The following is a 121,896-nucleotide window of genomic DNA, read 5'->3' as shown; positions in this document are numbered from 1 at the left end:
ATCAGTGAAAAAATTCACGGGAGCCTCCTTCTTCACTTGTACTCCATTCCTCCAAAATACATCACAAAAAATATCCCTGACATGATCACGTCAGTATTTGAAACCTGCAAAATGTATACAATGTACTGTCAATGATACTCCGTGCATGAATGTTCATGAAAAGATGTAAAAACTATTGTATATATATTATATTAAGTTTCTAAGAACAAATCCTAATTCGAATACTAGTGTGAGATTTCTTGACAATTTTCATCATAGAAAAGGAAACAAGACTTTGTCACTAAGTAAACTTATTCATAAAGAAGCTCTATACAACCTAAAAACTGCCTTAATATTGCTACAGGTTCTTACCACGCCCGGACAGAAGAATGTTTTGTCCTCAAAGTGTTAAGAGATGAAGAAAGAAAATACCTATGAGCAAAAATTCAGCTAACACTGCGGCAAAAAGTGAGTCGAGCACAATATGCAACATGTCAAAAGGAAGTTGAAAATATCACACCAATAAAAGAAAACAAACAGATATCACTCAATAGGAAAGAGATAGCACACCAAATGGGACATGTGCTTTTGTCTGAACACTCTTACGTGTTATGTATGTGAAAAGTTAATTTTTTTAAGATGGGTCTTTTAACGTTAGATTTCCTAGACGAAGATCGTGGCCTTGTAATGAGGTAGAACATTTGGAAGAATGCATTACAAAGTAGTTAGACCAACACGTATATTCTGAATTGATGGCGCAAACTACAATAGTGGAAGCTGTTTGGAGCTTATAGAGTAGTGCACGCGATTGTATTTTAGCAAAATAAGTTCAGTTAGCTTAGCTTTTGTGAGTTTTTTTTTGGTTTTTTTTAATGGTTTTTTTTTGTAGTATATACTCTTCAAAAAAATGAAAATGTAGTTGGTTTTTTTTTTATAGTATATACTCTTCAAAAAAATGAAAATGTTGTTGTTGTTGTTGTTGTTGTTGTTTTTTTTTTTTTTTTTTTTTTTTTTTTTTTTTGTAGTATATACTCTTCGAATAAAAGAAATTGTTGTTGTTTTGGTTTTTTTTTAAGTGGAAATTTTATTGATAATGATAACGAGTTTTACAAATAATTAGGACAAACGTGCAACAAGTTGTGCCACAAGTCCTTTCTGAACGGCAAATCCTTTCCTCCTAAATACAAACTCGTTAGAACTAGTTGTCATTACATTGTATTCTATAACTTTTTGCAATCACTTAAAGAGCTTAACAGATTGTTGTGCCAAGAAACCAAAATTGTCGAAGCTGAACGGAATGAAACAATACTGGTTAGCTCTACAAACATCCTCGTGTTTTCCAATATTCCCTACTGCTGCTCTATTAGCAGCTTCTCCCACCTCAAAGACTTTATTCCCAAGCCCTACCAACGGAGAGGCTCCAGTTACATCAACACACGCATGCCTCCCCTTAAACCAACTGTAGACCAATACATCCGCAAGCCGAAGTGTTGATCTTCCCTCATTCGGATCAGTGAAAAAATTCACGAGAGCCTCCTTCTTCACTTGTACTCCAGCCCTCCAAAATGCTTCACATAAAATATCCCTGACATGATCATGTCGTTATTTTAAACCTACAAAATGTATACAATGTGTTGTCAATGATATTCCATGCATGAATGTTCGTGAAAAGATGTAAAAACTATTGCGTACAAATTATATTATGTTTCTAAGAACAAATCCTAATTCGAATACTAGTATGAGATTTCTTGACAATTTTCATCATTAGAAAAAGAAACAAGTCACAAAATTGAGCAAACGAATGTCACGTGATCGTAAATATCACCAACGCTAGTAACAATTCTGGAAATCCAACTCCTATAAATAACACTTCTTTGTTCAAATAAGTTCTCACACTTCTCTGTTCACGTCCACTTTTATCTCTGCCAAAAAACAGAGGCAAAAAAAAACTCTTTCTTCCTCTTCACCATCATCATCATCACCTTCTTTTCTCTCACTCATAACGCCAACTCATACTTTCATTCCTCGGCCTCAAAACATCTTTCCACATTCCCACATTGATCTTTAGTTTACCTTTTAATATTCAAGAAACAGAGTTTTCTTGATTCTTTCACATTTAATATTCAAGAAGTTTCTTTAAGCAGAAAACAATGGTGTTTTCTAAAGTGGAGAAATTTTTTGCTTCAGCATCAGAGTATCAGAACTCTTATTAAGAAAGATGAAGAGGAAGAGATTAAAAAGCATACATCACTGGAACGTTATGCTGGTGGGGAATTTTCTATTGCTGTTGTTCAAGCTAATCAAAATATTGAAGGTTACAGTCAAGTCATAGATGGATATAAAGGGGTGTGTGTGGGGGCGGTCGCACCCCCTAAGATTAGAAAAGCTCCACTACCACATAACTAATTGCCTAGAAAAATCTTTAAACTATAAGGACTCGCTGCTTTGCCAAAATTATTTTAATTAGGAAACTTCTACCACCAAAATTTTCACAACTATAGTGAGAATATAATAAACAAAAAAAAATAGTATGAACAAAAGACTAATAAAAAATATTCCAATAAACCAACGTTTTTTTTTACTTCTCTTTTTACCCTTACAAAATTATCATTTATCATTTCTTTTGAGTCCAAAACCATTAAAGAGGGACAAATGTGTCTTCGATTGTTTGATGAGTTAATGAGACTAAAACAAATAGCCAAATGCCCAAAGCCCAACCGGTCAGTTTCTATAATTCTAATTACCCATAACAAACCCGTAAACTCTCCCTCCTTTCTTTCACTCTCAAGCGACAGACCTCAACCCCAAAAAAACAAAAAACAAAAAACAATTCAGAAATGCCGAAAAAAACAAATTCAGAAAGGACTTGCGGCGCAGTTTATTGCACACTTGTCCTAATTATTTGTAAAACTCGTTATTATTATCAATTAAATTTCTACTTAAAAAAAACAAAAACAAAAACAAAAATAAAAACAAAAAAGGTAATTTTTTACATTCAATGTTAATCTTTTATAGTTTTCTCCACATGATAGTAGAGTTATATAGACTTATAACATTATATGAAATTAACAATTTGTTGAATTGTTGTTGACTTATAGACTAGATTATGTAGATATATATAGACACAATAGTATCAATCAATGGCTTAAGTGCAGTGGTTAACTTCATTAGTCCATATTAAATTTTTAGTAGTCAACACACTCTAGTTTTGTGAATTGAAATAAATATATAATTTTGTTGATCTTTATTGTTTAGACCTTCTAACAAATAAAATAAAATAAATTGCATATATATTTTTTTTTTTGGTGGGGTATGGTGGGGTGTGCACATAATCTCGCACCCCCTAGCTTAGAATCCTGACTTCGTCCCTGAGTCAAGTCGATTCTAATAATGGTTTCTTTGTTAGTGTTTATGATGGCCATATTGGTCATGCTGGTGATTACGTTTCTGAACATCTCTTTGAAAATCTAATGAGTAAGTATCTCAAATCTTTATTTGTGTTTCTTGGGTACTTTTTGTTTTTTGTGTTTTGTTGTTTACCCAAAGTAGTTTTATCTATTTGTAAGTTTGTTTGTTATATTCAAACAAAAATTCTACTATTATTCAAGTTTCATACTTTACATGAATGAATTATATGTTTTTGGTATGGAAAGACAATATTGTGTGCCTTTGATTTTGATGTTATATATTGACCCTAGCTACTTCCTTCCTACAATAATAATCCTACCCTAGCATCCACCAATTCTAGAAATACTTTACTTTGGAATGCCGCCCAAAATTCTCTCTTTATTAAACAATCTAGTTTCTTAACAGACCAAATGATCACGTTGATTGCCTAGCTTTCCAGAACCAGTATCTAGTAGTTTGGGTTTCATCTTTTACTGATTTAAAAATCCTACCCCTGACCTACAGTGCCGCAATAGTGATTTATATTAAAAAAAATGTGACTCTTGGTTATTTTTTTCGTGATTGTTTTGCCCCTGTAATTTTGTTATAACTACAAATTTACCCCTACACCTAAACCAAAATAAAATAAATAAATACTACCTATAAAAAGATTAAATAAGTAATTCAATTTTTAGTGATTATTTTATAAACTAGCTTGTAGGTCCGTGCATACGCACCGGCTCTTTTGAAAACATTTATATTTTTTTTAGAAAATTGGGACTCCCGTTTTAATTTTCTAACAAATTGTTTTAAATGAAATTTTAATTAAATTTTAAAAACTCATTTTTTCAATTCCTGTTTTAATTAGATATGCTAGATTTTTCCTTTTCAATAGGGGAGGAATTCTCATTTTAATAGGAGAATGATTCCCGCTTTAATTAGAAGTGTTAGAATTTGTTTTAATAGGAAAGGAATTCCCGTTATAATAGGAGATGAATTCCCGTTGTAAAAAAAAATATTCTCGTTTTTCAAATAGGAGAGAAATTCTCGATTTAATAGGAGATGACGTGGAATTTTAATAGAGCTCGAAAAATATCCTTTGTGGGAGCTTTAATATTAAGACTAGATTTTGGACCTGGGCATACGCCCGAGATCTATTAAATATTTTGTGTGCTGAAAAGGTTTTACAAAATGTCTCACACAAAATTTCGAATCATAATATATTTTTATTGAAAATAAACCAAAATATGTTAATGACCAGCGATTATGGTGCATAAGTACTTGGAAACTAAGAGATCAAATTGAGATAGTCTCTTCACTTTGTGGTTTAGGATATTAATCCGTAATTTTTAAATATAATTATCTTAAACTTGATCTAGTTTGTATAATAGTTTTCTTAGATTTATGGTAATTTAGCCACAAATTTTCGAATCAGAACATATTTTTATTGAAAATAAACCGAAATACATTATTGAACAGCGATTATGGTGCATAAGTACTTGGAAACTAAGGGATCAAATTGAGATAGTCTATTCACTTTGTGGTTTAGGATATTAATTCGTAATTTTCAAATAGAATTATCTTAAACTCGATCTAGGTTGTATAATAATTTTCTTAGATTTATAGTGATTTAGCGGTAAATTTTCGAATAAGAATATATTTTTAGTAAAAATAAACCGAAATACGTTAATGAGCAGCGATTATGGTGCATAAGTACTTGGAAACTAAGGGATCAAATTGAGATAGCCTCTTCACTTTGTGGTTTAAACTATTAATCCGTAATTTTCAAATTGAATTATCTTAAACTCAATCTAGCTTGTATAATAGTTTTATTAGATTTATGGTGATTTAGCGGTAAATCATCACCGTTCAGCTTACGTACTAATGTGTACAAATCATTAAAACAGATTGATTGTTTCCATATCATCAAAGAATATACTACTCCCATTTGAAAAGATTTATCACATGAACATGTCCTATGAACGGGTGCCATTATATTAAATTATTCTAAAAAATATTAGCAATTATGCATAGCTATGAAAAAATGAAAATTATATTAATTACTGATTTAAATTTCTTGCACCACTCTTTATAAAAAGGAAGCACCAAACCTTAATAAAACTCATCGACTTCTTTTTATTGTTAGGTTTAATAATAGAAGTTTGATTAAAATTTTGTGAGAATGTCCAATGTGACGAAGATAATATTGAAGTTGCTTGAATAGCAAGACATTCTCAATCACAATAAAAGAATTATAATAAACACTATTTAAAATGCAAAACTATATTTGTCAAGACATTTATTTTCCCTACATATAATACAAATATGTTTTAGGGTTATTAGTTCAATGCATTTGCATCAAGTTTCTGATTTTTTATTAATTATATATTCTTTGAGGTTAGTTTAATGTAGTACGTTGCATCCAGTTTCTAATTTCTCATTAATTATTCTTTGAGGTTAGTTCAATGCAGTTGCATCAAGTTTCTGATTTCCTGTTAATTATTATTTAAAGTTAGTTCAGTGCAATTGTATCAACTTTATGATTTCCCGTTAGTTATTCATTAAAGTTAATTCAATATAGTTGCATCCAGTTTTCGATGTTTCGTTAATTAGTCTTTGAGATTAGTTCATTGTATTTGCATCCAGGTTCCAATCTCCCATTAATTACTCTTTGAGGTTAGTTCAATACATCTGCATCCAGTTTCTGATTTCCTATTACTTATTTTTCTAGGTTAGTTCGATAGTTTACAATTTCTATACAATTTGCATACATGTAAGAGTCTGTTTTTATAAACTCACTTTCGTTTTGGGTTCCTAATTACTCGTAATTACTCATGTGAGAAGGCTAAAAAAATGGACATTTATGCTTTGAGGTCAGTGCGATGCAGTTACATCCGACCTCTGATTTCTAGTTAACTGTTTTTTTTAGGTTATTTCAATGCATTTGCATCCTATTTTCGATTTCCTGTTAGTTAATCTCTAATTTTAGTTTAATGCAGTTGCATCCAGTTTTTGGTTTTTCGTTAATTATTCTTTGAGGTTAGTTCAATGCAGTTGCATCCGATTTTTGATTTTATGTTAATTGTTCTTTGAGGTTAGTTCAATGCATTTGCATCAAGTTTCCGATTTCCCGTTAATTATTTTTTGAGGTTAGTTCAATGCAATTACATCAAATTTATAATTTCACGTTACTTATTCATTTAGGTTAGTTCAGTGCAGTTTCATCCATTTTTCAATGTTTCGTTAATTAGTCTTTGAGATTACTTCATTGCATTTGGATCCAGTTTCTAATTTCCCGTTAATAACTCTTTAAGGTTAGTTCAATACACATCTGCATCTAGTTTCTGATTATTTATGCTTTGAGGTTAGTTCGATACAATTATATCCGGTTTCTGATTTCCTGTCAACTATTCTTTGAGGTTATTTCAATGCATTTGCATTTAGTTTCCGATTTCCCACCAATTATTCTATGAGGTTAGTTCAATGCAGTTGCATTCGGTTTTTGATTTTTTGTTTATTATTTTTTGAGTTAAGTTCAATGCATTTGCATCTAGTTTCTGGTTTCCCATTAATTATTATTTGAGGTTTGTTTGATGTATTTGTATACCGTTTCCGATTTTCCGTTAAATATTTTTCAAAGATTTGCATCCAATTTCTAATTTCCTGTTAGTTATTCTCTGTCGTTAGTTTAATGCAATTTGCATAAAGTTTCCGATTTCCCGTTAATTACTCTTTGAGCACAGTTATATATTTGAATCCAGTTTCCGATTTCCTTCTAATTATCCAATGTGGTGTGTAATACCAATTTCTACTGATCCATCTATAGTGTCCTTGCAAACATGACATAATAAGTAAATTATGCTTAATTTACTATGTGGGATTATCGAAGATTATCCAGTTCCCGATTTCCCGTTAATTATTATTTAAATTATGCATGACTCGCTATGTGGAATCTTCAAAGATTATCTATGAACAAGTGTTGTTATATTAATTATTCTGAAAAATATTTGTAAATATGCAGAACTATTATATATTAATATTATATTGATCACTCAGCCAAATTTCTTATAACGTGAAAACCTCACTCTCCATTAAAAAAAAAGAACTCACATTTGATAAAACCCTTCAACTTCATTTTGTTGTTTAAAAGTAGTTTGATTGAAGTTTTGTGAGATTGCCTAATAGGCGAAGTTCATATATATTGAAGCTACTTGAATACGGAAAGAGATAAGATAAACACCATTTTAAATGCAAAACTATACTTATCGAGACATTCCACAACATATAACCCAACTATGTTTTGAGGTTAGTTCAATGCATTTGCATCCAGTTTCTGATTTTCCCTTATTTATATTTTGAGGTTAGTTCAATGCAGTTGCATCCAATTTACAATTCCCGTTATTTATTTTTTGAAATCAGTTCAATGCAGTTGCATCCAGTTTCTAATTTCTCGTTAATTATTCTTTTTGGTTAGTTCAATACATTTGCATCCAATTTCCAATTTCTTGTTAATTGTTCTTCGAGGTCAGTTCAATGCATTTGCATCCAATTTTTTATTTCCCGTTAATTATTCCGTGAGATTAGTTTAATGCATTTGCATCCAGTTTCCGATTTCCAATTTCCAATTTCTCGTTTATTATTTGATAAAGTTGCATTTGCATATAGTTTCCGATTTCCCGTTAATTATTGTTTGAGGTTAGTTCAATGAATTTGCAACCAGTTTCCGATTTCCTGTTAATTATTTCTTGAGGTTTTGCATCCAGTTTATTTTTTGAAATTAGTTCAGTGCAGTTGCATTTGGTTTCTGATTTTTCGTTAATTATTTTTTAAGATTAGTTCCACGCATTTGCATTATGTTTCCAATTTATAATTAATTTTTCTTTGATGTTAGTTCAATGTAGTTGCATTCAGTTTCCGATTTTCCGTTAATTTAATCTTTGAGGGTTAGCTTAATGCATTTGCATCAAGTTTCCAATTTTCCGACAATTATTTTTTAATGTTAGTTTGATGTATTTGCATTCAAGTTTTTATTTTCCGTTAATTATCTTTGAGGTTAGTTTAATGTAGTTGTATCCATATTCCGATTTTCTATTAATTACTTTTTAAGATTAGTTTATTGCTTGCATTTTCATCCAATTTCTGATTTCCCGTTAAATATTATTTGAGGTTAGTACAATACGTTTGCATCCAGTTTTCGATTCCTCATCAATTGTTTTTTGACGTTAGTTTTATTCAGTATTATACATATTTTAAAATATTTGTCATTATTTTAAAATATTTGGCGTTTGCTGTTATTTTTTTTTCATTTTCTATTATATATTTTGTGATGTTATTTTTTGTATAATTGTTCCGTGTTAAGGATATATTTGGAATAAGTCGGTGCTTTATCATAAACACTAAAATTGTATGATTTGTAATAGAGAACTAGTTTCTACAAATCACCTATTTTTTAGCAATTTTTATTTATTTGATCAATATATAAGAATTGGAAATACACTCAAACTCTCCAAATATAAGAATTAGAAATACACTCAAACTCTCCAATGAGGTTCCATGTACATAAGATTGTAGGCTATTAGAAAATATTATCTTTTATATTAGAGTGCCACATAGGATAGAGAAAAGGTTAACTCTCATATTAGAGTACCATATAGGAGAGAGAAAATCCTCCTTTAAAAGTCTCTACTTTAGTATATAGACAAGGTTTTCGATCCGGCTATATGGCCGGACTCTTTCAAATAATGTGTATGCTGAACTGCTAAAAGAGGTTTCATTTCTCTTGCACAATGTTTTTATGGAACATTATTTGAATGGAAAAATCAGTTTAATTAATTATGCTAAATACTATAGTTTAAATACTATAGTAACAATAATTCAATTTAATTATGCTAAATATTATAGTTTAAATACTATAGTAACAATAACTAAACTCTGGCATCTATAATCTAGCAACTTTTAGAATCCATTTCCATTTAAGTATCAATCGGATTATCCAGCACATATGTAGCATATTTATGTGACTGGCCACACTTCTTTGAGTAAGTGCAACACTTTAAGAACAAACATCAAACTACAAAATTTCAAAAAAAAAAATAATTATAAAGTTTTTAAGCATGCTTAATCTTCTTAAGAACATTGTTGGCTCCATGGACGGTTGCCTCATTACCATTATGAACTTGATAGGATATATACATTGCCTATAAATATCTCTTTAAAGTCCTGGCTCTAGCAAAAATCTGGATGCCTACACAAAACTGAACTTCTCATAACAAATCAAATAGTGCTACATTTCATATTGTAATTATGATCTAAGAATATTGAATTTTGCAATTCTCATTGATACATAGATAACTACCTTGCCTTGATTTTCACATCTACTGTGACCTTGATACACTCTGCCTAGTGCCTATACTGTTTCATGGTTAATGTATTTTCATTCAAAATAAAATATAAAATATAAAATACAAAATACAAAAATCAGAAACAAAATTTAACTATTGAGAAACTATCTCTACTACTAGTATATCTATAATGATAGTGGCCTCTTAAATTCATCCGGGACATTTTCTGACGCATAATACCCTTGATGAATAATAAAATCAGATACCTAGTTATTTATTAATGAGGACTATTTTGTCTTTTTATGTGTTTATAAATTTTCAGTACCGATATTGTCCTTAAATAAAACAATTGCTTAACACCTTTAAATAGGGCCAATCAGTCTTTTCATGTGGGAGTATATTAGAAAACCAAATCCACGCCATTCTCATTTGTACGCATTACTATTAATGCCATTTAATTAGCAATAATTGCGTTATTTAATAAACTAAGACTTTAATTACCACAAATAAATACACGAAAACCTTTCCGTTTCAATCTCGACTCTAGGTTTCCCACCTCTTTTGCAAACAGTAAAAGAGAGCTCGCTCCTAGATTTGAAACTTTCTCCCAACTCTTTGCTTGCAAATCCCCTGAAAAAGCCACTCTCCTTGAAATCGATAAAATCAATTTTTTCTTTACCAGATGGATGCGAATTGGGTGAGTGAATTCTGACCATCACTTTTATAGTATTGAATGGAATTTGTTAAATTTTTCACAAGCCATAATTACAACAACAAAAAAAAACTCTTTAATTTGGTAAATTTTGATTTGTTAACTTTGATTATTTTGGTGTGGGTTTTGAGGCAAATGTATTTGGGTATTGGAAAGACACAAACTTGGTATCGTGGATGATGTGAATTATATTGAATTTTGTGCTTTTAGATTAGGTTTATTGAATTCAGTTATGGGGATTTCATTTGGTTGGCATAAATGATTATTTGGGGGTATTCTATGAATCATTTGATGCGGTATTCTATGAAATCTGTCACTTTTCTTAAATTATGGGTATTAGTTTGATGACTCGGGGGATATGCATTGCAAATTTGGGTTTTGAGTGGTGGTGTCATGGTTTAATTTGGTTATCTTTTGTAGGACCCCTTTGCAGAATGAATGTTTGCAGATTGTAGAGTAACAAAGTGAAACCTGTACTAGCTAGGTATGGTTCATTGTTCAATTCATTTTTGTTGTTTGTAGTTATGACATTCAATTACATTTTCTGGGCAATTGCAACCTACTATACTGATTTTGGTTTTGTGCTTTTTTTCATTATAATTAGTTGTTTTTTATTTGCGTGAATTATTTGATTTATAGAAACAAATGTATGGCAAGTGTTAACAAATTTGAGGATCCAAGGGTTATTATTTATATTTTTTGCTATTTCATTGAATTTTGCTACTCATTAAACCTCAATGTGGCTCTTAAACTCATTATGATGCTGGAAAGTTGTTTGAGGAGGTAAGGCAGAAAGATACTGTTAGTTGGAATTCAATGATTTCTGGGTATGCTCAACATGGGTTTGGTAGGAAGGCTCTTGGGCTGTTTGGTGAGATGAATAGGAGAAGAGTCAAACCGATTGGATCACCTTTGTAGCGGTCTTATCGGCTTGTAACCCTGGGTTAGTGGATCTTGGGGTTTAGTATTTCGACAGTATGGAAACTGAGTATGGGATTGAAGCTAGGCCATATCACTATGCATGTATAGTTGATCTTCTTGGTCGAAATGGTCCGCTAAACAAAGTGGTAGAAGTGATAAAGAGAATGCCTTTTAAACCACATTGTGCAATATTTGGAACTCTTTTAGGCTGTAGGACACACAAGAACTTCGAGAGGTGGTGAGTATGCAACTCAAAACTTGCTTGATCTAGATCCGACAAGTCTTTGCGTTATGTTCACTTGCTAATGTTTACGCTTCGATGAACAAATGGGACCAGATTGGCGGAGTTCGCAATTGATAAAGGACAATAAGGTGGTGAAAAGTCCCGGTATAGTTGGATAGAAATAAAGAGTGTGGTTCATGAGTTCAGATCGAGACGAGGTTACATCCTGAATTAGCTTTAATACACCGAAGTTAAATGAGTTGGAGAAGAGTATGAAGTCGGGCGGGGGTACAAACCAGATCTTGATTTTGCATTGCACGATGTTGGGGAGGAACAAAAGAGATGCTACTTATGAGGCACAATGAAACCGGCCGTTGCATTTGGATTTATCAGTTCACCTCCGGGGGACTTCGAATTCGAAAGTGTTTAAGAATCTTAGAATCTGGGGGACTGCCACAATGCCATAAAGTGCATCTCAGATATCGAAAGACGGGAAATCATTGTTAGAGATATGACAAGGTTCCATCATTTTAGGAATGGGAATTGTTCATGTGGAGATTACTGGTGAGTATAAGTAATAGTTAAACGTTTGGTCTCACGTGTTTGGTATCCGATATGAAGAATAACTTCCAAGAAAAAGGATGGGGCAAAGACATCATAATTTTATCTAAAAGTCGGTGTGGGTAGAACTCCTCAACGACCTTCGCATACATGTTTAAAATCAGTATTTTGATTACCCTTTTATTATTATGTTTTCAGGTACTTAATCAGATAGAGCGGGAGGCTACGATTGGTATAGAACATGAACCTACATGTGAAGATAAGCTGACGTTCCATAGACCATAGATTATGGTAAACACAAAGTTTCCTTTCAAGATTTGCTATTCAATGTTAGTGTTAATAATATTAGATGCAAATTGTAACTTACAACCTAATTTTTAGATTCATATAGTAAACTTTCCGAATAGTCTGCAAGACCAATTGATTGTAGGCTCTCAAATTTCAATGTTATGGTACATAATAGTGATGCGAGGAGCCAACTCTTGCAATCCCATGTTTAAACTCCTGGCACTGTGTAGATGTTGATAAGCACACTATAGCATCTGTTTGAATGGTGTGAGTAAGTGTCTCTAATATTTGGCATCTTCTTATTTAGTGAGCACAGGGGAGGTCAAAAGTGTTACAGTCATGTTGTGCTCGATACTGGCAGTACAAGAAAATATTACCTGTCCTAAACAGAAGGTTTCGGGTTACTTGAGGACATCAAATATTCAAGAAACAATCGTTTCCGGGTTTCTTTTTATTTTACTTTTTTCTTTTGATTTTTGTTTAGTGGCAACACGTGTCCGGACTTGCTAACTAAAAAAAAAGCAAGAAGGAATATATTCAACTGGTATTTTTTGTTTACATTTTCACAAAGAGAAACAAATTGTAAAAATGGGTATGTTTGGAATTTTTATTATTAGTATGTTCTTTACTTCCGACTTTATCTTCTCAAATAACATCTTTTAATATTCATCAAGATATTTATGATGTTGAAAACCTCTTTTCCATTGAAATGGTGTTGTCGCAGGAAAGTGGATGTATTGCACTGAGTTCATCTAACAGTTTTTTCTTAGTTATCCTTGGCCCTTTAGCAACCTTCCAAGTTTTACACAGGCCCATTCAAACGTGTGGTGGAGTATAACTTTCAAACACCAAACCTTAGAAACCCATACCTTGGAAAATTCGAACAAAAATATACTAAGAAAATAAAGAACAAGTTTTTATTGTAATGGCTTTTAGCTACCAATTTCAAAGATTTCCACCCCCTATATTACTTAGAAAGTGGAGCATGTACTCTTAAATACCTTGAACCACGTGCAGAGCACGTGCAGTTTGGCTAGTATTACTAATTAACATCTATTTGATAAAACTTTTTAATTTGAGATGGTTACCTTCTTAATCGTAAATATTTACTCAAGAAGAAAGCCTATAGTGTCGAGTACTTCGGGTAGAAGATATTATACTTCATGCGTAATATATCTCTAGATGGGGCAGAGAGAGAGAGGGCGACATAGGGGAAAAAGATAAAAGTGGGCATTCTATCAACTGGGGAGTTTTAGTAAGACGAAGTGTGCTTACGTGCTCAAGATAAAAGTGGTCTTAAAAATTTAAACTCTATCAATCGCTTGGATGATCAAATTATCAGGCACGTTCATGGAATTGATATCAACCAAGGGTATCCCAAAGTGAATCATGGAAGAAATATTTAAGTTTGATAAAGTAGTAACTCACCTGGGCCAAAGAACGTAGTATTCATTATTCCTGCTGAACTTCATCACCAAGTTCTCTTTGAAGATCCACCAGCTTCATATTGTTGTTTACTCTGCTTCTCATTACTTTGAGGAAACATCATCGAAAACGTTTAATTGATAACAATGAGCCCATACAGAATTTAATTGAAGTAATGAAGACATAACTTGCAAAAAAAATTCTCCTTATAAGCATATTGTTCCTCACACACATGTTATCGTCATCTTTGGTTCAGAGAATAAAGATTGACACCATGCCATAAAAATACTGTAAATAATAGTCAATATAAAACTCATAAAGATTGACACCAGAAAACTCAACCAATAGAAAAAGATTATACATAGATGAATACATACTCAACTTTCTGCCATACGCTTAGCGAGATCCTTTCCTTTGGTCGGCAGTAGCATCAACCTCGATCAATGGTGCGAAGGACCTTTACAGTGGAGAGAAAATATGACAGGTTTTCTGGCCAAATGCAACAACAAAAGTTTAGGGCCATTTTGTGAAGAGGTTGGAGAAGAGAACATAGGTGATTGGAGATACTACATTGGAGACGCACTAATAGCCAAACTATTGTTTTGGGGTTTGAGCGAGCATCGTTTTGGCTAGAAGGATTTGAGTTCGAGGGCGTAGTTGTTTCGTATAGTTGTACAACTCCATGAAAAACGTTATTTAAGTGATCCACATGGCATAACCAAATACTGAGAAATTGCCACATAGGATTTTCCAAGTCCACCTCAGATGTACTCAACTTTAATAGAGAGAGAGAGGTGATATAGATAGAATGGACTAGTATATAGAAAAACCAAAATTCTATAGCAACCAAATTTTTTGAACCGAATTTGTGAACACACTGACGTGTCACTCATCAGGCAGGGGTGCGTGTGTATTTCTCAAAGAAGTACTGCAAATCAAGGTCTCTCTGCTTGCCACGTCATTGTGTTCACAAATTCGGTTCAAAGTGTGTGTTGTTGTAGAAACACTCATAGAAAAATTATTTGAAAATGGTGGTAAATATCATTGCCGATATCATTTATTTACCAGTCTTTCCTTATTTACCGATATATATATTTAACGTTTTAACTCAGAACTCAGAATCAGAACTCATTAATGGCGTTTCAAAATAACACAGAAGAAAAAGAAGAAGAAGATGAAGATTACATGGGAGATCTTTCTCGTTTCCTTCCTTGTAATGAACCCAAAAAGAGCTTAATACTCGAAACTCAAACTAGCCAACCATATAAGAAAAAGCCCAAGACTTTAAATTGGCAAGAACAGAGAAAAGTTGCCCGAGAGATAAAACAAAGAGAAGAAGATGAGAAGACACTAGTGAATTTAGAATCACATATTCCACAAACTAATATTGGTTTCAAAATGTTGAAACAAATGGGTTATAAGCCCGGGTTAGCATTAGGGAAAAACGGGTCTGGTCAGGTGGAACCAGTTGGGGTTGAGATAAGGCGAACCAGGGCGGGTATTGGGAAAGAAGACCCAGTGAAGGAGAGATTGAGGAGAGAGGAAGTTAAGGCTGAGAAGGCGAAAAAGGAGGTGGAGAATTTGATGGTGGAATTTGGTACTAGGAAGAAGTCAGAGTGGAGAAGTAAACGGGTTGTTGTTAATTATAAAAAGGCCCAAGGAGTGATTGGGCAGTTGGAGAATGTGGAGGTTGTTGAGCCGGAGAAGGATTGTGAAGGAGAAGAAAAGGAGGAGGAGGAAGAAGAAGAGGAAGAGATAACAGAAGAGGTATGTCTTTGCTAGTGCTAAGGTTTATTTACTGTGATTGTTTAGTTATACAACATTGTCATATTAAGTAACCCGAGTTTACGACAGAGCTAGTTTACTATGAATCTATGATTACTAAAAGACATTATTTGAGAGTTTGCAATCTTGAAATGCCATATTAATGTTATGTTTTGAGAGTTTAAAATCCTCATTTGCACCTTAAGGCTTTATCTTTACATTGAGGTTCCAGATGTAGTACTGTGATACATGGGTGTTGTTGCATCAGTTTGATACTGTTCCATTGTTTGAAACTTTGAAATATAGTTATTTTGTTTGGAAAGGGAAAGCATGTGGATCTTATTGGTTACTTTCTTATCAATTTGAATTTGTCTATGTTGTTTAAGACTTATATAGTATGCTAAATGTTATGCTTTTCAATTGATAGCCAAAGACTTATATTAGTTATATAGTATATGCTAAATGTTATGCTTTTCAATTGTCTATGTTGTTTAAGACTCTGCATGAATTCTGCAATGGCAAACATTGAACACGGTGCTTCACAATAGACGACTCTAGGACTCCCATCATTCATGCAGGCTGTGTTTGGTTCGCTGAAAATCAATTCCAAATTGAAATTAGATTCTTTGATTTGTGTTTCCATGAATTGGTTTTTCAAGAAACTGGATTATGTTTGTCTGGTTATAAATGGGAAAATTTATTTTTAATTGAGTTTAGCTCGGGAGTACCGGATCAAGGTTTATGAAACCTGCGAAGCATTCAATCAAAACCAGCTATCTTCACATCTCTCCTCCTCTCTCTCCTGGCATTGGGTGGCAAAAGTTAGAAAACAACTTCTTTTTTCTGAAAGTGGAGGTTGCTTTCCTCCTTTTCAACCCATTTAAAGAATCCGTTTTCCAATTTTTCATTTTCCAGGTTGAACCAAACAGTTGAAAGTTTTCAATTTCCATGAAAACACTTTCTTTTTCTCACTTTTCCTTGAACCAAACACAGCCGCAATGTTTAAACATGTTAGTGGCAAATTCTATGCGGTTCACCTCTCTGAGGAAACATCGAATATAAAACTGTTTGATGTGTAAGACTCAATTAATTAAAAGATCGTTATACGACAAAATATGTGATACTAAAACGGCAAACATCTTAACACTGTCAAAGTTAAGAGTATATTTCGTTCGACATAGTTATGAGAAGTGTGTTAAACCGTCAGATGCATGAATTAGTTGTAGCATGTCATTTTGTGTACTCCAACAGGATTAGATGTTGCATCCCTGAACTTTTCAACTCGTTTTCTAGACCAATACTCTTTCGGTTGCATCTGAGACACCCAGTCCCATCGAAATTTATCCTCTTTTTTATGCAGGATTTGCATGATATACTGGTGCGATTGAGGGAAGAACACCATTATTGCCTCTTCTGTGGGTTCCAGGTGAGCCTTGAACTTCTAGTTAATTGATACAAGCAAGTGGCGTTTACTGTATGCTATCCTTTCTGACAGGCTGTAAGTCCAGTCAGAGATTGAACCCAAATGATTGTTAGTTACATGCTGTTTTTTGTAGTACTCAATGTTTATTATAAAATGTCTATTGTTTCAGTATGAATCGGCGGAGGCCCTGTTATCCAACTGTCCTGGAACTGATGAAGATGACCATTGAGCCAATATCATCTTTTAATTTAGAGGTTCCAAATCTCTCGAGACGAAATACACCAGCTTGCAGTAAGAACTCTAGTCTTAATATCCTCATGAATGAGGTGGTAATCCTTTTGTAAGATCGCATATTCATATATGAAAATGTGTTATTTGCTCCAGGAGCTAGGACTTGAATATCACTTTCGTTGGGAACAATATATCTTTGGAGTAGCGTTTTGACAACTCTCAGAGATTGAATTATATGCTATACTTCGTTAGGGATGGGAGAATTTGACATTTGTACTTTTGTAGTGGTTGGCTGCTTGCCAATTGTTTTACATGCTTTTGACGAAAAATTAACAGGATTTGTAGGATTGTCATGGAGCCTCTTTTACTGGGACCTAAGGTCCATAGCTGGATTATACTGTATCTATGGTGTTCATCTTCTATAAAGATAGATCTATCTGTGACTGAATTTATGTTCTCCTCTTATTTACTCCTATCGAATCTTTACGTCTTTAGACTCCCATTGGAGGGACGACTGGTTGGTTTGCAACTGCGCATTTCATGCATTAATTCTTGAGAAAAAAAATATAACAAGAAAATTCTGTCACTATATGGTGAGTTTGTCTACATCATGGCATCATGGTATAGAGATTTGAGCATTTTTTAGAAAAAACCCAACTCAGTCTGTACTCTGTAGATGGGCAACCTCATTGTGTGATCGGATTCAAGACAGAAAAAGATGAAGCACGCGAACCAGAAGAACATCTGAACTTACGAATTTGAACCAACTTATCAAAGTTAAGCATGACTTCTCTTATTGGGTTGATACTATGATGAAAAGTATTGAGATTTGATGTGCTACTGCGTAAGGTTTGAGATTTGATGAAAAGTATTGGGTTTCTGATAGATGTGTATGCATGTGATGATCTACTAGTTGAGATTTCCCTGTGACAATGTTTTGTTGTCACTTTAGAAGTTCAGATATAACGCTGTGCAATCAATAGATAGAAATCATAAATTATCGAAAAATAAAAAGATAGAAATCATTTCACTAACTTGTGTAGTTGGCAAAAGAAAAGGATCAGATGCCTCCAATATCATTTCGCCTTTCAACTAAGATACATTAGTTTGCTAATTAATAGATTTTAAAAGTTTAGATTAATCACCAGATGCATAAGGATTTTGGTCCTGACACTACACATGCACTTTTCAGTTTTCAACAGAAAACAACTATCTAAACACCTAAATGCAAGTTATGCTGTCCAAAAGGCAAGGCTAGCTGCTTAATTATCAGTCTAAGCAACTATAAACAACCCACAAATTAGGAGTTCACACTGAGTTCAAAAGATAATGGGTAATGCCAAGTTCGTAGAAAATAAACTACGATAGAGTTCAAATTAATGCATGGAAGACGCCACCCTTAGGATCAGGAGATATATATCCCGAGCAGCCAAGAGCCTTTAAAGAGACCAGTGCGCCTGACGAGTGGAAGACCCATAGCCCCTGGAGTTTCCAAGTTCCACGTACTGCCTATCACCCTGCTGAGCTATCTCAAGCTCACCAGAGAAATGATTGTTCATGGATTGTGAAACCTGACCCAGACCAAAGTCATGTGGCATTTCCTGGGAACTGCCACCAACTTCATTGCCCTTAAAGCTCCACGAATTGCTCGTGAAATTGGTCACTGCAGCACTGTGAGTTGCTGTAGATTGAGCCATGGATATCCCTTCACCGTTCACCAAATTATTGACAACAAGATTGGATGTGTGGCTTCGAGGTCCCCATGGTTGATTTGACAGAAGAGAGAGAGCACAGCTGGAGTCAGAGACCCCTGCAAAACACTCACCAGAAGGTATTCTAGTACTGGAGAAGACTGTCCCACCTACTGCACCTTGCAGATATGGCTGGGACGACTGAGAGTAGACAATAGCTGGAGGATTTTCTGGGTCGCCCTGCCATTGGTGTGGAAGAAGCTTTCCAGTAGGAGTGGGCTGGTTGCCATCTGCCCAATTGCCAGTTTTGACGATTGGCCAATCATCCCTTCCTGGCTGTCTTGTAAAGTCCATCAGAAAGCCTCCACCTCTGCTGCTATTTTCTGTCAATCAATTTTTTAGTTTTTCGTTTTCTCAAAAACCAAACAAGTTGCATAAACAGAAACCGTGATAGTTACTTCCTTAGCAATAAGACTCAGATTGTGATCCTTTGTTATGAAAATAAAATTAAAAATAATCATTTGATATCTAACCCTGGAAAGATGGCGACAGTCTACCATAGCGCGAAGTAAATAAAGATCCAGGTTGTGGCTTCCTTCGACGCTCATTGTGACCAGCTAGACGTCTACGACAGCTCCGCTTTCCTTGGTCAAATTCAGTGAGTAGATGAAATCTGTATACGAACTACCAAAGAAGTCATATTTAAAATGAAAAGTGAAAACTGAACAACTAGATCATTAGTTACTGCAATAACAATAGCACAGAGCAAGGTAGAAATAGAAGATACTTAAAAGAAATTTAATTTGTTCGAGTAAGAAACTTGTGCCTAGAATAGTATATCAAGGGTACTGATAGAAAAGAAGAGTATGCGAATGGTTGTTTTTACCATCTACTCACGATAGTATAATTAACAAGAAACTGGAATCTACGATGTCACGTCTATACAATAGCAAATAAAAGATTATCATCACAACAACAAAAAGAGCAGACAGAAATAGACAATATTTCTTTATACAAGAAAGAGGGAAATAAACAGGAGCGGAAAAGAGCTTATAATCACGAAACACCTTTCACCATCATATTGCCACTGGTATAATAAGCCAGAGTACCCGGGGTCTGTCAAAATGACTCTGACTTCTCCCCTGGTACAAGCCCCACTAATTGGGAAAAGATCATCTGCAATATACTATTACCTCAATAGAAGGAACTGAGTATTCCTAGGATCTCCAGTTTATGAACCTCCAACAATGGGCTAAACCTAATCCAAAACATCTGCAACCAAGGGCACCCGTATTCTACTGGAGAACCCCTAAGAAATATAAGGTGGAACTACATCCAAAGGATAGCTGCTTTAACACTTGTTAAAGGGTACTATGTGGTTCAAACTGGCACACTGATATGAAATATCAAACAAGCTATATATGGAAATCTACACAACGACAACAAGGAAATGGCAAAGTATGCAAGGATACCTACAAACAACTGAAAGCAGCATGGGAAGGAAATTATATATAAAAAAAAACCAGGAATGGTATGATTGATCTCATGGCATTCACTATAAGAATCTACATGGGCTTGCCACAGCATCATTGCAAAATCAGCTCAGCTATGTTTGTAACATTTGTTCCGAACTCCATATCGTAGGGCTTCAAGAGACAATTGTTTAGCCTCTCTACAAGTTAAACTGAGCTCAAATCAATTGCTTCAGAAATATGTCAAGCTATCAGTTCAAGGTGACATATAACGTATTAAAGCAATCTTAAAAGAGAGAAACAACATTATTTCGCAACAATGTTTGAGAATTTTTCCACTATTCAAGCCAAAAGCAGGCCTACAAGATTCCAACTTTGCTTAATTTGAATATTATTAAAAGGTGGTGAAATCATTATGATTTTCCCCAAGGCGTAAATTCAACTTTTAAACATTTTCCCAGAATCATTGATAGTTAAATCTAAAAACATTTTCCCAGAATTAGGAGTTCCAAGTAAATCCAGTTGAACTTCACATTCTAGAATAAGCTAACTGTATAAAAAATAAATAAATAAATAAAAAATTGCTTTTCTTTTGCAAAATCAGTTGCCAAGCCTGAGCGTTTGCCAACTAAAAAACAATTTTGCTATTCTTCTAAACCAAATGTGTCTATTCTCGAATCCAATTTCGGTCATCCAAGATGAACTAATTCATGACCATCGAAAGAACATGACGTCTACAATAACCGTTAAAATGTGGTGAAAACATTGAATAGTTCTCCTACGCCTTTCGTACTAACAATAATAAGAAATTTGGTATATCTAGACCACAGAATGTACAGCAAAATACAAAGTGGTAAACCTTTAATAACATTCAGTTCTAAACTAGTATAGATGCATATATCCCTTGCATTATGAATTTAGAAGTGTGTTTTCTAGTTAAACTCTTCAGTTTTTCTACACTACCCCTATTGTAACAGGCTCAGGGCAATAAACACATAGAATCCAGATTTCACAGTGAAATTCAAGCTTAATACACCAAGTGCACAATAATTAAAACAAGGAATTTCAAAACCAAATAAAGTTATTAAGCAACCACCCCACCCCCAAACAAAAAAGAGAGAAAATAAAAAATAAAAAACCAACTGACCTGCTACACTGCTGGCAAAACCTCTGTTCCAAACCATTAACAATAACTCTAGGAGTCTTGGAATGCATACCACAGACTTTATGCCTTGAGTAATAAGCCTTAACATCACTCAGGTCTAGTTTACACCCTTCAACTTGACATCTAGGTGGTTGCCCTCCTTGCAAAACCCCTCTCCCTTTCTTCGATATCACCGGTGCCCCACCTCCACCTTCAGTAGCCAAAACTGCAGATGAGCCATCACTGGGCTTATTAGCTGAAACTCCAATACCAACATCTTCAAAGTAAATTTTTTTCCCAAATTTCAACCCATTCACTGAAGAATCAGATACACCACCTGAACCAGAAAAAGAGCTGGAACCTCTTTCCATCTCCACTCACTAGTCCTTTTTTTTTCTTACTGTTGTTCTTTTATCAAAGATCATTAGAGTGTTATTTTTGAGGAGAAAGAAAGAAAGTTGGAAGGGACTAGGAGAGAGAGTGTAGTAGTAGTAGTAAAAGAGAGTGAGTGTAGTAAGTTAGTAAGTAAGTGAGGTGGGGATATGAGGTATGGTCTCTTTTTTGGTTGATGGAGCTCAATTTTTTTGGAGTTATGGAATTAGTGCAGTGATGTGTTATAAAGCTGACACCTGCCCACTTTGGGCCATGCCAGCTCTCTAATGTTATTGTACTCTTCTCAACACTGTTTTATGTAAAAAAAGCCAAACTTCTGAGATAGGGAGAGAGTGAGTCTGTGTTCAATCAACAGTACTTTTGAATTCTTCTTCTTTTGATTTTGTACCTACTCAACTCTACTTCAATCATACTTTACTAATTTACTTTTTAGAAAGTGTGGGAGTAGATTAGAATTTGAGGTCCATATTTTATAAACATGCCATCTGGTTCTATAATCCAATGTCTGATTTTGGATGTGTTTGATCAAATTTTGATGTTCTATGTGAAATAGTATATTATTTGGTTTTCTAATATATTAGGCCTGGACTATTACGAGAATATTTTCATAGGATTGAGAGTTCCGAGACTAAGGATGGAATTTGAGTCGAGGGCTCGGAGCTCGGTTTAGGCTTGGCTCGTTTAAGCTCGGCTCAAGCTCGCTCGTTTACTATATGAGCCGAGCTCGAGCTCAAATAAAAACTCGTGTAACAAATGAACTTGATGAAGCTCGGCTTGTTTAGTTCAAATAAAGATATTTATAGTGTAAAATAACCAGGGTTCGAGTTCGGCGGCTTGGGCTGCTCGTTTAAACTTCGGCTCGAGAACCATTCGTTACTATATGAGCCGAGCTCGAGCTCAATTTAAAGCTCGTATAATTAGCGAGCCGAGCTTGAGCAGAGTAAAACTCGGCTTATTTAACTCGAATTCCACCCTTATCCGAAACTATTGGATGTGTGTTTTTTATTTTCAGACCGTTAGATCATATATCTAATGGTCTTGGATCTCGGATCTCGTCCTATGAGAATATTTTTGGAGTAGATGAACTCTATATATTATGGCCTCTCAACCATTCAAAGCCTGCTCCAAATTCCCGAGTTTATTTCTTTAATTAGAGATAAGCCAGGTCCCTATCTGGCCCTTTATTTGAAAACAGTGCTTTTAATAGGTGTGACATTTCTGGGTTATGGGTTTCCCACAACGTAACTATCGGGGATTTTCTTGACAGTTTTGGGAACTGGGAATCTGGTAGTACTATACTACTATCTAGGCTAATCTAGCAAAATCCTATCCTCATATATTAGATTTGATGGATTCCTTTGCTCCCAATAATTTTTGTTTGGATCACTATTAATGGGCGGTTTATTCTCTTGGAAGAAAGGAAGGATTTGATCGTGTCCTACTAATATGTTATCATTCATCATTAAGATTCCAGACCCATGATACTCTTTGTTGGTTACAAGCTTGCACTACGTATCATTAGAAATTTGGTACTGTTACTCTTACTGGTTGTAGATTTTGTACTTTAAATCAGAAATGAAGCTGCTCTTATTGGCTGAAACTTGCAAGCTTGTAAGTTTTTAACCTCTTAAGTTTTAACCTCTTAATAACTCTTCATTAAACATCCAGAAGTTTAGAAATGAACTCTGGGTCTCTGACTGGGTACAACTGTACAAGCTTGCATTTCGAATTAAGGGTTATGTCTAGTATAGTACAAAATATTCTGATATATCACGATATTTGAGGATATTTATTTAGATTTGAAATCAAAAAAATTATATAAATAAATATTAAATGTGATGTAAAGTAGGGTTATATATATAACCATCTATAAGATGTCATGTGATTTGTTTTTTTTATTTTACAAGATATATATAAGACGATTGTAAATGTCGGTGATATTTTGATAAAATTTTTTTTTATATTTTTCTGAAAAAGAGGAACTTAAAATGATATTTTCTTTCTTATAACATTTATAAGACCCTCTTATAACTTAACACAAAAAACAAATAGCCCAGTTCTTCATTAAACATCCGAAGTGATATAACAATTTTATTTAATATTTATCATTATATTTCAAATAAATATAAATAATGTATCAAAATATATCCACAAATATCTATTTTGAATATTTGTGATATTTGTGATATTTTATATATATCCATTATATTTTAAATAAATATAAATAATGATATTTATCAAAAACATCTATGAAACAATTTATCAAATATATCTCCAAAACAAATATCTCTAATATATCCACAATACATATCTAGAAATTAAATATCGATAAATATCCATATCCTGATATTTTATACTGTGATGTCTAACCATAAAATAGCAACTCAGAAATTAGAAAACTATAGTACTTTTGACTGACATTTTTTGTTTGGCTGATGGCGTGGTGCTAAATGCGCCCATTTTCATCAAGGTAAGGTTGTCCCATTTTAACAGGCAAAAGTGCAAAAAAACAGCATCCTAGCTTGTCGGTTCAGAGTTAAAACTACGTCCACAAAACATATGCAAGAAAGTTAAGTTATCTAGATTCGTGATTATAAACTCATTGATAATTGAGATGTAGACAATGAGAATCTGAGGGGCTTCTTATTACCAGTCTGAGATCTTGTGATGTCATCCAATCTCTATTTTATTTTTACTTGCACAAAAGAGAAAAACAATGAAGTACTATCAATATTTACGCAGTGTTCCGAGACCATACCACCATAGGAGGCAGTTATCAATGATTCATGGTCAATGGACAAAATCCAACCCAAACAGAAACAAATTTTACCATTTGCTTATTCTTAAAAAAACATGGTAACCAAAAAAATAAATCAACATACATCAGTTGAAGTCTCAAATTGTAAATAATCACGAAGTTAGAGCCTTAGTTCAACAATAAATTCCGGAAAGTTCATTAGAAAAAGAAAATAACTGTGATCTTGATGCGATTACACGGTAATTACATCTACTTACGTAAATACGTAATTTAGAAAGTTGACGGTTTAAATATAACTACATGTCTAAATCAGCATCCCTACGTAATTTAGAAAGTTGACGGTTTAAAAATAACTACATGTCTAAATCAGCATCCCTTCTTTGGTCGACCTGCTCTCAGTCTTATATATGACGATGATAATAGAGCACATTGTACAACAGAGAATTTTAGAAAGGAGAAAAAAGACAAGTAGAGAGATTGATTGGAATACTGAAACAAAGATTTTATGGTTGCATGCTTTGGTTAGAGTTATAGTTTCCATATGGACTTATGGAGTGGAAGGGACATCTTATCTCTCAAGCACGTGATGTGCACACAGTCCATACACAACGACTCTAAATAATTTATAGTTTGCTTATGATGAACTTTAAGTAATTTAAATGGGCATTTTAATGGGTATGCCTTAGAGGTTGTGCGTGAAGAGAATATATTGTCGATCACCAATATATATGTGACACCAGAGCCAGCTCTGAGAATGTGGGGGCCCTAGGCCAGTTCTTTGATGGGGCCTTTGTAAAATCTTAAAAAACCAATAAAAAATAATATGCAAATTGTATGTGAATAATAATAAAATTTTAAAAATCTATATCATTAAAAAAAATGTGTTCCAGTGGTGTTGATGTTAAAATTCTATCCAATCCATCCTAGGTTCAACTCCCTAATCAGCCAAGCTTCTTCTTTCTTCAGAAGAAACTGGAATATAACAGTATATAGGTCACCTGATTGGGGGTTTTTTTAATGGGCTATGTTGTGGGGCCTAGGCAACTATTTATGGTACCTACCCCTTCATAGTCGTCCGTGCGTGACACGTGTCATTATCATTGATCAATTAACTTATGAACGAACTAATAGATCATAGTAACTATGCAACCCAAGAACCAAAAGTTACGTTATTTGTGGTTACACATGATAGGGGTGCCACTTTTTTCCGAAATTCCGATCCGAATTTTTTTCCGAAGTAGGCTTCAATATTACTCGTCCGATTTCCAAAAATCCGATTGTCAGAAATTTGATTTAAACTAGCTAATCTGCCCATCCTGTGGCCGGGCTTACACTATAGAGATTATCATCATTATTTTAACTGATACTCAGTCATTCTTAGAAGTTCTTAGAAATTAGACTAGACCAGGTTACCAAATACATTTTTAGGGTATGTTTGTTTATTGGGCTTAAAAGTTTGTGTTGAAGAAAGATGTCATATTATTTTTCGTCTTAAAAGTTAGTGTTCACAAAGTTTTTGTGCGCGTCAATCAATTTTGGTGAAAAGAACAAAGAATTGCATTTCAGTATTTTACTTAAATGTTTTTCTGTGATGCATGATCTCTATTGTTCCAATTATATAAACAATTTCATTCACCCCTTTTCATATCCAAAAATCCAGGTTCCACATAGTGATCAAAAGGTGCTTATTTTGATTGTTTTCCTCTTGACGGGTTGCTATACTTCCTCTTGACGGGTTGCTATACGGAGTTGTTAAAATTACAGTGTTAAAATGTCTCATGTCTGGATTGTTTGCACTCCAAATAGCCCACCTGCCAATAGTGGAATTTACATGTAATAATGAACATCCAATCCAAAGAGTGGACTTGACTTCACTATAATTCCAGGGCCGATTCTTAAATGGCTTCTCTACAATCAAATACTTATTTATTATTATTTAGAAATCATCAGAAAAATTGTTCAGACTATTTCACTATAATTCAGCATTTCAGCAAACCCGGCCAACTCTTAAATGTAACCATCAGAAAAATTTGTTACAATTTTTACGGAGTAATAAGATAACATTATGGTAAAAAACTTAACCAATATAGAGACTGTCAACATACCCACTCAGAAGTTCAGTGCAACTGGGAAAAAAATATAATCCTTTCACATAGATAAATTAACAGCTAATGATACAAAGAAATGTTTAAGTAAATGAACCTACAGATTAGTAAAGTAACCTCTCATAATATGCTGCCCAATGAAATGATGTCCTTTCGTGTCCATCTTTGAAATTGGGAGTTACACCTGCATAAATTATTTGACCCATACCCATTCAAATCCAAGAGCTGCCGCCAAATGGATAAGTCCTTGGCCTTCATCCTTCAGAATACATGGTCCTTCAACAATGAATGCAAGCCATTTATACAACTTCATGGACAATGAATGCAAGCCATTCATATATACAACCTGTCCTTCAACAACTTCTTGATCAGTGAAGAATCAACATGAATCAAAGATGATTCTCTCTACAAATTACAATTTCGGATAAACACAAACAAAATGATAATAAGTCGAAAGGAATGTCAGACTCACCTTGTACTTAATTAGTAGGTATGTTGTATCCTGTTCACCACATTGGTCCAATTAAGTAACATGAACCATCAGCATCATCTGTTTATTGCATCTCTGTCTTTCTTTAATACCACATTACCACCAACGCAAAGAGTATTACCATGCCCAACCATTGAGATGTACCTTCCAAAGATAATGTCAATGTCATGACAAAAATAAGCACTAACGTTAGGAAGTCAGCAGTCTTATAGCCATAGAGTGGTTCATCCTAAACCTGGAAAATTAAATTCAATCCAAAGCTACATCACTATGTATATGAAGCAGCTCTTACTTCTGTACCTCGTGATCACCTACCATTCTAATCTTCCATTCTAACCTTCTTTGCTTTGACACCAAGTGAATATAAGAACTCAATCAACATCATTGAGAGCAAAAAGAGGTTATGGGGTATATGACTGATAACAAATGGCAAGAAAAACTTGTCAAAGCTTCAAGAATAGAGAATGTTGTTTTTCGAATCTATACTTTCTCAATATCGAATTCCTAATATATAATGCTAAATTTAAAAGAGTACCTAATTTTCACAAACGATTCAAATTGAGCCCAAAAGAGTTTGACATTGTTCAACTAAAGTTAATCAAAATAAGAACAATGATTCAATAGATGGAGTACTCACAATAAATCCAGTTATAAAATGCTTTCTTAGCAAGATGGACATGGGTTTGTAGCTTCCAGACTCTGGGTTCATAAACCCATCCACAGGCTAAAGTTGCAAATTCTAGTTCATGAATCATTCTAGCCTTAAATTAAGTCAATTTTTTGCCAAAGTTATTAATCCCACTTCAACAAATATCATTTTAGAGCATTTTATAAACATTCTATAACACATATATAATTCAAACTGAAGGGAATTGTATGTGGCCTATACCTAACACTAATACTGAATAAGCCTTAACATCATAAAGGGATTATGTAATCCATACAATCTAAGAGGATGTAACAACAACAATCAAAACAATGGTTAACAACTTAAAAACATCACCTCACTAAGGGCAACTTTCCTGGATCATGTCATACCTACTGATTGCTCATGGGTCTGTCAAATATGATGAATTTTACTTCGATTAAAGGATATATACGAACACAGAAATGTCTAACCAATTTATGCATGAACCATCAGGTATCCCATTAAGTTAAAATTTTTGATACAACATACTACAATCTCAAATTGTCACATCTTCTAAACAGATTAAGAGTGCGTATCAAATTTGAGGAGACAATCACTAAAAATAAAATCAATTTAGAAATATAAAAATCCAAACCAAATAAGTGTAAAATGATAGACAAATGAAAATTAAACAAAAAAAAAAGAAAAACCCCTAGCTAATAATAAATGTGTGAAAGTTGTCTACCTTGGATAAACAAACTAACGCCGATCCGTTTTCCCAGCTTCGTGCTTTCCAAAATACAGATGCTTTTTGGCTTGAGATTATGAATGACCCTATCCCCTTCGACCCATTTAGCATTTTTATTCCTCTTCTTGATAGAATTCCAACCCATTTTCACAGCCTTCAATTTTTTTTTAGAGTTCTTGAAGCTTTCTCCTGGCACAACTTCACCAGGAGGTCGAGACACAGACCTCGATAGAGATTGAGACCTCAGTCGCAGCTTCTTGTTAGGTTGGTCAACATCAACATCCATATCATCAGCTCCACCTGCCACTGACCTTTCCCTCTTTTTGCCCCTAGATACGGACCTACTTCGAGCACAGTTAATAGCTGAACTGGGATCCAGCCCTAGCGCATACATATCCCTTCTCATCGTCTCCTTTATGAACTTCATTTGTGTGTCAAATTTCCTTGGTACAATGGGCCTGCTCTCTACGGTGCTTTTTGATCCTATGCTCCTGAATGAGAAGTTTTAAAGCTTCTTGCTCTTCTGCGGTCAATCCATTACCATCCATGTCTTTGTCATCATATCAATTAATAAACTTAGTAAGTGATTATTAGTAATTGAACCCTGTAACAAATACAAATTGAACACATGGATAACAAACATCGGTCAAACACGAATCAAATTGCATGATGAAATCATTGTTCCATATACCAAGTTGCCACTCATGGTCTCAATTTGTTAAAATCTGGCTCACATTCTCATAATTTTGTACAGTACCATTTCTTTCAGCCTATTTTTTTTCCAACCATTTAATTGGATAAAAAAAAAATCGGCTCACAGTGTATATCCAGCTTAATAAGTTCAAATAAACCATAAAAACATCATTAATAATTTTAAAGCATGCCCATTTAATTATATTAAAAAATATGTATAACCAATAAGACAGAAAAAAGCAAATATATATAGAAAAGTGAAGTGTGGGAGAGTGAATCTTACGTGGTAATCTCGAGATCGAACAATTGCAAGGAGGAACCAAAGTTTTGGATTTTTTTGGTTGTCTTGTGTTGTGAAGTTGATAAAGTGTGTGTTTTAAAAGGCTATGGAGAGTGTGTGTTTTGAAAGGCTATGGAGAGTTCCGAGAAGAATCAAGAGATCGAGAGAGGAACTCGTAGGTGACGGTGAGATTTGGCTTCAATTTTTTTCCTGATTTGGAGATTTGAGAGAGTTTGGGTGTTTGACGATAGCTTGGGTTTCTTTTTTGGGTTGTTAATTACTTACTTACCCCCAGCATACAATTCAAATGAGGTGTATTTTTGGTTTTTTTTTCTCACCACATGTGAAAAGACCTAATAGATTTCTATAAATTACAAAATAGACCAATTTTAGGGTATTTTTCGTAAGAAGGAAAATAAATATTCTTAAAATATGGGTTTTTTTTTAAAATTTGTTGACGTGGCTCACTATGAGCATTTTGGAAGAATGTATATTAATGTAGGTAGGATTCGGATCGGCTTCGGATGATTTTTAAATTTCTAATTTTTCGATTTGTTTAGATCTGAATTTGTCGATGCATACCCAATCCGATTTTGCTGAATTATTATTTGTAATTACATACAATATATCTAAAAATTCTAATGTAATTAGAATTGTTTTAATATAACCGCACTTTTTTTTTTTGCTCATTTACAATGGATTAACTTGCATTAATCAATATATAGTACAAACAAACTAAAAACCCTAGAATTAGTATTTATTATTTATTGTACAAGTTATAAAATGGATTTAATATTAAGATATTTGAATTTTCAATAATTTTTTATTTTTATCCATGGTTGCTCTACCAAGTATTGATGGGACTCCTAAATAATTAGGAAACGAAGTAGTACAAGGAACTTTATATACACTATGCAGCATAGAAATAGATGTTCTTGGCATGCTTTTATGATGAATGAACTGTGATTTTACTATATTGATTCTTTGATCAGAGATATTACAATAAGATTGAAGAGCCGTGCTAATCAAATTTGTTTCAACAGTATCATTCTTGGCAAATATCAATAAATCATCCGCATACAACAAGTGAGTAAGAGGGGGATAATTTTTTGAAAGTTGAAGATCTCTAATATTGTAATGCCCGTATTTAAAATACGTATTTATTTATTAATTTATTAATTTTTATTTAAAATTGGTTGGATTGGATTTGGGATACGTGGGCCAAATTTCTGGGTCCGAGTTTGTGTTGGGTTTAGGTTTCAAACCCAGATATATATTCATATTTTTCCAGAGAATAGGGTTTTTAGATTAAAAAAAAAAAAAAAATGGAGGCGGAGATAAAAGCTTGATTGCTAGAGCGTTGGAGCGCGACGATTCGGACGATGAGGAATTCGTCGAGTTTTTAATACAGGTGAGTAGTTATGTTTTTTATTCTTTTTACCAAAACTAAAGTTGTACCTCTACGAATAAAAACCTTTACTGTCGAGTGTTTCCGATCGATTTTCTACTTATTTATTTCTGTCGATATCCTTTAGTTTTATTGAACTATTGAAACTCTGAAATTGGAATTTGAACTGTTGAAGCTTGAAAAAGCGTCAATGGCGGCGCGAGCCAAACCAACGTTTGTCATGTATCTGGTTTGAATCTGCTATACTGTTGTGGTGTGGGTTGATTTTATTTTGAGTTGGTTGATGTTGGGGGACGTCGAGATGGAAATTTGGGTGTGCTGTTAGAGCTTGAGAGGGCGTCAATGGCGTCGCCCAGCCAAAGGAATGGAATCATCCTGTTCTTATTTGTTTGAACGCTGTTTTTTTGGGATGTTAAACTGTTGTATTTTGTTATGGGATTGGTTGAGGGAGGATTGGTGGTGGTGGAAGGTTGAGTGCTATTGCAAGTGGAAGAAGGCGTTAATAGCGCCGATGGAGAGTTTTGGGAAAACTCGGTTGGGCTGTTTTTGGTTTAATTAGAGTAGTGGGGCTTTTATCTAGACAAAAATTGATGGGTTTATAGTTGATTGTGGTGTGTGGGTGAGTACTGATGTATGGGGTTGTCGAAGCTTGTAGAAACCATTAATGGAGGTCGCGAGATCTAGGTTGATGAAGAGTTTGATTTAATGCTTATAGGTTTTTTACTTTTGTTAAAGTTGTAGGGGTTTTCTTAAGGAGAAAAATAGGTGGGTTAAGAGGGGAGGACGAGTGGAGATGATGGTGGCCGGCGCGCGAGATGGTGCGGTGGTGGAGCTGCTGGAGTTGAGAGAGATGACCGGTTGGACCTTGGGCCGAAACCTATTAGTGGGGCTTGGGCCTTAGTTGGTTTCTTTGGGCCCGATTTTATTTTGTTTTGGTTGGGCCGGTTCTGATTTTAGTTTTTGGGCCTAAACACTAATTAGTGTGTTGGGCCAATTTCAGATTAAATTTTGAACCATTTTTTAGTTTAGTCTTTGGGCCAATTTCTTTTATTTCTTTGGGCCGAATCACTTAATTGTTTTGGGCCAGTTTCTAATATTGTTTGGGGCCAGTCCATATGACTTAATATAGATCCAAATATAGATCCAAATGGGGTCTTTAAATATGTAGACTTTTGGGTTTTGGTTTTGGGCTTTGATTGTGGACTGTGGACTGTTTAATTGTGCTACGTTTTATGTTGTACATTGTATGGACCAAGCAAATGCTAAAATGTTATGGAAGCCTATATAAATTGGGGTTAGTTAGACTTACCCCCCCCCCCCCCATTACTAGTTGCAATTAGTGTTACCCCCCGTTTTCAAAAATATTAGTGATACCCCCCCCCCCCCCCAATTGCAAGATCCAACGGTTACGAGATGAATTTTTTTTCGTGATGAAGAAATCAACCGTTAGATCACTCAATTGGGGTATCACTAAAAAACGGGGTAACCCTAACCCTATAAATTGGTTTGTCATTATCTAATTGAGATTTAACGTGAGTAATGTGTAAAACATTTAAATATTGGCACGTAATTAGAAAGGAATTCTTATAAGACTTAGATATATATGTTTTTATGAGAATTAAACTACATATGGACTCAGATTTATGGACTTTAGTTTTGGGCTTTTTGATGGTTGATCAGTTTGACCTGACTTGTGATTTGGACTCGAATAATTATGCGTGCCTTTGATGGGGAATTGAGTTCACATAAATATATTGAACGAATACATTACATGAGTGATTACTATTATGAGTTGTTACTTAAATGAATTGTAGTATTTATAAAGGCTTGAGATATTCCATATGGTGTAGTGCAATATATGATGGCACGTGAAATAATAAGTTTCGAGATTTGATATAGAGATATTTGGATATCGTGCAATGAATAGTATTGGCACGTAATGTGGATTGTATTATAACGAGAAACATTGAGCTTCAGTACAATTAAGTATACTGGCATGAGATAGAATAAGAATTATTCTGAGATATAAATGTATGACACTTGAATAAATTACGTAACGAAAATCCTAGAACCTAGCTACCACAACTCATGTGATTTGGCCCTTGTGATGGGCGTATGTGATATGATTGGCCCTTCGGGCGTTTCAATGAATCTGAATATCCCTTCTAGTGTAAGTAATGTGATTGGCCCTTTTGGCGTTTCAGTGAAGCTGAATGGCCCTTCTGGCGTAGCCGAATGGTGGTTTGATTATTCCGTTCGCAAAATTAGAACGAGACGCGCGATATTTTATGCCGAATAGTGACAGTACTCACATAATAACTTTCGTGTGAGGGTTATCTGGTATGCGATATCCCGCTTAGGGTAGCTACGCACGGAGTGGTTCATTATGTGAGGGGAGGCATGTGGATGTACATGTTCGGCGTAGCCAGGGAAACTAGGTAAGACATAGATACGACGTGATTTTAGAAACACGCAAAGAAAGCCTTAAAGAATATAATTATGGTAATAGGTTGGTTAATGATATATCTTTAAAGATATGATTGTATATAGTTTTGCAGAAGGGTGAGTCAAACTAATTACTTCTGCAAAGATGACCCACTTTGTAATTGAGCATGAAATGCAGTAAGTATAGAATATGCTTGGTTGGTTATTAGTTTAGTTAGAACCTAAGGCGCCTCGGTGGAGGAACTAAATGCCTTAGTATTATTGTTGGAAAGCTAAAGCGCCTCAATGGATGAACTACATGCCTTATTTATTATGCGTATGGTTTGTTATGTGGTTGGTGAGAATTGAAGTTAAGGCGCCTCAATGGAGGAACTACCTGCCTTAATTATTGTAATTAAGAATGTTGTATTATTCGTTGGATGTTAAGGCGCCTCGGTGGAGGAACTAACTGCCTTATTTATTGGGTATATATATGTATTAGTATGATTTGTATTTTAGGGCTACTCACACCAAAGATTGGTTATAATGTCAATCCGATTTGCATGTTTGTTTATCGGGTGTGTTCATTAAATGAACATAGTTGATAAGTCTTGACAGTTTAGTGTTGAAGAAGGTTGGTTCTTTGCTTGTGGGTTTTAAGCGTTAGTGTCGCATTTCAAGATAGGTTTTGTTTTCTCTTGAGGTGAAATAGATTTTCAGTTGAGACAATGTTATTTGTATTTTCATTTGTAATTTTAAATTAAAGAGTTGTTGAAAGGAGATTTGTAAGTTAATCAAATTTGTGAATTTTTGAAATGAATAGGACTTTTGTTTATCTTAAATTTTTATTGGTTTTTAATTATCCGCATATTTAAACTGTTTATGGGTTTTTGGAAGTTGAGAGTGCATCACACCTCGAAAATCGAAGAGTCGGGAACAAATATTGTTTTTCCGAATTCTGTCGAAATTCGAGTGTGACAGATATGGTGTGTAGCCAATAAATGGTGCAGCTTTAAAAACAAGACTTCATCATATAAGATAAATAAGTACGGTGAGAAAAGGTCGCTTTGTCGAATGCCATAAGATGGATGGAAAAAATCAGATGGTGCTCCATTGACCAAAATGGCATAAGAAGGTGTAAAGATACAAAACATTATTCATTGAAGCCATTGTTGATTGAAACCAAACCTCTTTAACACTTCTTCGATAAACGGCCATTCAAGCCTATCATAGGCTTTTGCATATCAAATTTTAGAGCATAAAAGTGGTGCTTCTTAATGTTCCTCTTCGCTCGGATTTGGTGGAAAGCTTCATGTGCTAACAGAATATTATCATGGATAAATCGACCAGGTAGAAAAGCACTTTGATTTGGGCTGATGATAGATTGTAAAAAATTAAGGTCTCATCTTATTCACTATAATCTTTGTGATCACCTTATAAGTCACATTGGTGAGACTAATAGGTCTAAAATGTTCAACCAGTGTAGGCCTATTAATCTTTTTTTCTTTTTTTTTCGCTAACAACATATCATATTTAAAACATCAAAGGTACAATGCTCCTGTCTAGTAGGTATTTTGGCAGTAGACTTATATCCTGACCATGGAAAGCCCAATGTGCCAGGTTAAATGCATACTACCCTATACCTCCCGTTAATCCAGCCATATTTACAAAACTTAAGAGGTCTACACAGATCCTCAATTAACAACTTAACAGTTCTAGTTTCCAGCTTATGAGAGTTATTTTCCAAGGGAGATACTACATTTTGAATAGCTAATAGACTATCTCCCTAAACAAAATGGAGTTCTCTCCCTCTTTGCGAGCTAGTTTCATTTGCCACCTCTAAGGCCACCATCTCTGGCTCCTCCGCATCTGTTGCTTTGAACCTTCTTGTGGCTGCTCCTATGAGAATGCCTTCATTATCCCAGGCCAGAACTCCAGCTGCCCCATCTCCTGTCCCCCTATCAAAAGCAGCATCACATCTTATTAGTATAGTATTTAGTTCAATTATAGGAAAGGACTCTTTATAAGGACAACTATTATTCATCCTATTATGTCTTATATGGGAACTGTTGTTCCCTACTCCCTGTGATTCTCCAAAGGCTTCAAGGCATCTCCACCAGTGGGTTGTTGTTCTTCTGAGCAAGCCTTCTCTATTTGCTGCTACGCTTTCAAACTTTGCCTTGTTCCTAGCCTCCCATATGCCTTGAAGCATTATGATAGCCAGGATACCTTTTTCAGCAACACCCTAATCCATTCCATTAATCCATTGTAGAAAAAGGTCAACCCAATCTCTTATCGTGTAGTGTCCCATCTCGTCTAGATTACCCCCCAAGTTTGAGGCGAACCAGACAGACTTGGACCACTCGCACTTAAAGAAAATATGTAAAGGGTCCTCTAGCTCCAGCCAACACAAGGGGCAGGAGAACTCTCCTTTGATCCCTTTGTTCCTAAGCAAATCTCCCGTAGGGAGGATACCCATGTACAGCTTCCACAAGAATAGAGTAATATTGGCTGATACCGGAGCTTTCCAAATAGCTTTAACAGTGTTAGTTTTAAAAGTCGATGATTGTACCATGTCCCCATTCCCTGCCATTCTGTGATAGGCTGTTTTACCAGACAGACTTCCATTTCTGGTATCCATCCATCGAATAGTATCTTTCCCTGCCACGAGGGGTCTAATCATGACCTGCTTAATCATCTTCCCAATAGTAGATGGAAATAGGTGATCAATCTTATTTTCATCCCATCCACTACCATCAGACGACATAAGAACCTTTACCTTGAGGTTTTGGAGGTCTTGTCGCAAAGGCATCAGGTCATTAATGAGGACAGGATGTTTGTTAATACTGAGCCAAGGCTGGCTCATAACCAACACATCCTTACCCTTACCAATGCTCCAGATACAACCCTCCAGGACAATTTTCCCCACTCTGTGTACCCCTTTCCAAAACCAAGAGGCGTCTGGAGGGGGATTTTGTTTAACATCAAACCAACTCTTACCATATATGGCTCTGAATGTTCTAGCCCATATTGATTTTTTGTCAGTGAGAGCTTTCCAAGAAAGCTTAGCTAGCATGGCTTGATTCATATCTTTTGCTTTTCTCAAGCCTAAGCCACCACTAGCTTTTGGTTTGCAAATGTTATCCCACCCAATGGTGTGGATGCTTTTACTCTCTTCTGTACCGTGCCACCAGAAGGTCCTGCATGCCTTATCTATCTTCTCACAAGTGGAACTCGGGAGAAGATAAGTAGACATAGGAAAGAGGGGAGTAGCTTGGACCACAGCCTGTAGCAGAGTTGTTCTGCCCGCGAGTGATAGAACTTTTGCCCTCCACCCTTTTATTTTCCCGTGAACTTTGTCCACCAAATAATCAAAATCCTCACTTTTCTTTCTAGAAACAATTATAGGAACTCCTAGGTATTTATCCCGATAGTCAAAAACCTCATTTTCCAAAACCTTTTTAAAATATTTTTATGTTTTCTATGCATATTTTTACTGCAAAAAATACTAGATTTATCATAATTTATCATCTGACCGGAGATATTACAGTACTCATCTAAGATATTTTTGAGTTTACCACTCTCAACTAAATCCGCTTTAGTAAACAAAATCAAATCATCAGCATAAAGTAAATGAGTAATAGCCGGTGCCTCCCTTCTAATCTTTATACCATGAATCTCCTTAGACTGTTCCGCATAAGCTATCATCCTTGATAAGGCCTCAGAAACGAGAATAAACAAATATGGGGAGAGAGGGTCTCCCTGTCTGAGGCCTCGACTAGGAGTAATAGACTCAAGGGGGGCACCATTAAGAAGAACTTTAAAAGAGACCGTATATAAGCATTCGGAGATAAGCAATCTCCATTTTTTTTATTAAAACCTAGTATGTGAAAAATATTATCTATAAAGGACCATTCCACCCTATCATATGCTTTAGACATATCCATTTTTAGAGCAACAAACCCTTTTTTCTTTTTCATCTTCTTCATAGTGTTAAATATCTCACTATCCAAGCCAATATTATCCCCTATGCTTCTCCCTTTTATAAAGGCCCCTTGAAACGGGGATACAATCTTATTTATGTGGGCCTTAAGCCTAATAGCCAGAATCTTAGCAATAATCTTGTAACTAAAATTGCATAAACTAATAGGTCTAAACTTAGATACATGGTCCGGATTAGAAATTTTAGGGATGAGGGTGAGAAAGGTATCATTTAATCTAGGGTTCATCTTACCATTAATGAAGAAATCCTTAACACAATCTATAATACTCTTACCTACAACATCCCAATATTGTTGATAAAAGATACCTTGGAACCCATCAGGTCCAGGTGATTTTAGAGACCCGAGTTTTTTAACAACATGCCAAATATCATCATCAGATGGACAAGCAGTAAGAATCTGATTCTCCCTATCCGTAATACAAGGCTTAAATAAATCAAGAATAAGCTCATTTTCCTGAGGATGAACATAATCAAAGATATTATCAAAATAAGCATTCACCGTTACTCCTACATCTTTCCTACCTTCTTGCCATACACCATTATCATCCTTAATCCTATCAATGTTATTTTTCCGTCTGCGATACACCGTAGACAGATGAAAGAACTTTGTATTCCTACCATCTTTTTTAATCTAGTGTTGACTGGATTTCTATTTCCAAAACACCTCTTCTTTCTCATACCAATCAAAGAGCTCCTTTTTTAACATTTTAGCTCTTTCATGATTAACCGAATTAAAAGGCTTTTGGAGCACCCTATCTAGCTCTTTTTGAGTATGTTTGATATTATAGAAGATGTTCCCAAAAACCTTCTTATTCCAGTTCTTTAGACTTTGGGCGGTCTTATTTAACTTAAGAATCACATTCCAATCAGGCAAATCATGTGTTATAGAGTTCCACGCTTTATCTATCTCAGGTTTACAAGACTCATCTTTCAACCACATGTTATAGAAACGAAAAGGTCTTTCAGCATATTCCTCGGATACTTTAAGACTAATCAACAGGGATAAATGATCGGATGTAGCATTAACCACATGTTTAACAAGCATATTAGGGAATAAATCCATCCAGTCATGTGAAGCCATAACACGATCAAGTCTTTCTAAAATATTATCTTTTATTTTCCTATTATTATTCCAAGTGAACTTGGGTCCTTTATATCCTAAGTCCACTAACCCAAGGTCATCAATCACAGAGTTGAAATCCATCATGCATTTTGAAAAGGTTGACCTTCCCCCTATTTTCTCATCCAAGGTTCTGATTGCATTAAAGTCTCCAAACACTAACCAAGGACCCGGTATATGGGGGGCACAATCTCTCAATTCATTCCAAAAATGATGTCTCATACTAGCATTTGGTTCACCATAAACAAAAGTAAAGTACCATGGATTATTACTATGATAATTAATAAGCTTACCTGAGATTTGGTTAGCCGTGGCTCCCAGCACCTCCAGGTTAACTCCAGCCCTCCATAGAATAGCTAGCCCTCCTCGAAGGCCCACAGCAGGAACACAAAACGTATTATCATACTTAAGAGCCTTCCCTAACTTACTTATCTTTTCCTTCTTAACTTTTGTTTCTGACAAGCATAAAATGTCCGGTTGGTGTTGACGGACAAGATCCTTTATATTATGAACTGCCGTGGAGGAACCCATTCCTCGGCAGTTCCAGGCGTGTATCATATCTGTCGAGGCGGCTGTTTGGGGACAGCCACCGCGAACCCTGGAGGAGGACCACACGCACTTCCACCGCTTCTCGACCCAAAGACTCGACACTTGTACTCTTATCACCACTATACCCACTGTTCAACCCCTTTGAGACTTTTGAGCTGTTCCCTCTGTTTTTTATTTTTGGCCTTGAGCTGTCCACTGCCTTTCCCAGACGAGCCCTCCATAGCCAGTGGCACTGGTTGGGATATACTATCTTCTGATTCATAGCCAGACCCTATTTGATTTCCTTGAAACAAATCCATCGGCACATTCCCCACCGACACCTCATCATGACAGTTAAACATCACAGCTTCTTGATCGGAATCCTCATAAGGCTCTTCTTCTTCAGTGAACGCATCTGAAGGTATCTCTTCTTCTGGAATATCACCCCCTGAAACCTCAGACGGAACACTTGAATCCATAGAATGATTGGAGAAAGAAGGCTCTGAGGACTCCATTGTATCACTGGACACTGAAATAATAGGGACATCTGCAGGAATAATCTGATGTCCCAAACCTTTTGCACGTATATCATCAGCCTCGCTTTTTGCTTTCTCCGAATTTTTTTCTCCCGACCTAGAAGTACTGTTACTCCCATCTTTCTCCATAAAAGCTTCTACTGATAGAGAACTAGCCACCAACTTTCTTTTAGAACCCACAGAAACTTCTTGCCACTTCCTAAAACCTTTTTTAGCTCCCCTCTTATATAGACCCCGATAAGCCAGCTTTTTAAACCCCCTCCCACGCGAAGGCAATCCTATGAAGCTAAAACTAGCTTGAGCTGTCCTTGGGGGGATTACATTCAACCCATACCCTTCTGTACCTGATATTTCAAGAAGAGGGGAAGGAGCTTTGGAACTTCGTGAGAAACCAAAGAGCCCTCGATTCTCTTTCCATACGATATATCTCTTTGTTCCCAAAAGGGAGTCCTCAGGAGCTATAAAGCCTACCTTCTCAGGCTCACTTCCCCAGACCATCACATCCCCTATCCCTCCAGATACAGCTAAGGGCGCTTGATTAAGGCTATTACCTTCCTGACCTTCTTTTTCCTCCACGCCCAGACCCATATCCATACCATTCTTGGGTCCCCACACCACCAAGGCTCGATCCAAGGAACCAAGAATTAAACTAGGTCCATCTGCTAACCTTTGATACTCTCGGGCTTGATAATGGATAATTGTTTTGCAGCTCGACCCATCTTGCCATTCTATCTCCATATCTTTACGGCCCAGAGGGAAAGCCACTTGGGCTGGACTGTCTTCTCGGACTTCGTCCTCAGGCCCATACCAACCCACAACATTCCTACCCCTTCTACTAGACTCTACAATAGCTAGCTCCGGTCCAGAAGACCTCGCACCCAAGCCTCCACCTTTGACCAACCCACTACCCGCCAGACAAACCTCACCCACCTTCCCTGTTGATCCTGTCCCCAGCCCATCCAAACTCAACTTATTTTGCTCAAGGGGATCCCCAGCCCCCTCATAGCCACCTGGGCTGCCTTCAATGTCCTTAGTCTCATACCTCTGCTTAAGGGGTGTATCAAGGAACCCCCCCCCCCATACCAGAACCTTCTTCTCTGAGCATATTTATCCCTCGCCAGAATCTGGTCAAATCTAGGTTTCAACGGTGTTCCCGAGAAGGAGACCGATGTAGGGTTAGAGTTCACCACTCCATTAAAGAAAATGGTAGCCCTCATCATAAAGGAGAAAGTATGTTTAACATCTCTAGGGGAACCACCGCACCTCAGCATACAAGCTCGATACTTCTCCTTTTGTAGACAATAGTTCACATCATGACCAATCCTACCACAGAAATAGCAGAAAATGTCTAACTTTTCATACTTGAAAGTCACCGGAAAAACTTCTCCTTCCTCTGTTCTCAATTCTATACATTTACTCAATCTCTCCTTTATATCCAACTTAACCCTGACTCTTGCCACCGGAACTCTGAATTCAGCCGAGCAAGTCAAGTCTATATACTTGACCTTGCCCAAGCTTTGCCCCACCTTCTCTACGTTCTCCTCATTCATTCTATCAGCTGGGATCCCATATATCTGCACCCAAAATTTAACAAAATCAAAAGCTGGATTCACTTCCAGATCTTCTGTTCCTTCCCATTTCCTTAGCACTATTACTAGCCCCTGGACTATCCAAGGCCCACTTTTCCTTACATAGTTATATTCCCCCAGGTCTTCAAATGTGAACTTGTAGAAACCCCTGGTCAGAAGATCCACTTTTGTGCCTTTTCTTGTTTGCCAACAACGGTGTAATTCTTCAGCTACCACTTGAACATCCAGCACTCTGTCTCCTATAAGCTTCCCCACTAAAGAATGCGAGTGTTCTTCCACTTCCACTGGATTTTTTTGCTTTATATTCACTACCCTTTTTTCTTTTGAACAAAACAGTTGTTGCATCTCTGCTTGGAGCTGTTCAATCTTAGCCTGTGTAGACAGGGATCTTGGATCAGATGTTTCACCTCTGACCGGCACACCAATTTCTTTTTCCATTACTTTCCCCACAGCAAACTTACCTCTATTACAGTAAAACAAAAGAGAGAGAGAGAGAGGGGGATGTCTAGATGAAGAGGATGTAAAAGACGGATTTGAAGGAAGCAGTTTAGATGGATGAAGGAAGCAGTGGGGATGTCTAGATGAAGAGGATGTAAGAGACAGATTTGAAGACTTCAAAACTTCTCCAGACCCTCAGAGCTATCAAGACAAGGAGGAAAGAAAACTAAAATTAAATTTACTATGTAACTGAGATCCAATCCACTTAAACACTTGGATTCTAGAAGGAGATTAGCACTTTAGAGCAAGATTCTTAGTTAAAATTCAAAACTTGGGGGGGAAGAAAGATTTAGATCTGCTTTTGGCCGCAGTATAGCCGTTTTCAACTCGTTTTTAAGTAATCCAATTAATATCAAGACCAAGTTCTGAATACTTTCAAAAAGTCAGGCCTATTAATCTTTGGAATCAACACTATATACGTAAAATTGATCTCCTTCGTGAAAGTACCGAATTGAAAGAATTGTCTCGCCATATGTATTACCTTAGTACCCACCTCGGCCCATAATTTTTTGTAGAAAAATGGTTGAAATCCATCGGGACCTGGAGATTTAAAAGAACCTATACTCTTCATAGCCTCCCAAATTTCCATGTCACTGACAGAGTGACAAGCATACTGAGTGCTTCATTATCATCAGTAGAGATTTTATAAGGGATCAAATCAAACATATCATTATCCATGTCAGGTAGAGAGGCAGATAAAATGCCATGAAAATATTGAACAAGTTGATCACTTATTGCATCATGAGATTGTAAAGCATTACCATCAAAATCAAATAGTTTATAAATATGAGTCCTTTAATTTGTCTGACGTCTGGCAACAATAGCATGGAAATATTTAGTGTTCAATTCATGATACAACAATTTATCAACCCGAGCCTTATGTGCCCAATGCATATGGAGTCTTTTTAATAATAAATTGTATCGGGTAAGGAGGATTGTTTCTTGGTGATTTAAAGATTATATTCTTGCATATGAGTAGAGTTAGACATAGAATTATGTTGCTCTTGAATCATAGAAATATGCTTTCTTATCTCTGCCATATGATGGTTCAGATTACCAACATTCCATTTCTGAAGTGCCCTTCTGCAATTTGATAACATCCGGCATAGAGAAAACGAAGGTGATCTAGGGGCTTTAGCTTGCATAGATTCTTTGACAATCTCTTTACACGAAGGATTAGTGAGCCACATGAATTCGAATAGAAAAGGCTTTTTAACTTCGGCATCTTTGGATCACATTCAAGAAACAAAATTTTATTATCAGAATCAACTATTGGAATATGATGCAATTGTGCATTGGGAAATAGAACACGCCACTGCGAATTACATAGAGCACGGTCCAAGCATATATTTAAAAACTCTACTACATCCTTGTTGATTATTAGACCATGTAAATGTGGATCCTCGATATCCCACATCCATTAAAAAATATTCTTGAATCATCTCATTAAAATGCCGAATGTGTGAAGTATGTACTGGAGGTCCTCCACGTTTTTCATTCTGGTAAGAAACATCATTAAAATCACCTATACAAATCCAAGGAATATCATTAACAGGTGTAAAATTTTGTAGTAATTGTCATTGTGTTCTACGAATTTGAGGATTTGGATTTCCATAAATGCAAGACAAATACCAAAAGTGACCATATTCGTCAGTAACAACCACATGTACCAGCCAATTGTCTGACCACACAACTTGAACATCTAACGACGAGTCCCATAAGCACCACAAGCCACCAGCTAATCCCCTGGACTTGATCACAAAAGATTGATAACTGGAAAAAGATCTTAACAAACAATTGGACTTCTGGAGACCATGGACCAAAATATCGCCGATATATCCGATATATCGCCTATATATATCGGTATTTTGGTACACCGACATCGATATTTCCGACATATATCCACCGAATATAGAACTCTTTTTTTTCTGATATATATCGGAATTTCCGATATGAAACTTTATATCGCCGATATAATCGATATTTCCGATATAATCAATATATATCGGTTGACTTTTTGACCATTTTAAAATATAAATCCGATATTTCCAATATATTTTCGATATATATCCGATATTTCCGATATTATATTTCCGATATATCCGATATTTCCAATATTTTAAATAGTTTGAACTGGTTACCAAAAAAAATAGATATATCCGAAATATCCGATATATCCGATATATATCGGTTTTTGGGTATACCGATATATTCATCGATATCGATATTTTGGGCCTTGCTGGAGACTAGCCTTAGTTTCGCATAAGAAGATAAACTGAGGCCTTTTCAAATGAATATGATCTTTCAAAGTCCTAATTTTCGAATCAAGACCCACTCCTCTACAATTCCACACCAGAATCTTCATTAATCCGACTGATATGGATCCTTGATTACTTCATCAAAAAATAAGAAACTAGATACCCAATAAGTAGAAACTGGGGCCTTTTAATTTGGATACGATCCTTCAAACATTGGATTGTGGAGTCAAGGCCAATTCCTAGCCTCGACAATTTCAAGCCAAGAGCTTCATGGTTCCATTTTGTAGAGAAAAAGGCGTATTTTTCTCTCTAGTGTGAAGGGCGCGACCCGTGCTCTAGTTACACCTGGACAAGGCACGACTCGCGCTCATGCCTTTGGCGAACTCCAGTACTTTAGGCGCAACCCGTGCTCGTTTTTGCTTGGCCGTGGGTGCGACCCGCGCTCCACCATTTTCAGCACAAAATTCACTGTTTCGGAAGTTTTTCTGAAATAGTATAAATATAAGTTTGTTCTATAGAAACCTAACTTTTCCAAAACCAAGAAAGAGAGAGATTATAAGTGAGCAATTCTTTGTGAGTTGAGTGTTCATTCTTTATGAGTGAATTGAAAGACTTGTAATCTGTTACTCCGGACATCTAGTAAAAATTGGAACTCGCAGTGTGGAAGTATGCAAATTGTCGAACCACGATATATCTCGTCTTGTGGTTTGTTATTCTTTTACATTAATTATTTTACTTTATATGTTTGTTATTTGATATTGAGAAGTATTGGGATATTGCTTGGAGGGTATTGAAGTCTTGTCTATTGAGAATGATCGATCCTTGTGTAGGATTAATCTATTTGTTGTGGGTAACGTTGTTTCCGTAGTTATTTATTCACAACACATTTACAATCCCCCGATTAATTCCCACGACTACTTGAGGATAACTTGAAGTTCACCTCGACCAGTAAATAGGGATGATATATATAAGAGCAGAGAACACTCAAATTGTAATTTGGTAATTCGAAAGCTGCACACCGGAGATCTTTTTCCACTTTACCAAGACCAAATTCGGAATCAAACACAAGAAAATTGCACCTGAGTGGATAATGAAGAAGTGTATGTGATGAAATATGGCAAAAGTATGAGCTTTACCAAATTTCACCCCATAATACACTGCTTAAAATTTGGCTTTAGGAACACAACTGATATGTGTTATGATTGATAAAAGTAAATTTGACGTTACTCCAACTCATACTTATATCAAGTACTTTACTCTCGATACATGTTGAAATTTAGTTTGAGTAAGGGAATCGTCCCATGCCTAAGAACCAAAGCACTTATTCACAACTTTGCTAGACTACTCAGGAGAGACCTTAAATGAGAGAAGGATTTCATTAGAAGTTTTACACTACACTTGCTTTGATTTCATGCACAAATACAAATTTACAATTTAATTCTAAATTACGAGAAAAGATATAGGAGAGAAATATGTGGAGTATTAACTCCACTCATGCAAGGATAATTACCATTTTTAATTAATTCATTACAAAAACTATAATCATTCTTGGGTTCATAGACAAACCCAAGAATAAGACTAAGTTTGATCCCTAGTGGATTTATCTTATCTCTAAGGCAACCTACTAGCATGAGGACTTGTTATGGTACTCTATCTCTAGAATATCCCTAACAAGTCCTAGTTTGTTATCAATATCAACTTTTTGGAGTTGATGTACTCCTTTGGAATTAATGTTGATAACAAGCTTGTGAAAAATTGAAGTAATGAAAGACTCCATTAATGGAGCTTCTCCCCACATTAGCATCATTAACTCTCCACAAAGGAGGGTTTTATCTCATGATCCTAGGAGGAATGAACTACAAAGAAAAAAAAGAAGAAGAAAGATAAGAAGAAGAAGTATAAGAAGAAGAGATTGTATTTTCTTAGAGATAGTATGGATAGGACTCCATTAGTGACTTACAAGCTTTCAAAACTAAAAACTAAAAATAAAACATGGAATGAATAATTTTGTTTTGCTTTTTACATTTATCTCATGGAATGGAATGATTACCAAATATGAGTGCTCACTCTAATTCCCTTAAACAAATAGATAAGTGCTCCACTTTGTCTTCCACTTGCCTTTTTCTCCATCATTATTATCTCCACTCATCTTGTCTCCAATTAGTGCTCAAATGATGGAGCACCCACTAAGTGATGGACCCATGTGCTTTGACCTGTGGTGGGTTTATGTAGGCCCATATTGACTTTTACAATTTCACGTCTTCGTGTAGAGCTCGCCGCAATGATCGTTTTGGTAGTTCCCGTGCCGAATTCGGAGTCCAGAATCAAGAGATATGATCTTCGAAAGTTGTTTCATGGTTTTTCTGCACCGCGTTGTCTTCATTTGAACAGAAAATGATCGATGTTGATGAGTCCACGGGCTTTAGTTTGGCCTTTTTTAGCTTTAAATAGGCAAAGAGAGAATGCTTCATGTTCAAGTATTTTTTCATGCTAAAATGCAGATTTGGCGTGCTACAAATTTATCGTCAACTGCCGAAATCTACGAAATCACGAAAATATAATTAAGTTACATTTATTAAACACATAATCAACTAATATGTAGTGTCTCTATGAGGTTTATAGGGTGCTTATCAATGATAACCAAAGTTTGGGTTCAAGGTAACCAGGAAAGCAGTCACCCAAGGTATGTCGACAATTTGAATCTACACAATAATCACAAACAAGTTATCATTGCTCAGAAAGACCCAAATCGATTGATCGAAATCAACATGCAAACAGTTAGATCAACTCAGTAGAGTAAAGAGAATAGTTAGATCAAACAACAAGGGGTAGATGAAGAGCGATTGTATGTACATGGATGTGTGGTCCTGCACAGTTGAAAAGAGAAGGGGGAGGTGTTGGTAGTTGCTAGGTGTAGCGGAGAGTTAAGACTTTCTTGAACGAAATTCTTCTGAATTCCGATTTATGAATTTCCCATTTTTTTCAAATTCTGATTATCAGATTGGATTGGATTTGGCACAACATATTAGATTTCAAAACCGAAAACCCATATTCTGATCCGATTAGACCGAAACACACCACTATAAGCACCAAAGGTTACCTCCTTAATGACGACACTTAATCTCATCTCATTCACAAGCTAAGGGAGTTACCAAGAGAAGGGGGACAGTTCTAGTCATCTTCTTCATTCTATACAATTCAAAACATGAATTACGTGGGACTTGATTCGAGTTTAATTATTAGAGAACTCGATATGTAAGCAACTCGACCTAACTGAGTTCAGTTAACTTTGCAACATAATCTCATTTTTCTAAGTTGTAAGGCTTATTATGAAATCTAGGCATTTACAATATGTATGTTTCATATAAAAAATTTTTTATATGAAACATAAAATATGTAAATGCTAGATTTCGTAATAAGCATAAAGATTTCGTAATTATACCTTTCCTTCCTATAATGGTTTGGTTGCTTGGCTGGTTGCACGATGAAAAATATAGTAAAATGTTTTTGTGATTTGAAATGTATTAATTGGTAGTACGTAAATTAAATGATAACTAGGATTGTCATAGTGATTAGCTGACTGGTTATAATTAGTGCTTAAGAGTTACGACAGTATGATTTTAGCAATGGGCATTCCTTGGGACAGCTGAATTCTGCTGCTGGTGGAAAATAGTGAAGATATTGTCAATTAGTGCTTAAGATATTCACAATTCGGCATGATTGTGGTGCTGGTGGTGATGTAGATGATATCAGTTATGATGGAAGTGGTGGTACTAAAGATGGCAGTGCGACTAATGGTGGTCCACTGTTGGTTGTAACGATGGCTTTCCTCGTTGTTGTGGTTGTAGAACTTACAGTCAAATTCAAAAGACCAGCGGTGAAGGTGGTGGCGGGTGGTACAACTGTGCAAAAGTTTCACTAGAGGAGTAGTAGTAGTGCCTGTATATCCAGATGTTTCTCTGGAAAGTTTATATGAATGTGCTCCCTCTAGGAGAAAGGCTAGCTGAAAAGAATATGAAAGGGGACTTCACATGTCTTTTTTGCTATAAAGAGCTTGAGACAGCTGAGAACTTAAAAAAAGCGTGACTGGACTAAAGCAATATTAAAGCGGTAAAGTGGGTTTGAAAGAATCAATAACTTCCAGTAAAAAAACTTGATAAATAATATAATGATATGTTCCTTGATTTTCTGGTAAAAGTAAAAAAAGGAAATAGCTTTGGCTGGGAACACATCATGTACCTGAAATAAAATATTAATAATAATAGAAATGAAAGAAAATTTGACAACAGGAAGGCAAATTATCACCGCATCATCAGAATCTGAGTTTTAAATTGGCAGACAAAACACTATTCAAAATAAGATCCTACTAATTACCAACCTTCTCTCTCTGATTATGATTTGAATAATATGTTTCCTATTATACCAAATAAGTTAATAACTTTTGATGCATTTTCAAACATAGGATTATTAATGGAGCAATCGCCAAAAAATAAGGGGATATATAGTTGATAAATCGATTCAAGGCTAGGGAGCTTGGGTAAACTCCATGGTTGCCCTTTTTCTTTTCAACTCGTTTTAAACAGCGTTTAAATATATATTTTAAGGTGACAATTTTGATCAAATCTCGGGGGATTAAACATTTTTAAGTTTAAAGACTTCTTTAAAACATTTTGGGTTTGAACTCATGTTTTTTTTTGGAAAAGTAGGACTTTAAACTGAAACCAGACGCCTAGCAAAATCCATCAGCGTTTTGAACCCGTATTTGATCAGAATTGAGTTCAACTGGTGGTTTTTTCCTTTATATCGAAAAAAATATGATTCTTCATGCCTATTATGTATGGGTCCACTATGTATTATCTTGGTTCTGAACTGAATAAATAAAACCAAAATAACCATTTTTTTTTAGTGTGTGTGGTACTGTGGTCGCCATCTTTCTAGTGTGTGTGGTCGCCATCTTTGTGCTTCTACTCATGCAGATCGAAGGAGCAGGAAGTGCTTTGGACCTCATACCAGAAACGATCCATTGATCAGGCCTGCAATAATATTGTCACTTCTCATATTAGCTACAATAAGTGTTCCATGGACTGATGGACCACAATCACACTACTCCCTCTTTAACGATTTTCTCTATACTTCTTACTTATTTATGGTTGGGGGTCATGAAGTTTGGGATATAGGTTGCTCCATACTAGTTTTGCAGTGCAATGAGAGGTTCTTTGCTAAGGATTTATTTTCCGCATCAATTAAAAATTTAACTTTTTCCGCTCAGCTTTTGCCAATAATCCTATATCTCAAGTCGCAGGATAACAGAGAGATGCTAGAAAAGATGGAACGAGAAGATCCGTTTCAAAGAGAACCACTTAGAATTAGCATCCTCATGAGTGTATACTACTATACCGTAAAATAGATAACACACTAATTAAATCAATACTCTATTGACCCATTTCCCTGAGCATGTATGTGCGTAGTAAAGGAAATAAGCTTCAGCATCTAATTACCACAGCTATCAAGAGTATGAATTGCAGCATCCATACTCAAAAGAAAACTTTTCACCCACACCAGTTCCGCATGCACGAGGGGGAAAGCATTCTGTCTAAAGTTACCACACAAAAGCGTATTACATTTGCGGTTGGAAAGTAGTGGTCTGTCGGGAAAAACTCCACTATTTGCATCAAGTATAAACCTTTGATGGTCAGTAAAAGCACTAGTGCTGTCAATGGATCTGTTTGGGTTGGGTTCTGAAAAATCTGAACCCAAACCGATAAGGAAATTAGGAATTCAAAACCAAACCGAACTGATAATATTATATATCATCTGAAACCGAACCGATAAAATATATTATAACCCGAAGCCAAACCAATCTGAACCGAAAACTATAAAATCAATTAAATCGATTAATTTCAGTCACACAATTGATAAATATATACAAAATTAATCATAAATATTACTAAAATGTCATCTTATCGGTTCGGATTCATATCGGTTCGGTAGAGGGTAACCCAAAAGCCGAAACCAAACCAATATCTTATCGGTTCGGTTTTAGATCGGTGAAGAGCAAACCAAATTACCAAAACCCAAACTGTTTTTTTTCGGTTTGGTTTGGGTTGGTTATCAGGTTGTCGAAACCCATTGACAGCCCTAAGTATAACACATTTGGAGTGGTGGAAGCTCAAATGCCAAAGTTCACAAGTTCACAAGTTCCCAATGTTGTTGCAGCTGAGAATGCAGAAACTAACTCTGAGGTTTTACCACAAAATTCATGGGACTCGTTACTTCAAGATAAATCAGATTCCTAACGCTCACCACCAGCTCCTAGTTAGCGCCTGCGTCTTTTAACTACATTCCTTCCTAACCAATATCCCGTATCATTTAACATGGAATACATGGGCTATAAACGACATAAATCCCCATATCTTTCAAGTTTAACGGAATCCGTACATGCTAGTATGCTACATAACTCTGTAGGAGACTACGCCTTTATTGAAACTTATAATCCTCATGATCCCTGCCCACGTCTTGTACAAGTGTAACAAAGCGTCCATTTTATTATGTATAAGTTTGTTTCACCCTTTCACAGAATGAGTCTTCTAGGCTTCTAGCAGGACATGAGAATAGTAACTCTTCAATGATGAGTCATCTGAAAACCTCAGAGGCACATATCTACTCCTAATGACACAACGGATCCACCAAGTACAACAGTTCTTTTTTACCAAGTATTCCAGCTCCACACAAAATTATCTATTATCACTTAACAACGTTTTTTACTACAGCTAGAAAATTAGTTAAGTCACAGGAAGCAAATAACAGCCTTCAAAGAGAACGTCCCTCACAAGACTAGTGTGATGCTACTATCTTCATATGATTGCACAAGACCAACTTATTTATTACCCTCACACTGCTAAAGAAATGAAATGTGGGGTAGCATTCACACAGGGAATAAAGTAGGAACAAGTAGTGATCTTACATAGCTGAGATAAAAGACCAGCTATTCTGTTGTCTCATTTCAATAACAACGAGCTAAGTCAAGAGGGGACTCTATCTAACAACTTCTCATGCTGCAGAAAAAGTAATGAGTAAACGATAAGCTAATTGTGGTCAGAGTGTTACTGAATTGGTAAAACTTGCACATGCCTTTTGAAAAGGAGTTCCCCATCCCTTTTACTAATTGCTTCATCATCCTATGACCTGATCTATTTACTAGTCATCAAAATTTAGATCTTTTGGCTATGAAAGGCGGAGCACTGAGGACTACATCAGCTTGGCTGTTAGGAATTGGCATAGAAGCAAACACGAATCCTTTACAAGAGCCCAATGAAGTATTTGATTCAGGAGACCATAAAGTTTGACATAACTAAAAATTCTATGCAGGTGACTCTTCTATTTGGATTCTCTTAGTTATCAGTTTCACTGTAAACTAGCTACAGAAAACGATCAAGAAAAGAAACGTGAGACCCAGTTCCAAGCCCTGTGAACCATAGTACTTACATAAAATAGATGTATACATACAAGTGCTTTCATCCATTGATATTCATGGACTGTGTTTCCATTACATTGATGCACTGGCTTGTATATCTGACATTCTTACAATCTGAATGATTTTATAGTCTCTTAACGAGGTCTCAGAATTTAAGAGTTCAGATTAAATAAGGAGTTCATAATACGGGTAAAGCTGTATATTCTAGCCCATATTCGTCAGATGTGCAAATATTCAGTAATCAATCATAACATAAATGTAAACAAATGAAGGAACCAATCAATTCAAATACTCGAAGAAATTATTTAGTTGATTCATATAGGAGTGACCATATAAACTGAAACATAGAGTGTTATACACAGTTAAGACCTGGAGACTCTCGCCAGGGTATGTGACAAATCATGCTTTCCTTTCATATCTTTAAATGTAATATGTTTAAAGCAGAACATCAGTCAGAAAAAGTAAAGAAAAAAGTATGTGGATACATTTATTAGATGCAATCAAAATATGATGCATTAGAATTGTGTATTACGCATTAGAGAGCTAAGGAGATAACAAATTAGAAGACCCCTGCCTGTTAAAACAGATACTAATATAACTATGAAGACGAGAAGGTTCAATTAAACACAAAACATATATAATAGATATAAGATGAAAAACCTAGTCAATATGAGGTTTCCAGCAAAAGCAGCTTCATGGAAGATTACAAGAAGCATAGCATGTTTCCATACAAAATAAATTTGACGGAGAAAAAGATCAGAAATGAAGGAGAACAAAAAAGAACATTAACAATAGGAAACCATAGATGGAGCAGTAAGGTATCGCCCCTAGATCTATGATTTTCGTGCAATCGATAAAAGTAGAATCTCTTTCTGAAGACTACCTCAAATCTTACTTGCAGTTGCATTCCACACCTGCTTCAGCAGCCCGTCGAGGTTTGCTCTTTCGCCTACTTCCGTTTTGTCTAAATCCATTAGTCTTAATACTGTCAGTGATCACTCCATTCTCTTCTTTAACTGAATCTGAATTCTCCTTGACCTGTGTATGCCTTTTCCTTTTCTTCCCATTCTCAGCTGTAGCTGGGACTTTTGTGTCTTTGTTCAAGTTAGCAGATTTCACATTTTCTACGTCAGCCTTTTCTATCTTCTCAATTTCTTCATCATCAATATCATCCTTCAATGGCTTTTGTGGCCTTCCCCTTCTCTTATATGCAGGAAGTACTTCTTCTGCGCCGCTACCTGGATCGTCATGAGTAGTAACAGCAGTCAACTTCTTCCCCTTTCCTCTACCTCTACCCATAATCACAAAAAACCCCAAGCTCAATCTTTCAAATATTCAACAAGTTCTTCTGCAAAAACAATAAAACAGATCTCAAGTCCTTCTGTAAATAAAACAACCACATGATCTCAAATCTTAACATAGCTAGAATCACAAAACTCAAAACATCCACACCCCTCAAATAAAAAAAAAAAATCTAAAAGCCTTCATTTTTATCAAATGAAACATGCAAGCTCAACTCATCAAACATAGGAACATAAATAACAACAATACAAAATTAATCAACAAACAAACTCATAAAACACCATTTTTAAAACCCCATGTCCACATCAAGTGATAACCAATATACAAAACAACTACAAATCCATGATTGCTTAATACCTTCACCACTTGCATAACAACAACATAAAGATTGTTTTTTTATAGTAAACAAGCTAAAAAACCAACTTTAAACTAAACCAAAGTTATTAACAGCTGAGGAAAAGAAACAAACCTCTTTTGCACCTTCAGAACAAAACCCATTCCTCTAAATCTATCAAAAACCAGCTCCAAAAACCTCAGAAGAAGAAATGAAACAAGCCAACAAAATATCAATGGGAAAAAATGATGATCTGTGAAGAAGAAGAAAAAACAAAAGCCAACTGAGTAAACACCTCAAAAGACATGAAAGTTTGAAAGAAATGATAAAAAAGATGAAGTTTTGAATCTGAGTTTTGAGGAAAGAGCTGAAAAAACAAAGAGAGAGCAGAGGAGTGAAAGGAGACAGTGTGTGATGTGAACAGAAAATGAATACAAGAGAAAAAAAAAATGGAGATAGGTGAATTAATTCTCATATTTTGTCATAAGTCCTTTTGGTTTGTTACTATTAATTAACAACACCTTGGGATGATGACGTTTTTTTTTTTTTTTGGACTTTATCCGTGTTGACCAAGTCAAAATGGGCTTATTAGATTCTTTGTGTGAGGACTGAGTACCATTTGGATGCCTTATATAGGAGAGGTATATATTTGATGTTTTCAAAATATATATTAATATAATCATACTAAATATTTATAAACAGTGATTTCATATACAATAAAAAATATCAAATTCTCATAATCATATCTAACTAGTTCAATTTTGGAGTAGTACAAATATGTCAAACATAAAAATTACGTTACATATTTAAAGAAATAAGAGGATTGAGAAACGATAATATTTATTAGAGAGATAATACAATAATTTGTATATTTAACTTTCATTAAAGAAGGGAAAATAAGTAAATTCTTAGCTTTGTATATTGATTGGGTTCTAGTATTATTAATACAGTTTAAGAATCTAATTCGTTAATTTTACGTATTTTTTTGGATGGAAAACCGATATTTTCAATAGTTTTTTTTTTTTGTTTAGCGAGAAATCGGTCATCTCGGCCAATTAATCGGTCAATTCAATGATTAAATCGGTTCGGTGAGAAAAAGTAAAAAAATCGGTAAAAACTAATCGGTTTACGAGCGATACGCGATTAATCGGTGATTAATCCGATATTGATAGCATAGCCTCCACATACTACTCAGAGTCCGGTTCTCTATAACCGTATTATTGTATTGTTAGATCTGTGCCGAAATACACAACACACTGATGTTGAGGTCTGTATTTTGAGACGATCTAGTACAATAATACGGTTATAGAAATTCTCTGTACCCGGTTATAGAAGAACTAGACTCTACTACTCACTCTTGTTATAGAAGCCTATGTCATTGTCATGGAAATACGAATTTTGGGATAAAGACTTTTTGTTGTCTAAGGCGCGTAGTTCATAATTAACTTAAATAACAAATTCACACCATGTGTCTATTTTTTTAGATTTTTTTTTTAAGTAGGTAATTTGGACTTTTCAACATCCAGATCATTTCAAGTTTTCAACAAACCATTTGACAATCTATGGGTAATGGGTATGATTCAATCTTTCAGTGAAACAAGCTTCATTTTTTTTTTTTTTTTTTTTTTTTTGCAAGGTTTGCCATATATTTCGATCCAATTCTTCACTTTTTGTCTATGAAAACTTTGATAGCAATCCAATAAAACTAATGACTCATCTAGTAATGATTTGGGCAATGATGTCTAGTTTTTCCGTATGTGGTTGTCAACAACCCTACGCGTTGTGTTTGGTAATTTTGAGTACGTATTACGCTTTCAACATGAGGGAATAATAAGTGAAATCCAATTATTACTAAATCTAAAAGGTTTTCCCACAATACCGAAATCCAAAGCCCAATCCAATAAATTCAAAAACGTTAGGGCAGGAAATGGAGCGGGTTCGGGTCAGATTCTCACTCAAAACTCTTTACCATATCCGGATCCATTTGGATTTGGATCGGATTTTGGATATCTATATCCACTAAAAATGCAAAAAAAAATACACTATTTTAATGATTTTCATATATAAATGTAGGATATAAATGCATCATATAACAGATAATAAATAACTCATTCACTTACCCATCCTAGGAACAATAAGTTGGGTGCCCTTTAGGCCTTGTAGTAGCCGCAGAGACCTTCTGGACTCTTTGTTCAAAAGACAATTTGTGTCCACCACCATGTACCACATCCTATTTCTCTCTCTAAATGACTGGTTTTGCATAACGTAAGCAAACAATTCAAGCTGTATATAGCATAATAAACATAAAGACACACCAACTCATGTATGGAAATTGACTTACAAGAAAGATATGGAGCAGTGATCTCAACTGTTTGGTCATTCTTGACCGAGATGCTTTGCTTCTAGTAGCCTTAAGACCTGAAGCTTCTTATATGCTCTTTGCTCATGGTGTTGACAAACGAGGTTGAAATGGTACCCTTCCCGCTCTTCTTTTTGCTCAAAATTACATCCGCTTCCCCGTCAGAATCGACTTCCGGATAGAGGTTTCTTCAATCTAGAATCACTTTCGGGACTATCGATTAATCGATTCTCCTTTGTCGAAAATGCCAACATGCCGTTCTCTTCTTGATTTCCATTTGAAGATAATGATCCACATGATTTCTGAAGCTCAATGCCTACTCTCCTCCCCTTCTTCACTAATTTTGATCCAAGTCCTGATTTAGGTGTGAAATTCTCCTTATATGGGGTGAAATCTCCATTAGAAGATAATGATCCATAAGACTTCTGAAGCTCAGTATCTTCTCTCTTCTCCCTCTTCATTGAAGTGAAATTCTCTTTGTGTTTTATGAGGATTCGTAGTTTGAGGCGATGAGAACGATTTTCCAGCTGAAGGTTTTTCGTTTTTTGAGGATTCGTAGTTTGAGGCGAGGGGTTTTTTTTTTTTTTTTTGAATCATTCTTTGTGTTTTAATGGTCCGTAGATATATCACGAATCATAATTTTGATTGGCGTGTAATTGTTTTCTTATTATTTTATGGATCTCGAAAACATATAACCAATCTCGAGCAAATCTAACGTCTGGTGTACTTTTTTTAGTAGGGATCGACTCACAAAAATCAAAATCATCACCGAATTTTAATTAATTTTGAGTACCTACTTAAAAATTGTCTTGACGCGGGCCTCTTGAAATCGCAGATGAGCATTTTAAGCCACCGCACAATAATGGTTTTAGATTTGTTATTCTTGTGACTCCATATTGTGTTGAAGACCCTAAAAAAACAATTATTACAAGTGTGTCATTGGTTCCAAAAAGTAAAAAAAAAAACAATTATTACAAGTATGTCATTGGTCCCAAAAAGTTGAATTTGAAAACCCCAAGTTTAAACGACCCCGCTAGGTCGTTTGTTATGCAAACCAAACGGTCTAGTCATGCCGTCTGAATTAAGTCCAAAACGATGTGGTCATGTCGTTTGGGATTTGGATTTAGAAAAAAACTTATCGATGTGGTCACATCGTTTAGATTAAGTCACAAACGATTTGGCCACACCGTTTGGGATTTAGTCCAAACGATGTACCTACACCGGTCAAGAGGCCAAAAAACAAAACTTTATATTTTTTCGAAGTTCAAATCCCAAACAGTGTGGCCATATCGTTGGGGATTTTTTTAAGTCCAAATCCCAAACGACATGGCCACATCGTTTTAGACTCAGTCCAGACGGTGTGACCAGACCGTTTGGTATGCAAAACGAACGAATTAGCCGGGTCGTTTAAGCTTGGGGTTTTCGAATTTTCTTATTCACCATCAGCAGTACACATGCATATTCAGCCCCTAATATTTAATGTTAGTGTTAGGAACTTAGGATATAGTTTTTATATTTTAAAATTTAGGATGGTTGAAGAGAAGAGAAGAGAAAGGCTGAAAAGAGAAAATTAACGTTGGTTTAGGAGGTGCCCAACACAAAACAACTTTTTGGGACCAATAACACACTTGATAATAATTGTTTTTTTTTTGAATTTTTTGGAACCAATGGCACACTTGTAATATTTTTTTTTTTTTTTTTTGTCTGCCCAATACAATATGGAGTCCATCATTAATAGGACCCAATTATTTTTAGGCATCAAAATATGAATCTTGGTAAAATAGTTTGGGTTTTCGGATATTCAAGTCGGATAATTTAGATTCGGATGTGGTCTATTCGGATAAAAATGAATTCGGATTTGGGTTGATCCCGTACCATTATCAGCCCTAAAAAACATACACTGAAAGCCCATACCAACAGTAAAAGCCCAAATTGAAACAGTTGACTTGAAGCTTAAACCCTAACAGACTCCTCATAATAAAAAAAAAAACCCTTAAACCCTAAAAAAAAACACCAAAATTTCTATCTATTTCCTCAAATATTCCAAAAACCTCACTTCTTCCTAACACCAAAAATTTTCCAATGCACAGAAGAATCACCACTAGCATTGTTCATCAGGTAACAAAAATGTACTCACAATTACATTATTACCCTATTCATTCTCATGAACTTTTAGACACATCCTTAAATTTTAACAAAAGTCCAACTTACCAATTGTTTATAAAAAAACAATCTTTTCATTATAGTAGACCTTGTTATGGTTCTAAAGTTGGGCTTTCCATGGAGAATCAATGTAGAAAATCTCGAGGTTCAAGAAGGAAAGCAGAAGATGCATTGTTGGATTATTTGCATAATACTAGGAGTATCCAATTTTCTGAAGCTGAATATATTAGTAAGAATTCTCCTGTTTTTGTTGGTAATCTTCTTACCAAGGTTAAAAATGAACAAGAGATTGTTAAATCGTTGTCGAGGTATTTTTGTTATAATCCTATTAATGAGTTTGAACCATTTTTCGAGAGTTTGGGTTTGTCGCAAACTGGAGCTTTTGAGTTCTCTACCGCGTAAGTTGATGTTTTTGAGTGATGATAATGTTATGCTTGAAAATTATAGTGCACTATGCAATTATGGTATTCCGAGGAATAAAATCGGTAGAATGTATAAAGAGGTGAGAGATATTTTTGGGTACAATGAGGGAGTCTTGATTTTGAAACTTCAGGGTTATGAAAAATTGGGTTTGAGTGCACCTACTGTTATTAAGTTAGTAAGTTGTAGTCCGTCACTATTGGTTAGTGGTGTTAATGAGGATTTTGTTGGAGTTCTTGAGAAGTTGAAGGGTCTAGGACTTAGTAGTGATTGGTTTGTGGGACATTTGTCATATGAAAGTGTATATGATTGGAGTAGGATGCATGACATGATGTGTTTTCTTGAAAAATTGGGTTGCAGTAAAAAGGATATTGGACAACTGTTTGAGATAAATACTGCTTTCTTGATTGAAAATTCTGGGAAGAAAGTTTATGTCCTAATATCTATGCTACTCAAAGTAGGTCTCAAGATGAATGATATTGGCACGTTATTTCTAGAATATCCTCGAATCTTAGCTGGGAAGTTCGCAGAAAATTTATTGCAGGCCATGCAATTTATGTCTGAGATTGGAATGGAAGCTGAAGACATTTCAAAGCTGGTGCGTAGCCACACCCAGGTTTTGGGTAGTAATTCTCTGAGGAAACCTGTTACAGTTCTATCAGATCTGAATGTTGGACCAGATAGGTTGTCGGAAATGATCATGGAAGATCCAACTAAGTTTACCAGTTTGGCTTCAAGGTGGAAGCCGATTGTGAAGAAGGTAGCGGTCGAAAAGGGAGTATATGACATGGAGAAAACAGCATTCTTATTGAGTATAGGATATGTTGAGAACTCGGAGGAGATGGTGAAGGCACTGAAACGCTTTCGTGGCAGAGGGGATCAACTACAACAGAGGTTTGATTGCCTTGTAAAAGCAGGACTGGACTGTCATACTGTTTCCAACATGGTCAAAGCGGCTCCTCCAGTACTGAACTTGTCCGAGCATTTACTTGAAATGAAGATAGAATATTTAGTGAAAGATTTGGGTTACCCTTTACAATCTTTGGAGGTATTCCCAGCATATTTATGTTATGATATAGAGAGGATCAAGCTAAGATGTTCGATGTATATGTGGTATAGGGAGAAAGTCTTAGAAAAATCTAGGAAGGCCTTGAGTACAATTCTTGCTACTTCTGATACAAAATTTGTAAAACATTTTGTAAATGTCCATCCAGAAGGCCCAGCTGAGTGGAAAAGATTGAAGAAACCTTTCCGTAAACCTAGATAATACTTGTCTTCTTTTCTGTCTATCCCCATGTCCTGGTACCAAGGTTCACCAGGGTATTGTTGTTAATTTATTCTTATGAGGGTTCCCGGCAGATTGTAATATGGAAAGTTTTCTGAACTGAAACTGGTACATAATATACTGTGGTAAAAAATAAAATATTCGAAGGAAGGACCAAAGCTGGTATGTGATTTGTATTAGAAAGTATGTTTTGTCAAAGTCTACGGACATTTCATTGATGCAATGGTTTTATCGTCAAGACTACCAATTTAGGGTGTTTATGCTGTTTTGGTTCATTGTGCAGCAAAATCTTCAGCAAGGAATGTGTGGGTTCAGACTTAAATTTTACTTTGGTCATGGTTGAGGGAAAACTTTTGGAATCCCACCAGCTAGCATTCGGAATCACAAGAATAGCGAACTGGAGCAAGCATATATTTTCACTTGCTGAGAACCTGATTCAGACTAATGAAGTGATCCTGTATTTGAAACATTTTGAGAACCTATTCCCAACACTTTTCTGCAAAGAGACAAGTCCTCAAGTTACAGTTCTTGGAGACAAGGAAGTAACTCCAACGGTTGCTAGGTGAATGAGGGGTCTTTTAAGCTGCATCACATATGTACAGACCCTGTCATTACTCACTTAGATTGGATCCACCCTTCCCCTCCCGATTACTCCTGTTGCAGAAACCTTAGCTCATGAGATTTTAACATCAGTTCACTTGTAATCTTGTATTGGCTAACATCGCTAGAAAAGACAGGATTGTCGAAAAGACAAGAACCCAGAAATTCTTTTATGTCATGCATTATGAACTTGGCTGACAATCAGACATCTCATGTATTCTATAAAAAAAAAGATTAAGGATTAAGCACACTTGATAAAAGTAGGATAATCATTTCATTACTCAAAATATGATTCAGAGTACACTGCCAGAGCATCATAAACAAACTCTGACTTGTGTTTACAAGAGAAAAAAAATAAAAGGATAAAAGGAAAGTTATGCAATCTCTGACAGGAATAGTCTTGTTGGTTCGCCAGTCCTGAGTTCTTATTAGGAATTCTAGAACTTGTTCTGGAACCCATCAGTCCCTCGTCCACTTGCTCAGCCAACTTTGACTGTACTGAATCAATCTACCAATAGGCTACAAATTTGGCTTCAGTGATGAGGGAACTAAGCATTGGATCCTGAATGGATCAATGTGATTTCCAGCTGAGAGTACCCTCAAGGATTCAGCATTCAAACTTCCTGAAAATGTGCTGTAAATGCAGCTGGTGTTCTTTTGTCACAACACAAGTGATAAAACTCACATGAAGCTCGATATGCCTTTGGTTCCTACCTTAAACCGACAAACCCATCTTTTTTCTCAACCCGACTAGATCCAGCCTTCTTACGAATTCCCTTCTCCTTCATGAGTTTCCTCACACTCCCGACCCATTCCCACTCTCCATCTGCTGCATAAATGTTTGATAGTGTCACAAAACCACCTGGTTTCTTCAACTCCATCCCAAGAATCTCCTCTGCCATCTTCTTACCAAGGTCGCTTCTTCCATGAATTTTACATCCATTTAGAAAGGCTCCAACAATGGAATCATTTATTTCCATTGGCATCTCCTTAATCAGTCCATAAGCTTCTTCGAGCTTTCCTACACGACCAAGAAGATCAACCACACAAGCATAGTGCTCGTTGCATAACTCAATATCACTACTCTTTTCCATGGACTTGAAAATTTCCCAACCCTTATCAACTAGACCAGCATGGCTGCATGCCGATAGTATGCAGGTGTATGTGATTTGGTTTGCTTTCACTCCTTCCTCTTTCATTCTCTCAAAAAGTAGGATAGAGTCGTCAACAAGCCCATGCTTCCCATAGCACCCAATCATGGCATTCCAAGATGCAGTGTTTTTCACTTCTATCTGATCAAAAACACCACGAGCTTCTCTCACGAACCCACATTTAGCGTACATGTCAATAAGAGCAGTAGCTGTAAAAATATTTAAATGAAGCCGCCTTCTGTACATCAGTCCATGGAGTTGCTTACCTCTGTGGATTGATCCTGCCGATCCACATCCAGGAAGCAGTCCAGAGATGGTTACTGCATTCGGCTTAAGCTCTAAAGCCAACATCTTACTAAACAGTGTCAAAGCTTCCACATTTCTATTGTTCTGCACAAGACCAGCAATAGTAGCATTCCAGGTAACTAAATCAGGTGTCAGTCCTCTATTTCGCATTCTAGAGAAGAGCTCCAAAGCTCCATTGCAATCACCACTATGAGCATAACCAGATATTATGACATTCCAAGTGAACTCGTTCGGCTCCACCCCTTCAGAACTCATCTGCTCGAAAAGTAGCAACGACTGGTTCATGTTCCCAGCATGAGAGTAGCCACAAATCATTGATGTCCATGAAGCAACATCTCTATAAGTCATCTTATCAAATAACTTACAAGCGACATCTAACCTACCACATTTGCAATACATGTCCAACAGCGCATTCACTACGGAGACATCAGACTCAAAACCCATAATGTTTATCATGCAATGGAGCTGTCTACCTATACTTAAATCCATCAGACCAACGCAGGCCTTTAACACACAAGAAAATGTGAACTTGTTAGGAAAAGCTCCATCTCTTTGCATGCCCAAGAAGTACCCCATTGCTCTTTTGCAATGTCCTTGAAAAGCAGAAGCCAAAATCATCCAGTTCCATGCAAAAACAGTTGGTTTTCGCATGCGTTCAAACACTGCACTTGCGGAGCTCATATCACCACACCCAGCATACATTCCCACAAGCTTTGAGTTCAGTGATCTCGTTTCCATATCCATTCCAGTTACCAAAAACACTGCATGTAACTGCTTGCTTGGTTTCATGGCCTTTGCTTTCATGCAGCGCTCCAGTATAACACCCAAGTTGTAAAAACAGATGTACAATGAAGATTTACTCATTTTTGGATAGAAGCCTCAAGAGATGTAGGTGAATAGATTTTCGTGTTGATTTAGAAATAGCTGTTTCACTATACTCAAATTTATATCATCAAGATGCTAATTAACAGTGAAAGAAACAAAGAATCTCATAAGGAGGTGGTGGATAAGACATTTCCAAAACTAAGATTTCAGTATACTGCTCCTATTTAGAGCATTTGCAATGCAGGGGGGTTTGTGACTATGGTCACCAGTTTTGTTGGAAAATTGCTGTGCAATGAATAAAAACGAGAATAATTTCAAGAAATCTTTCACCAAGAAGAACTGTATAGAATGAGGATGTTGGATTCCGTTGTGTAACCCACCTATTACATTTTTTACATTTTTTAACTTATGAAAAATATCGGAAGGGATGTAGTAAAGTGGTTCTCCAAATCTCTCAAAAACATCCGTTTTGTTGTCCCACCATTTACTTTCACCAAAAGCGGTTTTGAATAAGTGCTAAGGTGGTCCTTATTTTCACTTGCATTGGGAATGCTCTTAATCTACTCCTTCAGTAAGCTGCAAGCTGTTGTTCCAATCCAGTCCATGAGTCCACCATCCACTATGTATCTTGGCCTCCCAATGCCTAGTATAGGCTCTCCTATTTTCGCTCAATGCACAACTCTTGCTCACAAGACATCTGCAGAACATTCAACATTTATAATTAAAAAGTGAACCAAAAAGATGGGAAATTAGGGTCTCCCTCCTAAACACACGGTCAATTTGGTTTGACCGTTAACTTTCAAGTCAAATAGTTGAAAATAACATAAATACCCCCACCTAATTAAAATTGAATATTTTCTTTTTGAAAACAATGAGGGCATTTGTGTAATTTTCAATTGTTTGACTTGAAAGTTAACAGTCAAACAAATTCCTATGTGTTTAGGAGGGAGACCCTAATTTCCATCTAGTGATGCACCATCTAGTTGGGGGTAATACTAGTTAACTCATTATAAAATAAAATGAGAAATAAACATAAGGAATTACTTACTTGGAGATTACTGGATAGACACTGGACTAGGACTAAGTGATGCAGTATGAACTGAGGTTATTTATTGTTTGTCAATATAGTGTGGATAACCATTCAGTCTAGTTGGTGTTCCTGCAGGTAGTCCAACCCGGTCTTTATTCACAGAGAACGGTGCATAAGGAATCTGCCATTGAGCTGGGTATGGAGCAACAGGCACTGCTGCAGGAACATAGGCTGAATAAGCAGGAGAATATGTTGTTCCAGCTTGAGGGTAAGCAGAGTAGCTGGCAGACGGGATCACAGCCTGTGCTGTACCGGGTTGCTCATATCCAGATGGTAGAGGTATGGCTGTTTGAACCATTGCTGTTGGTACTTGTGTTTGTACCATTCTTCCCTTGTGTGTCTGCAAGCTTCACAGTGATGTTCCTCCCCTACATCCAAACATAACATGAGAAAACCACAGGATCAAATCAGCATTATGCATAGTTAAAGACCTAGAATGAGGCAAACTTTGACAGGAGAACATACAGATTTTTCAGAACTATACTGCAATTGTTTTCAAAGATAGGTGAGTTTTTCAAGATAAACCAAAAATATCTTGTCTAACATTCTAACAATGTCTGTGTTCTCACTTCTCACATTGTTCTCAACAAGATGATAGCTTATCCCATGGAATCTATACTATATAGCATCTAAATAACTTTGATTTTTGACATAACCCTACCAATGTAAATTTGTAGGTTACTTCTCAGGAGAAGATTATGTAATATGCATGCACACCACTATCCATCAATTTCTGTGAAAATAAAGACGAGCACAGCATTCCTACAGTTGATTCACTAACATGTTTTTATAGTTTATCACTAATTAAAAAATTATTTTTAATTTTCAAATGTTACAGAGCCAAACAAGAGAAAAACAAAACATGATGCTTGTCCAATAAAAATTAGTGATGGCATTTTGTGCTCTTGTAGGCGAATGCATATGTCAGGGGAAAAAAGTGCATAAATGTAATTTAGATCCTAAAACACAGACACCATATGAAAGAAACAGGAACATGATAAATATCTCACCCCAAGGATCTTGTTTGGGTCATCTATGGCCTTTCTAGTAGCTTCCACCGTCTAACCGTCTCGTATGTAACGAACCCGAAACCGCTGATATGACACAGTGAAATATGTGAGTATGTTTGTTTGGTGGCACCCATCTAACTATGCTTGGACGGTCAATATCATATTAACAAACAGATAATATTTTAGTTTCAATAAAGCACAGAAAATGGTGATTGTTCTGTACCGTGATTTGTTTGTATCTTTGTCATAAGCAACAGAACCTTCTTCTATGTCACCATGCTTGCGGAAAACATCCAGTAAAATTTCACTCGTGATATCTGATGATAGGCCTCCAATGTGGAGCTTCCTCTGGGCATGATCAGGGGTTATAGTCGCATTGCTCAGGCCTTCACAAGCAAGGTTACAGACAGCCAAGCGACCCTAAGATCAAAACAATAATGCATTTACAATAAAGTGTCTCAAGAAATGGAATGTTGGACACACGTGAAATCTTCCCCCAGCGCTTCCTGAGACGCCTTCATATCTTTGTAGGTTATAAAACCATATCCGCGTGATTTGCCTGTAACTTTGTCAACGATATGATGACAGCTCCTTCCTCAATTTCTCCATGCACACGAAATGCCTGAAAGCCAAGAGATGGTCAATCATTTGGCAGCACAATGCTATTATTCTAATTCTTGAAAGGCCCAAACTTTAATAATCTACTCAGTATAGATAGAATCTGAGAAACATGTAACTTTTATCTCTATCCTTCGATGGATTCAGAACAGTTTGGTTAAATATCTTTTTTATTTATGAAACAACTGTTCAAAAACTCCCCACAGAAAACAACAATCAGCAATACACTCACAGCACACAAAGTTTCTGAAGTAGTATCCTAATCCAAGCCACAAACAAAAAGCTTTCGATGGATTGGATCTGCACTTGCAACACTTTTAATTTCTTCAGCAACCGATGGATATTGGGATCCTCTGCCCCGCTCAACATGCAAACATACATACATGCACAAAGTCAATCACACACAGCACAGACTCAGGAACAACACCCGCATGCATACACACAATTACACGTACAACCAAAAAACAACCATAGCATTTAATAAGAAAAAAATCGGTTATGGAATTATAGTAGCATTTGTGTCTGTCGATAGGCACAAACAAGAATACTAGGGGACACTTTTTCGAATGGGTAATCCTTTTGCTCGGAGTGCCTAGACACGAACATGCACTAGTTTAAAGGTGGAAAAAATGACTTTGCTACTTCTTTGCTATCTTTTTTGGCAGGAAACTGGAAAGAATCGCATTGAACTGTAAACATTGGTAACGTTCTTATTTAAGAGCACCAAACCAATAGTTTTAAAAAGAAATAAGAGCACCCAGGTGATGACAGGAGCATATGCACAAATGTAGACAAACTTCAAACTATTTCACAGCCTATATGCGTTATTGACTTATTGTTATGCGTGCTGCGTAAAAAGTCCAAACTATTGTGGATTAACAATAAATAAACATTTGTGGACAATGTTTAGAACATTGTATAATCAAGGTGAATTGGAAACAAACTTCACTCAGTCAGTCTCCACGTACATTCGGCAATGTTGTTTGTTGGTACTTACACTATCTCAAAATGAGACATTTAGTTTTGAGGGGTTCCTAAACCCAGATGTGAGATTGAAGATTCTAAGCAAAGTTTACGTGCCTATACTTCTCAGAATGTCCCACAATAATTTGATATCTGATATCAATTCACAGAACTAAAAACTTTGGCAGGGAATATGAGCTGGGGTGAGAGAACAACACAGTTAAATACATCGCAGGTAAGTACGTAACATGAGTTGGAAATTCGTATGTTGTGCTGAGTGCACGAAACAAATTCAAGATACATATCTTATTGTACAACTTCACACTGGCAATGATTTTGAGGTTTGCTTTGTATCATGGGAAGCTAAATTATAAGTTGGTATTTTTGGATACATCTAAACTAGCATCTCCAGTAGTACTTGATTGGAGGTCTGGGAACAGGAGATCTAAGTTATCTGTCTCAAACAAGTTCTTATTTGTTTCTTGTTGTTGGTCGAACATCTTCTTCAGTTGCTTCCCTTGTTCTTCAATCCGCAATTGTAGATTTCTTTGAATCTGACACATCGAAGGAACAGATTAATTGTCTAAAGAAACAAGTGCAAAAAGAACTCCTTGGACTGACAATATTGATCCAATATCACCATTTAACTCTATCTTAAGATGTGCATTTGTGAGTTGTATGCAACTCTTATCTTAACTTATTCTTCCTTGTACCTCTAACTGCTCGTGAAGACGCATTTGAACATCTAGTTGAAGCCTCAGAGCCTCCGTGATTTGCAAGCCCCTGTCGTATTCAGTGATTAAGGTTGTTAATCGCTTATTGTGAGTGCATTTGTGAAAGCTAAACGTGGAAAAAATCTAACTAAGTTTTAATTAGTAGAAATGAGAAATGGTATAGAGAGAGTAAGTACTACATACGTTTTCTGATCAAGCTTTGACAAATCATCCATAGCTACTTTCTTATCAGGCTTTCCTGTAACTGAAGCACCAGATGTGATTAAATGATCGAATAGACTTTTTTTTTGGTGGGGGACTATCCTTAAAATTTTCATCTGTACAGGAAATAATTGATTGAACAGGCACTTCATCTAGACACAAAATAAAAAGAATCTTGCACTTGCAATATCCATTTTCTGAAGATAACTCGGGGTGCAGGGGAGTGTTTGAAGTGATAAATAAGCTTCTATAAAAGCCAAGAGCATTCACTTTTCAAGATTTAGCTGCATTTACACATGCAAGGCCAATACACTTCAAGAGGATTTGTGTGTCATACTTGCAAGGAATGCTGATATATAACCCCTTCAAAAGGTGCAATCTCATGTCCCAGCGACTTTCAATGACTGACCATTCAAGTATGTAAATAGCACTCCAAGGTTATAAGCAAGCTTCCATAGATCTTAGTTTTACTTAAGATAAGGTTGTGAGGTTGGATTTCAGGGTCTCTCAACGCTCACAAAAGGTGGTTAAGTTAATTGTTATGACTGATGTGATCGATAGTCTATCAAATGTTGATAACTAATTTTTGGTGTCACATTTTAAATTTGGGTGACACTGCTGCAACTCTTTTGATGGTGTATGCACTTATTCAAAGCAATCCACTTAATTTTACAGGGAGCAGCTTTTACCCCTCCATATGTACCTTAAACTTATCTAAGTCATATTCCACAAAGTTAGTTCCTACTTTCATGTCTAAGTGGGAGTCACATCTTCAAGGAGAATCTTGTCTCTTCAAGGGGAAAATTATCCAAAGAACTAAAGCTAAGCTAGTGGTGACCGAACAACACTTAGTATAGTCGTACTTGAAAGTCTGGTTCAAAAAATACTTTCTACATTACCACCACCCCTTCCCTTTTTCCCACTCCTCAAACTTTGGGTGCTTCCAGCATTTCAGGGAATCACATCTTCCCCTTAAAGATTGTTGGCTTTCATACCTCAAAATAAAGAGAATAAGACAATCATATAAGAATTTGAGATAAGGTTGTGCGAATTCGCGTGCCTTAAACAAGCTTCAGACTTAAGGGATTGAAGTTATTGGTTCTCATAGAATGGTTCAAGGGACTAATAATAATTCTTCATATTTTCTTACAAACTGAGAAATTTCACAAGTAATGGAGAACAATATTTTAAAGACTATGAAATCATTTACATGTCATAGTTAAAATTTCATAGGCTATGAAGCAAAAGGATTTACCTCCAACAGATTCTGGGATATATTTAGCAATTCGATACTTCTGCAAGTATTAAACACTACAAAATCAGGCCTCTAAATACTAGATCACAACAATAGCTCTAACACTAATTAAACAGTTGTATTTTGTAGTATAAAATACCTGTAAATGGCTTTTGACATGGAAGATGGTCAGACCATCTGAATCCATCAGCTTCAGGATTCCCTTCGGAGTTGCCTCTGGTAAACCAGTATGTGGAATATCAGTCAATAAATTCCGCCTATGTACTTGGAATTATTATGTAACAATACTTACTATCCGCACCACCAAGACAATTCACGCATCCAACGAATTTTTCATGAAGATCTTGAGTCCATCGAATACGTGTTTTATTCGGAATTGCAGCTCTGTATGAAACAGGGCTGGCAGAAGTAATAGATGCAACCCCTGAGTTTGTCTGAGATAATTGTTTCTCAGGATTAAGGTGGAAGCTTGGTTGATCAAGTGAATGTACAAATGGACTAATCCCACCCTATGAGAGGAGGAAAATAATTATTAGGACTGATAACAGAACAAAGATTCATATGGATATAAACACAAACTTAGACTGATAAGTATACTCACTCCAGTATTTTGATTTCCCTCAGAAGGAACTAAGGGGTTCTTTCTCTTTAAGGCTGTGTTCTCTCCGACCACCTTATTCTGCCGAAGAAGATATAGTTCGCTTCCAGGAAGATTTCTAGATGGTGTTCGATACTGATAATCAACTTGTGTTGGATTTTGATTATTATGATCACGAAACTTGACAACAGATTGCAAAGTATCTCGTGGTTGGATACTAAAATCATCTCCCCTATCTGTATCAACAGATAAGCAGTCCTCAAAGCGCCGATGTGATGGGATATCTGGCTCAAAATTCTTGCGGGGTTGAGAGAACATAGGAAGTGTCCCTAGTTGGTAGTAATGTTCGGCTGTGTTAAATACAGAAACTTGTGAATCAAAATGATCTGAAGCAGTCTTGAATGGATTGGCAGAACCATAGTCTGTCAATTGCAAGCCTCCCTGTGAGACTGGTGCTGAAGATGGGGAACGAACTCCCATGTTCCAAGGCTGCCAAGCACCGGAGTTATCCGTGGAACAATCGGGCAAATCAAAAGAATAACACCCCATCTTATGTGTGTTCATTTACAACTGATCAAGACTGATATGATACCAAACTAGAAGATGAAACTAATTAAAACTGATCTCCAACTAGAACAGGCTACTTTTATTTTACCTTCTTGATTGAAATATGAATAGTTTGAATAGAATCTGACTTTATTCTAGCTATCTACAACTTTCTTCAAAGGATGAAGTGGAGGAAACTACGCGCATATAAGCAGAACAGCAACTTGCACTATACATGAATGCAGTATACTTTAATGCATGGCAATAGTTATGGTTGTATCAAAGAGTTATTCGGCGAAATTGTGTCTTACATTCTATATTCTTTTGATGTCTTCGGACTTAAGATTTGGATATAAATGTATAATCCCATACAAGCTTTCTGTTTATTCCTAAGATGGATAGGGATGACAGTTTGATCTTGTGATATACCCAATGTTAAAAAATATTTATTTTATGAGCACAGAAAATAGCTCTTCCAAATGGTACGTATAGTACTACCCATTGGTCAAGATTAAAAATGGAAACAACTGTTAACTGTGAAAATATATATTAACTAACAAAAACTGCACATAGGTATTTCAGTCTAGGAACTCGTTCATTAAGATACTTACTAGTCCTTTATCATGAAAAAGTAGAATTCTAGCATAATGTAATGGCTTAATGAGCATTACAGCTTAATAATATAATATGAGATACTGACATAAAATCACTACCACAAAGCTTTTATTTATTCAGCTATTCTTAATATGGATAGACATGAAAAAGCAAATGAGGAAAGGAAAAGAAAAGAAAAATAATTTTAAAATAAGTCTATGTCTTTGTTGACTGCATATTTGCACTTGGTACAAAAGTACAAGATACAAGTAACACACCCCCTCCCCCAAACACTGAGATAAAATTACATGTAAAATTCATATCCGGGTGTTGAAATTCAGCTCGAATCTTAAGAAAGATTATTTATAAACTTTCTTTCGTTTTTAGATTAAGAAAAAGAAAAGGGCTAGCTAGTGTGAAACTGGTAACCAAAGCACCGAACACAAACTGTACTGTTTTTTGTCATGGAGACAGATTTTCCAAGGGTTATGGTGCTAAGTGCTAACACTATTTCAAGGCAGCTGACTATAACAGATTGTGGACCCATTGTAATAATAATTTCACAACTTACAAAGAACAGGTGTTATGAACACCTAATTATTGTGTTAAACAAACTTTATGCGGCAAATCATCGATGCTAACAAAGGATAAGGATAGAGAAACATAACAAATATGTGAGATATTCTAATTTCTAAGACAACTGTTCTCCTCGTAAAGCAACTATATAAATTGGGAGGCCGGATCTTCTCCACCCGGAAAAAACACTTGTCAAAGGGCATTGTTGATTATGAGGATCTTCCCCTAAATATTTCCTGAGAGAGATTGTAGCCAAAACAAGATTCGAACGATAACAAGTTCTATGATGCTTTCAAAAAGAACCTAAAACTTGGTATGGTATCACCCCAAGAGTGGTGACGAGCTGACTAGTTTGAAGGATTATTATCACTCCTTTACATGCCTACTAGTTAAACACAAAGTGAATGCAGTACCATGGGTGTTGTCAATCATGCCTTACACTCAAGCTGCAAATAACATTCAATGAGACATAAAATCATCCCTGTTGTGGGATATATGCAAGGCAAAAGTTTGAGGAAAAAAATGTTCTTAATTTCATTACTGAAGTTAGGCCTTACAAAGTTATAATGTACTAAGTTGTAAAATTTATGTGTCATTTGAACATTCTTCTACAATTATTTTCATCTAAAATTTGTGACGAGCAGTGAGAAAAAAATGAATGTATCAAATTTGGAAGCATTTTTTGTGGAAGTTACCACACATACAGAACCAATGGTTTGTTTCTTTTTTTTTTTCTCCATTTTCCTTTGAAGTAGAAAGAGGGGCAAACGTGTGGAGATAAACTACGCAAGGAGATTTTTGTAATTTGTAGTCGATTTTTTTTATTTTGTGTTTGGATTTTATCTAACACTGTTATTAGTTGTAAACTTTTGGGGTTAAATGAGTGGACATATATCAATAATTTTTGTAAGTTGTAAAATGTGATATTTTCCACCGGGTGGAGAAGATCTGGCCTCATAAATTGTATTTTTCATTTTACCATCAATACGGCTTCTGGATGATTGAAGAGACAAGATACAAGGTTTGTCCCGGCCCTCTTTCATATTTTATGGTTTTTGGACAAAGTTTGATATAAAATAAGTTCATAAAAATGATGTAATCATTATACGTCATTGGTAAAACAATCACTTGCTTTCGTCATTATACGTCTTCTCTCATTTCAGTGCCTTTTAAGAGATTGAATTTGTGACATACATTAAATGGTGAACTAGTGTTACCCCATTAGGATTTCTCCCATTAAATGGTGAACTAGTGTTACCCCCATTAGGATTTCTCCCCATTAAATGTGACGGAAAATTAAGGTCTTCTTTCTAAACACACAGTCAATTTAATTTTCAAGTCAAATAATTGAAAATAACATAAATGTCTCCATCTAATTAAAATTAAATATTTTTTTAAAAAAATAATGAGAGCATTTATGTAATTTTCAATTGTTTAATTTGAAAGTTAACTGTCAAACCAAATTTACCGTGTGTTTAGGAGAGAGATCCTGATTTCCCATCTAGTGGGGAGAAATCCTAATTGACTAACCCTACATTAAAATCATGTCCACACGACAACAAAAACTCTTTTTAGTATTTTTTTTTTCTATCTACTTTCATATTTTTATTTTGTTTGACATGTTTAACACTAAGAACCGATCATGACGTTCGGCCGGCCGGCAGCTAAGGCCAAGAAGTTTATCTCTAAAATTTTCTTTAGTTAGTTCAGTACACCTTATAAAAGATCAGTGAACACCATAAGCCAAAATCTAATGTTCTAACAAAAGCATCATGAGCAAAGCGACGGAAAGAAAACGACCATAGAAATGAAATGGGTGTGACATTTTAATGGCACTAAAAGACAAGTGAGATGAAATTACGACATACAACACCAACACTTGTTTTTTCTCTTGCTTTCCAAGAATAAAAAGTTGTTCAGAATGAAACCGTTGATTTGACATCTATGATGGATATTGGGTAAGACGTTAACTTGTGAAGAGTTGTGCAATTGTCGTTTGAAATTAGCTCTAGAAAAATATTTGAGCTTGTGAGATCTTGATTAACAGTAGTTAGGATTTTACATATAAACTCCGACCACTAGATAAGGGATTGGATGGAGGAGAAGATGAACAATCTTTTAAATTTTCTTTTTATGTTTTATTTTATTTTATCAAAAAATGTCAAAAGATTGTAGACATTTTTTGCAGTAAACATTTTTTCGGTTTTAAATACCGATATGATTATTTAGAGACATTTTGTGTGATGGATTTTGGAAGGCTGGGTACATGTGAAAAAATAGACTCCTGTTAACTTTCACTAATCTGAATAAGGACAGATCGACACTTCGATCTGCAGATGTCTTAATTTACAGTTAGTCTGAAAGAAAACATACATATATTGATGTAACTGGATCGGAGTCTCTCCATTGGTAGAGTTGGAGAATAGTGGCTTTGAGATGGGAGAAGTAACTAAGAGAGCAGCGACGTTGGTAGGGTTGGAGAATGGTGGCTTTGAGATAGGAGAAATAACTAAGCAGCGACGGGAAAGATGTAGAAGCATGAGAAAATTTGTAAGACTAACCAGCATTGTTTTATTCTATTTAGTTTTGACATTTTTGGTTTCTTTGAACAACAGTATGTTTAGCTCCTCAAGAGACTTTATAAAGTCATGGACAATAATATTATAAAAATTGGTTCTAACGAGTGCGTTTTTAGAAGAATAGGATTTGATATTCAGAAAGGACTTGCGGGCATAGCTTGTTGCTCGTTTGTCCTAATTATTTGTAATACTAGTTATCAATAAAATATCCACTTGATTAAAATAAAAAAAATATATTATTATTATTAGATTGCTCAAAGAACAAATAAGAAAACCGATGTTGTGCTTTGAGTTGTTATTTCAATAGCCATTGTTCATTACGGGCCCAATTAGCTTATGCTGTCTCCTGGACAAGCTTTTAGGGGTTGTTTGTTTTTGAATAAAGTTATTTTAAACTAATTCAACGTTTGTTTTTTTTTTTTTCAAAATAGTTTAAGCATTCAGAAGAAACTTTCTTCTGAATGCTGAATTATAGTACTTGAAACGAAGAAGTCCCTTCTTGCCTTTTCTTAAGAACCCAATCTCAAGAACCCATTTACTTTCTTAGCTTGACCTTTATGACTTCAAAATTTGATGTTGGCGTCACGGATTTTTTCATTTTTTTGGGTGAATGATATCCACTTTGTTAAAAATAGAATTACATATATATTTTCTGAAAGTAAACACAATATGAAAATAAACAGTTAAAATATACTTGTGAAACCATATTTTAAATAAATTTATTTATTATTTATTTTCTTCGATAATCCATTGCTCAAATATAATAATATTTTGTTTTTGTGCTTTGTTTAAAATATATTATTTCAAAAGCTTTTATTCATTTATTCTAACAAAAGAAAACAAATATGTTTTTAATCAGCTTCATGCTTAGTTCCTGGAAAAACAAACGACCATTTAGTGTCTTTTAATCCATGATGATTTGGATTGGAGAAGTGTATCACGGCTTATGACTGGAATCGTGGTCACTTATTTCCCAGTTCAGGCGGATTCAAAATTTCAAATACCACTGTGATCGTTCATTCTATTTCAACTTTAATTTTCAAGTCCTAGTCAATGGGCTCAAATAATTTCAACCAAAGTCTCTTTGTGTGATTTGGGTCACATTCAATGATTCAACAGGACTTGTACCCTAGTTATGCCGCCCTGTCAATTAAATGAATTTGGCTATAAGCTTTTGAATGCTTTTCACTGTTGCGCCTAGATCATGATAAGGATGTCCAACACCAATTATTCTTTGCTTGTATTATTATCAGACTATTATGATCACTGCCTTTATGTAACCTATCCCATGTCAATGGAAAAAGAACAATCTTTTTGCAGCCTGATAATAAGGGTACTAGTACTAGTATCATTGTCCAGTCATTCGTTAACATAAAGGAAGATGAAAAGAGGAGCCTTGTTTTGGTTGCACAGTCAAGGATGAGCATTGAGTGTTACATAAAATGCAACGCCTCAGGAATTTGATGGTTAATTAAATATGCCACATTCTCGGAAGAAGCTGCAAATGCCAGTGAACTCCATAGTTCACAAGTCCCTACCATGATTCCAGATAAATGTAGACAAGAATTTCTATGTAAAACTAAACTCTGAAAAGCTTAGAACCAACAATTTTTGTGACTGGTGTTTTGAACACTTTTTAGTTCTACTAATGTTTTGAGACTTTAATCTCTTGTGCTTTCCAAAAGAATTATTGTATGAATGAAAAGTTGAATACAAGAAAAAGAAATTCACTTGGGCAAAATGAAGGCTGTGTTAAGGACAGCTGATGTGTTTAGCGACTAACAAGTAACAACTAATCAAAGTCACAACTGATTCACAGCCGAAGAATACCGCCTAACTTTGCCAAAATCATGTATAATATCTTCAAAATTTTCCTTGTTTCTGACATTTCCATGGTTTCGCATTTTTATAGAGAGTTGCATCACAATAATTTCTAGGGTTAACGAGTATTACCCCCACTAGCACTAGATGAGCCAATTAGGATCCCCTGGGAAATTAGGGTCTCCCCCCAAATACACACAAAAATACTCATTAACCCTAATTTCTATACTGGAAAGGGATGTTGTTGGTGGATCCCAAAAGGAAAATAATTACAATAAGAAAAGTATATCTTATTAAATTTATCAAATATTTACACAGAAAGTTCAAAATGTTAGACCAGCCTATCAGGTAATGTATCTTGTGAATCATTCTATTCCCTGTCAAACCAGGTTTGTATGGTTACACTCTTGGTATTTTTAACTATATGTTTAATATATTAGGCCTTTAAACTAGAGGATTACTGCACGCTGAATTTTCAGAAACACATTAAAAGGGATGCTTAGACATACAGGAGAACGAGGAGTTATACCTCCCTTATCATCCATAAGATAAAACATTCAGCGAGATCAAAGGGAAGAGAAAATGGGAACACCTGGTAGAGTGGCCCCGGAATCAACAATGAAAATGTTGCCGGATACATATTCTGAGGAGTCATGGATCAAATACCGGACAAGTGATGTCAATGCTGGGTCTGTTGTGCCATGTTGTCTCAAAGGTATAGTCCTCAGTGCCACATTGTTCAGCCACTTTTTCTCCATCAGGGCTTCAGTAATCTCAGATCTGAACAGTCCAGGTGATACCGCATTCACTCGAATCTTATACATCCCCAACTCTAAAGCCATGACCTGTTAATACAAAACATCCCAAACTCTAGATCGTGTATTCTTATTTCTTAATTGATTTGAACATCAGAAAACTCCAACAAAATAACCATGCTACAAAGACCAAGAACTTGCCATTCCCTTTGGTCCTAATTAGCATTGCTTGAATTTTTAAGCAGATTCCAAGTTAAGAGCCTATAGTAAAGTTTATACAATTCACAAATGTCACATTATTAGTTTGGTCTGCATCAGTTTGTATTACAATAAGTTATCAGTGGAAGCTTTCCTTAGATGCTTATGCTTTAAAAGAACATCTTTACACACAATTCAACTACAAAGAGGGATCATGTATTGCAGTATATGAAACAAACTCTTAGGAAAAGGTACTAAACTTTGGAAATGTCTAAAGCAGTCATCAATGTGGGCTGTCGAGAAAATTTCTTATAAGTTTTACAAGTCTTAAAGCGGTATATATTCCTAAGGAATCATACTATAGGAAAGCAACAGAAGATGAATAAGACTACCTCTGAAGTCTAAAGAAATTACCTTAGTCATGACATTCAGGCCTGCCTTCGACGTAGCATAGGCAACACCTCCAGGTACGTGCCCGCGATTAAGACCAGCAGTAGAAGATATGTTGATGATTGATCCACTTTTATTTGACGCACGCATGCATTTGCAGACATACTTGGATACTAACCAGGATCCTGTCAAGTTAGTTGTCAATGTATTGTTCCACTCTTCCTCGGACAAATCCAATGGGGATCTCACGCTTCCTGTAAACATCACCTTCAAAATTAGCATCATACATGAATTGTTGGACCGAAAAATGACATTTCCAAAGGATATGCTGTCAAATGTACTAATCAACTTACAAACGAGCATTTTTGATTGCTCAAAATTTACTTTCACATAAGAATAAACATCACAAAGGAAGTATTTGATCACTTAAAAAGTTTGCATGTCCATGAAATTGACTACATTGACAAACTAGTAAATAAAACGAATGATACATAAACATAATCAGATTCCATTTTTTTTTTTTATCTATTTAGTAAATCATTGAAACAAATAAAATGACATTCCCTAGTAGTCAAAGATCATCGCCAAAGGATTCCCTCAAAGCAATACTATCACTCTCAAATATTTCACAACTTTATATATACTTTGAGTATTGTACGCCACATCTCTGTTATTTTTATTTCATTTTTCACTACGAATCATTTCACTTTTATTGTTTTAGAAACCATTTGCATCATAAACTATTCTCATCCCAAATTTCCTCACAACAAAAAAACATCAATATTCTGAAAATTCTAAATTCACACAGTACTGTTCCAACCTTCCATCCTGACTTCAAACACTAAACACTTGAATCTATATGATGTCATATTTCATGAAACACTCATTATAGGTACAAGTTAAATTGTGAAGGACTAGAATTCACAAAAAATATTAATCAGAATCAATTACCTCTAACACCAGCATTATTAACCAGAGCATCAATCCAACCAAAAGCATTCCAAGCTTTTTCCACACACCCTTCAATTACTTCCCCTTTAGCATTGACATCAAGTTGTATACCAACAGCACTAACACCTTTACAAGACTCCATTCTATTAATTTCTTCACAAAGTGACTCCAATCTATCAACTCGCCGGGCCGCTGCAATAATCTTGCAACCGGCTTGAGCGAGATTTAAACAGAATTCTCTACCCAGACCTGATGATGCACCTGTTATCATTACTACTTTTCCATCTAATCTTTTCCAAGGTTCCAGAAATTTTTCTGAACGTTCAGCCATTGAAAAAATTGGTCAAGGCAAATTGAATTATTGATAGTACAAATTTTTTAAGAAGATATAGGAAACGTGTCAACAACTTTTGATACAGTTTTCATAGTTCAAAATCTCGATAGAACCAAAATGCCATATGAAATCTCGTGCACTGCTTCATGGTTAAATTTGTTGTTTTACAAGCATCAAAGAGAAGAAAAAATGGTTGCTTTACACATATTCTGATGATGAGTCGTGGTGATGTAAGTGCCGAATGTTCTTAATGGGATGGTTCTCAGAGCCACGTTGTTAAAGAACCATTCTTTATGCATCAGCCCTTCAGTTATCAGACGAACTCTAACTTCAATATTGTTAATTGATTTCATCAATCCGATCGAATTCAACCCATCAATTCTTCGAGCAGTTGCAACAATCTCCATGCTTCAGAATCATTTAAAGACGAGATCAAAGAGTTATTGATTTCCACATGCCTTCAACCTATGAGCCTTCAACCATTAACTATTTAAGCACCTCGCTCCATCGTTCTAGATATGTCCCAGTCTCCATTGTTTTAGTTCCACCAGAAATGAAGGCTTCCTTTGTATATTGGTATTGGTGCGTGCATGCATGGTAGGTAGTTTTGTACCTTTGTTTGAATAAGGAGGGACAATACTCTGAGGTCGTTTCGGTACACCGTTAGATTCCCAAGTCACCCATATTCACCTCCAGACAGGCTCATTATTCTCGGTTTAATTCCATCTGAATGTAAAAATCGAAAAAACGCGGAAAAAACACGAAACATTTTATTTGAAGTGAAAAAAAAAAAAACCGAAAAAGAGTCTATAAAACACACAAGACGGAATGAAAAAAAAACGGGTTTTATTTCGAAGTTCCCAACTCAACTACTATTTCGGTTGTAAGTTTCACTCTCGTTTTGACTTAGTGAATAAGTCACCCCCATAGTCACTCTTGCATTGGGTAAGGGTTTTTTAAGCATTTGGAGGTGAAAATTTTCAATTTCCCCTCATGTTGAATTGCATTGGGAATGCTCTTAATTTGCTCTTGGAACTCCTTCCCACAATGAGAATGCAAACCAGATAGTAGTACCACTATCCCATTATTGACCCAGCGAGTACAAAACTTATATCATTTTGCAAGCTTAAGCACGTATCATACAGTTTGCATTTTGCAAGATGAGTTATTGCATATGTCCCGCTGGATAGTTTATTCAGCCTTTGCAAGTTGTGCGTGTGTGGACTTTGTCCTTGAGCATGCACTTAGACTTACATATCTGTTACATAATATACTTGCAATAGGTCATAAACTAAGCCTTTTGACTCGCATAGTTTGGACTGAGTACAAACCTGTGGGCTGAAGATAAGTCTGAGATTGAAATGGTTTTAACAGGTCGAGAGTCTGATACTTTTACCAACTTTTACCGGGTTGCACCCCATTTTGTATTTCAGCACTTCTCATTAAAACCAAAACTTCTCAAAAAGTATAGAAAAGATACAAAGGTCAAAGAGAAGAAAAAATAGGAACACCGGGCAGTGTGGCACCGGCATCAACAATGAACATATTGCCTGAAACATAATCTGACGAGTCATGGATCAAATGCCGCACGAGCGATGTCAGGGCAGGAGAAATGGAGTTTACTCTTATCTTATGCACACCCAGTTCCAAAGCCTTTGGAGACCTTTAATATACATATATTTTCCTATGATAAGCTAGGCTTGTAATTTTGCAAGTTTTTAGAGTGCTATAAATCAGGATCCTCGGATTCATCAATGTAATTATGTAACACTATACACAATGATTATGCACTATTGAAATCGTACACGAGTTGAAATCTTCAAACAAAGTTAGAGTCTAAAGAAGATTCAAGCACCAAAGTTTGGACTCTAAACATGATTATGTCATCTAGTTTTATCATCATTATCATCAACTATATAAGTGTTGAATCGCGATATTCCTTCGTAAGTACATACTAAGATTTTGTGTAACAAATATTTGGACAACAGTCACCTGTTTGTTAATAACCATGTCAATGATCAACAAACATATACACATCATCAGAACAGCAAAAACAAATAATATAATTCCAAAATTTTAAGTTTACCTCTAACTCCAACATTATTAACCAAAACATTAATCCTCCCAAATACGTCCCACGCTTTCAGTATCCAACTTTTAATCTGACTTCCATTTGCATTAACATCAAGTTCAACAGCAACAGTTCTAATACTAGTATCAACTGCTGCCCACTTTGTATTGATTTCATCACAAAGTGATTTCAGTCTATCGATTCTTTTAGCAACTGCAACTATTTTACAACCAGATTTAGCAAGATCTAAACATAGATCACGTCCTATTCCTGCTGATGCTCCTGTCACCATCACTATTTTTCCTTATAAGTCTTTCCATGGTTCCAAAAAAATTTGTTTCTCCCCCGACATTTTGAGTTTGTTTGGAGGCTTTACTCGAAACAACAAAATTTATACACAAGTGTTGTCAGAACGACTGTATTTTTAGTACATGTACGAAATTTCAAGTTATATATTAGTATACTGCATTACAGTAGGGGCGTGAGCGGAAAAAGGATGGAGAATAACACTCCCAGTCCCCAGAAACCCTTGAGAAATTCAGTTACCATCAAGGAAGAGTGAGACTCTCTTCTCCAAAATAGTCTCAAAACACCTCCTAAAGCCTATACCATAACCTTGCAAATACCATCGTCAAGAAAATTAGTTGCAAACAACATGAATAAAAGTCTCCATAACAATATTAAAAAAACCATAAAAATCAGTAAAACAATATTCACTGGCTTTTTTAAGGGAGTTCTTATTTTTTCAATCATGCTAAGAATTTGAAATGTTTATATTCTCTATATGATTTGCATAACTTGAGGTCTTTGTTCTACAAATGCATGACTTGTTTTCTCCTTGTCAAGTTATGCGTTAAGTTTAATATACTTCCACAAAAAAAAAAAAAATTGCGTCTTCCCATCCCATTTAACACCATTTTCTTTAAGAAAGAACATACTATTAATTAGTCAGTACTTTTACCTTCTCTAAGTGCATTAGTCAATTACACAAGCACATAACAAATATAAGCTACATTCATTCAACCAACAAACGTTGAAGAGTGAGAAAACTCATTGATAGCGTGGATCACAGTCACTAGCATTGGCGTTAAACATTCCAACTAGATGCAAAAAGAACGACCATCTTCAATTCTTATTCAAAACAACAACACAGTCCTTAAAAGAATCACAAAAACTATAAATTATAACAACATATTGCAAATTAAGTTTCATGTAATCAATCTAAAAAGATAAAACTTAACAAAACCTAATAAAACGCATTAAATCTAAAAAATAAAATAAGAGAGAGTTAACCTTAATTTGGCCAAGCACACACTTATATCACAAATAGCACAAAATAAGCAAGCCCCTTACGTTTGTTCATATTCTCCACCTTTTCTTCTTCTTCTTATTCTTCAACAAGGAAAGGGTCAGTGAAGGAAGGTAGAAGCTACGTTTTAGCTCAAAATAAATAGTTTTTTTTTTCCTAGATGATGGTTTTGGAGCTATAAAAGAAAATAGTGTTTGAGAAAAATGGTTAAAAGAGAAGAATTTATAGTTTAAGGATGGGATTGAAGAACCATTCAAGGATTTGCTCTTTTGTTCTGCAACTTGTGTGTTCCACACACATATTCACATATTCAAGAATAATCAAGTGTGGCAGTGAGGGCGTGGGCGGAAGGTGGAGAGAGAGAGAGAGAGAGGTTTTTTCTTCTTGGCGGAGAGAAGAGTTGGGAGAGAAAAAGAAGACAATCAGACAGAAACCTACCAAACAACAATTTGGGCCACATAACCCCCTCCTCTTCTGACTCAAAACGTTCGCTCCGCTCACTTGAATATTTGGTCACTATAATCTACTATTTTCCTACTAGTATACTGTATAGTAGTGGGGGTATGAGCGGAACCCCTCGTCTGCTATAGTTATTCAACAAAGTTACTCGTTGAACAATGGTTCAACCATTAGATTGGATGCTATGACAAACTCCCCTCAATATCCAAAAGCAATAACTCTATTGCCTACCTATCAATTCCAATCTAGTTCATCGATTTGTTTAAACGTTCAATTCAACAAGTTGCATACCAAAAGCAAAGATAAAAGGTGTAATCAATTAACCGAGAAATAACTATAACACATTGATTTATCAAGAATCAAAGTAAACTGCTACACCATGGTTATTCGATCTTATACCCCCTCACAATTGTTTTCTTAATTCAAGTTATACTAAAAATTTGGCTATTAATATTGCAAAAAGATTCAAGCTTTAAGGTTGATCCTTAACAGGAGCAGCCCCTGAACACACTCCAAGAACCAATTCCCTAGAAAGCAATATGCTACTATCAACCAAAAAATTAACATAAACCTAGAACATGCAATTTATAAATAGAACATCAAAGGGACAAACAATATAATTGTAGTAAATAGAATACAAGTTTAGAACAACCTAGATATAAGTTTATTATGCAATTATTGACAACATTCTACATAATCCCCAAATTGTTGGAAAGAGATGAACCAAACAATAATAGAATGCAACACTTCTCAATCACTTGAAACACCTCTCAATCACCAGGAAAAATTAACAATACAAAAAGGAAAAGATAACAATATAACTTGGTCATAATCTTATACTATTCCAACACCAAATTCCAAGTGACTGTTGTGTTGTTCAGTGCTATATCACTCCAGTAGTAGTTTCCACTGCATTTCTCCAGTATTACCTAACCTAGTTCTTTTATAGACAATTTCTATTTCTTATTTTAGCAAACCTAAATAAAGGGTTCATTTTTTCTACTTAAAACCATAAATCCATCTAACACTAACACATTCAAATTTCCAATAACTCTTAAAATCCCCAAATACACCAATTCAACAATTAATTACTCAAAATAAACAAATGCCTAAAAATAATAAAAAATACCCGAAAAGTAGTCTTACTATCATCAACAAGAAGTCAACGAAACCGTGCCGAGAACATAAACCATTTTGACCTGATTCAACAACAACCCCACAATAAAAACCTACCATAAAATCTCAAAGTCTTTAAACCTTAACCCCAAATCTCTCTTCCCACCACCACTTTTAAGAAGAAAGAGGGGAGTTATTGAGATGAAAGGCGTAGAGAGGGAGAGGATCAGAGGAAGGAGTTAGAAAGAAAGAAAGAGTGGAGAAAAATAAAGACAGACAGACAGACCAACCAAACTACATTTACAATTTGGGCCACATACTCCCCCGGCCCAGAACGTTCAATTGATTGATTAGACAAACATAAGCAAAATCGAATCTAAAACAACCTTAAAAAAACAGAAAAAACAAGTTTAAAGACAGACAACGTTATTATTTTGCAATGAATCATCATATATTGAAGAAACCAAAGGTGGAAGAAGAAGATAATGGAACAACGAAAGAAAAAGAAGAAGAAGAGTACACAGAGCAAGAAGAAGCATTGGTTGCTTTAATTGAACATAGAACTAAAGAATTTGAACATTGCAAGAAAAAAGTCGATTACTATAAATCTCAGGTTGTTATTTCTTTCTTTCAACTTAAAGTTCTATTCTTTCTGTATCATTGCACTGTTTTTTTCCCCTTCTTGCATGCTTTGCAATATATTGTTGAGAAGGTATATGCTTTTCATAGATTAAATTGATGAAAGTGAAAGAGAGGTAACTCATAATATGGGGGAAAAGGTGATTTAGATGTTTGGGTTGTTTTGTTAAATTGAGGAAATGGCTGTGTTTTAGCTTGAATGTGTATGGTTTCGTTGGAGTCACATATGACTGTTCAAGTGTAGCCTCAGAACACTTTTTTTGACATTGTGTATAAGCTAACTGAAGTATACATTGTTGGTTAACTAATGAGTGTTGCGTTCTTTTATTCAGTAATGTTAATCTGTAACTAAATTTTGTATTGGGAATGTTTGCAGCTGGAAGAAGCAGAGAAAAGGTTAAATGACTCCCAGTCTAAATTGGCTCGTCTTCGAAAAAAGGATTCTAATGGACCTAGTAAAAGTTTAAGTGATTGTAGGAAAAATGTGAAAGAAGAAGCTAAAGCGTCAAGCCCTGTCAAATTTATAGAAAGCAATCCTCGAGCTACTCCTTCCCAATCAAGACCGCAACTTGTTATTCCTGCAGTAAATCCCAAAATAGCACAACCTGTTAAGTTGCCAGAGTCCAGTGTTAAAGCTTCAGTTGGTTCTGGGAATCGAGCTATTGCATCATTTTCTACTAATTCTAATGGAGTAACAAAGATAAAAGGAGAATCTTCTTACAGACCGTCTGATGACTTGGAAGTTGTTGAAGTGCAAGATAAAGGGACAAAAAGGAAGTTTGGTAATATTTTTACTTGTGCTGAATAGCCTAGTTTTGTAACTTAGTATGGAATTGGGGCTTGCAGTTTGCAATCTTCTTGTTCCGTCTAAGTCTCCTGCTTTGCTAAAAAATTTGAATAATGCAGAAGAGAAAGAACACAAGGAATTGATTTCGTTGATACGAAGCTCCTCATCTCCACGCACAATCCGTTGTCAAAATGGTGTGCTCATCTCAAGTCAGCACAAGAGAAAATTGAGAAGTCTTGCTTTGTGTCCAACCAATGATCAACTCTTTGTCACAAGGTAAGTACCCTTTTACTGGTTTTGCTTTGTAAAATTTGTGTAATGGACAAAGGTATTGAATAGAAGAGACATTAATTTTTCGTGAACTCGTAATGTTTGTATAAAATTGTTTTTAACTAATCACTATATCCTTGTGAGACGGTGTATTACTTAGTTTGTATCTCTTTCACAGTTTTCAAATGCTTTAAAAGAGAATGTACAAATTATAAACTCTGCTTCAAATCACATTTAGTTCACAAATCTGCAATCACATTTAAGCTTAACTATCTTACTTTTTCCTGCTGTGATTTAGAGGGAGACTTATGTTTTTAGGGACCAATTGTTTCATTTGTCACTTTGTCTTTCGAAAATTTGATGAGCAAGCCTAATCTTTTGCACTGAATTTTTCGTTGTTAGTGATTTTATTCCATGCACCAGGTGTATACTTTTTTTACTTGATTTTGATCTTCTAGTGAGAATGTCAAAATTGAGATAATTTATAAGATTGAAAGTGGCATGCTGCTGGCATAGATCTATTATACATATAATGTATTTGTGCACTACGAGTAGAAACCTGCATCTTTAACTAGTAATTGTATTTTTGGTGTATTGTTTTCCAAAGTAAGGTTGAGTATGATGTGGTACGGTATGTCCTCATAGTCATTCTTTTTGCTGTTGTCTTCTGCAGTGCTTTGGATGGGATTGTCAACTTATGGGAAGTTCAAGCCAAAGGGTACTTCTCCAAACTTTTGCATATATATATAGAAAGTAGACCCGTGCATACGCACCGGCTCTTTTAAAAACTTGCTCAACAATCATAACTATGCATATAGAAATTTTCTAACAAATCGTGATTCATGTTTTCGTTGCTAATCCGTTTTAATTTCCTAACAAATTGTTTTAATCAAGTCTTAAAAACCCGTTTTAATTTCTCAACAAATTGTTTTAATTAAGTTTTAAAAACCTGTTTTTTAATTGGGGGAGGAAACTCGTTTTAATTTATAAGTGTGATTCCCGTTTTTAATAGGAGAAGGATTCCCGTTTTAATTAGAAGTGTTAGATTTTTCTTTTTCAATAGGAAAGAAATTCTCATTATAATAGGAGAAGGATTCTCGTTTTAATTAGAAGTGCTAGAATTTTTTTTTTCAATAGGAGAAGGATTCTTGTTTTAATTCAAAGTGCTAGAATTTATTTTTTCAATAGGAGAGGAATTCCCGTTTTAATATGAGTTGATGACGTGGAATTTTAAGAGAGCTAGAAAAGTACCCCTTTGTGGGAGCTTTAATATTAATATATTGATATATATATGCTCTTAGAAGTATATACTTTTTTAATTTAAAATAAGTACGTAAGTTAAAACTTAACTTAGAAAATGAATTCAAACTTAATTTTTTGTGGATATGATGTACTCACCATAAAGATCATCTCTACAAAATTTCAGTTCATTTGGAAATATCTAACCTAGATAAAAATTGTTGTCATCTTTAAAAATAAATCTAACGGTCAAGAAATGTCGAGTTTTTGCAATCATCTTTTGCCTAGGTTAGAGGTATCTAAATGAGCTGAAATTTTGTGGAGATGATCTTTATGGTGAATACATCATATCCACACAAAAAAAAAAAAAAAAAATCAGGTTTGAATTCATTTTCTGGGTGAAATTTTACTTACGTACTTATTTTAACTTAAACTGAGTATATACTTCTAAGAGTGGGACTATATATATATATATATATATTAATGGCGTAATAGTGTCACATCCTTGGTGTTCATAATGTTTTCTATATTTCATTTCTTGAAAAATAGAAGCTACTCTGCCATATCTACAAGCTTATGGTTTTAAGATTGTTTTTTTTTTTTTTCTGTTTATTTACTTTATTTTTTTCTCTATTGATATAAGGGATGTATATTGGTATAATCAGCAGAAGGAATTACATGAAAATCTAAAGTATCTAGCAGGCAGCTAGCTACTTTAGCCCCTACCTCATTACACGCTTGTTTACCCAAAAAAGAACCAAAATAAAATCAAGAGCAAAATATAAAAAGTCCATACGAACCCCAATAACCTACCCTGAAATTTATAGGGAACATATGGTGATTTGCACAACATGGTAGCTTCACAGTTTCGTTTCTACATGGATTACACATTGTGTCTGAAATCTTGAGAAAATGGTTCATTCTTATAAACTTCGTAATAATTAGTTTGGGTTATTATTTATCTTTTCATCTTGTGATTTCGTTATTTCACTTATTTGGGATTGATCATGAATTATCACATGAATATTGCCTTTCCCAACTAGTAAATGTCACGTTGTTAGTTCTATTGATGACACAGTAATCTCTTGATAATTCAAGATATAGTTTAGATGGGGATCTTCTTTGCTGATTTACCACAGTCCACAGACCTCTAGCTGGATTTTGGTGGTTCTTTTGGAAGTGTTGGAGTCTTCCTTTTCTGTTTGGAGTATAATTGTAATAGTGCATTGGCTGACTGGCTCCCTCCTTATTTTTTATTATAAAACTATTGTTTATTACGTTCATTATCTCTATTACCATTTTGGTTGAATGCTCCCTTGTTTTTTTCTCTGTTTTTTGATTGCAGACATGTTTGATCATTCCTTTGTTCTTTTGAAACTGCAGATCTGGTGCCTCTTTACTAAGTAGTACGGAATGCATGTCCACAAAGCAGAGGAGGTGGCCGGAAGATATAACCTGGCACCCACATGGAGATAAGTTATTTTCTGTGTATACTGCTGATGGTGGTGACTCTCAGATTTCGATCATGAATCTGAATACAACTAAGAAGGTAAGGACTTCAATTCATTTTGTTTAAGTCGAACAGTTTTGAATTTGGAGAATTGAATAGTGCATTAACATTCTTTGGAAACTTAATTAGACTAAAGTACACCATGGTGGCTTCTAGTGTTCTATTTAGTAAGTGCCATTGCTTAACCTTATAATGAGGAAATAGAAGCTGTAAGGGTCCATTCTTATTGACATTTTTGACTTCATACTGGTCTTGCGTGTGCCACCGTATGGACATCACACATGACGGCATGACACAGTAATATACTGTAACAGACTACAGTGTTGTATTACACTATTACACACACAGACTCTTTCATAAAGCATAGTATGGAGCTGACATTGTAACAATTTCACTATAGTGCATCGTAAGGGGGTTGGATGTTTTCCATATGCCTTCCTTGCTAAAGATCTACAGGAATGGAATAATTTCAAATCTTCTGGTGTAACTGTCTCTAGATCTAAATTCCTTCAGTAGTCACTTTCTCACATTTATCAGGAAGTAGTGGTGCAGGTTTAAAATCGTGATCTTATAATTTTTCAAATTAGGTTACAACGATAAAACCTACTAGAGACAAGGCAGTGGCACATGGGCAGAGATGACCTCTTCGTCAGGATTTTTTGTGATAAAGTAAAAATAACAATAATAATCTCATAAGGTGGCTCTTCTGTACTAAAGATTTAACCATATACTTGCATAATAGTACAAAGAAATTAAGTTTTAATGGAAACTTGTCTAGTTTGAAAGTTCTTAAGTTGGTACATGATTTTACGTTGTTCTAAGCAATGCTGTCTCACTCACTTTACTTGGTGACATTGTTGGTTTAGCGTCCTGAAATCTGTGCTCAAGATTCAACTCTTGTAATAAAGTTTTCTCCTTATGGCGTTAAATTGTACTTCAAAAATGACTTAGAAAACACTTGTAGTAGAATATAGATCAGATTCTCTATTAAAACAACAATTATTATTAAAATACATGCCAAATGGGAGTTACAAAGTTAAAATAAAAACACACACACACACACCACTCTTGGGCATATCTCATTTCTTTGTTCCAAATAATGAAACATTTGTGGCAGTTTGAATAAGGTGAAGTATTTGTTGTGGATCGGCTAAGGGGAAATGCCACTAGCATACCAGAGAAACAAAAAAAATCTTATGCAAGTGATAGTTTTTCAAGAGCAGTCTGTCATGAAGAATATTAATTTTGCTTTCATGTGTTTGTATATCAACAGGGAAAACGTGTAACGTATTTGGAAGAGAGTCCTCATGTTAAGGGCATTATAAACAATATTGTTTTTATGCCATGGGAAGATTTGTGTTTTGTCACGGGTGGCAGTGATCATGCAGTCGTATTTTGGAATGAGAAAAATGGTGGCAGCTCTTGGAAGTGTAAGGCATTGCACAGGAATCTGCATTCATCTGCAGTTATGGGAGTTGCTGGGTTACAGCAGAAGAATATTGTTTTGTCTGCTGGAGCAGACAAGAGGATAGTTGGATTTGATGTGATGGCTGGAAGAGCTGATTTCAAGCATCAGATAGAATGCAAATGCATGAGTGTTCTGCCTAACCCATCCGACTTCAACCTATTCATGGTGCAAACAGGGTGAGTGGAAGCTTTTATTATTTAAATCCTGAATATTTCATATTATCTGAAGCTTAAGCTTGCAACCCATATGGGCTACATTGAAGCTAATCTTGAATCCAATTTACAGTGACATATGCCCATCTTTACCTTTTGTCATTATAATAGGGTTCTTATCACTGTGTCAATAGGGTTCCTTACCTGGTTCACACTTCATACTTTTATGCATACTTAATGCTGTTATGGATTTTCAGTGGGTGTTCTTGATTGAATGTTTTTAATTGGCTTACCTTCATAATCACTTGGAATTTACAATCTCATTCAACATCTAGATCCCTACTGACTTGTTTAATACCTCCTTCTCTAGCGCTTCTAAACTGTTAAAATCATTTTCACCTATTAGAGAAGATAGTTTTGTAAGCTTCTTTTGTAATGGATTGTTTAATGAAAAGATTATTGTCGAAATTTTGGAGAAATCGCTGAATGGCAATTCTTATACTTGACTACTTCTTGCCATCAACCAATACCAATCACTGATATTTTCCAGGAATTTTTATTAAGAACTAAACATGGCATTAGTCACCAAATTCATTCAGCTAATAATAAGTATATCTCCCGTCCTGCAGGGCTCATGAGAGGCAACTTCGACTTTTTGACATTCGGCTGAGGCAGACAGAGATTCATTCATTTGGGTGGAAGCAAGAAAGCAGTGAATCACAGTCTGCCCTGATAAACCAGGCCTGGTCTCCTGATGGTTTATACATCACATCTGGGTCAGCGGACCCCATGATCCACGTCTTTGATATTAGGTACAACTCTCACAGACCTTCTCAATCTGTGAAGGCTCACAATAAAAGAGTTTTCAAGGCAGTATGGCTCCAGTCTCTTCCGCTTCTTGTTTCCATATCATCTGATCTGAACGTTGGTTTGCACAAAATTGCTTAAAAGTTGAAACAGTAAATTTAGCTGGTTGACTCCTCATTTTGTTATACTGGAGGAGGAACCTTGTATGACTTAGCAGTTTAGTTTTCATAGAGATGTGGAGGTATAGGACAATTAGAGCCATTGTTTTTTGTACTTCTGGAGTTGGAGGAAAATGATGATGACTGATAAGGAAAAAGAAAATGAGTTTGTATAAGTTATTTTGGACAGCTGCATTCACCAAACCGTGTTTATGGCAGTTCGATTCTGATTTTGTGGGTTTTTATTGGTTAAAAATCTAGATGTATAATAGTTGGAAACCTTGATAAAACCAGATTTCATAAAACCCAAATTATTTTGTAAATCTAGAACATTTGTACACTGTATGGACTGAGTAATTCGTTCGAGTTATTTTATACTGGAAAGGGTATAGTATTTGAAGCACAGCAATTGTCTTCTGGTCTATACCTAGAAGGCACCTTTTATTCGAATTTGTAGTTTGATCCATGAACTGCGATGGAGCACCTAGGATTTTTTTTTATTGGTAAAATGTGTTTTAAAGATCTGTTTTTAAAGAGGGTCAGTAACTCAATTGTGTATCATCACCCAAAGGTTTTACCAACTAAGTATCATCACCTAAATTTTTCCATGCACCAACTTTTTGGGAAAAATCAAAAAAAAAAAAAATAAACACATCGAAACAAGAAATCAAGAGTGTCAACTCTCACTTATTGGACACTACTAGAACATTGCATGTTTACTAGGAAAAAGATAAAAGCTCTCACTTCTTTGCTCCATCTCTTGCCCACATTTCTTTTGCTCCATCTCTTGCCCACATTTCTGTAGGCTGCTTTTGTTGTACTTAGTTTGCATGGATCTTGCTTTTGTTCTTCCCACTTGCCTGGTCCAAGTGGTATTGACACAGAAGATAATTTGTGTTGGTTGTTCGGCTACACCTCCAACCTCTCCCATTGACTCGATTGCACCTCGTACCATCCATTAGTTCTTCCTCACTCTTTTTTCTTCCTATCTTTGGACCAGGTCTTCTTTTCTGTTTTCCATTTCCACTCACGTTCACTTTTCTCTTTTTGAATGAAGCATTCTTCTCTCCTTCATCACCACCTTCTCCTAAAACAAATCATTTTAATATTTTGTTATGTACTTGTCAAGATATACACGATCGAGGTTTGTGGTTTTAACATTGAAAAATAAATAAAAATAGAACATGGCTTACCTGGACAAGGAGGCGCCTCGACACCTAATGTTGCACAGGAGAGGTGTCTCTTCCTGTATGTTCATATATAACCATTAATCCTATTATCTCATATATGTTGAATCAACACTACACATAATGTGCTGTGGGACATGAAAGTTCAAAATGTAGGTCCATTTTCAACACAACTTTATATATTTCGAAAAAAAAAAGGGATCACGAACTAAACAAAACTAGTTTAAATGTTTAACTCGTGGGCTTGTGGGATGAATAGGAAATTTACACTTGTCAAAACTGGTTTGCAAATTCTTAACTACGGTTAGTAAATATAACCTATTTTAATTAAGCAACTAATTATCAAGATTAACTTCCTAAAATCAAGGACTGAACTTCTTGGGCATTGTTAGTATATGAATATATCGAAATTCTGTTTTAGTGAATATGCCCTATTCGTCGTATCTGTTATCTTTTTGTGAGCTTGGTAGTAAGTTCAGAAATTTTCACTCTTAGAGCATTCCCAATGCAAGTGAAAAAGAGGGGGATGTGAAAATTTTCACCTCTTTTTGGCTCAAAACCAGTGCCCAATGTAGAGGTTGTTGGAATCTTGAATGAAATTGTGTCCTTATGGGTTTGAACCATGACCTTATGTCTCTATTACTCTCTAATGTGGGGGGCTTTAGTCCCATATTGGTTACTAAACTTAAGTCTCTTAAGTTTATATTGCTTTGTGTCCTTATGGAGAGATAGTGTAGAGAGATACAAAAAAGTGCTCACGCATTACAAGGCAGCAAAAACCTTAGCGCGGGTTGCAAATCCACCCAATTGGTTTTGGGTTTTTAGCTTTCCAAAATCTGAAAACCTTATTAGCTTTTTCTCACATATTAAAAAAACCACCCAATTGGGTTTTGGGCTTAAAACAAAGTCTCTTGTTTATCAAATACACGGAACATCATTATTTTTAACAATCTTACAATAAAAAACCATGTCTGGAGTGCGCTGAGAGTTTCTACAGAGTTGGTCATTGGTTGGTGACTCGCTCTTCCACTGTTGTATCCTGGGAGACGTACGCTTGAGGCTGGCAGTAACCATACCGGCGGCGTTTTTCGTCTTAAGGAAATTGTGCGGAGCACAACCCTCAGTGATAAGTTTTATTTGCATTTTTATTACTGTTTTCAATAATAAATAATAACAGATGTGAAAAAGATGGTGATTATTTTCCCAAGTCATTTCCAGGGTAAAACCTTCAACCGAGATAGTGGCTAATTTGTGAACTTTAGACCGGATGTTGGATTACGTCTCGTGTGTGTGTGTGTGTGTGTGTTTTTTTTTTTTAAAATCGGTTTTTTTTCGGACGGAATGTTTCGTTCCATCTCACGTGTTTTTTCGATTTTTTTTTAATTTCAGACAAAATACCAGACGGGATATTATATTCCGTCTCGATCAAAAAGCCTCCAGACGAAATCTATCATCCCGTCTGAGATTATTTTTTACCTTTGCATTGGATAGTTTCACCTTGGTTTTCACCAAAACGGTGATAAGAAAGGAAAATACTGCCTACGTGGAGATGATAAAAGATGATAAAAGGTATAAAATATTTACTTACACTGGGAATGCTCTTACAAGTTATAAACCCCGTACCAATCAGCCTAACTTATGTCTAAATGAATTTAATATGTGGATTTGAACAGATCTCAATCAGTTCTTATATATCCCCAGCAGGGCGGGCTTTAAGATTATGGGGCTAGGCAAGTTTTTAAAATTAGGCTTGGTAAAACTCAAAATATCTAGTGAAATTGTGAAAAATCATATGTATATTGTTTATAAATAATAACTAATCTCAAGGCTCTCTAAACATCAAAACGTGAGTGATCCACTAGTTATAACCATATATACTTTCTTTATTCCAGTCCAAATTCGATTCCAGGTAGAAACATTGTTTTGTGTCTGGTATAGTATTTGGTCACACCAAGTGGGGGCCTCCCCATCATTGAAATGATCCGTGTCTTCACTGTTCACTGAAGCACTCTCCTGTATGGTCGCTTATTCAAGAGTGAAAGGGGAGAGGGGTGGGAGAACGCACGCAACTGGTTTGTTGAGGGAATCAGCAATTCTCTCTCTCTCTATTTTTACTAGATTGTAGGAAGTTAATTTTGATTCTTAGTTGCCAATTAAAACTGATTACATTTGCTACACATAGAAAATGTGCCCACATATAAATTTTGTGGTTATGCTTTTTCTTTTCCTTTCTATTAGATACACCCTAATTAATTTGCGAGTGATTATTAAATGGCTAAATCTATGGTGCGCGAGATGTATGGTGCCATTACATCTCGGCCACTCATACCAAGGAGTGCGTGTGTATTTAATGGCAAAGTACTGATCCAAAGGCCCAATATTACCTGCGCACCATACGACCTAAGACATGCTCTTATTAAATTGGCCGGGATGGTTGTTAAAATAATTAGGGTGATAATATTCTCACCGTGTTCACTGATAAGTTCCCTGAGCCCGCAAAAAGAATTTGTTACCCATTATACCCTTCTCTACACTCACTCGCATAATACCAGTAGATCGACTACCACTATCACTGTACCTACACTTTTTTTCATTCATCTTCTATGAACACCATTAAACCTTGGACTTGAATATTACTTCCAAACAAGTACGCAAATCGTACTACGCATTAGTTTTTTTTAGGTCTTCAAAAACCTGTCTCTCGAGATCGATAGCTAACCTAGTTTCCCTCAAAATTGATAGGTAGCATATTTTTTTGGATTCTAATTGAAGAAGTGTATAAAAATGTTGAGTGGGCTAATTATAAAACTCTAGTGAATAAGTGGGGCACTTCTATTTTTTTTTTTAAGAATGTGAAGTAATTATTTAATTTCAATAATTTAAGAGAGGTTCTTTTAAATTATAAATAAATAAAAGGGGGACTTGTATGTTCTAATTTCAGTGAGGAAAGCGCTTCTAAATTGTGAAAATAGGGAAATCGACAAAATAAGAAAAATAACTACTCGCTAGTGGGGAGGGGGTGCCTGAAAACTCGACTATCATATAGTATTCATAGTTCGAGATTTCGGAATTCTCGGAATTCCGGTAAATCCAAAAACCGAAATCCAATAAATTTCGACCCTATAGAATTCGGAATTTCAAATTCTTTCGGAATTTCAATTATTTTGATACTATATTTAAATTTTTGATTTTTTGAAAAATCGAAATTCCGAGCGGAATTCCGGAGTTTCGTTCGGAATCACGAACTATGATAGTATTATAGTGGAGAGATTTCAAAAATTATATCACCAGATTTTAGAAAAATTAGATAATTTGAAATAACAGGAACTCATCATCAATTATAATTTGACTTTTTGTCGGGATGAGTTAATTTGTAAAAAGAAAATTATAACCAAAAATTGCTGTGTCGTAGGGAGATTTAACCATCTTAATTTTTATTTCAGATATAGATAATCAATATGTAGAACAAAAGTACCTCTGGTTGTGAGTAGTTGTTGAATTCTTCACGTCCAAATCTTTTTTACGCTTTGCCTCTTCCCAAATCTATATCAATGAATTAATTAAATACCATTAGCATAAATATATTAAAAATTAGAGAAGAGACCGATAACAAAACAAAAGAATATTGTTTTAATTTGAAAAATTGAGTGGAACAATTACCTATTAATTACACCAACTTAAAGTAATGTATTTGAAAATTTATGGTATAGACCAAATTGTATGCACATTTAGTGCACATTTATAGTGTGTTTGATTGCATTTTTTTTTATTAATTTATTTATTTTCATTTCAATCTCACTTTGAATCTACTCCCAATCAACTACGATGGAAAGTTCACCACCCTTAAAAGTTCTCATGAGTGTCAAAACTTTCTAACTAATCGATCTCTTTATCCAATGAAACACATTTTGAGTCGTAAAAAAAGTAGGAAAATAGAAACAATATATCAATATGCTTGCGCGGCATGCATCAAAACCTTAAGGAGCTCATTTAGTTTACTACTAAGCATGGGACTTGACTGGTGGGAATGCTTTGCGGTTAGAAAAGTCCAACTTATTCGTTGGTTCTCTTCCTCTACAATAGACCAATTCTTCACCAATCGTCTTAAATACATATAATGGAAAATTTTGATTGGTGGAAGAGGTGGAGGAGGTGGTGGAGGGTTCCTCTTTCTAATCCACATTATGTTCTCAAATATGAATGAGCACAAGGAAAAGAAAGAGGGGAAAAAAAGAGAATCAACAAAATGATAAAGTTAAAGGATAGTAGTCATAGTACGTGATAGCAGTGAGAGGGATAATCCAATATTTAAAGACATTTGGGTTGGTGATTTGTAAGTAAACAAGGTCCAAAAAGTTGTAAAACTATCCAGATTTAGCCACAAGATTTAATTGGAAATGTGATATTACAATCATTTTGATATTCCTTATATAAAACCTTGCTGCACGTACGCGTGGTAGTGTGATTAGGACATTAGGTACGGGTTACACAAAAAAAAAAAACATAAATTTGAAACTTGATAACCAAACAAACTTGGCCCCGCCCTTCCAAATAACATAAAAAATATCTCTCACACTAAACAGATTATATTTTTCTTTTAATTTTTTTGAGTCTTATTAATGACGGACCTAATATTGTGTTGGACAGACTCCAAAAAAAAACAATTATTACAAGTGTGTCATTGGTCCTAAAAAGTCCAAAAAAAAAACAAATATTATAAATGTGCTATTGGTCTCAAAAAATTGAATTCGAAAACTCCAAACTTAAACGACCCGGCTAGGTCGTTCATTGTGCAAACCCAACGATGTGGTCACACCGTTTGGACTGAGTCCCCAACGATGTGACCACACCGGTCAAGAGGCCAAAAAACAGAACTTTATATTTTTTTCAAAGTTCAAATCCCAAACTGTGTGGCCACATCGTTGGAGACTTAGTCCAAACGGTGTGGGATTTGAACTTTGAAAAAATATAAAATTTTGTTTTTTCCTTTGACCGGTGTGGCCACACCGTTTGGACTAAGTCTCAAACGCCAAAAAACATAACTTTATATTTTTTCAAAGTTCAAATCAAATGTGGTCACGTTTTTGACTAAGTCTCAAACGATGTGGCCAAGTCGTTTGGGACTTAGTCCAAACGATGTGGCCACACCGTTGGATTGAGTTTAACGATGTGGCCACACCGTTTGGACTTAGTCCAAACGGTGTGGCCACATCGTTGGGGACTCAGTCCAAACGATGTGGCCACATCGTTGGGTTTGCACAATAAACGGCTTAGCCGGGTCGTTTAAATTTGGGGTTTTCGAATTCAATTTTTTGGGACCAATGGCACACTTGTAATATTTGTTTTTTTTTGGATTTTTTAGGACCAATGACACACTTGTAATAATTGTTTTTTTTGTTGGAGTCTGCCCAACACAATATGGGTCTGTCAATAACAAATACCATTTTTTTAATTTTTTTTTTTTTTTTTCCTTTTTGGCAAGCCTATATGAGAGCAGTTTCTCAAATGTTGGTGGGTTCAAAGTTCAAACCCCCGTATCTTTGGTATAATCACCCAAAAATCTTACTAACAAAGCAAACTGATACTTGCTAAATGTGTCAGCAAGTTAGTTTAATTTTTAATGAGATCAATCAGTAACTCCACAGTGCTGGCAAGGTTCAAACCCCAAACCGACCTGAATATTAGGGGGGACTTCTGATCAGATGAAAGGACTTTTAGAAATTTTTCCAATTTTTTTTGGATAACAATATTCTTTCTAAATACTATCTAATTATTTTTCGAATGAAAATTTCTTTTCCGAATTCAGAAAATCGGAAAATTTTAAGAAATTTTGGAATCGGCAAAAATCGGAAGTAAATCGGAAATTTGAATTATATAATCGGATTCTCTTTTAGGATAACTATTTTTATCCAAATAATGCATTCATTTAGCAATCATTTTAAAATATATTAATTCAGTAAACAACTTAGACACTTTAACACATTCATTAAACAAAAAAAAAAAATCTTCGTGTTAATGCATTAATTCAGTAAATATGAACTTAGGAGAAAGAGAGACATATATGTACTAGAATGACAATCTTGATTTGTTGAAGGTGTGAGAGAGACAAACTAGGTTCTATTTATATAGGATTTTTATTTGGTTTGTAAACTATATGTAGTTTTAATTTAGTAACTATATGAAATAGATGGCTAATATATGTTAAAAATTTGAAAATTAATTGAAAATCAGATCGGGTCAAATTTTGAAAACACATCCAATTCCGATCCAATTATTTTTCAAAAAAATCGGATATTGGAATACAAATATCCTTGCCAAATTCGGAAAAATACCAGATCGGAATTCGAAAAAATCAGGTTTTCGGAAAAAAGTGGCACCCCTAGGCCTAATACATACATTATTATTCATTTGGGGAAATAATTGTTTAGTTAATACAAAATTCTCCCAAGAAAATCATGTCATCCTCTTGTTAAGATGGAAATGATTTATAGAGTAGTTGTTGGTGTGCCCTTGTAGCTAATTGACACGACACTTGTACACAATCACATGGATACCTAGTCTCGAGGTAAAGTCCCAGCTCTCACTACACCAAAATAGGGAATTAGTAACGTTCACTTTTTTTCATTAGTAACAGTTTTTAAGCATAAGAGAGTTCCTCTCACTTTAATACCGTTAGCAATTATGAGGAACTGTTACAATGATTTTCCATTAAAATTGAATTAATTTCTAACATTTTTTTGGAATTTTCTTACGAAATATATGCGTTGTCAAACCGTGAACACTACAAAAAAACACAAAAAAAATTAGAAATTTGGGAATTAAGTAAACTAAAAACTCGCGCTCTCTTGAAGTTTCACGTATTCACTTTTTAACTATGGAAAAAAAAAATATCTTTAATCGATTCACTCTCACAAATCTGTTTCGATCTCTCGCAACTAAATCTCTCAAATTTCTTTCAATCTCTCTCAAATCTGTTTCATTCTTGAGTTGTTTGTTGCCGCCGCTTGTAAGTACACCTTCCCTTTCCTCTTCCTTTCAATTATGTAGGGTTTGGTAATTCTTCGGTAGCACTAATTAACTTCTCTCTCTCGCTTTTTAATCCATTATGATCTAGGGATTTGCTCGGTTTGTTTCAGTCCAAGTTCGGTTTGAGTTGCTGCAAAAGGTACGATTTTTATTTTTGCATTTGTGCGTGTTCTTCGAGCGAAACTACTATCTTGTAGTCTGATTGTTCTTGTCTGCAAAGGGGATGATTTTAGGGCTTATGATTTTTACTTTTGCATAAGAATCAGGCATAAAAAATAATTGTTTTTGGGTGTTGTTAGTTCTCTGTTTCAGTTTGTTGGGTTATTTTTACTCTTCTGCTACTACTACTAGTACTAGTATTGAGTGTAAATTTAATGTGCTTGTGTCAAATACGAGTGAGACTCATACATTTGGTGGTGGGTTGTAGAGCCAATGCACATTCCATATATATCAATAATAAGCTCTTGATTGGACGCTAATTTTAGCTTTGGATTATGATAAGTTTAAAATTTTCATGTTTACTGGTGCTTAGTTTTGCATTTTATTTGGTGTATCCAATTTTTAAATCTAATAATGTAAGTCTCAAGTAATTATTGTTTTATGAATTTTTAATCTAGTTACAATGAGTTACCTCCTTGTTCATTGTGTTGATTTGGAACTATTATTGAAAAGTGTGGACTGTGGAGGTAACAAGTAATTATCTTTTCGAGAGAACTTGCATTTGTGAGTGTTAAGTTGAGATAGGTTGTATAGAGATCCAATTGTGAGTAGATGAAATTGTTGTTGTATCTCTTTGCACTTTAGGAATAGCGGTAGCAGCTATGTTTACTTAAACTTAAGCCGTCATGCTACTAAAGTTTATGGTGGACGCGTCTATGATTTTTTTTTTTGTTCATTTTTTTGTGGCTATTATATAGAACCTCTCCTTAGCTTATTTCATGTTGTTTTTCCGAGAATCGAATTGAGCAATTGCCTCCCACGTAAAAAGTCTTATATTGATGTCTCTCGATGCAAGTAATTTAGTTCATGTACTACCTGAATTTTGAGTGAAGGATACAATTGAGTATGGTTTAGAGTTCATTGAGTCGGCGTTGAAGTGTTTAAAGATATGTTTCACCCAGTTCTTTGGTGTGGACAAGTGTATGCTCATTAGAGGGCTAGCATGATGGTTAACATTAGCAACAATATTTCCCTCCTTTTGTTTGATGTTGGTACTCTTTCTGATTTGGCAATTAGCATTGGTGGTAGTAGTTAATAGTAGTAGCCTCCTTTGGTAGCAAAATTCTCACATCTCTAAGTTGCTCGAACCCACTATGTTCAAGATTCCACTTGTTTGTAGCAGTCTTGATCAATAAGAACTTTGTAGTTTTAATGTCTTTGAAATTGAATATTTGGGGTGCTCAACTTGAGTGGGGGAAAATGGTTATGGGGAAGCATTATGCTTGTAGTGACTCGTTGAAGGTATTTTTTTCTGTAACCTTTTCTTACTACTTCGAAATCACTTATTGTTTAGTCTATGTAAGTTCATTCATTGCTGGTTTTGTTCTTATTAATGGGTTGTTAGTTGTGGTGTTAATTAGTTTGTTCAAGGAATGTCCACACCCAAATGACAACCAACGTATGAAACTTAGCCAAGAAGACTTAAACCTAGTCAAGTTAAGTTATGGTTCCAAAATCGACGAACTCAGATGAAGGTGGGTGTTCTTAGCTTTTATTTCTACTTTCTTTATTATGGACGATTTCTAAGTTACAATTGTATACATGCGTAGTAAAAATAAATTTGTGGATGGATATGAATTAAGAAGAAGCTCATTAACTTGGCTCAACTATTTGGTTGATACTCATTAATGACCAATTCTCGTGCTTCTTCCTATTTAACCTTACTTAATGTGATAACACAACATAAGCTTCGCTTCTATTTTAAATTTCACAACATTCTATCTTGTTATGTTGTATGTTTAGGCACAACAAGACAGAAGCAATTATGTGATACTCAAAACCAAATATGAGAACCTAAAAAATGAGGGTTTCAGGTTACAAGCCGCGTTGAGGAGCATATCATGTCCTAACTGTGGAGGTCCAGCAATTCTAGGAGAAATGTCACATATGGCTGATATATATATTGCTCAAAGAAAAGGTATTATTTATTCCTTTGCTCAATATTTCTGCTGATATATATATTGCTAGTTAGGTGATTCAAGTGACAATGAATGGTAAGTGCATATTAGTCTTATACATTATAACTTCTCGTGAGTTGCACATATGGCTAATTATGTAGCAAATTAAGTTGTGTAGTTGCAAAATTGTAATGCTCTTGCTGCACTTATCTTGTTTGAAGTAATCCAAGCATGGCAAAGATTTGTCCATGAAGAGATAAACCTTTATCATGTATTATGCTATTGGCAATACCCAATGCAAGTATGCAATTGCAAGAGGCAACTTTGGTTTTGTTCTTATAAACCTTTGTTAGTTCTTATATTGCACCATATATACTTTGGCTTTGTTCTTGGCTCAAACTGTTAATTACAGAAAGAATTTGGAAGGTGAAATGCTTTAGTACAGAAAGATTTAGTTTCAATCCTTAATATATGTCAAACCAAAAAGATAACACTACACCAAAAAGGTGATTTAATAACGCACTCCTTTTTCACTTAGTAACGTTTTTTCACCGTGACACACTTATTAACGTTTAGAAAGTGTAACTATGTAAAATTTTCCATTACTTAATTTCATATAATTATCGAAATTAATTTGTCACGGTGAGCTAACACATTGATACCGTTAGAAAAAACAAATCAGAAAAATAAAAGACAGTCCAAAACCAAATGATATCGTACTCATCTCTCTCACTTTCTCATTTTCAGAGGGCCGAGATGTGGATACCTCAAACCTAGACTACCTGATCTAAAAAGAATTGAAGGTAAGTTTTTTGTCTTCTTCTTCTTCTTCTCTTTTTAGGGTTTGGAAAATTTAGATTTTTTATTTTTGCTTCTTCCTCTTTGGTTTTTTAGTTATTAGTAAAGATATTTCAATTCTTTTCTTTACTTGTTGTCATTATTGGTGTTGGGTTTAATTGGATTTCAAAATTTTGTTTTAAAACGAGGTAGGGTTTTGTCAATGGTACGCTCAACATTTCTGATTGGGTCAGTTAATTTTGCTAACGGGTATTTGAACACAAGTGTGTTGGTTATCTCTTAATATTCGCTGAATATTTTAAATTGTTTCATAAAAATTATGTCGTTGTTCAAAAGTTTTAATTTTTACTATTTTTTCACCCTTCGCAAATCTTGTTTCAATCTCTTGGTTCAAGGGAAAAATGTATGAAAACGGTGGATTTTAGAATTTTGTTGTTAGTTTTAGTGTGTATTCCCAATAGATTTTTCTTGTTGATCTCTTATTAACATGGTTCTTCTTTTCAGACTTGACGCGGAATTAGTGATAAAATGATTCTACCTTCTGAAATAGGCAGCAAACATTATCTACCTTACCTTTAGATATGGGCATAGAGTCGTAGACACATAGTTATGTAATCTGCTATGGCTTATTAGCCACCATTGCTTGATGCTATAACCGTGTGAACTACAAAATTATGAGGCATTACTTGGAGTCACTCTGTTCAGATTTGTGGTCGCATACAATTATTAGTGTACTAACAATGGCAATGTTAAATCAATGATGTGTACTCTTGTTAGCACCATCGTTTGTTAGCACCCATCTTTTATGATCCTTAACTTATTTATCTAATATATGCTATACAATTTGCTTGAAAAGATTATATCTAGAGCTTGTTGTCTCGTGTCATTGAATTAATCATATTTCTCGTATTTGTTTCATTACCAACAAGAAGGAAAAGAAATACTTTATAAGTCTTAGTCTTAGTTTGCTTTCTTTGCAGTTGCCATGTTAACCATTGCACTTATATGTCGTGTTAATTCTTTAATTTTTTTCTGCAGTCCAGTCCACTTATCTAGATGTTTTCCATTCATAAGCCTTTTTAGATAGATTTTGAAGATACATGGCCTCTTCTTATGAAATATAGATTTGTTCATGAAGCAATGCAAGTAGAGGTTTTGAATAACAAATCTACTGCTCAAGTATTCATGAAAGGACTCACTGTGTATTATTCATAAACTGTAACACTTGCATTTGACCTTCGTGAGGGTACTTTTTTTCAGCATGTGCATGTTGCTAAGCCATATATATCATGGCTTTGTCTAATGGGTGTTCTTGTATTGCATTTCACATTTTAGGGATTTATCTTCTAATGATCTCATTGGACCTGTGCCTAAGCTTAAGGTATTTCGTATAATATCTCTTTGTTGCATTAATCTTATAATTTTTTTTTTTTTTTGATAATCATGAATCTTACAATTTGGCAGCTTTGAAGCTTGGGCAGCCTTGCATGTTATGCATCCACATAAGGAAGGACCACGTGGCATTACTTTGGGCCCACCTTATAGTTCTTGTGGAAATCGCCCAGCATACTGGCTACTTTCTCTATACTTCGTTCGGGCCATGCATTCAAATTTAATAGTGCACAAATTTTACATGTGTGTTAAACTGCTAATATAACAGAGCAGAAAGAATCTTAGTTAATACTAATTTGCCTTTTCTCCTTTATTAAGAGGTACCCTTTCACTCCTTGTAGATTTCACCATTAGCCTTAGAGCTTCGTCTTCTACACCACATTTCTCTCTCGCTTAATTTCCACCCAATTCTCTCTTAGCTTGCTTTTTCCTCCTTTTTTTTTTAACATTATTTGTGCAGTGGTGTCACTCCATTTACCATGTCAAGCAAACACCATCACCCTTTCATTGTAACAAATTCACCACCTCCAAGTGCAACATTGACACCACCTCTTGAAACCGATTATCGATCGTGGGGGCTGCGATTACTAGCTGAGGTATCAGCGCACGTACAAAGGTGTGCAATGTGCCATGCTACAGAAGAAGAAGCTGAGCACCTCAAGGGTGGTTGGTCAGTTACAACATCAAAGGGGCCAGTACGAACTTCCATAGTTGAACATCCAATTTATTTACAATTAACAGCAGACTATGCAATATTTTGCTTAAATTGTTTCAGAAATTGCTTTGGTATCACATTGGTTCCACCACCTTTTCCTATTAGTGAACCTGAATTTGAGGGAGATTCGGTAGCTTTAAAAATGCAGGAGATTGTTGCTGAAAAGGTAAAATATGTTACTCTGCATGCGTAAACTGGTAGACTCTAAAAGATGGTGGACCCTATGTGCTTTATTTATGAACGTTTTGGACTTCTTTTTTTTCCTCTCCTTATTAACATTTTTTTCATTACACCAACGGACTGACCCCTTAATTTTCTCTTCAGCACAATGCACGCCACAGCCGTGAGACAGTGTGCAGTGGTTGTGTTTAGCTTGTAGCATGCCGAATAGGTCAAAAGTGTTATCCAAGTGGTGGTAGAAACTTTGTCCTTTACTCCTATATAGGAAAAAAAACAAAGAAAGAAGGGTGCCTAGCTTTGTTTCGAGGCAAATTACAACCACTGTGAAAACTGATAAGTGATTTTCTTGCATTTGATTTGCCAAATGGTTTTGAGGTTTTTCCAGCCAACTGACTTAACCATTGCTTGATTGCAAACGAACAATAAGGGAGTCTTTTTTTCAAATGACATTTTATATTGCGAATTGATTTTCCAGCTAAAATCTTCCGGCAATTAATTATCCACCCTGGTTCAGCGGTTGAGTCAATACCATACCCCAATCGAGTTTGACATACAATTAAGCCAACGTTCATTAAGTGTACCTTACCCAGTTAACGAAAATATAAGGATTTTCAAGTTTGATCTCGTTTATTATTATTGTTTCGAGATTAATGGTCCTTCCCTTGAGTAAATGAAAACTCTCGGCCGGTCTCATTTATGATTTTCTAACAAATGATTTTAGAATCAAGAGTCAATCTTTCGTAAAGGTTGTAACATTGTAAGTACTATAAGCACATAGGCCACACAAGTTCAATTCAACTCGTCTGGCTCTCTTCACTCCAATAATAGCTGACCCAGCAATGAATTGCAACACCTAATTAATAGGCCTGGGCTACCACGAGAATATCTTTATAGGGCTGAGGGTTCGAGACCGTTGGATGTGTTTTTGATTTTCGGACCGTTAGATCACGGTCTCGGATCTCGTTCCTACGAAGATATCCTCGGATAGACGAACTCTAATTAATATGCTAGTGGAAATGTCTTAAATATTTCTCTCTCCGAATTATAGAATTTGTCCATCTACATAAGTTCGAGTTTATAGATAAATTAGCAATTTGATTAAATTCTTACTTTTATTCTTTTAGGTCTTTAATGGAACTGATGTGGAAGCTGAAAATATCAAGGTGAAGTTGTTACCAACTAATATTGAAAATAATCAGAGGTGATCTATTGTTTGATAAATATAAATTCAATTAATGCCGCATATCTTTAAACATGGTGTGATGGTGATCTCGACGACCACTAGCTACTAATACGTACATATATGTTGTTGATGTTACAGTGGTGAAATCAGTTCTTTTTTTCAAGGCATTCAAGGTGATATCATATCCTTCATATCCTTCTCATCTAGGTGAGTTAGTTTATACTCAAACGTTTGTTCAAAGTTACAACAAATGAAAAAATCAATTAATTACATCTATTTTTTGTTGCAAATACAAGGGCCGTTAAGGGAAGAAGAACGGGGTCGGCGAATTGTTCTTGTTAAGGTAAGCAAGACATACATGAAGGCCTTAAATGAATCCAATGCTATGAAAGAAGAAAAAGAAGTAACAAGTGGAACAAAGTTCGAGCTGAAGACGACTGAGGAGGTACATGGAAAAGCAACTGATGAGATTGTTAAAGATGAAGTAAACAGTGCAAAAGCAAGTAAGATAATTAGAAACAAATCAACAAACAAAGGAGTTAATAATAATGTTACAACCACAGCTAGTTACCGAAGAAGGGGAAGAAAACGTATTACTCAAAGGCGAAATATTGATCATCCTTCTAATGAAGGAGAGAGATGCAGTCGGATTAATGGAAGAGGATGGCGTTGTAAGGAAATAACTCGTAGAGGCTTTGCTTTATGTGAATACCATTTGGAACTAGCAAGAACAAGAGCCATGGAAAACAGAGCCAATTGTTAACCATGAATTAAGATCTCCCCTCTCAAAATATCCATCAAAGTTATGTTCCATCGTTTATGTAGTAATGTAGTAATGGCAAATTGGCAATAAATAAATTGATTATGACTTATTTGCTATTGGGGGATTAATCGGAAACTAATTGGGTGATAATTCTGAATAAAATTTTCCATTCCCATAAGTAACCTATAACACATGCCACAAATAACTATTACCTAAATACATATTGAAGTGAAATGAAAATGAGAAACATATCCAACAATCACCAAAATGCAATCATAGCCTAATTACAGAGTCTACTAGTAAACATAAGTCAAATAAAAAACATATAAAATATGAAAAACACAAAAGCGTCAATAACTCTGCTAAAATTATATCATGGTTTTAAATTGGGTTTTATATATCATAGGTCTTTTTTTTGTTATATAACTTTATATATACAAATTATGTTTTGAAAAAAACATAAAACAATAAACCCTTAGACCTATTAATCGCCATTTTTTAACACTAATTTGTGCTAAATCGCCCGGTCTATTAATCGATCTTGTTTAGATCAGGATTTTTTCTGCTAATCGTATCGGTCAAGTAGCTTATAGCATAGCTAGTAATTCGCCGAATTATTCGCGAATTATAAGGTTTGGCGAATAAAACGAATAATTCGGCGAATTTTTAAATGATACGGTTTAATTCGCGAATTGGTTGGGTCAGGCTTATAATTGCCGAATTATTTGCGAATTATAAGGTTTGGCGAATAAAATGACATTTGTATTATTTTTTCATGAATAAAATTGTAAAAATAAAAATAAAAACGTTATATACTTATATATCAAAATTTTAAATGTAAAATATATAGCGAATTTTAAAGAAATATATTCGTATTATACCCGTTTAAAACACATATATCGCATTTTTACCGTTAGCGTTTTATTGGACCGAATATTTAAAAGTATTATTATTAAAAATTTCGAATCTTAGGCGAATAATTGACGTATCGAACTTTTACTAGCTATGGCTTATAGTGCCTCTGCGCCTATTAAACTGCACAGATTATTTGTGGCATAAAATATCGTGAGTGGCATGGAAAGTATCGGAATATCAAAATAAACACGATATTTATTCTAGTCCGTGTTTTCTCTCTCCTCCGCCCCCAAAACTCTTTTTTTTTTCTCTCTCTTCGACAAAAAAAAAAGATCTCTCCTCCTTTTCCAGTCTTCAAATTACTCAAATTGAAGTCACTCATAAGTTGATTAAATCAAGAAAAGTTATCAATTTCTCTTTATTAAGTCACCCCACTGAGAAATTGCACTTTTTTTCGATCGATACGAGGTTTTTTTTTGTTTTTTGGTCGAATTAAGGTTTAATTCGATTAGAAAAAAACTGGCTATGGATTATGAGTTATCGGATAGCAGTGGTGAGTTTAATATTGTTATTGTTATGATTGAAAGATTTGATTTTTGTTATTATTGTTTAATTTGAAGTAATTTTACTGCTTTAGATTCATTAAATTAGGTTTTAAGTATTGGTGAATTGATTTTGGGCATTGTTGAAATAGTAGTGAAGCTGGGTGAGCTGAGATTTTTATTGTTGCAGCTTGAATTAGTGGTTATGAGAAGTTAGGGTTTAGTTAAATTGTAAAATTTAGATTCTTTAGATTTTTTTCAGTTGTAATTGGGTCACTCTTGGGTATGAGTCGAATTATAGAAATTTGAAACACTGTTATGTTTAGCTTTTGTGTTTTTCTTCATCCTTAAGTTCACTTGTGTGTAGTGGATTGGGTTCTTAGCTGTCAATAAATGGAAAAAATAAAAATAAAAATAAAAATTGGAAGTTGATTTCGGGCTTGTAGAAACAAGTGAGAAGTGAAAATGTATACATCATTCAGTTCAGATGATTTAGTTTCATAAGATTTCTTTACTTCAGTGAAGTAAAATATTTGTCGTAGACTCGTAGTGGTTGTATTTAGCGTTTGGAGATAGGTCTTACTGGGTGGAGAATTGTAAGGAAAAAGGGTGGCATGGTAGTAATTATTTTAGAGGTTTAATCAGTATTGCTTTTGTTGTATGTCTAAATACCTAGGTTACATCGACACACCGTATCGGACACGGATACGAATTGTCGGACACGGCAAAAAATATCAAAATTCGAGGTAAATTACATGCAATATGTGTCCGACACGGACATGTGGATACGTATCCGACATGGATTTTTTTTTCAATATGTCGTGTCCATGTAACCTAGCTAAATACGTATAAAATTTCATGACAACAATTTTCCAGTTTTGGATTTTTCAGAGACACTAAGTCTTGATTATTTTCTTTACCTCATTGGAATCATGGCTAACAATTTTGCCACTGTTGTTTGTAGGAAAAGTAAACTAACGCTTACTACCTAATAGACAATGTTTCCTTGCTTGTTTTTGTCTAGTTGGATACATTGGTTTTAAGAGATGACGTGGTACCTTAATATTTTTTCATTATCCAGTTCATGGTTTTAGTTTTCCTTTTTGCATCCCAATGAAGCTATTGAGTGGCAATGCTAGTTGACCATTCCTCAACCTAGTATTTTGGGTTGGATGTAGTTCGATGCATATTAGTTCATCATCCTTTTGTGGATGGAAGCACCTTTTAAACAAGATTACTTAAGATGCCTTTTCAATGTAGTTTCAGACTTTCAGTTCAGTTTCTTTTTACATTCTTGTTGATCAGGAAGTAAATGCTTCTGTGCGTCTGTCAACACACTCAGTGGTTTCTTGTGCATGTCACTGCTTGTCCAATGTGTACATATAACACATTTGCTTGTCACCAGCACATTGCCTCTAGTAATTCTATATGTTGCATGTGCCTGAAACAAATGAATGAAAGCATTTTCTCATGATATGGTATTGACCATTTGTTTCATTTGAAAGATATATTAAAATAATTTTCAAAAACGTCAATTTGAGCAACTGAGATGTGGATCATAGTTTACGCCATCAGGAAATTACAGTTTACAAATTTCAACCAGATTATACCCTATTTCCCTTGCCTTTCCTATTGACTGTCTCTGGTTAGCTTGTTACATCAGGATAAATGCTTCTTTTATTATCATTCTCTAGTTAGGACAGTAGATCTTGATCTGTTTTAATAGTATATCTTAGTCTGTGTGTGATGACGGAAATACTGTTGCGTATACAAATGTGCTTTTTGGAGGAAACGAGTTTTCGTTTCATTAATTACAAAACGAGAATGATGTTGCTACTAGCATCTCATAGATGTATATTTGATATGTGTCTAAGCTTCTTTGCAAAAAACTGCAGGAACTGATGATGATCTTCCTCCATCACATCAAAACAGAGTTCCAAGGGGGGGTCGTATGGCTGGGAATGGAAGATCTGCTGTTGTTGGTTCTGTACCATACCCTAGGATGCACACTGATATGGAAACCCAGATTCACCTTCTTGAGCAAGAGGCATATAGTTCAGTCTTGCGCGCTTTCAAGGCTCAATCTAATGCTCTTTCTTGGGTACTTTTACCAAATTTCACTGAATTGCACTCTGTATTTGTCTTGATCAGTTAATAATTTTAAAGTGAAATACAATTGTTCAGGAGAAGGAGAGCTTAATAACAGAACTCAGAAAAGAGCTGAGAGTATCAGATGAGGAACATAGAGAACTTCTTGGCAGGGTTAATGCAGATGACACTGTTTGCAGGATAAGGTATTTTAGCTTCACAATACCGAATTTATTGTTTCCCTGTACCATTTCTGTCTGGAAACAATATTTTCGTGTTCATATTTTACTAATAGAGCTGTATCTGGTGGTTCCCTTAGGGAGTGGAGACAGGCCGGAGGTCATATGTCTGGAATGCTGAACTCTGCTCAACCTGTCCATGATCCTGTTCCCAGCCCTACAGTCTCAGCATCTCGGAAGAAACAAAAGACAACACAGTCGGTGCCTAATCATTCGTTGAATACACCACTCTCTTTGCATCCACAAACAGTAGCAACCCCAATGCAGCCTTCAACATCTGCAAAACGAGGGCCTGTGGGTGGAGCCAGAGGCAAAAAGAATAAAGCAGTAAGCTCGATACTTGTGGAACAAATGTGACCCTATGCAAGAATTTCAAATTGACATGATCTGGTTGCTCTACCTTTGTATTCTACAGGGTGGTCAAACGATACCTGGTGTATCAACCACAAAGTCTATGCAGTTCCCTTTAACTGGTGCAGCTGGAAGGGGCCAAGTTGCTAGCCGTGGCCCTTCTGGTGCTCTTGCAGCAAATGAACCTTCGGAAGCAGCTGCCTATGATCCATTGGTTGGGCGGAAAGTGATGACAAGGTGGCCTGAAGATAATAGTTTCTACGAGGCTGTAATAACTAATTATGATCCTGTAGAGGTAAATATAAGAGTTGTCCACGCTCATTCTTGTTTTAGTGGGGGCTTGGAGCAGATCTTAACTTTTTCTAAATACTTCAGGGCCGACATGCATTGGTATATGATATGAATACAGCAGAGGAGACATGGGAATGGGTTAATCTCAAAGAGGTGAATCTCTATAGTTAGTTTCTATGAACTTCTCACCCATACTCTTACAAGTAATCTGACAAGCGCAATTTGAAATTTCTTAGTTCCTTGATCTTACATGCCACCACCACCCTTCTATCAGTAGCAATGGAAATAAACTTGTGAAAATAAACTCACATATCTTAATTTCCTAGGTTTACTCTGTTGGATTTTCTTTCCTTTCTTTCTTCTTTCCCCCTTTTAACAGTAGACTTTGCCTTTACCCTGATTATCTGATATGTATCTGCTGATAACTGATGGAAAAGATACCTGTGATTAGCTTGCCAAATTTCTGAGTTGCGGCATATGGTACAGTGACTTAGGGAAAAACAATACTGTTTTTATGGCAGATTGCACCAGAGGATATCAAATGGGATGGTGAGGATCCAGGAATATCTCGACGAGGGGGTCGAGTTGGACAAGGCCGTGGCGTTAAAAAATCTTTTAGCCGTGGTGGTCCTGTTGCCGGTACAGGAAGAGGAAGGGGAGCCCCGAAGGGTCAATTTAAGAAAGACTTCCCACTGTCGGAGAATGGCATTGGAAAAAAGGTTTCTGATGATATTGAAATACTCCACACAGACACACTAATTAAGGAGGTCAGTAAAAGAAACTTGAACATGTATGTTCATTGCTTGTGATTATGTTTATCAATTTCTTTTGTTTTGGTGATTTTGAGCAGGTTGAGAGAGTTTTTGGTGCAAGCCATCCTGATCCTGTTGAGATTGAGAAGACAAAAAAAATCCTGAAAGTAAGAACCAGGTTTATTTTTTCATTATTGCTCATTTTGCAAGCTTAATTTTGGAAAGCAGCACTGATTGCTTGTTATCTCAGGAGCATGAGCAATCACTTATTGATGCCATTGCAAGGCTTGCAGATGCATCTGATGGTGAAAGTGGTAATAAATATCTATGACCATTTTCTTTATTTTGTATATATTTGTACAAAATTTGATAGTGTTATACATCAATTCAATGACCAAGAGGCTTCTGTAAGTTAATTATTGCTGCAAGTTTAATGAATTTAATGAATTACCCAAGTAATTGTTCTCAGTTTCCACAAATTACTAGTACAGTCTTGCAAATGATCCATTATTGTATGTATGTGTATTATGATATTCATCAGGTGTTGGATCAGTCTTTTTTGGTTTAAAAATGATGGATAAGCAAGTCCGAAATATAAATAAAACTGTATTATGTTACAATGAATTGTAAAAGAATTTGCTGCCCCAGTGGCTGATGATTATGATGATGCTCTTTCTTTTGGGTCTGGTTATTACCTGTACATCCGCATTATCTCTTTTGCTTTGCTATATAACAACAGATTATGTACGTGTTTCTGATGATTTTATGAGTTTTCTTTGTATGATTTTATATATTTTTCTTTGGAATATCATTTGGTTTTAGTTTTAATTTATTCATTGTAAATGAATATGGTACTTTTGTCTCAAAGCAGATGAAGGCGAGCATCAGTTCTCACATGGGCAAACCATGGACCAAAACCAAGGGTGGAGAAATCGACCATATAGTATGAACCAGGGTGGGTTTGAAGAAGGGATGAGGGGAGGAAGAGGTGAAGCCTCAGATGGTGATCAAATGGCTAGAGATGGTAGAATCGCATCATATGACCAGCAAGATGGTGATGACCTTTGATTGCTATTCCCTTGAAACACTTTGTATAATTCATTGTTCTAATTTAATCATTAACCCAGCAAATAATAGGCCCTTTTTTGAAGCGTGTAGACTTAGGTAGAAGATCAACTTTTGATCCAGTTGAATTTCACTGGAAAAGTTAACATGATTATGTAAAAATATTAGCCAATTGTCTGATGTACCATTTTCTTGAAAACAGCTTTTTGATGTTGTAGGCGCACAGCCTTTCTTCATGCAGTTCACCTCCTTTGTTTCGTCAGCCAATCAAATGCTTTGTAGAGATTAGGGAAGGAAAAATACACCTTAAGATCCTACTAAAATGACATTTTAGGCCAGTCACTTTTGTTCTTCAAGCAATGAATAAAATGCAAATAGAACCATTAAATCATCAATTTTCAATCACCCTATTATGTCATGTTTAATCACATCAATAAAACCATACGATAGTTTGATGGCATACCTACAAAGAAGCTATGAAACCAATAATCAGTCCCACCATCTGAGCATCATAGCTAGGCCCTTCCATTTGAAAGTGCCCAACACCTTCAATGAGGTGGGTTTCAACGCGGCCTGCTGCAGTCTTTAGCTTGTTCTCTAGCTGCTTCACACTTGTAAAGCCATCTTTTGTACCCATCACAAATAGTTTTGGTTTAGTGGATTTTAAGATAGCCTTGTGATGTCTTCCGAAGAGTATTGAAGCTGCCAAACCAAATGGGTAGCCCAAGCTGACATAACCCCTGACATGATCTATTTGATCAACTGCAGAGCCTGAAATTGGTGCACCTTTAACCAAAAACATAACAACATGAGCTTTGGTCAGAGATATACTGTGAGGGTGAAATAAGTAAACCCAAAGCAGTCTACCACCTATGAGGATGATGGTCAAGATCACAGAGACGACTAAGGCACTGCGACGACTTTAGAACAGTTTCCTTCAAAGAGGAACCACACATGTAGTGCTCTGTAATTAAATTAGAACCAGGAAGGAAGCTACCATAACTCTCTGGTCACATCCACAACTAAATAAAGAGACAAGGCACAACCTTTCACATGCAGTCTTCTGTAATTAAATTAGAACCAGGATGGAAGCAACCATAACTCTCTGGTCACATCCACAACTATATAACGAGACCTGGCACAACCTTTCACCAGTTTCTGAGAAACTGAATCTCTACATAGAAGTCTTCTTCACCTCTGGGAAACAATCGACTTTTGTCACTTAGAAGGTCTCCAACAAAGACCTTAGACCAAACATCAATGATACTTAAACCCCTATGTAAAGGAGGCGAAAGCACTCGCATCCCTCTACTCAATGGCACCGTGATGGTAATTACGGATAGAGAGTATGACACCAAAAGCCTTATGCAGCCAACATCAGATCCTATTTTGTCTCGCGCTAAACAAGGTTTTTGGAGGTCAGTTTAAGGTTAACATAAACTTATTTGTTCAATCTTAGAGTTCTCAAGCAAGCAAAGACATCATCGGCTAAAGACTCAATAAGTCAACAGGTCTTTTTTTATCTCAGACACTTAATCTTAACACCACAATACCGATACCTAGACAAACATCTCAGTAATGTAAAACATATAATTTAAAAATAATTTGATCCAGTACCATCCACAAGAACTCTCAATGTGTTTGTGTTTTATTGATAGAGAATACAATCGACAAAATTCTTGTATAAGCACTCTATGTTTTAATTCACCTAATTAATATAGGCAGAAGCAACAAAAACTGTTGAGCAAGGAACCCTTTCTGTTTTAGCTGATGGATCTATGCCAGGGATCTAATGACCACATTTACCCATTTCCAAGATGAAAATTCCATATGCCAAAGTCCCATAACCAAACAAAACCTGATATCAATTGAAAAAACCCTCCAACTTTCTACTATACTATTCATTCCTATCAATGGTTAAGTCTTAAAGCAAACTTGGAATTAAAAAAAGAGTATTCAAAATAGAACCACCCAAGCATGCAAGAACAAATCTTTGCAAATCCTAATATAATAAAATCAAAATTCACTTCTAACAAGGATCAAACCAAATAATTATAAATAAAAAATAAATCAAAACCAATAAAAATGTAAACTTGTAAATAAAAAACATACCTGCAGAAGAACCAACCAATAAAATTCTATCAGCAGAAAGATTATCAGAAACCCATTTACAAACAGAAATAACATCAATAATTTCAGAAGAGCCAGTAATAGAAGCCCATCCACTAGATCTACCAGCACCTCTCATATCAAAAGTTACAACTGTATAACCTTTTTCTGCCAACCCAACTGCAATTCCTCTTAATAAACCTTGGCTTCCACCCAAAACTGAGTAAGGATGGACTATTACAATCACAATATCATCTTTGGGCTCATCATTTGGTTTGAAAATTCTTGTGTGAAGTTTCACTTTGTCACTTGTCTCAACTGTACAAGATTCAACAGATGAACTTGTTGTCATCTTTGGTTATAGAGATGAGTTTTCAGGACTAGTAAATTTTGTCTGCTGTGAATTTTATAACAAAGATTGTTTTTTTTTTCCACGTAAGAAAATTATGATGACTAGTTTAATTGGGAAAGTGAGTTGTGGGGTTCAGCGGTGGTTACAACTTATTAAAAACAACAAGTTTACTGCCATGGTTGGCAAATTTGTGTGTTGGCAATGTTGCATTAACTATGAAATTTTGGCTGAATCAAAGTTTTGATTCATTCCTAGTGTGGGAACTGTAATACTACTATACTTGTGCGCCTGCTTTTTATTATTCCATTAGGCTAGGGATGATTTGTGTGATTTCCAAAGGAAAAGAGTTATCTTAGTATTGTTTTACTCGGCAAGCAATTTGTTGAAAGAATCAATTACTTTGGACAAAGTCATTTTTCTAGTCCATGTAGTTCATTTGAGAATTTATTCATTTATTAAGGTAAGCTGTATAAGGATTTCAATGAAAATGAGCATCCTATTCTAAACAATTTGATGATATAATTTCGGGTGAATTGGAGATAGATACCCCCTAACTAATATTTTCCGTCAATGAAGTATTTTGCACTGATCAAAACACCCCTCTAAAAATTATTTGAGATATCCCTGCTCTATAAAATTATTTGAGATAGCCCCCTAGTAATTAAAAAAAGTTAATTTTCATATGCAAATATACATATGCAAATATAAACTACTTTGTAAATACAAATAGGTATGAACAGTGATTGTTCATAACCCAAATAGGCATGAACAATGATTGTTTATACTCCAATAAGTGTTTTTATTGATCATACATTATGCTGATATATGAACAGTATGAACAATGAGTGTTCATAGCTCATGTTGAAGTTTTGTTCATACGCCATATAGGTGTTCTTACTGACCATACATTATATTGAGGTATGAACATTGATCGTTCATACCCCAAATAGGTATGAACAATGAGTGTTCATATGGACCATGAATGTTTATAGCTCATATTGAAGTATGAATAATGATTGTTCATACTCCAATAAGTGTTCATACTGTTCATACTTAACATAATGTATGATAAGTAAGAACAATGATTGTTCATATGAACAATGACTGTTCATAGCTCATGTTAAGATATGAACAATGATTGTTTATACTCAAAATATATATGAACAATAATTGTTTATACTCTAATAGATGTTCTTACTGATCATACATTATATTGTGGTATGACTATTGATTCTTCATACCCCAAATAGATATGAACAATAATTGTTCATATGAATAATGAGTGTTCATAATGTTGGGGATTATACCAATATCAATCGATTCCCTCACTACACAGATAACTCGTATATGGAAACAATTCAACTCCGGGCAAAATCTAAATATCAACTACAGCCTATACTAACATGCCCAACTCGCTAAAACAACTATCAACAACAAATAATAATGCAAAGCAGTAAAGACAAACCACAACACAAAGATTTACCGTGGTTCGGCCAATGATGTCTACTTCCACAAGAGCCAGTTCTTTATAAAGTGGGAAGGAAGATTACAATCTCTCTCTTTCTCTCTTTACTAGATCACTCTTATCTTTTTACAGGGTTGTATTTCTGTAAAGATTATCTCTCAATCTTTATAGCTTTCAAGATTGGGTTTTCCTCTTTGTTTTAATTTGTCTGGTTCTTAGTCTTAGGTTTTCCAAAACCTTGATTTTGTTTTTATATCAAAAAACCAAATTTTGCGGTTACTGTAGCGATGCCCACGAAAATCGGAACCGAAGCCAGTGCCTACTTTCGAGGCCGCAGTCAGCCCAAAACACTAATGCTTCCACGGCAAGGGCGCAAGTGCGCCTCCTCTGAGCGCTGGTCGCGCCCAAAACACTGGAATGATTTTATGGCACGAGTGCAGGTGCGCCTCCTCTGAGCGCAGGTGCACTCTGACATATTCACGCAGAATCAGCTCCGTTTCTCTCCTCATGTGAGGGATAACTCTAACACATAACTCATATTGGGGTATGAATAGTGATTGTTCATACCCCAAATAAATATGAACAATAATTGTTTATACTCCAATATATGTTCTTATTGATCTTATCTTACATTATATTGAGATATGAACATTGATTGTTCATACCCCAAATAGGTATGAACAATGTACACGGGGGGGTATCTCAAATAATTTTATAGGACAAGAGGGTATCTCAAATTGTTTTTAGAAGGGTGTTTTGGTCAGTAAATATTAGTTAACTGACGGGAGACGTTAGTTAAGGGGGTATCTCTCTCAATTTTCAAAATGGGAGGGGGTATCTCAAAAAAAAAATTCTCAAACAAGAGGGTATCTCAAATTGGCCTTATAATTTCTGATCGTGCTGAGATTTCATAGCTTTACAGAATGATCATTTTCCCAAAAACTGTGCCTAGTCCATCATCTCTAGTAGCCTTGACTATGATATGGAAGGGACTCTCTATGTGCAAGACTGCAACACAAATAACAATAATAACAATAAAATTTTCATTATTGCATGAAATAAACCTGCGAGAACACATAGAGATTGATGCCCGTGCCAGACGACACTCTTGACACATTGAACCACCACCAGTAATGGCAAATACAATCTAATTTTACCATCAAGAGATCCAACCACAATTGAACCACCACTAGTAATGGCAAAACATTGAAACTTCGTCTCTCTAGAAAACTGATGTCCTTGAGTCCAATTTAAGACCGATGTACTCTCACTTGCGAGATTCTGAATCATATCTTTTCGATCACGCTTATCCCATCTACAAATCCTATTATCATCCAAACCCAAGAATGTCGATACCGAAGGGTTCAACTGAGACCCCTTACTATTGTTAGTTATATCTCTCATTGTAATATAATATTGGTCCTCTCTTTCTCAAACTTCCATTCCAAAACTATCATCCTCGTTTCAATATCAAGCTAATGAAGTCAATTCGAATGAGAACTAACCTCACTCGTAGTCGAGTTCATATGCAGCGTATTAGTCTCAACCCTCATAAGAAGATCTTTTTTCGGTGTCGAAACCGAATGGGCAAAATGTGAACCAAATCTAGAACTTTTATTATCAAACTTCACATAAACACCCTTCCCTTGAATCCTGTAAATGTTAGATTTGGATTAACCTTACAAACGTAAGCAATTTGGAATGACTGGGATAGATGATTTGGATTTGATCGAGTTCATTTGGACGAACTGCCTATGTATTAAGTTCTCTCTGCTGGGGGGAGGCTTGAATCAGGTCAGACGTAGTTCTTTCTCTTCTTTATATAGGCAAAGATGCCCGCGCCTCCTCTCCAGTGTCAGGTCAAGTTCTGGACTTGATGACATTTAATGTGTCATGAAGGCGTCCTGCGGTGCAGTAATGGTGTGCGCATCTGAAGCTCCGATCTTGAAGATTCTAGCTGTGGCATACGTTACTAGCCGTTGTGGCGCTAGCTTATGTTTGCATTCTGAACGCTTAACGTTCTGGACGTGGACGTTCTGTGTGATGATGAGGTCACTTGACCTGTATGAACTGATCATCAGCGACCTGGACGTGTGGATAAATTTGATTGTCCTGGTGTGCTGGACACGTGCATGATACTCACTGGAAGTATATATTACTCCCTCACACAACCCTCTCTCGGCAGGTCGTTAAGCATTGGATAGCTATCTGGTGAGAGTTTTAAGTTGGCACGTGGTACAGTTGATTTAAAAGATCGCAAATGAACCGCCTCGTTTTGTGGGGAGACATGGCACTTTAGGGTTAAATAAAAATGATTACACTTCTTTGGAAAACGAACCAGTGGCTTGCGATATACGCCTGGAGAACTGAAGGGTTCATCACTTTGCATCCTACTGAAATCGAGAGTGTAAGGTTAGTTTCTTTTCTCTGCCATTTTTGTTTTGCAATTTTTCTTCTGCCATTTGGTTTTTTTGTTGGGTTGTGAGGTCATTGGTAGTTGTTGGGCCCAAATGTTTACTTTCATATCTCTTGGCTTATTGCCAAGAGCATCATTCAAACCATTTACGGTGAACAAATCAATAATCTCATTTTTCCACATATCAAAGTCGATGTTTCCATCTAAACTCTCGATATCAACCACTACAATAGGAGTCACAACCATAAAATTTGACATACTTGTCACATTCTCAATTTCCATAACACCCAAACACTAACAACCAAAGAAACACCCTCTTTGGAATTTCTTAAAACACTACCAATGCGGAAACAACCAATGAAACCAAAATATTTGATTTCAACCAAACTTCCACCACAAACAACCACCAACTATGTCAAGATAGAACCTTTAGCTCCGATACCAATTTGTTATGCCCCAAAAAATATAAAGCACACCAACCCAATGCAACGGAAGCGAACAATCTTTATCAAACGCGGTAGAAGCAACAACCCACAACTACTGTGTATGAAATCAACTAAATAACTCCTAAACAATGTAGTAAACAATTTAAACTACACACCAATTCAAACAAACAACCAAGAAAAGAGAGACAAAGATTTATGTAGTTTAGCTTGTGCCTAATCTACAACCAAATAGAGAAATTTCCAATAAAGAGAATATTCAAAATAGTACAATAAGCGCTCACCTTAATTCCAAAGAATCCCCAAAGTTTTCTAAGAAAAAACTCACAAATCTCTCATTTTCTCTCCTCATAACAATGTTATCTCAACTCCACAACTTTCAATGGTGTAGACAACTACCAAATAGTTTGGGCATAAACAAATGAAGAAAAGACTCAAGTCTTTCTTCTTCCAAAACTCTCTCAAGAGGCACCAAATTCCAAACTCTAGCAACTAATTTTGTCTCACTCTTCTCTTTCTAAATCCTAACTTTGTTTTAAAGTGTAGCTTAAATTTCGGTGGGTTTATTTAGACAAATGATTGCCAAAATATCAAAGCCAATTAGGCCCATCCCAACAGACTATTGAGTGAGGTTCAATCTTCAGTTGGGTTTTTGGAGATTTGAGGAACTGGCCTTGTTCTGTTCAAGCTTGTCCTTTGGGTGCGTCCTGGACTCCTGGCTGCATGCTCCTTTCTTTGGACTATCGCGTTGGACATTAACTTATGGTTGGGCCCAAGTTGTTTTGGTTGGTGCTGCGCTGGGCTATGTACTTTTGAGTTAGACTAAGGTTGTGAGCAGAACGTGTTCTTATTGGACGGCCTTATACACAGGCTGACAGGCTCCATTCATTCTCTCGAGTCGAGCACAGTACAAATCATACTGAAAGCCTTCTCTAAACCAGCATTTTTTTATTCGATGAACAAAATCAGGAGAAAATGATTTTAAGAATTTATATTCAATCTAACTTTCGTTAAAAGGACGAACTTTAGAAACAGGAATACTCTACTTGTCTAGGAAGAACAATGAAGGATCGATGGTATTTGAGTTTTAATAAGATTTGTGCATGGAACTATAATATTTGGACCATTTCGTCTATCCGAGTTTTTTAACCTCATCCATTTTGACTATGAGGACTTGTTTTTGCTCTTTAGTCCACCAGTCTATCCTGTCTCTAACCCAAATGTTTACCTAGTCCAAAAACTCATCGCATAATTACACAAGAAAGAAATCCCAGTCTTGAGATACAGTTTATGAATACACTGTACACCCTGACGAGTGAGGTCTAGCTGAATGATGAGATGTTTGTAGTAGGATAGAAAGACCTAACATATACACGTATAGTCGTTGCGTTTAATGGCATATATAATTTGTATTTTTTTTTTTGGACAGTGACTGTTGCGTATTCATTCCCAAACCGGCGCACTATTTTCGTTCCAAACTTCCAATTCTGTTTTTGTTTCGATAAACTCAAACTTCCAATCCTGAATCAAGCTTCATTTCGGTGTTGGTTTTTTTTTTCTCTCATCAATGAATTATCACTGGATAACTAATTTGGTATGTCCTACATCTATCTGGACTTGGAATTTAATTTGATACGGACCATAGGCTGCACATGCTAGTATATAACTATATATGCTAGCTACTATATCAACTATCATCTAACACTTACTTCAAGAAATTAGAGATCGCATAATCGGCCAATTTGCGAGCAAGCAAACTTATCTAGACTGACGATAGTAGACTAGAATTTGTAGTTAACGTTTCTTATTTTGAAACAAGTTCCGTGAGGAGAGGGATTCGTCGATGCATGGTTTCTGTTTCATCTATCGTTTCTTTTCCATTTGTTTTCAGATGACTCGTGCCAAAACCGTTTAGTGAAGTTCTGTTTGGGGAAACTTAAGATCTCAAATTACGTTAATTGTCGTTGTCAATCAAGTTTAGAAATACCGACACAGGTAATGAGAGGAGTGGTTAAAATCTAGCTGCCTTGCATAGCCTTCCAAAAGACTTATAATCATATAATTATGAATTCTTTTACTCGTCAATGTGTTCTGATATACCTAATCCAAGGAATTTGGACTTATCTTTGATTAGTTTCGTGAGAGGAGGGTACAAGTGGGGATAAAATTGATAAAAATATTGGTTTATCTAACAAATAAACCAATTTCTTAACAAGTGTTTTTTTGCTAAAAACACAAGTAGAAGGTCTTGTCTACTTAAAAAATCAGTAGTAGAACGACCTGATATGGATAGTTTGCTTAAAAAACAATTGATCATATAATGTTGACGTGTTATATAATTTCCTGAATATTTGAAAATTTGGGACGAATTTAAATCAAAGTATCTGATAGATTAATGTGGGTATGCAATAACCTAAACCAACCACCTTAGTAGTTTTTTGCAATCAAATTCCTTCAAGTGTAAATTACTGGTCCCAACATTGCAAATTTTCCTTGCGATAGCCAGATAGCTGCATGCATAGATGAAACCAGGGGTGCGTCAGTGCGTGGGGGTGAGACCGCAACCCAAAAACTTGAAAAGTTGCATAATGCTATAAAAATGGGCATACTATAAGGATTTGCACCCCAAGAATTTCACAGAAGTTCTATTACCACACGGGCGCACCTGTAGTTCAATTACTATATTGCATATAGTCTTGCACCCCCATACATTGAATCCTGGTTACGTCTCTGGCTGCAAGAGCTTTCCCAATCTGCATATTACATATATATATATATATTACCCAGAATTACTAATCTTTTGATTATTTCCTTCTCGGGGACGCATAATGTAGATAACTCGAAGCAAAACCATGATCTCTCTAGTTGTAGATCTTTGGAAAGCAGCAACAACAATTGGACTGGTAGCTATTTGGAAGAACCGGAACAAAGTCTTATTTGATGGAGGTAAATCTAATATTGGATCTATATGTCATCAAATCAGAAAAGCCATTTGCTGGGCACACACGGTCATATGGAGAATTCAACAGCTGATCTAGCCATTCTTCATGGCTTAAGATTATCAGGTAAACACAGAAGAATACCCAGAATGCTATTGGTCACCTACTCCTCACGGGATAATCAAAGCCACAACAGATGGATCATCAAGGGGAAATCTATAGGTCCAGCAAGTTGGGGTACACGTACTCTTTTGTGACAGTCAATCAAGGAGTTGTTCTTGGCACTTTGATTGAAGGCTTAGGGGTAGAAACAAGTTATGTATGAGTGTCAAGCAATTGCCTTCACTTATTTATTTAGCAAGGGCCATACAACAAGAGCCTTCAATAGGGATCAAGTTCACTAGAAAGCTAGGTTGATATGGAGCAATTGCAGATTGATTGGCTGATTATTATTACCTCAACTTGGAGAAAATGCAATTTCGGTGCCGATTCATGTGCTAGAAATAGATTGATCAACTCTACCGAGGGGAGAATCACAATGGTGGAATGGCAGAGCCCCATTCCTCATTAGGATTGAGCACTAGGATCTGACACATTTCAGATTCTTGAACTGCTAAAATCATGTAATGTTAAATGCAATTAACGCATATCGATCAGACTTAACTTGAAACATTCTTTGTAACTTTTCTTTATATCAATACAATTACTTTAAGCAAAGAAAAAAGGATAAATTATGTACTGGTTGAGAAATGCAAGGAAGAATGAGTTGCGCATTTACACTACAATTTCCAACAACGCTATTGTGCCAAAAACCTACAAAGTAGACTTATGTACGACCATATATCCAAGTGTAAACGCACGAACAAATTTTCATTCTTGGATAAAAATAAGCTTCTCCAATGTGAAAAATACTTGGTGCAACTCAATGAGAACCAGGTCACTGGCCAGCTTCTTGTGTGGGTCACACGTACTAAATATTTGACGAATTACTAAATTGTGTGCAAGCTCAATGCTAATTTGATTCTCTCAAGGCCACTAGCGAGGCAGTACCAGTCGAATTTCGAAATTAGTCGAGGTGCGCATAAACTGGCCCGGACACCTGGTTAACAAAAAAAAAAAAGTGTGCAAGTTCAATCTTCATGCACTTCTCCAGACTCCAGCCATCCGCAAAGATCTTAAAATCCTCACGA

At 35.5% G+C, this 121,896-nt stretch overlaps 10 protein-coding genes, 1 long non-coding RNA gene and 2 pseudogenes across 19 annotated transcripts; 4 read left to right on the top strand and 9 right to left on the bottom strand.

Annotated features, from left to right (window-relative positions):
* The first annotated feature begins 14,846 nt into the window (after positions 1-14,846).
* On the top strand, positions 14,847-17,703 carry LOC147484975 (D111/G-patch domain-containing protein). Of its 2 annotated transcripts, XR_015201255.1 has the most exons (4): positions 14,945-15,604; positions 16,962-17,027; positions 17,194-17,315; positions 17,409-17,703. XR_015201255.1 is itself a non-coding variant. In XM_086571151.1 (3 exons), exons 1-3 carry the CDS (start codon positions 14,972-14,974, stop codon positions 17,251-17,253), a joined length of 759 nt encoding a protein of 252 aa, XP_086427277.1. In that variant the 5' UTR covers positions 14,847-14,971; the 3' UTR covers positions 17,254-17,703. The 2 variants fall into 2 exon arrangements, 1 of the variants encoding a protein (XP_086427277.1); XM_086571151.1 differs by having other exon boundaries at positions 14,847-15,604; positions 17,194-17,703.
* Positions 17,704-18,493: 790 nt separating this feature from the next.
* LOC147484974 (squamosa promoter-binding-like protein 9) lies at positions 18,494-22,128 on the bottom strand. Of its 2 annotated transcripts, none has more exons than XM_086571149.1 (3): positions 21,566-22,128; positions 19,480-19,619; positions 18,494-19,329 (listed from the first exon to the last, which is right to left on the bottom strand). In XM_086571149.1, the coding sequence occupies exons 1-3, from the start codon at positions 21,931-21,933 to the stop codon at positions 18,695-18,697; spliced, it is 1,143 nt and encodes a 380-aa protein (XP_086427275.1). In that variant the 5' UTR covers positions 21,934-22,128; the 3' UTR covers positions 18,494-18,694. The 2 variants fall into 2 exon arrangements, with proteins under 2 accessions (XP_086427275.1, XP_086427276.1); XM_086571150.1 differs by having other exon boundaries at positions 19,504-19,619.
* Positions 22,129-35,275: 13,147 nt separating this feature from the next.
* LOC147484973 (uncharacterized) lies at positions 35,276-39,143 on the bottom strand. Its single transcript, XM_086571083.1, has 5 exons — positions 38,352-39,143; positions 37,799-37,946; positions 37,026-37,307; positions 36,008-36,903; positions 35,276-35,734 (listed from the first exon to the last, which is right to left on the bottom strand). The coding sequence occupies exons 1-5, from the start codon at positions 39,141-39,143 to the stop codon at positions 35,276-35,278; spliced, it is 2,577 nt and encodes an 858-aa protein (XP_086427209.1).
* A 12,967-nt stretch (positions 39,144-52,110) lies between these two features.
* On the bottom strand, positions 52,111-53,734 carry LOC147484972 (rho GTPase-activating gacO-like protein). Its single transcript, XM_086570698.1, has 2 exons — positions 53,267-53,734; positions 52,111-52,843 (listed from the first exon to the last, which is right to left on the bottom strand). The coding sequence occupies exon 2, from the start codon at positions 52,792-52,794 to the stop codon at positions 52,387-52,389; it is 408 nt and encodes a 135-aa protein (XP_086426824.1). The 5' UTR covers positions 52,795-52,843; positions 53,267-53,734; the 3' UTR covers positions 52,111-52,386.
* Positions 53,735-57,466: 3,732 nt separating this feature from the next.
* On the top strand, positions 57,467-60,203 carry LOC147484971 (transcription termination factor MTEF18, mitochondrial-like). 4 transcript variants are annotated; one of them, XR_015200986.1, is made up of 2 exons: positions 57,467-59,520; positions 59,642-60,203. XR_015200986.1 is itself a non-coding variant. In XM_086570537.1 (2 exons), the coding sequence occupies exons 1-2, from the start codon at positions 57,748-57,750 to the stop codon at positions 59,699-59,701; spliced, it is 1,434 nt and encodes a 477-aa protein (XP_086426663.1). In that variant the 5' UTR covers positions 57,467-57,747; the 3' UTR covers positions 59,702-60,203. The 4 variants fall into 4 exon arrangements, 2 of the variants coding, with proteins under 2 accessions (XP_086426663.1, XP_086426664.1); XR_015200987.1 differs by having other exon boundaries at positions 57,467-59,541; XM_086570537.1 differs by having other exon boundaries at positions 57,467-59,121.
* A 7-nt stretch (positions 60,204-60,210) lies between these two features.
* LOC147484970 (pentatricopeptide repeat-containing protein At5g59600 pseudogene) lies at positions 60,211-62,529 on the bottom strand (annotated as a pseudogene). The gene has a single exon (XR_015200988.1). The product of XR_015200988.1 is annotated as a pentatricopeptide repeat-containing protein At5g59600 pseudogene (transcript).
* A 3,628-nt stretch (positions 62,530-66,157) lies between these two features.
* LOC147484969 (myb-like HTH transcriptional regulator family protein) lies at positions 66,158-69,709 on the bottom strand. Its single transcript, XM_086570536.1, has 7 exons — positions 68,713-69,709; positions 68,404-68,620; positions 68,251-68,327; positions 68,112-68,151; positions 66,839-66,899; positions 66,635-66,704; positions 66,158-66,475 (listed from the first exon to the last, which is right to left on the bottom strand). The coding sequence occupies exons 1-7, from the start codon at positions 69,271-69,273 to the stop codon at positions 66,290-66,292; spliced, it is 1,212 nt and encodes a 403-aa protein (XP_086426662.1). The 5' UTR covers positions 69,274-69,709; the 3' UTR covers positions 66,158-66,289.
* Positions 69,710-75,094: 5,385 nt separating this feature from the next.
* LOC147484968 (uncharacterized) lies at positions 75,095-77,537 on the bottom strand. Its single transcript, XM_086570507.1, has 3 exons — positions 77,120-77,537; positions 76,193-76,422; positions 75,095-75,670 (listed from the first exon to the last, which is right to left on the bottom strand). Exons 1-3 carry the CDS (start codon positions 77,448-77,450, stop codon positions 75,392-75,394), a joined length of 840 nt encoding a protein of 279 aa, XP_086426633.1. The 5' UTR covers positions 77,451-77,537; the 3' UTR covers positions 75,095-75,391.
* A 1,274-nt stretch (positions 77,538-78,811) lies between these two features.
* Positions 78,812-82,574, bottom strand: LOC147484967 (uncharacterized; annotated as a pseudogene). The gene is made up of 3 exons (XR_015201230.1): positions 82,439-82,574; positions 79,500-80,679; positions 78,812-79,116 (listed from the first exon to the last, which is right to left on the bottom strand). The product of XR_015201230.1 is annotated as an uncharacterized LOC147484967 (transcript).
* Positions 82,468-89,671, top strand: LOC147484966 (transducin family protein / WD-40 repeat family protein). The gene is made up of 7 exons (XM_086570506.1): positions 82,468-83,021; positions 83,424-83,829; positions 83,954-84,110; positions 84,778-84,822; positions 86,727-86,892; positions 88,127-88,497; positions 89,103-89,671. Exons 1-7 carry the CDS (start codon positions 82,848-82,850, stop codon positions 89,419-89,421), a joined length of 1,638 nt encoding a protein of 545 aa, XP_086426632.1. The 5' UTR covers positions 82,468-82,847; the 3' UTR covers positions 89,422-89,671.
* Positions 89,672-90,055: 384 nt separating this feature from the next.
* LOC147484965 (uncharacterized) lies at positions 90,056-90,718 on the bottom strand. Its single transcript, XR_015203301.1, has 3 exons — positions 90,632-90,718; positions 90,234-90,525; positions 90,056-90,184 (listed from the first exon to the last, which is right to left on the bottom strand). It is a non-coding gene; the product is annotated as an uncharacterized LOC147484965 (long non-coding RNA).
* A 15,221-nt stretch (positions 90,719-105,939) lies between these two features.
* Positions 105,940-111,205, top strand: LOC147484964 (protein EMSY-LIKE 3-like). 2 transcript variants are annotated; one of them, XM_086570486.1, is made up of 10 exons: positions 105,940-106,207; positions 108,092-108,297; positions 108,381-108,490; positions 108,604-108,850; positions 108,939-109,169; positions 109,250-109,318; positions 109,687-109,932; positions 110,016-110,084; positions 110,168-110,231; positions 110,789-111,205. In XM_086570486.1, exons 1-10 carry the CDS (start codon positions 106,180-106,182, stop codon positions 110,983-110,985), a joined length of 1,467 nt encoding a protein of 488 aa, XP_086426612.1. In that variant the 5' UTR covers positions 105,940-106,179; the 3' UTR covers positions 110,986-111,205. The 2 variants fall into 2 exon arrangements, with proteins under 2 accessions (XP_086426612.1, XP_086426611.1); XM_086570485.1 differs by having other exon boundaries at positions 110,786-111,205.
* A 154-nt stretch (positions 111,206-111,359) lies between these two features.
* LOC147484963 (alpha/beta-Hydrolases superfamily protein) lies at positions 111,360-113,639 on the bottom strand. The gene is made up of 2 exons (XM_086570487.1): positions 113,095-113,639; positions 111,360-111,768 (listed from the first exon to the last, which is right to left on the bottom strand). The coding sequence occupies exons 1-2, from the start codon at positions 113,441-113,443 to the stop codon at positions 111,446-111,448; spliced, it is 672 nt and encodes a 223-aa protein (XP_086426613.1). The 5' UTR covers positions 113,444-113,639; the 3' UTR covers positions 111,360-111,445.
* Between the last annotated feature and the right edge of the window lie 8,257 nt (positions 113,640-121,896).

This window comes from Coptis chinensis, chromosome 7 (assembly GCF_015680905.1).
Source record: "Coptis chinensis isolate HL-2020 chromosome 7, ASM1568090v1, whole genome shotgun sequence".
Lineage (NCBI taxonomy): Eukaryota > Viridiplantae > Streptophyta > Magnoliopsida > Ranunculales > Ranunculaceae > Coptis > Coptis chinensis.
This window is presented reverse-complemented; position numbering and strand designations above follow the sequence as displayed.

What these genes read in the sequence shown, in the direction of transcription:
- LOC147484975 (XM_086571151.1), top strand. Translation starts at nt 14,972, where the DNA reads ATGGCGTTTCAAAATAACACAGAAGAAAAAGAAGAAGAAGATGAAGAT. An exon ending in AGGAAGAGATAACAGAAGAG is followed by an intron (nt 15,605 to 16,961) that starts GTATGTCTTTGC and finishes TTTTTTATGCAG; the next exon opens with GATTTGCATGATATACTGGT. An exon ending in GCCTCTTCTGTGGGTTCCAG is followed by an intron (nt 17,028 to 17,193) that starts GTGAGCCTTGAA and finishes CTATTGTTTCAG; the next exon opens with TATGAATCGGCGGAGGCCCT.
- LOC147484974 (XM_086571149.1), bottom strand. Translation starts at nt 21,933, where the DNA reads ATGGAAAGAGGTTCCAGCTCTTTTTCTGGTTCAGGTGGTGTATCTGAT. An exon ending in TTTTGCCAGCAGTGTAGCAG is followed by an intron (nt 19,620 to 21,565) that starts GTCAGTTGGTTT and finishes GTTCGTATACAG; the next exon opens with ATTTCATCTACTCACTGAAT. An exon ending in ACTGTCGCCATCTTTCCAGG is followed by an intron (nt 19,330 to 19,479) that starts GTTAGATATCAA and finishes ATTGATTGACAG; the next exon opens with AAAATAGCAGCAGAGGTGGA.
- LOC147484973 (XM_086571083.1), bottom strand. Translation starts at nt 39,143, where the DNA reads ATGGGTTCCTCCACGGCAGTTCATAATATAAAGGATCTTGTCCGTCAA. An exon ending in ATGATTTGCCTGATTGGAAT is followed by an intron (nt 37,947 to 38,351) that starts GTGATTCTTAAG and finishes GTTCATCCTCAG; the next exon opens with GAAAATGAGCTTATTCTTGA. An exon ending in TGGACCTGATGGGTTCCAAG is followed by an intron (nt 37,308 to 37,798) that starts GTATCTTTTATC and finishes TCTCTTTTAAAG; the next exon opens with TTCTTCTTAATGGTGCCCCC.
- LOC147484972 (XM_086570698.1), bottom strand. Translation starts at nt 52,794, where the DNA reads ATGGGTAGAGGTAGAGGAAAGGGGAAGAAGTTGACTGCTGTTACTACT.
- LOC147484971 (XM_086570538.1), top strand. Translation starts at nt 57,820, where the DNA reads ATGCATTGTTGGATTATTTGCATAATACTAGGAGTATCCAATTTTCTG.
- LOC147484969 (XM_086570536.1), bottom strand. Translation starts at nt 69,273, where the DNA reads ATGAACACACATAAGATGGGGTGTTATTCTTTTGATTTGCCCGATTGT. An exon ending in AGGGAAATCAAAATACTGGA is followed by an intron (nt 68,621 to 68,712) that starts GTGAGTATACTT and finishes CTCCTCTCATAG; the next exon opens with GGTGGGATTAGTCCATTTGT. An exon ending in ATGTCAAAAGCCATTTACAG is followed by an intron (nt 68,152 to 68,250) that starts GTATTTTATACT and finishes TAATACTTGCAG; the next exon opens with AAGTATCGAATTGCTAAATA.
- LOC147484968 (XM_086570507.1), bottom strand. Translation starts at nt 77,450, where the DNA reads ATGGCTGAACGTTCAGAAAAATTTCTGGAACCTTGGAAAAGATTAGAT. An exon ending in TAATAATGCTGGTGTTAGAG is followed by an intron (nt 76,423 to 77,119) that starts GTAATTGATTCT and finishes TGATGTTTACAG; the next exon opens with GAAGCGTGAGATCCCCATTG. An exon ending in GCCTGAATGTCATGACTAAG is followed by an intron (nt 75,671 to 76,192) that starts GTAATTTCTTTA and finishes TTGTATTAACAG; the next exon opens with GTCATGGCTTTAGAGTTGGG.
- LOC147484966 (XM_086570506.1), top strand. Translation starts at nt 82,848, where the DNA reads ATGAATCATCATATATTGAAGAAACCAAAGGTGGAAGAAGAAGATAAT. An exon ending in TCGATTACTATAAATCTCAG is followed by an intron (nt 83,022 to 83,423) that starts GTTGTTATTTCT and finishes GAATGTTTGCAG; the next exon opens with CTGGAAGAAGCAGAGAAAAG. An exon ending in AGGGACAAAAAGGAAGTTTG is followed by an intron (nt 83,830 to 83,953) that starts GTAATATTTTTA and finishes TGAATAATGCAG; the next exon opens with AAGAGAAAGAACACAAGGAA.
- LOC147484964 (XM_086570485.1), top strand. Translation starts at nt 106,180, where the DNA reads ATGGATTATGAGTTATCGGATAGCAGTG. An exon ending in CTAATTATGATCCTGTAGAG is followed by an intron (nt 109,170 to 109,249) that starts GTAAATATAAGA and finishes TAAATACTTCAG; the next exon opens with GGCCGACATGCATTGGTATA. An exon ending in AATGGGTTAATCTCAAAGAG is followed by an intron (nt 109,319 to 109,686) that starts GTGAATCTCTAT and finishes TTTTTATGGCAG; the next exon opens with ATTGCACCAGAGGATATCAA.
- LOC147484963 (XM_086570487.1), bottom strand. Translation starts at nt 113,443, where the DNA reads ATGACAACAAGTTCATCTGTTGAATCTTGTACAGTTGAGACAAGTGAC. An exon ending in ATTGGTTGGTTCTTCTGCAG is followed by an intron (nt 111,769 to 113,094) that starts GTATGTTTTTTA and finishes TTTTGGTTAAAG; the next exon opens with GTGCACCAATTTCAGGCTCT.